This window comes from Molothrus ater, chromosome 4 (genome assembly GCF_012460135.2).
Source record: "Molothrus ater isolate BHLD 08-10-18 breed brown headed cowbird chromosome 4, BPBGC_Mater_1.1, whole genome shotgun sequence".
Classification (NCBI taxonomy): Eukaryota; Metazoa; Chordata; class Aves; order Passeriformes; family Icteridae; genus Molothrus; species Molothrus ater.
The window spans coordinates 47,475,351-47,619,529 of record NC_050481.2 but is presented as its reverse complement, the minus strand read 5'-3'; the positions used below and the strand labels follow the sequence as shown (position 1 = coordinate 47,619,529).

General features: G+C 36.8%; 1 protein-coding gene across 2 annotated transcripts; it reads right to left on the bottom strand.

The window, feature by feature from the left end:
* Positions 1-83,854: 83,854 nt before the first annotated feature.
* On the bottom strand, positions 83,855-143,962 carry GABRG1 (gamma-aminobutyric acid type A receptor subunit gamma1). 2 transcript variants are annotated; one of them, XM_036381982.2, is made up of 9 exons: positions 143,659-143,962; positions 126,960-127,108; positions 118,877-118,944; positions 105,844-106,064; positions 102,973-103,055; positions 101,653-101,790; positions 101,384-101,536; positions 98,050-98,261; positions 83,855-93,276 (listed from the first exon to the last, which is right to left on the bottom strand). In XM_036381982.2, exons 1-9 carry the CDS (start codon positions 143,748-143,750, stop codon positions 92,998-93,000), a joined length of 1,395 nt encoding a protein of 464 aa, XP_036237875.1. In that variant the 5' UTR covers positions 143,751-143,962; the 3' UTR covers positions 83,855-92,997. The 2 variants fall into 2 exon arrangements, with proteins under 2 accessions (XP_036237875.1, XP_054370585.1); XM_054514610.1 differs by lacking the exon at positions 126,960-127,108 and having other exon boundaries at positions 143,659-143,734.
* Between the last annotated feature and the right edge of the window lie 217 nt (positions 143,963-144,179).

Genomic DNA, 144,179 nt, shown 5'->3' with positions numbered 1-144,179 from the left:
TGTATGGCTATATTTCTTGACAAGTCTTAAGGCTTCCTGCCTGGCTGAGAAACTTCTTTCTGTCAATGTTGAAAATACTCAAAATAATCTTTCTCTAACAGTCTTGACTAGAAGAAGATTACGTGACTTTTCTTTACTAAACCTGTATTGCTAACTTTTTTTATCATTTACATCTCCACTTTAAAAAGCCTTCTACAGCCTGGCCATTGGTCAATACACAATAATGTTCTTGTCAATGTTACTAGGGATGAGTCACATTCCCTTAGACCCCATGGTCTTCTACTTTAAACGGCTGAGAGATCTCCTCACGTTGCCTTATGCAGATGTCAATGCAGTGTCTGAGCTGATGTGCCCAGTGGGCCCAGATCCCATCTCACAGAACAGTATCCCTCCCCCAGAAGTCTACTCTTCTACCCTTCTCCTTGAAATCTTTGAATTTTACTTCCTTTCTATTCAGGGCTATCTCTCTTTGTCTTTTTATGGGGAAGAATTTTATCACCTCTCGAGAATGGACTTTTCAACTTCACATTAGCACAGGAGCAAGAAGTGCATCAACCTTCCAGTGACACAGATCCCACCTGTCATTTCCCCTTGTGAGATTGAACCTGAAGTAGTGTGTCCAGCTCTGCTGTCCTCAGCACAAGAAAGATGAGGACCTGTTAGAGCAGGTGCAGAGGAACCCATGTAGATAATTGGAGGGCTGGGACACCTCTCCTATGAGGGCAGACCGAGAGAGATGGAGCTGTTCAGCCTGGACAAGAGAAGGCTTCAGAGAGACCTCATTGAGGCCTTCTAATATCTTAATGGGTCTTATAAAAAGAAGGGAAAGGGGCATTTTACGCAGGCAGGTAGTGACAGGAGAAGGAGTAATGGTTTAAATCTGAAAGAGGACAGGATTAGTAAAGAGTTTAGATATTAGGAAGAAATTCTTTATTCAGAGGGTGGTGGGCACAGGTTGCCCAAAGAAGTTATGGATGCTCAATCACTAGAAGTGTTTAAGGCCAGATTGGATGGGGCTTTGAGCTACCTGGTCTAGTGGCAGGGGGCTTGGAACCTGATGATCTTTAAGATCCCTTCCAACCCAAACAATTCTGTGATTCCCTAATTTTAAAACTCTCCATTTATGTGTTTGAACTACCCTACCGACTTCTTGCTTCACCATTTGCCCTCCCTGGGGCTAAAACTTATTTTTTCTGCTCTTTGGTTGGTTGTTATTGATATGACTTATTACTGCAAACATCTTCAAAGGTTTTTACAGGCCTTAAATTTCAGATTTACGGTATATATTTGATTCTATGACCTGTTTTTTTTTTTCTTGGCCTGAATGCAACAGTGTAGGAGACCATGATCAGGCAGAGCCTGGCTGACAGGTGTGAAGCTCTGCACTACTGCAGCAGTCCCTTCATTTGGTTGTACCTGTAGGAGTAAGATGAGGAACTCCTCATAACAAACCAGGGTTTACTGTTACTAATCATGGTGATATAATCAATGTGTCAGCTTATGTGTGTTGACAGCTCCTGGTGAAAATGTAGCAGCAATGCAAAGTCACAAGTAGCTTAATCTTTTCATGAAGGAAGGTATGATTATAAATACACATTTTCTAATTAAAAGGCAAAAAGGGAATTTTTTATGTAAAAACACTCAGATATAATTATACTAAATTTCAAATAAAAGTCACACTATTAACTGCCATTTCTTCTAAGAAAATTGTTTTGGCACAGATCAGAATTTTGATTACAGTATATCTGTTCTGTGGAGATTTAACCATGTTTTATATTTTAGCTTACTTTTTTAATTGTTGTTTAACATAGATATTGAAAAGATTTCTTTCTCTCTTTGCTGAGATCTTATCTTTCCTTTTTTTTTTCTTATTGCTATCTGAAACCAGCAGTGCTACACCCTTTTTATATCACAAAAATTCCAGAGAGATGTTTTTCAAAATAAACTAATCAAATATAGCATGTAGATACATCTTTGTAAAAATATGGCATCCACATTTCTTGGAAATATTACATCATCTTTCTCTTTCTTTTGTTCTCCTTTCTTTCTTTGGCTTTGTTGTACATGTGTATGCCTGGCTGCACCATTCTTTTTTTTTTGTGGGTAGTGAACTCCAGCAGCACCCCTGAAAGAAAACTCAGAATTTTGAATGGCACTTTAAGTTGGCTTTTAGTGGAATTGGTGTTCTGTACTGTTCTTTAAACTGACAGCTGAAAATGTGTTATGAAACCCCCAATTACCTTTTCCCTCATCTATTAAAACTACTTGTGGCAGCATCAGAGTTGTTCAAAGACACTGAGATACTTGTTGTGAAATCAAAGTCAAAATAAGCACTTGACTAAACTTTGGAAAAAATCACCACATAGTACAGATTTTCTTGAAGACACCAGACTTTTCTTCAAATTTGTGTTCCCTTGTGCTTAATATTTTGATGAAAATTCATTCATGTCAGTAACATAAACATTCTAAAGTTGAGAGAAACACTGATTGAGAGATTTCAAATTGTCTGGTATAACTTCAGGTATAGGTTTGTCAACATAAGCAGTAATGTTATTTTGTACTTATATTCAGGATGCCCTTAAAATGTCCAGTCAGGATCCATGAGAAATTTACTGTACTATAAATGATTTACCAGAATTCAGAATATTAGTCCTAGCAAGGAATACTACAATTTGATAAGTAGGACTCACAAACAATAATTGAGAGGGAAATGCAAATATTAATCAAATCTTATATTTTCTCATTCCTTCACCCAATATTGACTCAATAAATGTCTCGGATATTCTTACCCATAAGAACTCCATTTTACTGACATGCATGTAAATTGCTTGTTGAATCCTCTACATATAGTTAGAGACCAAGAAAGAAACTCAAAATTAATCCCAGAGATACAAAGCGCTCATGAGAGCAAACCACAAATAATTTAAAGTTCATCATGTAGCCATGCACTAAGCAAGTAGATTAGATAAAAAAATCACATATTATTGCAATACAAATGTAAGTTTCAGATTTCTTCCGCAGGATAAAAAGAGCAGAATTTTTGCCATCTCAATCCACAGCTCTTTCTACCAGTATTTCACCAGTTTTACAGAAGTACTTGTCTGAGTCAGTTGGTTGTGGTTAAGCCTGTCATAAAACAAAAAACAAAAAGTTTCAGTTGCACATATTTTTGAAATTTCTTGTCTGTGGTGGTTTCTTGCTATACTATTTAAATCAGAGTGACTGATGACATGTCAGCTTGCATTGTCAGTCTGTAACTTGCTGGTGTTCCTCTAAACTCCTGTACATTTCTGATGTTTTGTCAGTTACTATACTGAGAGCCACTAAGATTAACATCATACAGTAGGCTTTCATGTTGATTATTAGTAAACTCACATTCATGACACTTTGTCTATTGCCAATAAAAAATTGAATTCTGTAATTCACTAATTCTGTACTTTTTTCAATAAAAAGTACAGAATTAGTGAATTACAGAATTATTACAAGTTTCCTTGCTAAGCCAGTAAAAGTTCTTCAAAGGAAATTGCCGTTCTACCAACTTATTGCCCTTCATTGAAGTGCTCAGCAAGTATGTGGGCAATCTGCTCTGAGGAAGCAGGGGCCTTGAGGAAAAGTAATCAGCAGTGGCATAAAAAAGTCCTAGTACAAATAAAAGTATTCTAAGAGAGTGGAAGCAAACAGTCAGTTTCAGTGGGTGGAATACATCTTTAAAAAAGAAGCCAGCAGTGGAGATGCAGATGAGTGCCTGCTGAGTCCTGTGCTGTTCAAAGCATCCAAAAATGATTTGGAGAAGTAAGCAGTAAGCCTAAAGTTTGATGGTGACACAAAATTTATTAATGTTAAAATACATATGTAGCTACATTACTGTTATAATAGCAATATGAAAGTTGTATCTGAGGCAAGAACTAACTGCAGAATTGCAGAAGGTCCCTCTGAGACAAACTGTGGGATAAATATTATAGAATAATTCTGGTTGGAAAAGACCTTTAAGATCATCAAGTCCAACCATAAGCTGGCATAACTAAACCCCAACTAAACCATGTCTCTAAGGGCCACATCTCTACATCTTTTATGTAACTCCAGGGTAGGAGACTCTACCACTTCACTGGTCAGCCTGTTCCAATGCCTGACAGCCATTTTGTTGAAGAAATTAAGATGGCAAAGAAATTTGCTAAAAAATAGCAAAAATAACACTAACCTCACACATCATAATGGTTTCTGAAGTCACCCTTTATGACTAATTTTGAAGCTGTGACAGGAGCATGGTCACACAGTAGCTAAGTGCTTGGTGGCACTCACTAAGAAAATAAAATATTAGGAGTTAGGGAAAGACTGAAAAATAACTTTGGAAACAGAAACACTGAGACCTACAAACTTCATAAACTACCTCTGGGTATTTTGGTGTTCTTATATAAAACGTTCTGGTAGTAAAATTACAAAAGTGACCTCAAAAAAGTAGTAACTATCCCATGCCATTACCCAAATACGACAAGGTAATTTGTTCTGTCTTCAGTGGATGCCTTTATTTTCCCCTCTGCCAAGAAATGACTAAATCGCTGTATTTTTGCTGGAAAACTTCTTGCAGAGAAAAATCTGTGACAGGACTTTGTGTTTATATATTAAGAGCATTATTTGTTTTTCTTTTTTTTTTTAATGCAGTTTTCTTCAATTTATACACTCCAACTAATCTTGAGAACCAGGTCTAGTAGCACATCAGAAAAACCATTTCCTTTTTCACTAAGGTCAATAAAAATGTTAGCACCTGAGTATTCCCAGCAGACTGGCACCAAAATTAATTTTAATCTAGTGGAGGAGAAGCTTACCTGCTCCAAATATGTTTAGCTCCCTGCTGAGTCCAAAACTAACCATGACATGTATCATCCTAAATTATGAATATATTCTCGCATCATTATAAATAAAGAACCTGAAAGATTATGAGTCCTCCTAGTTTCAACATCAGCCATACAAATAGTACTGGTGTTGTCAAACTTTTTCATTCTATTGAGCATGCTCCAAAGAAACAGATACGGTCAAGAAGCTGGCACCATTTCTGAGGTATCAGAAAGCAAAAGAGTTAAGATAGCCTTGAACTTTCTACTAAGCTTTGTGTTCTTTGTTGAGATATTTTTACCACAATCTGATTTTCATTTAAAAAGTAGATTCCTGCTCTAAAATAAGTCTTTAAAATACCTTTCAGCAATTCAATTTCATTGATTAAAGCTGTCAAGAAAGGAAGGAAATGACAAAGTAGCCAAAACACTTGTATCCTAAGCTACATGATAAATTCTGCAATGAACAAACATACCATTCGTAACGCCTCCTACATTATTTAGCTAGTTTAACAAATGTAAATTAAGTACTTGAAGTCAGCAAAATTAACTGCAATAGATGAGGCTTACAAATGAGTAATTTTGTACAGCTGCCATTTGCTCAATATTATAAAAGTGCTCTTAATTTGATTTAACACATCTGTAAAGTGACTTCATTCTATAGATTTATCATCTGCATTTGCATTTTTTTTCTGCTTACAGGAGGGAAAAGAGAGCCAATTTCACTTTGAAATTCTCATTTATTAGGCTGTTATATAAATGTCTTCTATAGTGCTTTGTGATGCAAGTATCAGCAACATCAGTGAACAGGGTTCTGTGGTAATTAGGGATAAATGAATAGATCTGAGTAAAAAACCTCTAAGGTTTTGTTTTGTTTTGTCACTCCCTCTCCCTCCCCCATTACACCCCTGGTTACTCTTCTGCTGTTGATTTTGAAAACCTAGACTGCTACACATGCTTGTATGATTCATTATTCAAACTAGAAAGAAATGCTATCCTGTTTCAGTGATTTAGCACTCCTCTATTAGTTTGGGTATAAACCCTACATCCATTTAAAAATAATGCAACCATCCATGTTAATCTCTTCTGTTGCGGTAGTTCTGTTTCTTACCTGATATACATAGAGGTAGATTTACTGGCTTCAATGAGGTTAATGCAGAGTATTCTTAGCTCCACCAAATTCAATATTATTTTGGCCAAAGAACATCTTTCCGGTCTTAAAAATAGCTTAATTCTAGCCAAAGAACATCTTTCCGGTCTTAAAAATAGCTTAATTCTAGCTAACGTCATTATAAAAAACAATATATTGAAAATAGTTGCCTTTTATATCATCCATGAAATTTTGACCTTAATGTTTTGAAGGACAAAAGGTCTGTAAACATATTATTGATGTTACTGACAGACTGTAATGGATCACAAGCTTTTTCATAAATCTGTACTGTGCACTGCGTGTCTGGGGAGAGAAGAGCTTCAGAGCGTATTCACATATGAATTCCTTAATTCAGTACAGTTATATTTATTTGTTTTCAGTTCCTTAAAATCATACTGCTCTTATTAATTATTAGAATGTCCTATGTGTCACCTAACTTTTGTCACTGCAGTGAGGCAGCTGATGTGTGACATTGGAGGTATTTAGAACTTGTCTACATGGACAGCAAATCAATTACCATGTTAAAGAATATTCTGAGTAGGTCTCACAATAACCTTGCCAATAAACTATTCATCATTCCATGGAATAATTCACTGATCATGTGGCAGGAGACAGGAGGAAGCATGGCAATAAAATCAGTGGGTATTTCACTCTTCATAGTAAAAGATGAATGATAGACCTGAGTCTTATCTCCAGTGTAAATATAAAAATTAATATATGCTATAAGATCGAAGCTTTTTTATTGTTGTTGTTATTATTATTATTATTATATTAATTACTCTGTCAATTTCTATACTAATAATTTTTAGGCTGGCATCTGGTCTTTTCCTGTCCCAGGTGTTGGGCTCCTTTAGCTAATGGGCAGAAAATCCTGTCTCTCATTTACCTGAGTCCCTGCATAAAAAGACATTTTTATTCTGTTTGCCTAGGTCTTTCATACAAATCAGAGGAAAATTGTCTCTAAACCAATGAGAAACTTGAGACACTTAGCATCATGTAGTAAAGTTCTTCCTGCTTCTGACAGTTTTGCTGTAGCAAAGTAAGGTTGAACATTAATCTCAGTAAACTTCTCTGGGTACTAACAACACAGTCACATGTTTTGGCATTATGTAGTGGTTACACAGCTTTTAATTTCACAGATTAGCTCCAACAAATTAAGAGAATATCTTTTAAAGACTGAGTTTAACTTAAGTGAAAAAAGGCAACATTAAAGCTGAACTATAAAACCCACCTAAACAGTTTAAGGTCTTTTTGTTTTAGTATTTCTGAAAATCTACTGCCCATAATTCAATATGTGGAAATTTGTGTCACATTCAATCCAAGAATGGCACGTAACTAAAACAAAATTATATTTGACAAAATATTCTCATAATATCTATGAGGTTTTTTTTCCATTTTTTGCTTGCACCATTATACTATAAAAATATATAAAGATTTGTAAGTACTTTTGATTTTTCCTAAAAAGTCTGTGACAGGGCCATTATGCTAACTAGAACTCTAGAACATGGTAAATAACTGTTACTTATTCTCATTTGAGAAGTGCTCCTGTCGTAAGGCATATACATAAATATAGACAGTCATATTTCTGAATGAATTAATTTTTATGGAGGAAAAGCCAGGTTTAAACACCAACCTCTCCACTTAAACAGTAGACAAAATATTATACAATTTTTCCTAGTGTTTTGCAGTCTCTATATGTTTGGAAGATATTTAGATTCTGATCTACAGTCTTCATTTATCACATCACTGCAAAATGGAAGACAAAGGTGTATCTGTCATCATCCATTGTATATGGCTATAGAAAGAAACAGGAGGAAAATAGACAATAGTTCTGTATAGATACAAGATTCTGTCACACTGAGCTTCGTGTTCATTCACTGTCAAACAAATGGTTCAAAAAAGACCTACGGAAATGAGAAGATTTAGGTTTCCTTCATTAATTATGCATTTTTCTATGCAGTCAGTGTAATAAGTAGGAACAAAGTTTCTTAATGTTCCTTGAATATTTTTTGCACATGATGAATAAGACCCTTTTAAGTCTGGAAACAGTGATAATTATATTTTGTACACTCTGCGCTGAATCTATAATTCTCATTAGAAATACAAGCTCTTCCACAGTATTTCAGGTAATGAAGAATAACCAGAGCCATGCTGCATTAAGAGGCTCATTTTTCCATGAAGCAATAAAGCATACAACATTTATATTAGTGGCTCTCTGGAACTGCACACAGTAGACATAATAGCAGTTACAACCATCCATCTTATGAACAACAGTGATGAGTGTTGCCCAGAGCTCTAAGTAACACAAACATCAAAAAGCACTCAATCTCTTAAAAACTGGTTAGAAATCGTACAATGGCACATATATTTGATCCTCAAATAATCAATCATTCACATGTATTTCTTCTACATGCTGAAGAATGTTATGGAGAGAGCATAAAGTGTATTTGCTTTGAAGCAAAACTTTGATATAGCTGAACAGATACTAAAAAGCAGATGAAAAAGTCTAGCAATACCAGCATGTTTGCACAAGCTAAAATCTCATTGGGAATGGGAATACAGACACCTATAGCAGTGAAATTAATAGATCTGGGAAGATCTAGGACAAAACCATATAGTTGTTTGTTTTTTTTTTCCTTTTTAGAGCACAACATTTCATTTTGTTACTGAGACAAGCATCCAAGTTGGGTTGAATACTTATTGAAAAATATAATATTCTTCTTTTTTTATCTCCTATCCCTTATCTTATAATGAATAAAATTCTTATGAAAATTAAATTCCTTACCTCCAAATTCATTCACTAATGTGCAACTTTTAATTGCTGTGAAAGTTCATAGTGCTGCAATATTTTCTAAGCAAGCCTTCTTTTCATGACTTGAAACGTGGATCCTGTTCCAACTTAGGGAATATAAAATATGTTTTACATCATACCTACTTGTCTTCAAGAATTCAGACACGCTTCCCCGTTTCGGCCGTTTGAGCTATGTATATTTATATGGTTTATTCACAAGCCTGAGCCCTACTGTTCTGTGCAATATATAATCTAACTCATTTTTTTAAAGAAGATAATATCCCCAGGGAAATTTTATTCTAATAGCAAGTATAAAAAATATTTATAAAAGGGCAAACTAACATCGCCATATCTTTCTAGATAAAATATGCAGGGTTAGAAGACTACCCCACTCGCATAGTTCAATGTTCACCAATTTTGTCTCAGGAATTTTAGGAATTTCACAGACAACAAAGCTTCAAATGTAAAACAAAGCCCTCAAAACTATATAGCACAGCATTCACCCAAACTTGCCACCACAATATACATACCTCGTCCCTTAATTAAGGTAGTTCACAAGGAAATCACTCAACTTGCAATACTTTTTTTATCTAAAAATTCAGCCCAATATTAAAGGGTGGTATCTGCACTGTCCCTGATTCCCATTTAGTATTTTTTATGCCTGACAGGACTTTTGAGTGTGGATCAAAACTAAGGCAACTTTTTAACAACTTGGCAGTGATAAGTAAGCCTGAAAATGAATACAAATGTGATGTGCCCACTTCATGCTGTCAGAGAGATATAAAGTGGTCTCAGCACAAATAGGAAACCCTACAGAGTTTGAGCATGTCGGCGGACAGTAGCTCAGATGCCAGTAGTTAAGAATTTCTCTGCATATCAAAGCATTTATAAAGAGAGGACCATTATAATAGAAAAAAACTGCAGTGTTTGAGTGAATACCTATGATGAATAGAGGTTTAACTACCTACAGTGATTCTGAAGGACTAATTTTTTTCTTTTAGTACCTGCTAGATAAAAAGATAGCAACTGAGTATATTTTGTAACAGGTTTTGTCACACCAAACAATAAAAAATGAAGTAGTAGACAAAATACTGTATCCTTCATGATCTAAAGAACAAGCCATATGTTAAACAGTTTTTATTACAAAAATCTATTAGTTTCTTACAAATTAGAACTTGAGTATTTATGATGCACACAACAAATCCGTCTTGGCAATATCAAAATCCCTCAGAGACCTCGTTTACAGAGAAGCTACTTTAACTTTGCAGTATGCTATTTATAATCATCTCAATCACTGGTTCATTATAATCTATATGAATGATCCCATTTTATTTTCAGATATTCTACTCTCATAAAACCTGCACACTATCACAGGACTTGTGATGATACAGTATTGCCCCAGAATCACAGACTGGCTGAAGTTAGGAGATCTGAGGAGTCCACCTGCTCAAAATCCCTTGCTCAATCAGGACCACCTCAGTATGACTGACCACGTTCAGGTGGCTTTTGGAGCTCTCCAAGGGTAGAGACTTCACAATCTGCTGGGCAGTCTGTGCATGTGCTCAGTCATGCTCAGAGTAAAAAAGTGCTTCCTGATGTTCAATAGGAATATCCTGTGTATTGGTAATTTGTGTCCATTGCCTGTTGTCCTGCCACTGGGCAGCACTGAAAAGAGCTTAGCTTTGTCCTCTTTGCATGCTCCTATCAGGTTATCTATGTGTAATACCAAGTTCCCCTCTGAGACTTCTCTTCTCCAGTCTAAACTGTTCAAGCTCTCTCATTCTTTCCTCATCAGAGGGATGATCCAGCATTTTCATCACTTTTGTTGCCTTTGTTGGATTCTTTCCAGTCTGTCCATGTCTCTCTTGTACTGGGGAGCCAAGAATTGAACACAGAACTCCGGATGAGGCCTCACCAGCGCTCAGTAGAGGGGAAGGAAGGATCACCACTCTCAACCTGCTGACAACCCTTTTTTTAATGCAGCCCAAGATATCTTCCACCTTTTTTCTGGTAAGGGTACATTGCTGGATGATGTGAAGCCTGCTGTCACCAGGACCCCCAGTATATTTTCTGTGAAGCTGGTTCCCAGCTGTGTGACCTCCAGAATTTATGGTGCCTGGCATTGTTTCCTATCGGCTGCAGGACTTCACATTTCTGGTTGAAGCACCAGAGGTTCCTTTCAGCCCATTTCTCCCAGCCTGTAAGGGCTGTAAGGGCTGGAGGGCAGCGTGACACTCTGGCTTATCATCCTTTAATTCCAGCTCTGTGTCATCAGCAGGCCCATGATGAAGGTGTTAAACAGGATTGAACCCAACACTGACCCCTGGATACACCACTACCTGGCCTCCTGCTGGTCTTTGTGCCACCACTCTCTGGACTAGATATTCAGGTAATTTTCAATCACCTCACTCTCCTCATCCAGCCAATTCTTTACCAGCTTGTCTGTGAGCAATGGTTTCAAAGGCCTTACTGAAGTCTAGGTAATCAATATCCATTGCTCACCCCTAATTTACCAGTTGAGCCATTTCATTATTGGAGTCTATTGAATTGCAACACTCCGGTCATGGGAGTCATCCCACAACATCTTTGTGATCCCAAAAAATCCGTAGCCCTGAAACTGCACACAGGTCGTCAACTCAGTGTGTTTACTCCCCATACTGCATGTATTAGGGTACAGGCACTTTAGAAATGCACCTCAGCATGTTGAGTCCCTGGAGAGGGTCTTGAGGATTTTTGTATAATTGCTCCTTATAGGCACTTCCTTGTTTACATGCAAGAATTTCAGGTGACTCAATTTGAGAAATAATAAGTTTTTATATTTCACAAGTTATGTGATCTCCATGTAGCTTCATCTCACATTGTTTCATTCAAAATACCATAACATGCTTATTTTCCCTACTTATATGTAATACTAACAAATATACTGCAAAATTATGACATTAACACAAACTATATATCCTTTGTTAAGTTAACTTTCCTAAGTTATAACTTTATTAAATTTAAAATCTACTTGCTATTTTAAATGCTCTTAAATCTGTCACAGATACTATGAAAGTTACCCAGGCTTTTCCAGACATTCTCATGCATTTCCAAACCTCCTTTTGTTTATAATACAAGTGTGAAGAAATATTGCCACAAGATAATAAAAAGCTTGTATGTAAGGCTTAGATACTACCAACTTAGGAAGCATTGAGCTAGATCATTGCCAAATCAAAGCAGATACCCAAAGCTGCTGCTAAACCATAGATGAAGGTTAAACATTTTCCTACCATCATTTTTGTTTGGGCAAATTGCAGGTATCCCCATGCTTAGTGAGAAATTAACAGTATTAATATCTTTGAAGTGTCTGTGCCATATATGCTGTGGCAGTTGGCAGATTTTCTGACTCAGACAAGAGGAGACCTATTTAGCAAACATGTCAAATTTTCACAGCTTTCACCCTTTGGATGTTCCAGCACAGTTTTGCCAGACATTTCTGCTGTTTCTGTAGTGTCCCTTGCTTCAATAGAGCACAAAGTTATTCTCACACAAACTGCTGGATAGCAGCCCAAGGTGATGACATCCTCAGGAGAGCATGAATGTGTACGAAGGTTGGTAAGAGCTCCCAGAGGCTGCTTGCAGCCTCATTGCATAAACACACTGTTTAGTATAATCTAGAGATTATTCACTAGAGAAATTTCTTCATTACAGACAGTTTCCCCCACATTGCAATTCAGTATATGGGAACAAAATATTTACAGCTGAACAATCAGTATTACATTATTGATGTCTGCTTTAAACTCTATTGGCTGCCATCACCCATGTCTCTACCTCATTCTGTAGGTCCATCTTATCCTCCACATAAATTTTTAGAAGTTGACCCCACCATCATATTTGATCTCTATTCAACGTAACTCTTCCCCCTCATGCAGTTACGTAAACCTGACAACGCCTGATCTAAAGGCAACATTAGGAATATCTTGTTACTGGAAGCCACTATATCAGAAGGAGCTAGTTCTGCATCCAGAAGGAGGATTGAAACACTACTGCTAAGCTATATCTTATGAAATCTCCCATGAATAATAATATAAATTTTTTTTCTCCAAGTCTGAAGATGCTCACCAGACCTTAGGAGGAAATTTATGGTGCTCATACCATTTGAATCCTACCCAATCCTTCAGGAATAACTGTATTCTTGTAAGCTTGAAAGCTTCAGTGTCTTAATCAAAATCCTGTCCACCACTGTCATCTATTTCCATTCCTCAAATCAGGAGCGCTTAAACCAAAGTTAAAAGCATCAGACCAACACTGCCATATTCTGCTCAAATTCCAGTTAAAATTTGAGTTGTTTCTCATTTTTAAAATAAATATACTGACAAAAAATAGACATTTTCCAAACTCTGCTGGAAATTTCTGAGATATAATACTACATTTAAAAAGCTTGTTGACACAAGACTTTAATTTCTAAATCATTATCTTTATTATGTTCTTAATTTCTCACAACCTTCTGTCTCAGAGATGGGAGCAGCCTTTCAGTACTCATGTCTCCATTGTTTACTTCAAACTATTGCTACATAGAAGAAAAGTTACAAAGAACTCTGTTTTAATAATTACTTCACATAAAATCACCAATGCTTCCACTGCTGTATTGCAGAAATCATTCAAACTAGACAAATAATCTGGAGGACTCTCAAAGGGGAATGTTCAAACACATCACATTTTTTGAAAAAAAAAGTGGAAGATTTTTATCACTAACCTTTCTTTTCTTTTTTTTTCCTTGTAAAACATTGTTCAGCACTGGGCAATTGCAATAAAATTAGGTAAGGTGCCTCAAGCATAATCTTAATATGGAGACGCATAGTTGTTCAATTTGCAACAAACAATTCATATGCATTTCCAGAATTTATTCTAAGAAGGATTGAATCAAACTTTCCTGCTTGATAGGACTGAAAATGTGCTACTGTTTGTTGAAAAGTGGTGGAGTATTTAAATATAAATCTAGCTTCTAAATAGAAAGAATTAATGAAAAGTAGATTAAGAAATATAGATCAAAAATTAGGCTTCCATTTGGAGACTATGCTGAGATATACCTAAACTATATTTGTCTTTCTTGCATTTTATCTAGTCTTTGAAATTTCTCTAGCTTTCACTCTTAAATAACAGTCTGCTACACACACACAGTGTTAATAGTCCTTGCACAGTCAGAAGAAAACAAACACCCCATGAATTCCAGTTACAATTCCTGCTAGAGAGGCCCTGGTGTTTCCACAAGTCCAGGAAGAGCAATATCCTGATGGCTTCCCAAAGCCTTCCGCTTAGTGCTCCAACCTCACTTCCCCTCTCTGGTTGCCTCCTACCAGCTCCTCAGCAGGCTGTGGGAAAGATGAACTCCTGCAGAGATTGCAGGCTCACTCCAAGGTTTCTGAAGGAGGTCATACAGCCTGCATAATTTCCAGTTAGGCTGAACAGCCAGCATGCTTCCTTCTACCTTCATAGTATTCTCTACACATACAACCCTATGCATAGCAGAAAGGTGAATTTCCAGATGTCTTTACTAGTGTTACCATTTATACCAGTAGTGCATGTTTGGAAAACAAAAACCTAAGACATTTAGAGCAGAAAACCATCTCATATAAAGAAAATTCCTTTTTTGACTGAAAAACAATTTAAGACGTACCATATATGAGAACAAAAAGAGAGCATGAACTATTTTAAGCTATCAGACATTTTAGTGCAGATACACTGTGTTGTCTGTGCATTTTTCAGAGAAAATAAATGCAGATTGTTCTGAAACAGATATAGATTTTTCTGACAATGATCAAGAATTTTTATAGTTTTATTTAAAATATCTCTTTGGTTTGTTTTCTTTGTGTGTGCAGTTTCATTGTACAGCTGTTTCATGATGACTTGAGAAATTATTGATCTTACCTCTGAACTGCGAAATCTGTCATGAGTGAATTTGATTCCCTTAACGAAAATGCATCACTTGAAATGATTCATCATTAGTGGGAAAACAAATTTCTAAGGATACAATGTGACTTCCATGACTAGAAAAGAAATATTCTTAGATTTTGTTGAACATATTCATATCTCTGTGGTGGGTTTTACAAGATCAAAGAAGCAACAGAAAACATCAAAGACAGTTGTTTACAAAATGTTACAGGCACAAGACAGATATGGGCATATGTGTTAGTGCTTCAGAAGCTTGTTATGAGTTAGCTAGTTCCATATTGTGTTGCATGGAAGAGGTTTTTCATACTGTTAAAAAAAAAAAAGGAATAGACTTTTGAAGCCTGTGGTTCTGTGTATTTCAGAGACTGAATTTTTTTTCCCTAGTAACTTTCTTACTTTAAATTTTTAACAATATTTTAAGCAAGCTTATTTAAATGGCCCATAGAATTCAGTGAATAATATCCATTCATAGTGGTTTTATGTAGGCAGATCCATTTTAAGGTTTTACATAGTCTATTGAAAACAAACAAACAAGCAAATGGAAAGAAAGGGGGAAAAAAGGAAGTTCTTATCAAGAATAAAAAACCAAAGATCTAATCACAACAACAGTCGACATCTTCAATGGGTCACAAACCCTCTTCACTTATTAAACCTTGTTAGGGAAGGATCTGATCATGTATGCCTCCATTTTTAGTCAAGTATTGTTTAGGAAAGACTGACTGAGGTCTCTGAAGTGGGAAGAGAGAGAAAGCACAGTAGTGACTGCAATGGGCCCATAGGAGGAGAAGGATGTAGGTACACACAAAACCAAAGAACCTTTCTTGCTAGAGAAAAAGTCCTGGACTGTGCTGCTGTGGTACTTTCCCCTCCTGGATTTAGAAGGCAGGATGGTAACATAAACAAATAAGCAATCTAAGAGCTAAACCAAACAGAAAAACCTACCAACACTAACAGAGGACAAAAAATACCACATTGCAGAGAGGGGTCTTTAGTGAACAAACTACAAAATGCTTGATTTTACTCTACTGGGAGAAGAAGAGAAATATTCTAAAGCAAATATCCAAATGTACTAAAAAGAATATGAGAAAAAGGCATCACTTATCCTAAGTTTCAGATGCAGCATACCAGTTTGTTAGTTATTATCATAATGCGGCAAAAGCTACAAAATAACCTTGTCAACCTTGTCATTTCAATATTTTATGCATTGGATTTCTTTTCCTGGATATGTCAGTGAATTCTTCTCTCCATAACATGTTGCCATAGGCTAAAAGCACATAAAAGAGGTCTGTCAAAGACATGTCACATGTAATAACATTATACCATAAAGAACACTGTCCTTGGTTGCTTCTGGAGGTCTACATTTCAAAGGTATTGCCACACCTGAAATACCCCATCTCAGACTCAGCTGGAAGTACATGGTGTTTGTTCCCACCTTCAGACCTTTAGTGAAAACCAGTGTATATAAAATTACCTTCAGAAGGTCTGGATAACATCCAAATTATGCTGGAAGAAAGGTGAAGGGCTTTTCTGGCCATCCTTGTTCGCTCAGGGATTTGTTCTTGATCCCTAGGTTTTAGAGAGGCCACCGCTCCTTGGCAGTGCAGGCAGTCAATGTTGAGACCAGCCCAGTGTTGAAGCTGGAAGGATGATAAGCAGCTAAAACACATCCCAAAATGTCTTTTGGAAGTGATCAGGAGTTCCAGCAGTTTGGGTGGCATTACCTTTACCTCAGTGCAACTAGTTGCTCTTTTCCATGCTCCCTTACAATTGCATTTCTTTAGGTTTATTGCACATCTGACCATCTTACCTTCTTCTCCTCTGCTCTCTTCAATCCTTCTGTTTATCCTGTGTTATAAAAACTCACCAAAATTAGTCTGTTCTTTGCTGAAGAGCCATGTGCATTCTGCTTTCTGATTAAGTACCATTTTTCATTTCACTATGTCTATTTAGCTCTAAATCTTATAAGTCAACTAACACTGTGTGGTTTTAAAGCATCACGCACACACAAATATACAAACAGCTTGCTTGAATGGTAATTTCAATATGTCATACATGCATGCCAGCATCATCTGTGGAGTAAAGAGTATTTTCAACTTTATTAAAATCTTAATTTTAAGATTTAAATAATGCAAGGATGAAGACCAGTCACTAGTGGGGTTTGGCAAACCCTATGATCTTCAAGGTCTTCATAAACAACATGGATACAGGACTGGAAGGGATACTAGATCAAATGCAAAGATGATAGAAAATTGGGAGTGCTGTAGGTTCCCTTTGAAGGAAGAAAGTACCTGCAGAGAGACCTCATCAATTTAGAGGACTGACAAATTAAGAGTCACCTACCATACGAAGTTCACCTAGGGAAGGTGCTTGGTTCTGCACCTGGGGTGGGGCAGCACTGGATCTACAGACAGACTGAGGAATGAGAGGTTGGAGAGCAGTGCTGGGGAAGGGGACCTGGGAGTCCTGGTCAATGGAAAGGTGAATGTTAGTCAGCAGTGTCCTGGCAGCCAGGAGGGCCAACTGAGAGGCCAGCTGAGGATCATCTGGCACAGGACTGCTATCTAGGCAAGGGAGAGGATTGTCCCACTCTGCTCTGCAGTGGGGCAGCCTCACTTCAGGTCCTCAGGGCAGTTTTGGGAGCCACAGTATAAGAAAGGCATTAAACTATTAGAGAGCATTCAAAGGAGGGCAGCAAAGACAGTGAAGAACCTGAAGGGAAGTCACATGAGGAACAGCTGAGGTCACTTGGTCTGTTCATGCTGTAGAGGAGGAGACTAAGGAGAGACCTCATTGCAGTTACAACTTTCTCATGAGATGAAAAGGAGGGGCCAGCACCGATCCCTCTCTGTAGTGACCAGTGGCAGGACTCAAGGGAATGGCCTGTATTTGTGTCAGGGGAGGTTTGGGTTGGATATTAAAAAAATATTCTTCCCCTAGAAGGTAGTTGGGTGCTGGATTCCCAGGGAAATGGTCAAAGCACCAAGACTGACAGAGTTCAAGAGATGTTTGGACAATACCCTCAGGCACATGGTGTGACTCTTAGGGACAGTGCTGTGTAGCACTAAGAGTTGGATTCAGCGTTTCTTGAGGGTTCCTTCCAAATCAGCTTGTTCTGTGATTCTGTGAGAAAAGCTTCACCAAAACTGCCAAAGACAGGAAAAAAGGATCAGGGAATGATAGAGGGGAAAAAGGATAAGAAAAGAAAATAAATCAACTATTCACAACATCAGTAGAAGGCAGAAGTTCCAGTTCACTGGAACTTCGTGTTCTTCATGCTTCAAGGGCTTTTGGAATAACAAAAAATTGTGCACACTTTCTTTGCCAAAGCAAGTTGAAAAGACAGATGTTATCCTAACTTACAACCAGGGAGTCTGGCTGCCCATTTCAGTGGCATACTCTGGCCAATTAAAAGCTGACATCTTTAGAAGTGAGAAGCATTAACACAAGCATGAGTCCAATGCTGATTCTGACTTCAAATTCTGTATATTTTGAAAAGACACACTATTCTGAGCACAAAGGAATGCTTCATTGGTGACATTCTGCAGGCTACTTTTAGAATAAATCATGGTTTTAAAGACTGACTGGTTTCATTGCTTGGTCTAGAGAGCAGAAGGATAAGTCCAATTCCCATTGAAATTAATGGAAAGGCTCATATTGAGGCAAATGTTTTGGGGGCAGTACTAGGTCTGAAATTTTTTTCTTTGTAATGGAAAACCAATTTCAGCAGTCTCCCTTAACACATTACTATTGAGCTATTATACAGGCACATTTTACCTTTTTTAGTGCTTAACCTTTATATTAAATGTTAAATAGTTCTTATAATTTTTGCCTTACCATTCACAGAGACATGTCACAGACACTTTAGAAATGCTTTTTCAGCTCACTTATAACTTTTTGAAAAGACAGTAAAAAAGGTGCACTTCTAAGGTGCACTTCTACTGATGAGATAGAGGAAGGTATTCTGCTCCTTCCTCCCACTTGTATACTACTATTTTTATAAGCAATAGTTAATATTTGTCTGACACTTCTAAAGTTCAAAAGGGAACTTCCTTCCTTTAAAAGGAACGCTTCTAATAGGAATCCTTTAATAAATATTTTTCTGTTACAACAGTTCAGAAGTCCTACCTGAAATTACTTTTCAATCAGCTAGCTTGAACATTGTAAGGAGTACAGCTATTTAAACCCAGAACTGAAAAAAAGCCAAGCAAGACATCTCCAGAAAGCTGGATTAGACTACCATTAAACACTGCTGTCTGAAGTATTTCATCCAAGGGTGCACATGTGTATTGCAGTCACATTGGTAGACAGAGCACAGAAGAGCTCTCCAGTATTACTTGCAGATGTAAAGATTTATTTGATGTATTTTGCTTAAAACTTGATTGAGTTTCTTCCACCTCCACTGCAACACCCATCTCAATTGTTCTTATTTGTCATGGACTGAGCAGGTTAACAAGCTTGTCACTTGTACTGGCATTTAAATTGCTGTTTTCATCTCCTTCCTCCTGTTCAATTAGCTTCTCTTTTTTTTTTTTTGATAGGACCTGAAATTTTTCTGACTTTTCCTTCCTACTGTTTACAGAGATGCTTCTGGAATAAAAGTAAATAAATTAAAACTAATGATGGCATGAATTTGACAGCTTCCAAAATTTGCAGTTATTTTTTTCTATTTCCTCCTATTACTCTAATAACAGATAACAGTTTGACATGGAAACAATGTGCTTCAAAACAGCAGTGGACTTATCTAGGAAGTCAGCATATTTGTTTAAAATCTTTTAGGTAGCAGCAGTAACCATTTCAAAGCTGTAAGACAATGTCTGAACCTGAAAAGAAATTAAAGGTTGCACCTTCAGGCCTCTCTAAAGATCTATAAATCAGCTACAATTCACTTGTCTTCTTGCTAGAAACATGAGAATTGATGAGTAATGAGATTAGTGAAACAAACTGCCACCTCACTGCCTACCAGGAAAAATGCTCAGAAAATGCACTTGCACAAAATCTTTAGTTTAATTCACCTTCTACTGTGGCTTTGCTGATGAATCTCTATTTCAGTTATTTGCACTTTCACGCACTGCAGTAATTTAAAGCACAATGCCAGATGTCCTGAGTGTGTCAGGAAAAAACAACAACAACGATAATAATAATAACTAAAAACCCAGACAAACAAACAACAACAAAGTCAGTATTCACTTATGGGGAAGTCCTCCTGATGCCCCTATTAATTTTTAGTCGGCTACCATTCACATCAACAATGGCTTACACAGTAATCTGACCAGCAGGATGGGTCAGCTCAGAACAGCCAACTTAGAAACAAATCAAGAGGCCAATGATGAGAGGTGACTCTGTCTATCAGAGACTTTATTGCTAGTCCTTATTAGCACCCATTCATTCTGTAGGTGCAAAATTACCTCTGAGAAGAGTTAAGAACAAGCTAGGAACCAAGGCTGGAATGTGATGAGAAAAAGACTGAAGAGATATAAAGGGACCTGAGGTCAGGCTGTGCTGAGACCACCAGAGCTGACTGTGAGTGAAAGGCTCTCTCTATAGTCCTAGATGTGGCAATATACTGGTCCAGCATACAAACAGGCAGCCCAACCAGGAGCAAAAGGAAGTAGGACCAAAAAGAGGATGGTATTCAGCTATTCTAAGAGGAAGGTCAGGCCTGGGGCTGGACATGATATGGCCACTAGCAGGGTGTGGGGTGACCTCTGGGCAGGCTAATGAGAGCCATCACCTTTAGTGCCCTCAGGGCCCTGGTATAGTTGTTGAATTGCCAAACCTTGAGATCACAGAATAAGCTGAGTTAGAAGGGACCCACAAGGATCTTCAAGTCCAACTCTTGGCCCTGTACAGGACCATCTCCAAGAATCACACCATGTGCCCGAGAGCATTGTCCAAACACTTCTTGCACTCAGACGGGCTTGGTGCTTTGACCACTTCCCTGGGGAGCCTGTTCCATTTCCCAACACCCTCTTGGGCAAGACATTTATCTAATATCCAACCCAAACTTCCCCTGACACAAAGTGAAACCATTATCTCGGGTCCCATCACCGGTCACCACAGAGAAGAGATCAGTGCCTGCCCCTCCTCTCCCCCTCATGAGGAAGGTGTAACCGCAGTGAGGTCTCCCCTCAGCCTCCTCTTCTCCAGGCTGGACAGACCAAGTGACCTCAGCAGTTCCTCATACTATTTCCCCTCAAGGCCCTTCACGATTTTTGTTGCTCTCCTTTGGACATTCTCTGATAGGTTAGTATCTTTCTGTGCTCAAATCAGTGATCTCTCGATAGGCTAAGTAATGGACTGCACTTCTGAAAATTTGGAATATGTACCTTCTACCACAGTGGGTTATGTTATATGGCTATTAAGATTTTAGTCTTTTACTTCAAATCCTTGTCAAATGCTGACCTTTGTAAAATAACTTATACTGAAAGAACCCCATCTTTACCAAACTTGACTTAGAGGTGTCTCTATTTTTATTACTTGGTGAACTTTCCCTGAATTATCCAAGCATCCTCAATAGCTCAGTTACTAATTTTTCAAGGTAGGTTGTAGTTTTTACAATTCAACTGGACTGTGAATTATATGTGATTTTAATAAAAGCCTGACCTTTGTTACTGAAATATCTAATCTTTCAAGAAGATTGAGGATTTTTATGAAGTTGAAACACCATGGAGGCAGCTAAAATCAGCTGCTGTTCCATAGGCTCAGTTCCTCATTTCTCTATTGTTTATTACATCCTGAGCATCCTTACAAATCTAAGCTTACCTGCAGATGTTGATGAGAATTCATCTGAAATGAGAAGGCTTCTGGCCAGGCAGAGCTGGGTTTTTTGTTATAGGAATCTCTTGCTTCATATACTACAGCAGAAATAGACCATGTCCTAGGAATAGTTTCAAAAATAATTGTTACAATTTGTTCCCAAGGTTTCTATTATCTCATTTTGGATAATTAGGCATGTAAATTGTCTTTGATTCATTCTCAGGTACCTTAAAATATTCACAACATTCTCCAGGTGCAGTGCACATATTGCTGAATAAAGATGCAGTCATCTTTGACATACAATATAGTTTCCAACTTTGTCAAAATACAAATGTGTGATTGGAAGGGATATCCTTAATCCTCAGATATAGTAATTTGTTTCTCCAGAATGTTGCTCCATAAAATTATTAATTTACAAAGCTTATCTCTTAAGAAACTCTTCTTGTTTTGTTGTTTTTATTCATTCTTATTGCTTTCTACTCCTTCAATAGAAGAAGATGAAGCCATGTAACTGTCTTAAGAACCTGCTGTGTCTTTTTAGCTTATTTTTATTCCTGGCTAGTTTGTCTCCATTTCTATATCATTTATAATTCTCTGTTCACACTGTGTGTCACTGGATTTCTATGATTACATTTTTCCTTTTCTGGTCCTCATTGTACCACTAGTTTCAAGTTTGTCGCTAGTCATATGAAATTCTCTCTTTTATGTGATATTGATATGAAGAGGTTTTCCTATGATGAGGTTTGTATCAGAAATTCTTGTTGGCACAAAAATCTTCATGCAAAAGGCACTGCATTTTTATTATTACTTTATTCAAATTTCCTGGTACTACTAATCCTTATTAAAACTTATGCTCTTTCAGCAATTCCATTTCTTAATGTCATGTGATTTATTCTGCATGACATTCTGTACATTAATCTTTCAGCACAAAGTTTGCTTGGTTAATATAATGCACATTACTTCCTACTTCCAGTATAATTTTGCCATTCTCCCCTTACATTTTTCTCTTTCTTCTTTTTGTTTTTTCCCTGAAAAAATCAAAAATGCTGGCATGATGCCCTGCTGGTACATTACTGAGATTCTTTGCTTTGTTTTTTTCCCAGCTAGGAAAGTCTGTCTTGTGGAACAACTTATCTGTTAAAAGTATTTCATACCCCAATAACATTAAAAGCAATAGATAGAGAATAACAGAGTCATTAAATCTGCAGGAACCTTGGCATTGTCATTGTTTTCTGTATTTAAAATTCACAGACTTTAGTGTTGGTGGTTAAGAAATACTTTTGAATTCTGGAATTTCATTGCATTGGGTGGTGTGGTAGAGCTAGGACTTAACCTCTGTGCAAGCTGCAAGCTGAATGCTGTTTGCAAGATATATTTAACAAAAAGAACTGGTTGGTGATTGACACATATATGACTGGAATTCTTCTGCAAACAAGCCCTGTCAAGAGCTGTTTTCCCTTTATTATTACCAGTATTCCCCCATAGAACACACTGACTGTTTGTATTAGCCAAGAGGAAAAGGGCCTTTATACCATATCAGTATGAATAGCTTGTGTCGTAGTTTTGTGCACAGGTATCATCTCTGGCTGGCAGTGGTTTTATTGTCAGAATAGAGGCAGAGCTGTAAGAATTGCTCCTTGCACTGTTCCCTCCTTCCCCCAGCATTAGCTGGAAGCACGAACTTTAGATCTGCGTTGTCATTCCAACTGGGGAAAGTTCTTCCAACAGCTGTTGCTTAGCCCAGATGCATGTGATACACTTCATGGCACAAGAGACTCCACTCATCAAAGGTGTAGGTGGCCAACTGCCTGCTGACCTGGGGGAAGTTATTTAGGGATTTAGGCTGGCCTGCATCTTTATTAGCAGGAAGTTTTCAGCTGATCCCTGGATGTTGCCAACCTGCTGTCTGCACCAGGTAGAGTGGAATGGTAGGTCAGTCCCCTCATTATCCTGTACAGCTGGAATCTCTAATTCTCTACAGACATTGTCTTTCATCTCATTCACTGTGCCCCACTGTGCATATTATCTGAACACCTAGTAGAGTAACCATTACTAAAAATAAACTATTGTCATTAAATTCTGTGTGGCATTTGCAAAAATTCCTTTTACAGTTTTCGAAGGGAAATTGCAGATTTATGACGGTAATTAAAATTACAAACTTAATTTAAGCCAGCCAACTAAGGCAGTGGTTATGATAAAGAGAAAATAATTAACCTCACTATAAAATAGGTGTATAAGGCAGGTAGGATGTATATGCTGCCAGGGCTGACTGCACAGAGCTCAAAGAGAGCCATGACTTAGTCTGGATACCTAATTTTTAAACAGCTGAAACTGGGGGAAACCCCAGCCAACATTTATGTATTTAATATTCAGTATATATTAATCTCATGGTGTTCATGTGACTTTACAAGACTGAATTTATATTTCTATGTATCCTGCTCAGTTTATGTGTATCTGATGCTTAGGCAGCAGCACAGGGAGCAGATATTGCAGACTTTGTGTGTGTGCATTTATAAAGCTTGCATTTCTTACACGACTGGTATTGATCACCCATCGATTTTCTGGCACACCTTCCAATCAGATTCTTATATTAAAGGGGAATAAAAAGCTGAAAGTGATTTCACAGATCAAAGAGCATTTCTTTCAGTTGTACACAATCCAGATAAGAAAAATACCAAGGATAAACTGTAAAAATCATAAAATATTTTCTCCCACTATGATTGTAGGAAAGCTAGCTTGGAATTTTTTTCTTTCATAATTGGAACATCCTTCTGATTTACAGCTTAAGATCTTTTTAAATCAACAGTTCCTTCCTATTTTTATGTCACCATTGACCTAGAGAATATTTATTCTCCTTCCTTGCCATCTATCTCTCACTCCCAGTTTTTATATAAAGAATAAATATATATCCTTGGAGCACTTATTTTTATTGGTTAACAAAACAGAGATTTTTCTATATATATTAGCATAGGTGTTCATACCTCTTGACTGGACTTATCAGATACATGGTATTTATAATGCTATTTTATCAGTGCCAAACAGAGGGGCACTGATTTTTTCCCCTCTGTCTCATAGAAAAACTGCATACAGATGCAATTGTATATGGATAATATTAAATTTATAGATCTGTTTTGTAGGTTCATGGCTTTGTTGTTTATATTATACCTTTAGAAAATGATAGCTGTTCCAGCTGACAAAGAGAAATTAACCAGAAATTAAAAAGCTTTTTTTTTGACTTTTCAGGAGGCTATAATAATTGAAAAAATATAAAAGAATTATACATATATAAATATATATACACATATATATATATACACAAGGATTTGTCCTTACCATGAGGGCATATCAGTAACATTGTTGTGGTTTCAGAGTATGTGTAAAGGAAGTAGTAAATTTTTTTAATAGTGTTTTCATAGAAATTTAAGGAATTTAAGCAGTATTGGGGTTGACATTATCAATCTGTAACATCAGACTATGATAATAATGCCACAATGACCCCATTCCTGATGGTGCTGAAGAAATGAAATGCATAACCTAACCAAAGGCCTACAGTCCGCTAAACAAACATAAGTAATCTGGTGTTTATTTAGCAGAATGTACTTAACGAAGTGATAAGTGGTTTAGTGTCCTGTCCTTACATAATGTCCAACAAATAAACAAGGAGGTTGGAAAGTGAAGAAAGCACATGACAGCAAAAAACCAACCACGTACAATCAGCCACTGGTAAGCGAGGGCTCTCCACTCCCACCACTTCTTGCTAGTATCTTTAGTTGACTTCACTGCTACACTGCTTGGTTTATTTGTATCTCCTCTGTGGATGCATGCCCTGTCTCCCCGATTTCTGTAGCTGATGTCATTCACAGCCTCATTGTTTCCACTCTCTCCCTTGCAATTTGTTTCCATATTCTTCCTCTTACTTTCCTTTTCCCTCACCCATTCCCCAAAAGTACTTTCCAACTTTGTTGTTCTCTTTCCCCCGCCCCTTATCATGAATCCAGCTGTTTCCAATGAGAGCAGCATAGTCAAGTGAAAAGATTCTGTCTCAATGAAGTGTCAAAGTGTAATGGTAATTTTTCACATTTTCCTTAATTTCTATTGATATATTTCCAGTGACAAAATTTTGATTTAACTTATTTGTATAGGTACTTCTTTCTAGCTCCTGTAGCCAGAGAATAATTTTGGAAAGCATTAAACAGCTATCTGTCTTTTTCTGGGGTTTATTATCATTGTATTTTACTTCTGAATGACAGATAAGCAGAAATTGACCTTCCATATTCACAGAGACGGGGTTATATATTTCAAATGAGACTTATTTTTTCCCCTGTAGATCTTTTCTACTGTTTTTGTGACTTAGTCAGTAATTTCATCCCCTAAGCAAAATGCCTGTGGGGCCATTTCACACAAAGGGATTTGGCTTGTTCTCTGAATTCACTGTGTAGCCCTGAACAGCAGGAATTATTCACTGGGGGTTCCCCCCCCCACCATGTTCCAATCATTTTATTGTTAGTGAGTTTCAAAAATAAACATGTTTTATCCCCTTGAGCAACTCACAATATGCAGCTGAATTGAATAATATATTTTCAACTTGTTATACTTGTGCCAATTTAAATTTCAGGAACAAAACTGCTCAGGAATATGCAGGGTTACGTGTCTATGTATCTTTCAATAAAGAGTAATCAGATTTCTTTTGGTCCTGAATCATTGTTGAAAAAAAGATGGGTGGTTACTAGTGAGCATGCTTGCTTCAAGAATACTGCATTTCTACATGCTCAGAATAATTTTATATTCATTTTGATTAGAGCAAACTGCTTACTCTCAAGAGGCTGACAAATACTAAAGATTTCCACTTTAGTGGTTTACAATGACATCAAAGTGGCCTTATATCTTTGCAAAAATCTGTTTCCTTGGTAACATGAAGCAAACTGTTCATTTCAGAGGTGCCTATAGAGAACAACTGAGATTTTATTTTCATATTAAATATCAAAACTTAATGTGGATAATGACATTGTACAAAATATACTACTGTGTTTAAATTATATTCAATTTTCAAATAAATAATAAAAATGATCACATTGTAATATCAATAATTTATAATTATATTTAGATAACATTATTTGTTGGAAGTCAAAGTACAATAGGTTTTCATGCTTTTTTTTAAGGTAAAAAACAAAACCAGAATAATGACTGTTGAAAAATCAGACATATTAAGAAATACTTAATGGAAAAGGATTCCCCAACAAGTAAATTTTAAAGAGTTTGCAAATACTGTTTAGTTAACAATGAATGATTTCTCTGTCAGGAGTATCATTCTCTGCTAAAGAAAAGCTTTATGCACACAGAATTGCAATGAAAAATAGCTCTCTTCATACAATCAATAAATGATTAAAACTCCCCATCCTGGTTCCATTTATTTATTAGACTCTTTTGCTGTATCTTAACTAAGGACCTGAACAGGAAATACATCTAAGCATGAGCTTAGCTTTGAAGTGGCAAACATTTGTATGGAAGCCTTCTGAGTTTAGGAAGGATTTGAGGAACAGATGCAAAACTTAAAAATTCTCATGAACACCGTGAAGCTGTTACAGCCGAAATTGTCACACATCTACATGCAAATGAATACTCTTTTTTCTGACAAATAATCTAAACATCTGTCAGAACATCTCTACAAAACAAACAAACTGACACTCCAGTTATGATATCAATAATCTCTCTGCTCAGGGCTCATTAGAGATGGGAAAATATCTCCTTTTTGTCTTGATGGAAAGGGAAGGAATATGAGGTAGAGATTGGACAGGGCAACAGAAGGAGTGGTGAAATTCAACAGGACCCAGACAGAGAAACTTTATAGAGAACATAAGATCTCTGTTGGGAGAAAGCAGGGATGTGCTTTTATGAGCCAGGAGGCAGCATACTACAAAAGCAAACTGTAACTTATGGGTGCTGAATAAAACTCCTGCAAAGAATTCATCCCCTAGCATTTTCCTAGACACTGCTCCTGTAAATTATTATGAATTATGCAGGTCTAGATCTCCCAGGAAAACTGGGATTATCTGAATGAGCCCTTTTTGTAAAAGAAACATATTGTCAGTCTTTTTTTTTACCATTTCCTAGCAAGTCAAGCTGTGAGAACAGACAGTAGTCTCATGCTTCAAATTATTTAAAGGTGCATTTAGTTTGCAGAAAATATCTAGTGAGCTTCAAGAGTAGATTGGAAAGGCAAACCAACAATCTGCCTAATAACCAAACAAAAGACTTGTAGCAGATCTCTGACAGGGCATCATGCTCAACACCAAAATGTGCAAGAAGGTACTTCTTGTTCTAAGTAGTAAACACTTTTAACAGCAACTATAAAGTGCATTATGGGCTAGTATTATGCTATTCTGCAAATAGAAAGAGTGGGGATACAAAACCTTTTGTACAGGGAGTCATTAAGGAACAATGACTTTTCTTTCTTCCACTAGATTCCATGCTAGTATTCTATATAAATTCAAGAACTGCAGTGAAACTGAAGCTCCTCTCCATGAAGATCTGTGTTGGAAATACACTCACACTCTTGGATTCTTCTGGTCTGGATTCTTCTTCTGGGTCACAGGAAATGAGGGTGGTATTATTTGCTTTTCTATACTATAGTTGAAAGATTTATAAATGAATAACCAGTGCAATCCAGTCTGGCATCATGGTTATAACATAGAAGCTAATTAAGTTCCCATTCTAACATCATTATTACATTTGATAGCTTTTGTTAGATTATTTGTTTACCTATTTGCTTTTGCTGGAGAAATTTAATTTAGCTACACATTTGGCCACTAGCTAGCCAAAATTGCTATGAGAGAATTTATTCTCTGCTGTTTTCAACTTTGAAACTATAGCAGCATAGGCTGTAATTAAGGAATACAGCTGTGAACAATCAGCACCAAAAGGTGACAGGTTATTTAACACACAGAGCATGAGCAGCATAGTGCACCAGGAAAGATCTAGCAGGAAAGATCTAACATTTTCAGAGAAGGTTTACATCACCAAAGAATTGATGCATGCTATCAGGAGGAATCATTGAGATGTAACCCAAGGTGCTATGGATAACATTGGCATGAGGAGGAGTTACCTCATCTTACAGCTGGGAAAAACATTAAATATAACAGAATGCTAGTTAAGCCAAACAGAGGAAAAACAACAATAGCCAATCTTCACTTTTTTTAAGAGCTCTTCTGGTCCTTGAGGCATTAATTTAAAGTAGGACTACTTTTTAGCAAGTATTTCCATTTTTACCATCCTCTGTTTCTTACATTCTGAAGAAAACCCCACATGACAACTTGCAAATTGTAAAACCATGACTCCTGGAAATTTTACCCATTCCAGAAACTTCAGCAAGGAACAATCAACATAAGTTATTTACATGTGGTGCTATCAATATATTTAAATTCTTGTAAAGGAAAAGAGATGACAAAAACTACTGTGATAAGATCTTTGATGCTCAGCACGTGGCTTCCATGCAGCTCCTCTTGCTTTACAGTTCAAATAATTCCTTCAACAAGATTTTTATCTGGTAATGGGCACATGAATGTTACTTTCCAGTAGTTTTGTACACTAGACAGGAACCAGAATCAAATAATGCTTCTAAGCTACCTGGGAGTAAAAGGGGAGATTTTCACTCCTTGGGTGATTGAGGTGAGGGGAGAGACCTTCCTGAAGAGCTGAATGAAGACAGGATGGGACACTCTACAGTGGTGTGGAGCAGTTTCATGGTAGCACTTGGGAAAAGACACAATTTGACAACAGACTCTATCCCCACAGAGCTAACTGCCTCCAGCAAAGACCTGGATTACCAGACATAGTTATAAAAATGAATTTGCCATCTCGTGAACTTACAACTTTGTATATCCAGGAGCGAAGGAGTATTTCATATGGCATGACCACAGCAATAGTGACGGCAGCAAAAAAACACCTTTATTAGTAAGAAAGCTAAATTTCCAGAATAGTCTTTCAAAGACGTTTTTCTTCCACATTTTCCAAGTAACAGGAAGTTACTTGATAAAGTCACTTTGTTCTCTCCCCAAGTAAACACAGCTTTTAATGAAAAGCACATTTTCTAGTGTGAAAATAACAGGAAAATTATTGGAAGCTGAAGAAATCTTGAAAAAATAATTTGGAGATTTACAAGATTTTGCAATTGTTTAACAAATATGATTAACATTGGTACGACCACAACTTTATAAAATTAGGATATAAAGTTCATTTCTGTAGCTCAGACAAAACCTTTAGTGTTTTTGTGTGTAAACAAGAGTTAAACACAGGGAAGTTTTTAAAAAATAATAAAATCCATGAATAATGCAGATATATTTTTACTGATCATTGGAGGAAAAATAATTCAGTTCAAAAGAGATAACAAAATTAAATGATAATGAAAAGTAATAGAGCACTAAAAAGACAGAACTATTTAAATATGGAATAAGAGATTGATATTCACAAACACTCCAGAAACAGAATAATGTGTGTAAAAACCTTGACTCATGCTAATACTTCTATTTTTTTGTTTGTTTGTTTTGTATTTTTTACTCTGGCAATTATAGCTGAACAGAATTCAAGACAAAGGCTTAAATTATCATTTTTTCAGATTATTTCATTTTATTAAACCAGATTATATTCACTTTAATGACTTTATTTCTATTAGCAAATCATTTTTTTTTAGTTTTAAAATTTATTTTTCCTCTTTTTTTTCCTGTATATCTGTTCCCTTTTTTTGTATAGTAGAGATTTTTTTTGTTTTTGTTTTTTTTTTCCTTTAATAGAACTGTTTATTTCTATCTAAACATCTTACGTTGGTATTTTCACTCTTCAAACGTATTAAGAAAGCAACCACCTGGCAGAAAACAAAGCCACAGCAAGAAGCAAAATTATTTGCTAGAAATTAAATCTATAATTAAACATTAAATCCATAACTAAGTCCATAAAATATGACTGTTAATCAGACTTTTGAGCCTAAATCTTTAGTGCCATGGAGACAATTCACATTCTGCTACCTACCTTTCCGTGCAAATTTATTTTATTCTTCTTTGGCTGTTAGTATATTAGCCATATATTTCATTTTGTTTTTGAGAAATGGTACATTACAACTCCATATAAATCTTGAGACATATGTGTTATCCTTTTAGCAGTATACACACACATCTTTGGGTAACATCCTCAACACAAAGTTTCAGAGATTCCGCAGTAACCCCGGGTCAGTCTTTGTCTTCTGAGGGTCTGCCAAGAAGGCTATCATCCAGCTTAAGTTCCTTCCCTCAGGAAAACAGCTTCATGGTAGGAATTGTATGAAAATAAAATGCTTTTATAACCTTATGAGCACTGTTATGAACATACCATTGCTGCTGGACATGTTGCCTTTTTCTTTCAGCGTATTAGAAAAATACTCATTTGAACTTGTGCAGCATTTTTTGAAGGTGCATTTCTTGAAGGGGAAGACAGTACATCGTCACAAGCATACAGTTCAGCAGTAGAAAAGAAAGTTTCACCACCAGCACAAATTCTTTCTTTTCTGATCTTTCAGAGTTTTTTTTCTCCTTTTCCCTTTTTTTTAAATCAAGGTTTTCTTGTTTTGGATACAATTGCCCTCTTGTGCTACATACTTGATGCTACCTCTGATGAAGTTTTCAATCTACAATGACTTTTGTCACCTTCAGTAGCTCTTTTCCTGGCAATTCCCGAATCAGTTGAGGAAGTTCAAACTGTAATTTCCTGTCTTTACACCCAAGAGAATTCAAAATCTGCTAGAAAACTCAGAATACAGAATGCTCCTTTTTCTGTCCCTTCTTGATTCTTCTGTTCTGACTTCAATTCCTCACTACAGTGTAAGGACCATTTCTCTTGTCTGTTCCCGCCATGTCCTGTACAGCTCCAAGGATGCATCCTAAGGAAGCTGGTAGCTGGTGTGTTTGTGGTCCAAAAGAACTGTTGAACAAGTAACAGTTTCACTTTTCTTCAGTTTCCATCTAAAAATTCAGAAAAATCCTTTGTCCTAGTATTTGGGATTCCTCTGCTTTAAAACTTTATGTTAATAGGGGTAAGAACTGTGCCTCAGTTTGCAGATCTCTGTGTGTGAATGCATATGCTATCCAATATACAACAAATACACAGAGATGCAAATGAAATTTAGCAGTTACCAATTTCAGTTTTCAAGTGTAAAGAATGTCTAGACAAAGTACATATTTGTCTTCCTCAGAGTTTCAATTTGTCTAGGCATGTAGAATTTGGGTGTATACTGGTGTAACTCAGCAATATACAATATTGCTAAAGCAATTTATGTAGACTATGGTCTATGTGTTGAATGCATACATTGCTGCTGAGAAAGTGAAAACCAATTAGCCCTTAGATAAACATATTATGGTTATGATGTGTGACATAAAGAGCAGTCATGAAGAAAATTAAGAACTCTAGCTCCAGCAACTCTATCAAAGCTTGGTATTTTCAAGTGGAAAGAATAACCTTGGCTACATGCATTTCATGGCTGCATAGGGAATAAGTCCTCTACTGACAAATCAAGACATGGAAGAGTTTCAAAATGAAAAGTATATGCAGGCATCAATTACATGACAGTATTTACAAGTTTATTCACTAAACAATTGATGACAGAGTACAAAAATAATGATGTGAATTTAGAAACATGTTAAATTATTTAAATGCTTAAACAAATATAGATTTTTTATAAAACATCATTATGCAAGAAATTAAATCAGACAAAAGTATAATGTAATATTGCATTATCAGAGTAAGAAAAATCTCTTCCTGCTCAAGCTGAAAGGTAAAAGGTTTTGGAGGCTGGGAACACCACTTTCAATCAGAAGTGATGGAGATCCTGCCCTGCCAGAAGGATCTCAGCCATGCTAGGGCTGATGACTGAGCATAAGGGTGAGCAGCTGGCCAGCCTCCTCCGTGACTGGGGCTGGGGCAGAGATTGTCATAGCTGAAGTCCTGCCTCCTGCGAGATGGCTGGGCATTGCTTGTGGAGGGGAAGGAGAGAATAAATTCTACTGTTTCCTCCTTGCATGTGCATGTACAACTTTCAATTTTTGCTCTAGTAAACTGCCTTTCTTGACCTACGAGTTGTCTTCTATCTTATTTTCTCTCCCCTGTCCACAGAAGAAGGGAAAGTGATAGAGTAGCTTGGTGGACACCTGGCATCCAGACAAAATTAACCCCTCACACCTGCAAGAGAACAAATGCCAGAGCCTTAATAACCTGATTTTCCAGAAACCAAGTTACTAAAATTCTGCTTAGTGTTTCAGTCACTTGAATGATCAGAGCCAGATAGGCTCAATAAGATGTGCCTCCATCAGTAAGACACAGAGAATTTTCACTAAATGCAGCTTCCCTTTCCTTAGGCTGCTTTCCCAGCACAAGTCATAGTCCACTTTAAATCATTCCAGCTTGCTGTCTGTTCACAGATTAAAGTAGAAAAGAGTAGAATAAAATATTCAGTATTTAATATCAAGTAAAAGAATAGCAAACAGAAAAATATTTAAGACATATGTACTGAGATAGTATACATACCAAGGTAGGCTAGGCAAAGGAATAAAATTCAGCTAAACTGATTAAAGAAAACTGATCATTTTTTTCCCAAGGAGAAATTATGCACTAAGGAAACAGAAGCAGAGGGCTTGGCTCTGTAAAAATTGCAAAAATCTCGAGCCGTTTCCCCCTGCCTAAGAAAATAAAAACAACAAAACCTGAAATAATTATTGATATAATTTTATAGAAAAATCAAATGCAGGGGTACATATTGGTATTGATTTAAAATATATTTAAATTGCACTATTTCTTTTTAATTGCTAAACTATTTTAAAAACTGTTTTAAAAACTATCTTCTCCAAGTGTCAAGAAAAGTCAAACTGATTTTTTACCCATAGTATCGACCAGTAGCTTTCAATATATTTTAAAACCAGAATATATGTTCTTACCATATAAAACAGCAAACTGGAATCCAAGTATCCCTTTCCAAAGTCATCTGTGATCAGGACACAAATTTCTTCAGGACAAATGACTTCTGGAAATCCAGTAGGCTAATGGATGCACCGGTTTAACCAGTGGGCTTCATCACCCCAGTGTTCTCATATCTGACTCTCTTAATTAAACTACATCCTTTGTAGGAGGCTTATTTTCAAGCACCTGGCCTCATTTGAGAATTCTGAACAAAAAGCAATTTAACTATGGCAACTTTTTAAGTTAGTGAGGAAATGAATCTCACAAAAAGACCCAGAACCTAACCAACAATATATAAAATCAGGGTTTAAAATCTGTCATGCATGGGAAATGAGGAAAAGAGAAAATTCAAAATACCAGTTAAGACATCAAACACTTTGTCAAATATATTCCTATATTCACATTTGAACTGTAAGTATCCAGTTACTGTGTGTGAGAGCCTTATCCTGGTGAATATGTGAATACTGCACCCTTAAATTCCCTCAGTGGTGAGCAAATGGAGGCTCTCTTTGCTGACTTCTTTAAAATGAAATGTTGTTGGTCAACAACAGTGCATACATTCCCAAATAATAACTTGTGAGTGGGTTTCTATGACTTTGCATCTGTTTCTACAGATGAGGACAAGGATAAGGAAAATTATTCTCCAGCCTGGATCAATTGAAGTTATAGTGTGGTTTCAGTGCTACTTCCATTATGATCTAGGTGTTCAAACTCAAAACTTAATGCAGAATCTCCTCACAGAGAAGTACAAAAGAGGACAGAACCCTTAGAAAAAGTCTTTGCTCACAGGGATAGGCCTTACCTAAGGTTCCTTTCCCCCAAAATAGCCCATTCCTCCAGATCTCCAGGAATCTCTTATTTAGGGTTTTTTCTGTAGAATTCCAGATACCCTTTTCACAAGCCCAGTACTAGTGAATGTAAGTGGAAAGAGGGAATGGCAAAGAGATTAAAGGCCTTTTATAGTAGCTTTAAAAGAAAATTTTCCAGATTAATCACCTCAAGCCATTCTGAACAGGCTACCTACCATATTGCCTGTTTTTTAATTAAAATTGATTAATGAGCTACATCAATTTACCCATTTAGATTTCTGTGTCATGTATTTTCATTAAAGTACAGATGACTATAAAATAAAAGATTCAGCAGAAAAGACACTTCACACTGAAAGATACATCTAGAGTTATCAAAGAAGGGTATTGATTCCTTCTGAGACAAAAGGTTGCTCATTCATCAGTCACACACAGGAAATGATATCTGGATTTAGAAAAATACTGAAGCCTATTAGGATAAGAACTGACACTAATTGGGAGGAATGACAAAACTTCCTAGCGAATGAAACAGAAATTAAAAAGTTTCATGGAGAAAGATTAAACTTACCTGAATGGATGTCAAGAACAAGATCTTGTTGTGCAAACACAAAGTTGGGTTTGTTTTTTTTGTTTTTTTTTTTTTTAATTTTGGGTAGCCCTACTTCAAGAAATTTCTTACTGGACACAATCAGAGATCTAAGGCCTGCAGAAGAAAAGAAAACTTACTGAAATGGAAGAAGAAATGACTTTGTGAAGTCCCATGGATAAAGAAGTGAGAATTTTCATTCCTCCACCTCTGACTTTTATAAATGTTTGTAGCAAGTCTGTCTATTCAGTTATTGCAATCTTAATATTTTTGTGATGCATATTACCTTGAAAGCAGTTTGAATTAAGAGTGATTTCAAGATAACTGGATAAGAGAAAAGCATTTCTCTCCTGGGAGTGTGATAACTTTAGCTAGCCCTAGAAACGTCTTTTAAAAACATCAGAAATAATATATTTGCATACAGCGCCATTGTGGGCAGTGTGCTCATGCCCACAGTGTACAGGAAACATCCATGTAAAGCTGAGATGTTTTCTTTCTGCAGTGAGGTGCTGGAGTACCTGGGCAAGCTGCCAAGAGAATCTCAGTTCCACAGAGAGTAATTTCTTGCATGCCAGCTCTTAGCAATTGTAAAATACAGTGTTCCAACACTGAACTCATTCCAACTGGTTAACTGCTCTAGATACATCGTCATTAATGGGATTTAACCTAATTCTGGTTCTGCAAAACTGCTTTGCACAAAACAAAGATAAAAGCTAACCAAGAAAAAGACAAAAATAATACTGTATGAAAACAAGAGCTGAAGCAAAGACTTTACAACTAACTACAGTTGTAATGATTTTAATCTGAGAGACCCTTCATAATTTCCTGATCAATCTACCATTAGGAAGAAAGGAGACTTAGGTATTGAAGTTGTAATCTATTTTAATTAATGGAGTGATTCCAAAGAGATTTAGAATTTGGTTTCCTTGGATTTCCTCAGAGTTCCATTAATATATGGTGGCCTTATAAAGTAGGCTCAAGTTTCTGGTGTTTCGGATCCATTTAGATTTGGTTATTTCTTTTTGACTACTCTGGGTAGTGTCTTGGAGATAAATCATCTAGCATATGATTTAGCACAGCAACATATTTTTTGAGAAAGTTAATTCCCTGGTTTCACTGAGACCATTTCGAAAATCTTGGACTTACAGAGACATTCACAGTTATGTTACCTTGAATGATTGATCCTAGAGAAAGTTTGCCTTTGTGAGAACATAGAGGGCTTGGACATAAATCCTAAGAAAATTTGGTTAATTGTACTGTCTGAAACATTCTCTATAAATCCCGTGACAACACAGTTCATTCTGACATTTACAGTCAATCAGAATGTTAAAGCACTTTTTAAAATTCCCATATATGATGTCAATTGAAGTAAAGAGCAGAAACTCACAGACTTTAATACTTTAAAGTTTAGATTTGTCCATAAGTTTTGCTTTAGGTTTACAGGGCAAATGAAAGCAGGAGTCAATAAAATGAAATTACAAGAACAGTGATGTTTCTCTTTTTTTTTTTTTTATCTTTACTTGAACATTACATTTCCCATTCCTGTCTTGGATCTCAGTTTAATTACTGAACATCACTTAAGGCAATTCATATATAACTTAAAGATGGCAGGACTTTCAAGATTAGAAGTAAGACCAAACTAAACTTCTATTTGTGATTTTCTTTTTTTTTTTTTTTTGTTCGTTTAGGTATTTTTTGGTTTGTTTTGGTTTTTTGTTTGTTCCCCGTGAAAGTTATCAACACTGCACTAATTTGGCTTACACTGAGTGCACAGCACAATTAGGGAAAGTGCTAAATATGCTTCAGGAATCAATACTAGTGTTTAAATGAGAGCATAAAGTTTGGGTGAATTCTTTGCCCTTTTTTCTCCTAAAATTTCATGCTTGCCATACAATTGACATAATTACATTAAACAAATCCATCCATCAACAAAATAAAAAACACAAATCAGAATATTCAATGATCTGAGCCCATGACATCTAAAGGATGACTTACAAATCCAAGATTGTTTAAAGATATGAAATAACCAATAGTCATGGATTGTCAGATAAATTGAAACAGTACAGTACACCTATATATATATGGAGACTCCTTCTTCAGAATACTTTCTAACACTGTAGAAAATCTATATCAAACAAAAACATACCACCACTTTTTAATCTTACATACAACGATAATTTTGTCCTTGCCTCCAATAATGTAGAAACATGAAACAGAATAGAGATACTTTAGACTAACAGTAAAAAAAGTCAGCCTCCCAGAAACAGTCCACTGACCACACTTTTCCCTCTCTCCCAGAGAAGAGACATAAGGAAGAAATGCTGACAGATGTCAGTCATAGAGAAAAATACATCACTGGAAAATTTTCAGATTTGTGAAGTGATGTAAAGAACCTAATAGAACAGGTTCTTAGTCTTCTGGGAAAAGTAAGTTAGCTCCAGAAAATTGCTTTGACATTTTTGTAGGTATTGCAGTGAATCGTAGTCTAGCTTCTGCAGGATATATGGCAACACTGTCCATGAATCTCATTATGTTATTGAGCCTTTTAAAAAAAATGGCCCTGGTTCTGCCCTGATGCCAAAAGTCTGAGCAGATAGCACTGGAGAATATTCTATTTTGCACAACTAAAATGAATTAACAAAATATACTGCTACTGGGACTCATGGTCTTGTGCAGAGCAATTCCCGATGTAGAAAATAAAGTATGATGATCATTGGACCACTTTCTGTGTCAAACATAAGGTCAAATAACACTAGTAACTGATGAGCCAAAATACAGTTTTTAATTAAAAAATAAAAGTATTGATGGCAATAGTGATTATGGAGAAATCTCTTCCCTCCTCCTCCTTATTAAGAGTTACTTTATGAACACATCATTCTCTGGCAGAAACCACCAGTGGGCTTAGTTGGAAGATTTTTCTTAGTACAAAACTTTACAAAAATTTCTTTGCAGTTAAGTTAGGGATATGGAAATACTAATGAATATACTAGAATGTGAAGATTTTTTCCCTTTGAAACAGCCTCTTGTATGCACAACTAAATAGAATTTGAAGAGATTGAGCTTGGCCTCCACTCATCTGAGGGAAAGGCCTTATCAAGCAAAAAGTGCCCTTGGTTTATTCATCTTTAGTATTCCCCCTGAGCAGCATTTGTACATGGCAAGTAACTATGCAGCCTTATCTGAAGTATCACTCTTTATAGTTTAAATTAAGGAGGATTCCATACAGCTTATGAATCACAGCCCTAGAACTGTCATTGTCTCTATACAGTTGTGATACCAGTAAAACTGTTTATGAATCTGACATTTTTAATGGGAAAATGGTAATTTTAGTGAGACTTTCTCCAGAAACAAGGCCTGTTGCATGGATCTCAAGCTTTGTCTCCTATACCTCAGTGGACTGTTGCAGAGCTCAGGAAAGTCAAAGCTTGTGTGTTAATGTTAACTCAGCTCTTCTTAGGCACAGGACAGAGGATTAGATTTATTTTCTCTTTACATTTGGAAGTACTATTATTTTAGGTGTATATTTTTAAACTGCACTTACCCTATCAGTGGAAGAAACCAAAAATTATTGAGAAAACAATTCCCATAATTGCTGTTGTCCTAGTACATAAATATGACAATATTTCCAGCACATTTTATTTAAGCTGAATAAGTAATAATATTACTCATTGTAACTGGTTGATTACTTTAAAAGTAGCAACATAGTAATTGTATTAGGAGAAGGTGTGTTAAAAATAAATGGCTTGAAATTTGGCAGAATGTCATTGGTTGCAAATGAGGGAGCAGGTTGTTCTATCCACAAATCAATGCCAAAGGAGAATTACTTTGCTTCAAGCTAATTGTCCAAGTAATGATCTGCTTAAGACAGCAAAGTACATTGTACATAAGTTAAAATTTGCTCTTGAAAACTGGATCTTCTGTTACACAATAATTTCAGTCATCAAAAAATTTTCAAAATTACAGAAAATATTTAGGTTCTGCTAGAACAGAATAGGCAGGCTGTATGGCTAGCACTTGTAATTAAAGAAAATTAAAAGTTTTTCCTGTTATAAGAAATTACTTTGACTATCAAGTGAGTCCAAGTAGAATTTCCTAATTTTTTTAAAATTAAAGATAACTATGAAGGATGGAGACTTTCAGGTTCTGAAAGCAAGTAGCTTTAATGCACTAATATCATTACTCTGATAAGCTGATCTTGTTGAGTATGAAGTTTGGGACAAGAATGCTTTCATAAAATGATAAATTGCAGCTCAGAGATGAAGATACATATTGTGGTCATAAATATATCACCTGAAATTAATTGTCACAAAGTGGAAAAAATCAGAAAAGATTTCTTTGAGGTATACAAGGTTTGAGATACCAAACTTATTAGCTCAATGTGAGGAAAAACAAATACTTTAATCAAATTCAGCCACAGTCTTTGACAAAAATAAATAAAATTATATATATATATATATATATATATTTTTTTTTAATCAACTTTACAAGATATTTTCAATCTTGACTCCAGACCAAAAGCTGAATATGGACTTGTTTTAAGAATTACACACTGCAAGTTTTCTTACACGGATGGTGCATAGTTGAAGAATTTTACATTTGTGGAATAATACTGATTTTTAACCTGGTTTTCTTTAATGTCTTAAATTTTCTGGAGCATATTATTCCCAATACTACCTCAAATGTAGTATCAGAATGTTTCTTTTTTAAAAAAGGGGTAGAGAGTTTTCTAGACATTGATTTTCTTAAAGCAAAGCTTCAGATTAAGATTATTTTCTTTCATATTGTATGAGTTTTTACTTTTTTAGTGCTAGGCATATTAAATCTAATCATAAATGAGTTCATAACAACTGAATTCAACATTTGAAGGAAAATCTATTCTTCACAGAAAATTTAATAATATTCTAGGTATTTATCTAAAGTGTGATTCAGAAGAAAAACTACTTTGAGAACTCTCTTCTTGGCTTTTCTCCAGCAGGAAAAAAACATGTCACTTACTACCTAAAGAAATACTACTGGCCTTGGAATTGAGAGATGAAAATACCATTGATGTCACAATGGAGTAGCTCTGTGAGTGAACAGAAATATTCTCAGATACCAAAATAAAACCTGTTGAGGAAAAAGGTATTGAAAGGCACATCTAAGTTTTGGTGGCAAGTCTGAGATGTCAAGATTCTAAGTTTGAACAAAAGCACAGAAATTGAATCTGGGTTTCATAGTAAGACTAATATCTTTGAGTATATGTATTGCCTTTAATCATGCTTGTCTGTAGAACACAGTATTTGGCTTTAATTTAATTTTTGCACATGGGCCCAAGTGACTCAAATATAGGCAACTGGAAATCTGTTCAAATGCATTACACATCCAAATAGCTAAATTACTGATGCTAGTCCCTGCCTGGCACTAGGAATCTTTATTTACTCCAGAAAAGGATCCTCTAACCTTGTAGACTGAAAAATAATTCAAGAGAAAAAAGAAACTTTATTTCCACAACAGTATTTTGAATGATATGTTTGTTAATTCAATTAAAGTTACGTAGGTTCGTGGTATCCTGGGGTAAGGTCACAAAGAACCCACACAAAATAGAATGTTGTCAGAACAGTCATATCATATCAAACACACAGAGTAAAATTTCCTAAAATAATTACATTTCAGTAGCAACTGCAGATTTTCCCAGGATTACAGAAATTCAGAGGAAGTTGTTCTAACCAGTTTACCAGAAAGTCAAAAGTTGTACAGTATAAAAGTCTAATTGTAATGTCAGTCATCCAAAGTTTCCCCTAATTTAATACTATGAAATGCAATTCTCGTTTAGCTCAGTTTAACCAAGATCCAAATCAAATTTTGTGGAGAATTTAAGAAGTCACTGACTGCCCCAAGTAAAAGAAAATTTCAGAAGGAAATGGGGCCAAATATGTGCAAACACACAAAACTTTTTATGTGTTCTTGCATTTTCTGATCTGGAGTTACTAAACAGTCTGTTCCCTCCATTTTTCCCCTGTCTAGCCTTCCTGAGGTAAAAGAAGAAAAGAATTAGCTGAAGGTATTAGCAGTGAAGAAAGAAGAAGTGAGAACAAAGGAGACAGAAGTCATCTTCTTCAGCAGTTTGCAGATAAGAAAAATACATTCTTCTGCTAGAACCTTCCTAGATCACTATAATAAACTAATTAATCTCAGATGGGTAAGAAAAAGCATTAAAGTGACTTTGAGCTTGGTAATAACTACCTGCTGAATGCAGTAGTCACAAATTTCTCCCATCTGCAGGGCTGTCTCCCATCTCCTCAATCTCACCAAAAGGAAATTGTGATTTATTGGTAGAGGTTGATGGGAGTAGGGCATTACTCATTGTAGGGCTTTTAGTTTTTTACTTTCCTAAATGAGAAATCAAGAAGGACTCATTGTTTGGAGCAGTAAATGTATGGACACGGGGAGGAACATCTAGCCCAAATCCTGCTGAGGGAAGCATTTATGTCTAGCCTACTGAGAAATCTAAGGGAACAGAAAAAGGTGTAATGGGAGATGCTGAAAGAAGGAAGATAATGAGAGTGTTGTGGAAGGAGAAAATTGAGAAGCTAGAGAAAATATTTTAATGTGAAAGAGATGAAGCCTTTGAAGCTCATGAAGAGGACAGAAGTCTGTTGGGGACTGCCTAGGGACAGATACAAAGAAAAGCAGAGGGCCCACCTTCTTTCATCTGGCTTTACAGGAAAGCAAGCATGATTAGTACAAGCTTACTAAAGGAAAGGAGGAACTATTTTCTTTACATCATTAGATGTCAAAAAAAAATCAGACTAACAGAATGGAAAAGCACTTCTGTCTGATAGAGGTGGAATGGCTCTTACCATCATTAACCTGGTACCTATGTGAGTTTTTGCTGCCAGGATCAGCCAAAAGAGATACAGGAAGGGACAGAGGAAGAAAGGGGTGGCTCAGAGAGTTATGCCAGTGGGGAAAGAGGAAAAACAGAAGTCTTGAAAACACAAACCCTTCTAAACAAATTATTTTGTCTATTGTGAATGCTTCACCTTGTTTAAATTTGAACCTAATTGTTCAGTGTTTCAACTAAAATGTTAGTGCTGTGCAGCACTGTGAGAGCACATAGATGATTAGGAAACATGTACCTGACAGCTGTGGAGAAATATTAATTAAAAGTGAGACAGAAGAGCACAACACAAAGGTATTCTATTGTCTTTGAAATAGTGAATTAACACAACAGTTATTACATATAAACTGTGCAGGTAACACAAAGGGTGGTCACATCATAAACAGTGGTAGGGACAAAGCACAAAGGACAGGCCAATATTCCTACAGTGATAAACAAGGTTCAATCACACTGAATGCAGTTTTTTCAGCTACTGACAAAACTACACATAGAAAATATGAAAAGCTGAATATGTACTGAAAAAATGTGAAAAAAATATACTTTAAACACATCTTTAAATGGTTTTGAAAGAAGAAATATAACTGGGATTACAAAGCAACAACAGTAAAGTGATTTTCACTTCTTAAGTAATGAAAAGATCAACACAAGCATAATGAGTAGCAATAGGGGTTCGTGCTGCACAAAAACATTCATAGGAAATCACAATGGGTGCAGAAAAGTAGTCAAAGGCTAAAGAAAATGTCATCCTGAGGGAGATAGAAAGAATTCATTCACTATAGTTTATGGAAAAAAAAATTTAATAACGGTTAATGTGAGTGGCTTCACAATGTCTTACAGAGAAAATCTCTGTTAAGGCACTTGGTGAGTTATAAGAGAAAGAAAGGCAAAACCCAATGTCTGGAAGCCAAAACCAGACGAATCCAATATGCAAACACACAGAGTTTTAATACTGATTAATGAGTGGAAAAACAATTATCAGAGGAAGTGATAGATTTCCTATTTCTGTCTTGATTGTTTCCCATTAAGACTGGCTTTCTGGAAGTTAAACAGTAGCCAAACCAGCTAATGGGCACAGGAAAGGGATAGCTGGAGATCAGCTGCATAACAATCTCCTTATTCTTCTAGATTTAGGTATTCTAAGTCCCTGTGCATCTCAAACTGGGGAGATTAGCAGAGCACACTTGGAGGGCATTCACTAGTTCTTTGGGGGAGGGTGATGAGGGGTTAATTTTTCCCAAAAACAGACACAAACCTTTCTCCCATTTGTATTTCAAATGTTATCAACCTGTAATGCTCTTGTGCTTGACAAGAAGATCAGATCCACTTTGAAAATAATGACAGTTTGAGGGAAGTTATTCTGCTTAGGGAGCTTACCACTGTTTTAAATGTAGAAGTCACCATACGACTTGACAGTGATGGGAGAAGCCCATTTCTTTCTGACCTGTATGTTACATTGGTGCAACAAAAGCAAAAGGTGTCCCTACATATCTGTCTTATAGAATTAGTCCAAACTGGAATATCCTTTAGTTTGTACAAAGGTAGGGAACAATGAATTTTAAATGTATTCTTCTGAGTAATATGCCTATCTGACATGACCTAACTTTAGATTCTTGTCCCTCAGGACATCTAGCACACAAGCAGTTGGAGGATAATTAAGGACAACAGTTGCTTTAATTATGAATGCCTTTGCCTTTATCCATCTTAGCAAAGCAGCTTTAATAAGCTGTTTGTTAAGTGTCTCTTAATGTCAAATGTCCACAGGTATCTGTTGTTACAACTTCTAATCACATAGCTGTAACTTTTTCATACAGATGGCAGATAATAAAGATGTGTTTCTGTTATTTCTTTATAGTTTGTCAAATTAATAATTGTCACCCAGCTTGGGTTTACTTGGGATATCAGATGTTCTGGGCTTGTTTCCTGAGATAAGTTTCATTTGAGAAGGGAATTGTGAGTAGTGGTTTTGCTACCATATTTTTTCTTGTTATCTCTTATTGTAGCTGCTACCATTTATGCTGTCAGAAAGGGCAGAATACATTAAGGTTTCAAAAATATTTTTTGTGCCGATCAAGCTAGTGATTGTTCACTGGAGAACTGGATAGATAGCGACTTTCAAAGGAAGAAAAAAGAAACTTTCATTGCAGAACTAATGATAGAAGGCACCTGTCCTTCTAAAGGACTTCATGGGATGGAAACATTGATTTTTAACAATATACTTAATACAAAATGTTGAAAATTAGGCATTTTAACAGTTGCTGCATATTTTATAATTGATTTAATTGACAGTGCCATTTGAGACATGAACGACATTTACGCTGACAAAGTTCACAATACATTCAGCTGCTGGCAATGTAAGTATCCCCAATCATTTATTCATCTGTGTGTTTCCAAGCAGCAAGGTTTCTGCTTTTACAGATGTGATGGGTAACTGTGTCTTCTTTTTACAGGATTATATCTATGTTTCTTTCTATCTCTTTATTTCTGACCATTACAGAAGTGCGCCTGAAGGCCAGAGTGACTCAGGTTCTTGTAAATCTTTTTTTCCCTTGGAGTAGATTAGAGTGAAACAACAGTAAATGATCAGTGTTTATAAATATGTATACGTGTAGGGTTAATTTTAGAACAATTTGGTTGCAATGGAAAGGAGGTATGTAGCCATTATGGTTATTATTATTTATAGTAATATAATAATATAAAAGCCTACTTAAGAAAATGTATAAGGAAAACAAAACAGGAAAAAAAAAATAGAAAGAAAAGGATAAAAGTGGAAAGATATCACCACTCAGGGGATAGTGACAAGACTTGATTATTGCAATTTCCATGTCTGTTGGTCAAAATTGGTGGTTGCATTCTTGATCCATTGGCCATGGGGAAAGCCTGTGAAACACAGATAAAATTATATATGCTCAGGCTATGTGAAAACACACAGGTACCTCCCCTGGGGGAGAATTTTTACACTGTCTTTTGCAACACTGTAGCTGTGTGGACCATGGATAGCCCCCAGAATTTAGTTTGAGCATGCTTTGGGGGATCTTTGATGGTATATGAGAGATGTAAAATGTGGTAATTACAGCTGCCTCTCATGTCAGTGTAGCTGAACCAGTTATGCCTCATCAGAAGGGATGAATAATGTTCCAATACCTTCCCCAGCTGACAGTGTGAGGTAGGGAGAAGAGTTTTACTGCTGAGCCACTTGAGTAAGGGACACTGGCATGGTGAAAAGCATTATCACACTCTGCAGGATCTGCTTCTTATGAGCCTTTCCCCTTACCTACCTCAAAACCTAGCTTCTGCTAAACAAATGTTGTTTTGCCATGGTTAATCTGTAGAGCTCACACCCTCTGCACCTGGGCTGTTACTGTGCTCATCCTCAGCAAAGCATCTGCTGCTTTTGCAAATGGCTGATCGAGTCATTGACCATTAACATTTCAGTCTCTTACAGTGACAAAGTAATAATTGAACTTGGTATAATAGGAACAGTACATTCTTCCTAGAAGAAGTGAAGAGTGGAAACTGGAGCATCTATATTTTACAAGTAATCCCAATAGTAAAGGAGAAATTTGGGTATTGCCTGTCAGAGTTTCTCAATGAAAACAACATACAAAATCTCCTGCATAATCAGTGAAAAATATGTCAACTTGAATTTCAAGAGATAGTTTTAAGTAAGAATTAGCCTTTTGGGATGAAAATAAATCATAGATTTGTAAATACTTTTGTTCATGGCCCAATTAGTGCATCATGATTACACCTCAGTAATTTCTTCATTCTAACTCCAAGACTGGAAAACGTTATTTTTTGATGAGGGGTCCCATGCTGAGTCTCACTCTAGATTAGGATATCTCCTTCCTCTGAGTTTAGAGAAGCCTGGGGAAATCAACCTTGCTAGGCTAAAGCTAACCTTTGTGAGTCCAATCTACATGTGCTTTTCTGATCTGCCCAGATAGAAAGTGGTGCTATAAATTATTTCCCTCCTTTTCTGTTGATTAACTGTCTGTGAACACAAACTGTAAGTCACCTGGGTACCTCTGAAATTTATACTCATATTTTTAGCTTCCAAGAACCACCACTTTCTTATACTCAGGCATATAGTCTCGACCTTGGCCAGTGTAGAAAACGTTACTCAAAATCAATTGGTAGAAATACTTAAAGCCAGAAAATCTCAATTAGAAGAGCTTATTTTTTTAAGAAAACCTTGATGGTTCCTGTTGTTCTCTAGTGCTAGCCACAGAGTCAGTAATCACCAAAAGACACATGTAGTTCATGACAAGTATTTACACTAGGCAATCCTGCATTTTGTAATACATTTTTACTAGTCATCTGAAATTAATATGACCTTGTACTAACAAATAAGGACCGATTTTGGATGTGAAGTTTGAAGGCAGTCTTGGTCCCAGTGACATTTGATGGTGGTGTTCAGGATCCTGCATGCAACAAGGCAGTAAGTAGGATTACAACCCCAGACTTCAGGAGAGATAACTTTATTTTCTTGATGGTCCTACTTGGAGAAATTCCTCAGGTTAGGGCTCTGGAAGAGAGCTAATTAATATTCAGGTTTCACTTCCTCCAAGCTCAATATCTGTGTATTTCTGTAAGTAAGAGCTCAGGGGTCAGGAGTCCTGCATAGATGAGCAAGAAGACTCTGGCAAAACTCCAACAGAAGAAGGCATACAGAATGTGGAAAAATGGACAGGCCACTTTGAAGAAATATAGGAATGTTGTCAGAGTATGCAGGGATGGGACAAAGAAGGCTAAGATCCATTTGGAATGAAAGCTGGCAAGGGATGCCAAGGACAACCAGAAGGATTTATTCAATTGTATTGGTAAGAAAGGGAATACTAGAGAAAATGTCAGCCCACTGCTGAATGAAGTTGGTGTCCTGGTGGCAATGGACACAGAGAAGGTGGTTACTAAATGCCTTCCCAGTCTGAGCCTTTACCACTAGGTCTGGACCTCAAGAATCCCTGCTCTATGAAACCAGGAACCTCTGGAGGAAGGAAGAGTTTCCCTTTGTAGAGTAGGATAGGGCTAGAGATCAATTAGGCAAATTTGATAGTGGCAAATCCATGGGCCCTGATGGAACACATGCATGGGTGCTATTAATAAGCCACTCTCCATCATGTTTGAAAGGTCATGTAAAGCTGCAAAGGTGCCTGAGAGCTGTAGGAAAGCCAATGTCACTTCAGTCTTCAAAAGGGCAGAAAGGAGGATCCTAGAAACTACAGGAAGTGAGCCTCACCTCAATCCCTGGTGAAGGGGTGGAACAGCTGTTCATTCTGGATGTCACTGACCATGCAGAGGAAAAGAAAGTTAACTGGAGTAGTAAAAATGGATTCAGCAAGGAGATTGACCTATGCAATCTCCTGGAATGGCTGCCTGGTAGATGAGGACAATGTTAACCTTGATTTCAACACCACTTTTGATGCTGTTTCCCACAACACACTCATAAGCAAACTCAGGAAGTGCAGGCTGAATGAGTGGAAAGCGCAGTGGACTGAGAAAAAGCTGAATGGCAGGTCCCAGAGGGTTGTGTTCAGCCACAGAGTGTCCACCTGGAGGAGATTCCTGTTGTATATATGGGGTCAGTACTGCCAGCTGTTGATGTGATTTTGGATTTTTAATTCTCCAAAAGTGTGAAGAAATGCTTGATGAATTTTATCAGAACATTTCAAAGTTTGTGCGGGGAAACACAAACCTGCACAAACAGGTTAATATCTTAGATTAAAGATCATTATATCTTATTTGAATTACTATTTAACTTTAACAATATTCATTAACAAGAAATTATATGTATAATCAGATGGATTAGCAAAATCAATAAATTTCACTAGTCTATTTTTAACACTCTTTTAATATTGCTTTCCATGCTAAGGAAACTGAATGCAATTCTAATTCATTATATATAGGACTTCTGATCTAAATAGAGAATTTTCTTTAAATTATATAGCTGCTATTTAAGCTAATTTATACATGACAGATTTGTTAGATGATAACTTTAAGTGTACTAGCCTTGCAAGGCTAGTACAGTGTGAAACTTTTCATGAATTCTCTAAAGGGATGAAGGAAAGAGAAAGCAGAAGAAAATAAGGTGACCCATTAGAGTTGTTATTGACAGGTGCTTTAATTCGAACTTATAGATCCAGGTCTGATCTTTAAAAAACTTCAGAAGCTTAGAGACATCCCCACTGACTTCTGAATTAGAATGTGCAAGATAAAAGCAAATGCAATCTTTAAGAATTACCATGGCAACATTATTAAAGCTATGTTAGTTAAGATTGCAACAATGTTTCTATTTAAAAAACCACAAAAAACCTGTGCTTTCTCCTCTTTAATAGTCCATATAAAATGAACCATTACAGAAATATTTACTTCAAGTCAGCCTCAAAATTAGAGATTATTATCTCAAGTAATGTTCAATCACCACTGAAATAGCATAAACTCTTTGGCAACTGATACATTGTATTAAAAATTTAACACCCTAAAATAACAGATCTAAATATTTTACATACAACTGATCCACAAGGAGTACTGAAAATTCCAATAAATAATATCATTGGAATGTAAAGCTAATATACTTTCCACCCATTCCAGCAGCTGCTACAGAGGATACCTTTATGTATATATGCACACTGGGTTTCCTAGGTAAAATTTTCAGTATTATTTGCAATTTGAAGGTACTCAAAAGTACCCAGTGCAATCCTGTTTCTGTATGTAGCAAGGCATGCCAGGTATATTTTCTTTTTTTTTCTAGATTATCAGAACTTTTTTTTCTACTTTGCTTTGAAATGTCTCCTAACAATAACGTCTCTTTCTTTCCCCAGGAGATAATACCCTAAAATAAAAACATACATTTGTTAATCACGAAAGGAGCAAGAGTACAAAAGTACTAATCAGGAGATAGTTGAGTGAAAACAAGATAGATATGGTCTCTGAATTGTCATCCTTTCCATATTACACCAGCATTTTAATGAGTGAAAAATTAATTTACATCAGGTTAGTTAGGCAGTTACTTGGGAGTAGAAATGCACACAAATCTCACAGTGAACTGGAATCACAGATGTCCCCAGTGTTCTCATTTTCACAGTGCTTGGATACTTTTCCTCTGCCTTTTCAGATACCTATAATGGAAGATGCACTGGGAGAAGTTGCCATAAAGTTGCTGTGTCAGCCAGAATGATTGGCACATGATGCCCCCTGCCTTCTTGCATATACTTGCTTCATCCTGGAAGGCATTCTAGGTTGCAAGAGAATCTTGAGAATCTGAAACAAGGTATTACTTGTAATCAGTCATGAATCCTTGGGAAAAAAAAAAAAAAAAAAAGAGAGAACACTGAGTTTCTTGCTTTAACTTATTTTTTTCTTTTGGTGCTGTCTCTTCAGGAAGGGAGAAGCATTCATTCAGGCCTTGTATAAATACAAAGTGCTTCCTATTCCCAGAAGTAATAAATGCTCATTCTGAACCAATTTATTGTAGTCAGCCTGAAATGAATAGCTTCTTCTTAATGCCAAAATCTTCATTTCTGTAATCAACCCCACATCTACAAGAAGAGATTCTTTTGTTGCAGTGAGAGGTTGATCTGCACACTTTCATTTGAAATTACATCGCTTCTAAATGTGCCCAAATTTTGAGAATTTAGACTCACATCCAAAGATGAATTCTTTTCTTGTTGCTTTGAGTTAATGTCCTGGTTTCACCTGAAATGAAGTTTTTGTTCTAGTGGCTGGTACAGGGCTACGTTTTGGATTTAGTATGAGATTAATGATGACACACTTATGCTTTGTTGTTGCTAAGGAGTGCTTACTCTAAGTCCAGGACTTTTCCCATGTTCTGCCAGTGAGCAGGTGGACAAGAAGCTGGGAGGGAACATGGACAGGACAGATAACCCAAACTGGCCCAAGAGATATTCCATGCCAGAGAATGTCATGTTTAGTATAAAAACTGTGAAGAATGGCCAGGAGCTACTGATTGATCAGTGCTTGGGGATGGACCTGGCATCAGTCTCCAGGTGCTGGTTGATTGTATGTGTATGGCTTGTCTCTCTTGGACTTTATTTATCTCTTTTTTTGGGGTGTGTTATCTCCCTTTTTAATATAATTGTTGCTGTTTTTTTTTTTTTAATTTTATCTCAATTATAACTGTTCTTAACCTATAGTTTGTATGTTCTTTCTGATTCTACTCCCCATCCCACCAGGGAAGGAGGGTGTGGGGAGCAGCTCTGGTGCCTAGCTGGGGCTTACATCATGGCAGTTAACCAGATGTGAAACATAGAAGGCTTATAATGAGATTTCCATGAATGCAAGGCATCACCAAGGATGAATTGTAGCAGGAAGAGTAGAACTCATCATTAGATAGCAAGGGCCTGTCTAATTAAAATTTGCAAAATGAAGAATGAATCATACTCTATGTTCTGGAATGCTGTGAAGCTTTCAAAGGGAAAAAAAACCCCACACTTCTTTCAGCATGTTACTCAGGGTGGTTGTGTGACCTAGCAGGCACTCTCTGCGTCAGAGAACATTCTGAAAAGAAAATTTTTCCTTTAAAGTCTCAAAGACAGCACATGGTAGAGGTGGGGAAGAAGGTATCAGGTGGATATATGAAATGGAGGTTTTGATTCTTCAATAATAATGAGTGGACAACTTCTCTCAACAATTCTTTTTCCAGTGATGTCCTAAGTTGAGATGTCTCAGAAAACAATGCCATATTTAAGCCTTATACATTGATTTAAACATGCTCCTCATTACTAATAAAGCACAAAAAATTGTGATACTGACTCAGTTCACAGTCCTTTAATTTATCTGAAGTATTAAATTAATAATAATTGCTCCTCAATTGTACTTTGGAAAGCTGTTGGATTAGCATTTCAAGTCTGATGACCAATTTTTCTCTCTCTTGCACAAGTGCAAGTGTCTCTGTGGGGAGATAATGAAGCACATTGTAACCTGGCAACCTTATAGGAATACTGAGGCAGTGTTCCCAGAGCTTTGTTTTTCCGAGTCTCAAGAAGGCGCCTGAGTGCCCTGGTCAATGGCAAGATGAACAGGATTCAGCAGTGCCCTGGCAGCCAGGAGGGCCAACCCTGTCCTGGGGAGGGGATTGTCCTGCTCTGCTCTGCTCTGCACTGGGGCAGCCTTCCCTTGAATATTGTATGCAGTTATGGTCACCACAATATCAGAAAGGTATTCAACTATTAGGGAGCATTCTAAGGAGGACAACAAAGGTGGTGAAAGCCTTGAGGGGAAGGTGAGGTCGCTTGGCCTGCTCATCCTGTAGAAGAGGAGGCTGAGGTGAGATCTCATTGCTGCCTACAATATCCTCATGAGGGGGACAGGAGGAGCAGACACTGATCTCTCTCTGTAGTGACAAGTGACAGGACGAGAAGGATTGACCCAAATTCGTGTCAGGGGAGGTTTAAACTGGATATTAGGAGATGGTTCTTGCCCCACAGGGTGTTGGGAAATGGAACAGGCTCCCCAGGGAAGTGGTTAAAGCACCAAGCCTGGCTCAGTGCAAGTGTTTGGACAATGCTTTCAGGCACATGGTGTGATTTTTATCAATGTCCTGTGCAGGACCAGGAGTTGGACTTTGATGATCCTTTTGGGACCTTTCAACTCAGGATATTCTATGATTGTAGTGTTTTTTTTATAGTTTTCTAGTCCCAAAAAAGACTTATTGCAAAATGAATAATATTTTGAAGTGTGAATGACTTGCTGCATCCAAGCAAACTCCCTCTGCTTACTATTTCTTATCCAACATGGTGGTCAAGAGCAGATGTCAGAGGAAAATACTAGGACCAACCAAGTGGGCAGCAATGCTTTCCCAGAACTCTCTCACAGCCTCCAGTATTTTCAGCTCAGGTACTTACTCTGAAAATATATATGCTTGAATTTTATAGTCTTTTTGGATTTCATTGATTTGCCCAATGTCTTTTTGCGCCCATTTAACAGTCACCTCATGTCATGTCATGGAGCTCTGTAGCTCACCTACCTCTCATGGACAGAACCACTTCTTTTAGTTACTTTTGCATACGAATCTCAACAGTTTCATCTGGCTCCTTGGTCTTTACCAGAAGAAATTTTGAGCTGCATCTTTGCCATGATTTGAATGTTTTTACAGGTCATTATGTAGTTTCTTACACTATTTCTTTTCTAAGAAAGGGGTCCTACACTTCCAACCTATTCCTCGTAGAAAAGTATTCAATATATTTGATCATCCTCTGAATTGTTTTTTATCCCTCTCTGAACTTTTCCTATCTTTATCATTGTCTTTTTGTAAAGGGAAGAGTGTGGGAGAGGGAGATATTCAGAACAATGCACATTATCTAAGATAAAGGAGCACCTTAGATTAGAAGAGTAGGATAAAATATTTTAATTAAATTAATACCAAGATTTCACTTTAGATTACTAATAGCCTTCTTACAGCCTAGTGGGTTCTACATTTCCAGCTAATTCCCTTGCCAACAATGAAATCTAAATTCTGTTTGCTTATTGCAGTAGAAGACTATGGCAATGAAGTCCTCCCACATGCTTCTGGAATCATATGTAGAGTATATAATCAATACTGCTTGGTGTCCTTAGTAACACCTCCCTTCAGTTTGTGCTACCCACTGATCAGCCAAAAAGAAGGAATAATTGTTCCAGATGTTCACAAGTTAATGTTATTGGTGTAACTAAGCTGCAACCAAAAGGGATCGGGTAAGGTTAATTACATTTAAGGGAAATGATGGCTTTTCATGGGGAAAATAAAACTCCTGCTCAGAATCTTAAGGCTTTCAGATTATTTCAACTTTATTTTATCAAGTCTACATGGCCCAAACTATCAGCAGCATTTTCTGCTTAATTTAACTTGCTTTTATCACTCAGTTCTATGAGTTGAAAAATTCTAAGTTCTGAACTGGCTTGTTCCTAACAATGTACATTTTGCTTCTACTTATTTTATGCAAAAAACTCGAAAAAAAAGGGATGATAAATTATGTTTTCTGGGAGAAAAAAAAAGAATAAGAATTCTGCCTCAAATGTTAAGTGGCCAGAAACAAGAGCTTACACACTGACTCACTGTCATTCCTAATGATGTACCATGTCTCCAAATTTTCATCTTCCTCAGATCAGTCAGCACCCACATGTGAGCTCCATGACAGCTGCCAAGCTTAAAAAAATGTTTCCTTTCTCTCAAAAAATATGTTCAAAATCAAGCCAGATGAAACTGCAGCCCAAAACTGCTTTTAGTTTTGAGTACAGCTCTTCCAGTATCCTATTAAAATGCCGGCTTTCAGTTGTTTCCCATGGCGCCTGACAGTGTCCACATTCTGTCCTGTTTGGGAGGACAGTTCCTGGTGGTTTTGGGGGGTTATTATCCTTTTGTTTGTTTTTTAATGGAAATGTAACAAAGTTTAGGCAAACATTCAAAATTAAATTCTGCTGTGCCATATTCATTGTGTCACAGTGCTTTTTAGCTCAATTTCCCCAACTGCAATGTAAAGATAATTTTTCCTGACTGGAATCCCAGTGAACCCATGCAAGGATATGTGGGTCACTGTACAGCCATGTACTTGAAAATGCACTCAAAGCAGCACAGAGCAGGACAAGTGGCAACCCTTTTTAAGAACTCAGTCTTTATAATGAGTTCTTTATCCCTGTAGTAGAATTAAATATAATGCATTATGTTTGAATATTAATGTTACTTATAATAGTGTGACACACCAAAGAAAGACATTTGAATAAAAATAACTCCAGTATTAGTTTGAACTATCATTTAAAAATAACATTGTACAGAATCATAAAACTACACAGTGGTACCTTACCCATAATTATGTTTTTCAGCCAGGTTTGTGTTGTGGACAGAAACAATTAAAACTTTACAGAAGGAAAGATGTTTTTAAAAACTTCTTTAACTCTGACAGAAAGTTCCCATTAAGTTTAATAAGTGAAAGAATCGTCTTTTCACCTTCCAAACTCTTATAAGTCATTGTTACTCAAACCCTGAGGCAGACTCTGACATATGACTGAAAAAGAAAAGGCACTGGCCAAAAGCATATCCGTGGGGAGAGCTGTGATGTGTTTTGCATCCCATTTTTTTTTTTTCAAACAAAGGATAATTCCATTCAACAAATTCAAGAAGCAGTAGGAAAGTTTTATTCTATTTATTCTGTATACTCTATTGCAATTTATGTCGCAATCTCTTATAGGTTTTGTTAAAATTGAAAAACTAGAAAGTTATTTTATTAAAGGTTTTGTAAGAACAACATGATTCAATTTTTACCCAAGGTGTGAATAACTGTGAAAGCTGAATTAATGTGCAATTTACCAACCTTAGTTATCACAAACAAAAAATTCAGACCTCAGAGTTTGATAGTCAAGTTACAAAATTAAATTATATGTTACAACTCTGAATACTGGTCTCCAGAATGAAAAAATAACTAGAATGAATATTTTCTTTAAGCATTGCCAGTGCTCTCAGCACATAAGTGAGTCTGATACTAAAACTTGGGAACAATATCCTATCCAAAATGTCAGGTTTTCTACACCCCAAAGTTTTGTTTTGGGATAACTAATAACAGAAACATTTTAACTGACAATCTCTGTTAGGAGCACCATAACAATAAAATTTCTATGTGATATTATTTCCTTGTATGCTAATGTCCAGTCCTGCCCTTGCAATACCCAGGAAGTCTTGGAATCCTGGAGGGTACCAGGTTCCTTCAGGATCACCAACATCCTACCTGCCCCAGGTAGAATAGTAGTAGATCTATCAAATCACCTTAAAATAAAGTGAGGTAACAGACCTAAGAAGACGTAAACCCACCTCATTTATTCCAGAAGAGCTATAGTGGAAGAGAAGATGAGTGGTTGACTGTTTCAGAGACGTGTTTCCTGAAGGTTGCACCTTCTACCATCTTACTTTGTGGGACTTAGGGAAGGATACAGAGAAATGGAATAAAAATTACTAGGACAAAGAAAAAGTGATAGCAGTAAAATCAGTAGTGTTCTTGCATTATCGAAGTTCTTTAGTATCTTTAATATCCATTCAAGATTTACAAATTCCAGAGATTATACAAGGTGATTCTGCAATTTTTTCAACTCATTTGACAGGAAACACATTAACAAAATAATTTGGGTGAATTCAGATGAAACTATTTTTCCATGAAAGAGTAAAATTACGTGATTTTTAATGAAATGAGGAAAAATGCAGATGCGTGATGAGAAAAAGTTTATGAAGTGACCCTACTCAAATGCTTTAACTGCCCAAATCCATATGATGACTTTGTAATTGCTGCTAGTTAAATTTACTGAGTCATCCTTCAGCTGTCTAATAGGAGAGATAATGCACTGTACCAGGGGTTAATCACAGAATGGTCAAATGTGCTGAGTTGGAAGGGCCCACAGGGATCATTGAATCCAGCTCTTAGACTGCACAGAATATTCTCTGCAGGGTCTCCTTGCCTTCAAGGGAGTCAACATAACATGTACCTTTCTGTGGCACCTTTGAGCCTTAAAAATAAATTATAAAGGTCAAAGTAAAAAATATATCTAAATTGATTCTGTTTTCCTGTAAGAAAGTACACTAAAAAAACTCAACTGAAAATAGTAACGTTATTAAAGATTAAAACAATAACAAAAAATTTTAAAAGTTCTTCTCTTAATTTTTTAATTCCTTGAGAATTAGACAAAATATTAATCAGAGAAAGATAAGAAGAAAGTCCTCTGTAAAATAATGAGATACACACCTTGTAGGGAAACCAAAGCTTTTGAGTTCTAACAGCCCCAATAGTGGCTTTGTCCTGGTGAAACTTGCCATTTAGGCTGTAAATAATCTTGCTGTTCCTTTTAGAGCTGCACAGATTGTTAGCATCCTGGCAAAGTTTCAGCTATCAAGCTTGAGGACAGTAAGTAAGGGACAAAGGGGAAAGAGGGCAGTTTTTGCATTGTGTATGAGCCAAGTCAGAGCTAAGGTTTGATATCCTGTGATAGGAGGAAAAGTCCTGTATTCTGCAAACTTGCAAAACTGAAAACCTCTCTGAAACTATTTGATTCTAATTAAATACAAATATGATTAAGAATATTTTTCTGTGGATCAGATATAGTAAATGAGGTTAAATTTGGATGTGCCAGTTCTGAGAAGTTGGTAAAGCAATAGACCCAGTTTTGCTCTCTTATCACAGGTTAATTTTTTATTCAGTACTTGCTCTTTCTATTACTAGTGTTGGTCTTTGACATTAAGAATTAGTTTTCTGATATTTAACACATCAGATCCCATCTAGAATTCAATTATTCTTTCTTTTTCATTAGGTCAACCTCTTCAATATTTTAATCTATTGTAACAAACAAAAATTATCACTCATAATCAGAGAGGAAGGAGGCATAACTTCCATAAAATTATTAAAATTGCCCACATCAAGGTATTTTCAGATCCTTATAAAAGGCTTTTTTAATCACATATGTAATTATTTATTTATATATTTGTATAATATATACATCATTATATGTTCATCTCTACATTTATTGGATGAATGAGAAGGAAAGCAAAGTGAGGCATCAAGTCTCTGAGGGAAACATTGACACATTACCAGAGCAAAATAGGTTGCTTTAAAAATATTGCAATCTTTGTTCTTGAAGGAAGAGTCCTTCAAGACTAGCTTACATTTTCCCTGGGGCCATTTCCAAATGTGGTTAACCAACACTTATCTTTTTTTTTTAATATTGGGTAACTATACTAGAATTGGGGTAAAAATTACTATCTTTTCTAAGATATTATTATTCCTAGGCAGTAAACGGTCCAAAATGGCTGTCTCTGCATGTCACATCCTGATGAATGAACAAGACATTCAGCCACCAGTGATTAATTTTCTATTGCTGCAGTGTTAGTCACGAGCAAATCAGGTTAGTATGTCAGACACACACTGGAGGAGACTGTATCACCTCTTCCTTATCTTTCAGTGGGAATAAGTTTTTGATCATTCATTGCTAGAACTGACAACCACCTCTCATCTCTTCACATTTACACCCACCTCCCCCCAAAAATACTTTTAAGTTTATAAAAGCAATTATGGAGTCAGCATGGGATTCATTTTTTCACATAAAAAGATTTAAGGTGTTATACCTACTATATTGTATACTTCTGAGAAAAGTGTTGTACTGAAGTCTGTGTGCAGCTCAGAAAGTTTCAGAACTTTTGCATACCTAAGTAAAGATATCTTAGGGAAAAAAAGTTAAAACACCACAAACAAAAACAAACAAACCACCAACCAACCACCAAAAAAAAAAAAAAGAGCTTTTGCAGCATATCAGGTGCAAAACTGTCATGACAGTAATAATGTGGTGCTTAGGAAGGAACATGGTTTAGTGGAGGACCTGGCAGCATGAGGTTAATGGTAGGACTAAATTATCTTAGAGGTCTTTACCAAACCTAGCAATTTTATGATTCTATGATTGGACACTTTATTTTTCTTGGCAGTTTCTGGCAAAAAGTAAGAATTGTAAACGAAAGAAATGCAAAAGGAGGAATTTAAAGATAATGACATACCAAGACACCTGTCAGGAATCTAAAGGTTGCTGGAAGAGAAGTGAATGACTAAAACTGAGTAGGCTGGGGTACTGGGGGGAAGACATTCAAAGCAGTATTTCTCCAGCTACAGAAAAGAGAGGTGGTAAAGTGTTGACAAGGTAGTCATCACAGGTCTAAGAAGGCTTGATAGCTTGGATCAAATATAAAAATGAAAGAATGCAATGTGAAATTCCTCATTTAACTTCTCTCTCAGACTGAAGTGAATAATTTTTAAAAATGGTGTGTACTGATTTTAATGATTTTTAAATACTTCTTTAAACTTTTGCATACATGATCGCTGAGTTTCAAAATGTTTCTGGAGGAACAAAGTAATTCATTATTTCACTGTTAATTCATTCAGTAATTCAGTATTAGTACTTAATATTTGAAAAAGATTTAAATTTAAAGGGAAACAAATGTGAATATAATCGCAGAGCAGTATATATTCTACACTATTTTAATAGCTCAGGAACTTAAATAACCTAACAATCAGTCTGGACAAGCATTTCCCCAGGGATTATTGAAAAAAAAGAGAACTGTAATAATATCTTTCCCAGACATCTGAGAAGACCTTTATTTTTAAAATGAGATCTTTAATCAAGAATTCTTTCATATTCCTGGCATGGATTTTTCCTTTCGCAAAAGTTGGAATCTGAAAGCTCATACAAGAACCTTTTAAACTATGTGAAAATCCTTCAGTGATACTTAAAAAAATTCAAAAAAAACACTTTTTTAAGATACATTAAAATGTAGTTTTGTAAAAATTTTATGGGTCCTGGTAATAGAAGATAGTGCCACTCCACAGCAAACAGCATCCATGCACTCCGTGGACCTCCATCTGTCACCAAAAAAATGTAATCCTGCTACAGTGGGAAAAACCTAGAGCTAACATATGTGTATCTTACATGAATAATAGAATATCCTGAGTTGGAAGGAAATCGAAAGAATCATCACAATTCAAATCCTGGCCCTGCAAAGGACAACCCCAAGGGTCACACATATACCTAAGAACATTGTCCAAATGCTTCTCAAGTCTGGCAGGCTTGGTGGGGAGTCTGTTCCAGAGCTCAACTGAGAGAACTTCACCCTTTGGGTGAAGAACCTTTTTCTTCATATCCAACTTAAATGACCCCTGACTCAGCTTCATGTTGTTCCCTCAGATCCTGAGGGATCCTGGTCACCAGACAGGAGAAATCAGTGCCTTTGCTTCCCCTAATGAGGAAGTTGTAAAGTTAATTCTCAATCTCCTCTTTTCCAGACTGAAAAATCCAAATGGCCTCAGCCACTCCTCATATGGCTTCCTCTTCAGACTCTTCACTACCTTTGTTGCTCTCCTATGGATGCTCCCTAATAACATTTTGACTATTTTATATTATGGTGCCCAAAACTGCCTCCAGCACTGGAGGTGAAGCCACCCTAGTGCAGAGCAGAGCAGAGCAGAGCAGAGCAGGGCAATCCTCTCCTTTGCCTGGTTGGTGATGCTGTGCCTGATGCCCCCCAGGACATGGGTGGCCCTCCTGGCTGCCAGGGCACTGCTGGCTCATGTTCAGCTTGCCATCAGCCTGGACCCTCAGGTCCCTTCCTGCGGTGCTGCTTTCCAGCACCTCATTCCCCAGTCTTCATGCACATCCCGGGTTGCCCCATGCTAGGTGCAGGATCTGGCACTTGCCCTTGTTAAACTTCACGTGCTGATGAATTCCCAGCCTTCTAATTTGTCAAGATTAGAATTTTTGTGCAGGCATCAATTAATAGAAGGAGACTTTGATTTCTTAACACTAAGAGAAAATCGTTTTTTTTATCAGTATTTCTAGTTCTTATAAGGAAAAGTAAAATAAAATAATTTACTTCCCCATAGTTTCCTCTGTACTGTAGTTAAAATAATGAATTTGGTTTTCAATTATACCAACAATGTGAGTGTATCACATTTAAATATAAAAAGCTATAAATAAGCCCAAACATCTAGTATGAGTGTTAAACACAGTGAATCTTTAATGAAGCAGTGAGAAACACACCCGCAAAGCTTAGTTCTGAGGTGACAAAGGAGAGAAGGTTCTTTGCACCAAAGGTTGTAGAAGGGCAAGTTGCCAAACTGAAAATAGGGTAGGTTCTCTCTTTTTAACTTCACTTTGGCTGCCTTCTTGGCTTAGCTTTTGCTGCCTACTTGGACTTTCTGTTCTTACTGGTGGTGGTAAGTCTCACATCACCTCTCTTCTGAGAAGTGCCAGAAATTATCTCCAGAGAGATCCATAAAGTGTTCTGCAAGTAGTGGAAAGTCAAAACATAACTTTTCTCATCTGAACTTCTGTCTTCCATCAGTCATCAGTTGTACTTGCCATACCTTGCTGCCAGGCACAAACTGCTCTTTTGGAAAGATCTCCAGGCACTTTATAAATGAAAAAAACATGAACTTAAGTTAATTAAATCTAAGGTCTTAATAAAAAAGAAGTTCATTTAGTATTCTGATAGTAATGGCCCAGAAGAAGAGCATTACTGAAATTCAATACTGATTCTCAAAACATAATCATATTTACAGTTCTAATGAAAAGGAAATAATAGCATTCATTTCTATAAGGGTGGGGAAATGCCTGGTAAGTACTGGTAGCAGCAGTTATATTCCCTACCTCAATTATTTTTAGCTAAAATATGTCAGATTGGTCACTGGCTCAAAGATATTCTACCTTCTTTAATTAATACTGTGCTAGCATCTAAAAAGCCAATCCACAACTGGATTTCTATCATATCTGGTTTCACACATACAAAAAACCCATAAAGATCAGAAGGAGCTCTTGTAGGCTCTGCAGTTCTCAGGAAAATATTTAGGCAGGGTGTACCAGTAAACACACTATTCCCACTTCCATTATGCCAGGCTATTTTCCCCTTCTTTTATCTACAGAGTTCTGTGCAATATAAACACAGAAAAGTCAGATGTTTTGCAAAGTTACCATCTACTGTTGCTGATTAATTTTCTTCTATTCATCTTCATAATGTACTCAGCAGTTTCAAATGGACCAAAACCAGTATTTCTATTGCTTGTCTAAAGGACTTACATTACCGCAAATGGTTCTACAAGTGAAAAGATTTAACTTCATCATTATCTTTTACAGTGCATCATTATAGAAAACAACATTACCTACAAATGATAGCTATTCAAAGTTTACACACTGTTAGACCATCAAGACAGCTTCATTATGCACATGGCAGAATGCAACCATCTCTGAAACCAGTATGAAACAGTGGCTTCTGTGCCATAAGTAATGCCTTCTGCCTCGTCTGCTTGACTTCCAACCTTTGGGAATTGCCTGCTCCTGTGTCCTGTGCCCTAACATCACTAAAACAGTGATGTTTAAAAATTGACCAGCACTGCTGGACCTCAGCACCTACTATATATATATATATCGTATATATATGTATATATACTATACATATATATTACATATGCATAGTATATCTATCTATCTATCTATCTATCTATCTATCTATCTATCTATCTACCTATATACTATTATAAATATGCATATATATATATATGTCTGTGCATATGTATGTATATGTAAATATGTACAGATTTGAGTTCTTTCCATTATATGGAATTCTGAGCAAGAAGGGACCAGATCAACAGATGATACAACCTATGGTGCCAGATGGATGAAGTCCAAAACAATTTGCATTGAAAAAGCTGTAGACTTCTCCATAAACATAAATAGTATATATTTTTTTTTATTCATACTGTTGACAATACAAATTTGGATAAAATATTGACAATAAAAACATCAGCATACTTTTTTTTTCCCAGCCATAAACTAGTAACAAACAGAGAAAAACTAGAATAAAAGGATGAAAAATATGGTAAATTTATGGAAGGATGCTTAGAAGGATAAGATGAACATGTCTCCTCAAGCATTAAAATATATTAAATTCTATATATATAAAATCCATGTTCTAACATATAAATACACATATATAAATTTGTAGTCCATGCATATATACATATAGAAATACAAGAGACTAGCACTGACTGTTTCCATCTGCTATAAATATATTTCCTTTAAACAGACAAACTGACTTGTCAGGCCTGCCTTCATAATCAGAGATGTACAAATACTAATTTTGAATTCAAAGCTAATGAACTATTTTCAAAGGCTTAATCTATAAACAATATATGATATCTTTAAGTACTTCTCAATATCAGCTCATGGTTTTTACAAATAATTTATATTAATATTATTAATTTCCACTACTTTCTGTAAAGGGATCCCCTTGTTTTTCTTACATATCAAGATGAATTAAAAATAGAGTTAAATTCCACTTTAAACTGAGTGTGGAACAGCAACAACCAAATAAAAGAAAATTAATCGTTATAATGGCAAAGATAAAATAGTAATAATAATAGTAATAATAAAAATCTTGCTACTCACTACATTGGAATCAGGACTGATCTCCTTCTCCACCTTGAATAGTAAATCATCTGAATCAAATTCAACATCTTCTTGAGGTGCATTTGGTTTGGCAATTGCATTACAGATACCACATTCAATCTTTTCTGGTTCCCTGAACTTAACAGTCCTCGTTTGCCCACGAGCAGGTGTGGTGTCGAAAAGCACAATGCAGAACAAAGCAATCAGGCCACAAAGGATGATTATTCCAGGCAATGAGGCAACCAGAGAAGGAAGGCAATTGTTCATGATCCTAAGTGCCCTGATGTCGTAACAGCAAAGCAAACCCCTCCAGAGAGTGCTGAGTGTCCATGCCGGCATTCCAGGGACCTGCTCGTAAGCCACGGGCAGCAGGCTCTGCTGGAGCGTGTGGCAAGTTCTACTGTGTCACAATTGGTGACACAGGAGCAGCAAACAAACCTTGCGTGTTGACTTTGTCCTCAGCTAGTTCCAGCTCTTACACATCATAGAATCATAGAACCAGAGATTCACAGGCAGTCTAGAGCTGGAAGGTACTCTAAATATATTCCAGTTCCAACCACTCTATTGTGGCTAAACAGTCCCAGCTCTCTCACCCTCTCCTCAAGGGAGAGATGTTCCAGTCCCTATTGATATCAGCCATACTCCAAAGTTATGGTAACCTTACAATTTCCACATCACCCAAAGAATATCAGCCAGCTTATCCAGCTTGCTGGAATTTAATGTAAACTGGAAATACACCAATTTATAATACAATATAAAATACGAATGAAATATACTGGAAATACACCAAATTTAGCTTCCTTTTGAAGAAACAACTAGTTTATCAAAACAACATTATGCCTTATTTTAGTATACTCAGTAGTCTTGTTTCTCATACAGTCATTGAAAACAATAGAAAAAGTGTATACTAATGTTGCCAATTAAATGGTAACATTGCACCAAGAATCCCTATAAATATTAATGAAGCTTTAATTCTGTTATTTGTTGAGAATGTTTTGCTAAGTTTTCAACAAGAAAAACGTATCAGTTTTGTAGATAAAACACCATATACCTTTTGTTTTGTGCTTGAAAATTCTTTAACATACGTTTTACTGAGTCTACTGGCCAAGACAGCCTCTGTGAAAAAATGAAGTTTGAAACAGTTTTCAACCAAAGTTATGTACAACATTTTTCATACTCTGGGTATGAAATGTGTGCTTTTGGTTTTTTTGCTTCCTTTTAATTGCCAGCTGATCTTTCTGGGTATAGACAAGGCCTCTGGAGGCACCATAGTGAATGGGACTGGCACTGACTCAAGCATGCTGAGCCCAAGGTTTGTATTTAACTTGGAAAGATGTAGCTTCTTCCAAGAAATCAGAAGCCTTTCATTTTCAGAACTTTTTTTAGTCATAATCCCACATCTAAAAATCAACTTTTGGCATTTGCCAGTGGCTTTAGAAGGCATGCTACTTTGCCTAGAGTGAAGTAAAAAATTCAAGACACAAGCTTTTGGGGTCTTTCTAGTAGGAGGAGAAAGGAGAAAAAAACAGCCTTTAAAACATGTGTGTCTTGTCTGTAGAAGACCTTTAACAAGTTAATGACATCCTGAGAGTCCAGATGATTCAGCATACTGTTTTGTTTAGGGTACAGAAATTTGGCAGAAAATAAACCATCTTACTTCCCAGCTAGTCCTCAGAGATCAGGGGGGCTGGGTGCAGTTAGGTTTAATTTCTGATTGGAAAAATTCAGCACCATCAGTTCTGTTCACATTCAATAGGATCTCAGGTGCACAAATAGTGTGGGTTATGCTGTAAGTCTGGTGTCATTCAGAAATAGCACAGGTTCTCTATTTCAACACTTAATGTATGAGTTCAATAGGAAACACAGATTCACAAATAGTGGGTTTACTGGAGCGACAGACTATAGATTGTCTTTGATTGGCAGTGATAATTTCATTAAATCTTCAAAATATAAGGATAGATTTCAAAGCACTTTATTTTTTATCTTTGGAAATTTCACAATAAATTAACCTTTTAAAGAGAAAAACTGAACCTTTAATTTTAGGTGGTTTTTTTTTTTTTTTGCCTTCTCATAAAGTTATGAAAGGATTAGCAGATTTTTTTTCTGGTAAATTAACACCCACATGTCCCAGTTTTATGGAGCATCATTAACAAGGTCTAGTCAGCACAAACTAAAAGATGAAACAATATGCATCTGTATTAGCATTTTAGAGAATTTGAGGACAGCACTTTGGAATTGAACCTTGTGCTTACTACCACCTACTGCACCTTGGTGAGTACTGTGGAGAGGCATGAAAGTGGCTTCAATGCTCTTCTTTTGTATAAAACCAAACTGGAAAATAGAGTTCAGGAGCATATGAGACAAGATTTACTTTGTATCACCTCCAAGATGATTAGGATATGTCTGATAGGTCCTCAGGGACAAATGCTTCTCAGACCTCTTCTGTTAACCTAAACTACTTGTTAATGGAGACATAGCCTTACACAGCCTATCTTTTCCCCTGTATCCATTATTTTATCTCCAGTAAGGTCTTTTAACCCCAAAATTTCCTTGAACTGAACTGGCACCTGTTCTGCCTGATATGAAGAACTACAGCTGCTATTTAAGCCAAGTAAAAATATTTCTGCTACTATGGTAGCATGTAAAAATCTGTAGACAAAAATATCACTGCAATGGAATCTTGGCTTTCTTGGTTTTGAAACCATTTGGTTTTTTTATTAATTACAAATTTAGGCAAGGAAGCATTGAAAATCTTTTCAAGCTCAATTCCAATCATCTGTTCTTAGGTACAAACCTATTCTCTTCCACTGTAGTGTTTCATATCACTTTTTCAGTTTGAAGGGAGAAATAAGGTATACCAACCTTCAGCAGGGTGCACACAACAAAAATAAAATAGAAAAAAAATCTTAAAGGGAAAAAAACTAATGCATTTGGTTTCAACTCATGGGGGAAAACAATTTGATCATTTTCTTTCCTGTATGGCTTATTGATATAAATATGTTCATAGACACATTTATTTAAAAAAATCAAATTCTCTGCATATTTAATTTTTATAGTGTTCTAGACAATACAAAATGCATAGTCTAATGAAATTCAAGTGCTGCATCTATCATGATGAAATTAATTATTGCAATCAGATTGGGTGATTTAGCTTTCTAGGGACAGCCATTTTCTAGCAAAGCAGGTAAGTAATATTATCATTTGCTTCCCCTTCATAATTAATAAAGAAAGCATATGTTTTTACCTAGAGTAACTCCTACCATGATTGCTTGTGAGAAAAATATTGTTTGAGAAAAAGCTTTATTTCTAGAGTGGGATAAGTGGATGCTGTTAAGTGAATGCGGTATTTTTTTTTTTTTCCAAGGGACTATACAGCTTTTACCTCAGAAGTAAAAAGTAAACTATATCTCTGTGAAGATTAGCTCTAACATGAAGAATCTGAATGAAACATTTTTATCTTAGGTTTCAAATCCCCCATACAGAGGTTCATAAAAGAAAGGTCATTTTGTATTCACTAGCCTTGTGTCTTTCAGCAAGAGAAGAACATTTCCAAAGTACTAGGAAGAAAAATTTGCGTTTGCTTTTATAAAAAGTTTTGATTTATCTATGATTTCTTTTCTTTTCAAGATAACATCCAAAGACATCTTGTGAATGCATAATGCTTAGATATATCCATAGAGTTGTGAAGGGAGACGATAAGGATAAAAAAGTGGTTTATATTTTGTACATAATGACAATCTATGTCCTTGCTACAATAACCTGAAAAACAGAGTTTGGTGTCTCTGCAGGTACCAAAGAGCAAGACTTCAGAAATTCTTGGTTTCTCCCTATAGAAAGATAAAAAGAAGTCCAATTTATTGTTGGAAAAGTTCCCCTCCTTTAAAAGTCTCGAGCAGCTGGAAACAATTCCTCCATGGCCCATTTTTGTGCTACATAAAAAAATGAATCCTGGTTCTCTTTCCCTTTTAAAATTAACATACTGAAAACAACTACCACACTGCTCACAAGTCAGGTAGGTCTAAACACAGTTGTAACTTTAATGAAACTGATGGCCATTCCTTGGAAGTTCAATTCTGTTTATTTCAAACTTCTGATTTCTACAGATTTTCAATGACTGGATATCATGGTTTTTTAGTGGTATTCTCCAATTTAGTACTCGCACTATAAACCTCCACTCACTTCCCCTTCCCCCTCCAGCTGGAAGCACAAAAGGCAAAGATCATGGCTTCAGATAAGAACAAGTTATTGGAAACAGCAATGAGATAAGAAAATGAATAGTAACAGCAAAAATATTAATAACAAAATGTGTAAGACAAAGAAACAAATTATACAAAAAGCCCCCCAAAATCAACAAATACCCATTTTTGCAAGCTCAGTTCCAATCTTCTGCTGTTAGGTACAAACTTATTCTCTTGTGCTGTAGTGTTTCATCTCCCTTTTTCAACTTAAAGGGGTAAATCAGGGAGGGGTTAATCAGGGGTAAACATGGTGGGGGCTCTCTCCCCATGTTTTCTCCACCTGAAGGAATGACCTCCTCCCCTGCAGTGAGAGTCCCTTTCCCCCACCCTGGCAATGATGCGAGGTTGTGTCAATAACATCAGGATCCTGGCCATGCCCCTTCACATCTGTTGCAAAAAATTAACCCTGTTCTGGCTGAAAACATGGACCATGAAACATCACTCCAGTTATTTCCTTACTTTGTGATCCAAACAACGTCATGCAAATAACCTAGGAGAACTTCTTTTCAAGACCTCACCATAAAGGGCAATGAACCCCTGGCTCCCAATGTGGTTTTCATTGTTTTCTAGCTCCTTCAGCTGTCTTTGTGTTTATTCTTTGGGTTTTTTCCTGTATTTATAAGGTATTAATGAAAACATAAAAAGTTGTCCATAATCTTTGCACAATATGCAGACACGTGTGCTTTTTTGTCAGGATGGTAATGAAATGTAAAGAAAAGCCAGCTTCCCTCTTTTCAGCTTCTCAGTAAGAAGTATAGAAAACATGAGAACCTCTCTATACCTGCAGCATCCTAGAAATGACCATAATCTACTCCTTGCAGCATATTCTAGTTATCTTAATGAGATGCAGCTTCATTCCTGAAAAGGCCATGAAAAAGGATGTTGAAATGCCATCCCTCATAAGCTCCAGGCAGTGAAACTGAAATGGAGTATGAGCTTTAGGAAAGCCACTTTTGCTGACTATTATTAGATCTATCTCCGTTTAAATGACTTGTGAGTTGGAAAATTGTTATTACTACACTCAATGTGTCATGTTCTTTCCACAAACCACATAATATAGTTCAATATAATAAAATAGTTTAAATCTACAGTTTAATTGTCCCTCCTTGTACCACATAATTATTGGTGTATAATCAATGGGATATGCTCACTTAACAAAGGCAAATTATTTCAATTGATGTTCACCTGGCTTATCAGGACGAAGTACATATCTAGCTATATAAGCTTTATTAAAAATTTTAATATTTAAGTCTAAAAGAATAAGAACTTTAAAGAAAATAGCTCTTTATCCCTTATAAAATCCAGAAAAATAAAAAATTTTCTCAATGTTTCACCTATTGCCACCTTAATGATATGTATCTGGAGTCGGTCACCTTCACAAATGCTGTCCACTTCTAGAGTGCATAGCAACAGAGAGCGAGTTTCACTTGCACAGTGCCACTCCTGTCCTTTTCATAGGGATGGGACCAAACATGTTTATTCTTATATTGATCATAATTATAATGTAACTCAATGCAAATTGTCAATTGTTTTTCTATCAGCCAAGTCAAAATATTAACAATAAAACATGAAATTCTTAAATTACAGAGAAACCTAGGAGAACTAGCAACAAAACTCAAGATAGCAAGAGATTATGCTGTGCTACCTAAAAGTACTTTAAAATTTGTTTTTCTATGTATGAATGATTTTAGACCTACCTTTTCTCTTTGAATTTGTGGCTTACAGAGTGGCTTAATGCAAACTGAGTCAGAGAAAAATGTTTCAGACATCTCCTGGGACTTACATAGGTCTTGCCATGCCTCTGACTTAGTGTCTGTTAGCAAGTTGACTTCCATCAGACTAATATTAGTACTGGAAACTTTAATTAGGCATTTCATGCAATGAGCAGCATGTAATTGGCATGAATGTACCTTCTGCAGAGCAGTCTGGTTGGTCATAAATAAGCGTTGCAGTACTGCTGAGGGGAATAGATGAATACTGTGTTTTACTGGTACCAAGACTTATTGACTCAAATAGATCACAATGAAAACATTGTTTTAATGAACTGGAGCTGCCAAGGCAAAGTAGAGGACAGTTGGCATCATAAAGTTATAGCCATTTCCTTTCTATTCCATCTCTTCTGAAAAAACTCCCTCCACTGTAAGCAGCCTAGATTTGATACTGACCTTTATGCCTGAGAAAATGTTCTGTCAATAGATGCAAAATGGAGGAAGTATTGTGAAAAATAGTCTAAGTCTCTTGTTTCTGAGAATATTCATTCCAGTGCTTTGCACTAGAATTTTGAAAGCACACAGGACTTCAGACACAGCTTATTGTTGCAGTCCAACCAGCAGCAGTTTCATGTATAAACAGCTGAGGATTGCTTTCCTCATAAGAATGAGAGGACCTGAACATTACTCCTAACTCTAGTATCTACAGGGGAAAGCTTAGTATTGATGAAGAATCCAAGTAGAAAACAAAACTAGGGCATGAATTCAAAACAAATCTAAACTCATCTGGGTTCAGCTTTAGCCAGCTGTCACTAATCCGTGAGTTGGCTTTTTACATGCTCTAGGCCATTTTGCTGGCAAGACTAGAGCCTGGAGTTACACGTGATGCAGGATAAGATAAGCCACCCAGCATGCACAATCTGCCCATCTCAAATGATAGCTGTCTATAAATTCTGAAAAGGAACAAAGAAAACCAACACTGACTTCACATCTGGGTGGCTACACACTGAGACTACAGAACCTGGCCACTGTTCTTCTTACAAAGAACCTAAACAATATACCTTCTACCCCTCTGCCCCAAGACACAGCACTTTCTTCAAGCAACACATCAGTAAGTTCATGGTCAATAGTGAACTGAAATGACACCAATGATTAAAATCTAGTTTAAAAAATGCTGTTAATAGCCTCTAAGGAGAGCTTTCAGTTTCACTGTTCTTTCAATAATGTGACTAGAGCTTTAAAGGCATCCGACCCAGAACTCTTTCTGAAAATTGTGATTTTTATTCTACTGCTAACTCAGCTGCCCAGTAACCACTACCTGTGGGACAAGTGTAGGATGGAATGACAGGCACAAATCTGTGCTACTCTGTTTCTCCTGACCATCTTTCTAAGCATCTGAATTTCAAGATTCTGTGGGAGAGTAAGAGCTGATTCAATTTCAAAGTGTAAGTACCATAGCATAATACTTGCCACATACCAAATGAATTTTGCTCATTCTGAGCAGCACTGAAAGGTTTTTTTTTCCTTTTTTTTACTAGATTTCTCAGTGCTGAGGTGTTAAATAATGTAATTTCCACCATGATGAATTATTAGAGCTTATTACCAAGTCTACCACTTGCTCTTTGCAAATGTCATGGAGCAAAGAAATTAAGGTACTGAATTTAGAAACTTAGGAGCTTTTGTCTGTTTTGCAGACAAAATATTTGCCTTTCTAAAATGAAAGGCTCTGCTCCTGTTTTAAAGTAAATTTAGAACACACATTTTTATACCAAGTAGTAGATAGTAAAAGTCACAAATTCTTCTTACTGTTTTATTTCTTTATTCTACAGCCACCAATGAAGCATACACAATTGTACAGGACTTCTTATTCTTTCTTTCCTTCACATGCCATGTTGCCTTGTTAGACATACAAACTAGAGAGGAGAAGTTCTAAATAAGTACCAGTATAAAAGTACTAAGAATTCAAAGATATAGTGAAGATATAGTGTAAAAGTTTCATACTTGTCTGATGAAGACATTTCAAGTAGAAGTGTTGATAGTCACAGGAAAGAATGAAAAATCCCATTATTCACTACAGGATGGAGTCAGCTGGCCAAATCTCCAATCAGTTTTGATCAGTCTGGTCCTCCATCACCAGATTCAGTGATGATATTTACTTATACTGAATTTAACACCATCAATGGTCAAAGTGGTGATCATTTTACCAGAAGGCTGGAATACTGATTCTATTGGTGAAAAAATGCTTTCACACATGACAAAATTTCCACAAAGCTTGAGTTTCTTTGCAGGAAACATTGGTCTAGTAAAGAGAGAACAAAGCCCCACCAAAAGTAAACACAGTCCCCTCACCCCCCAGAACACGCAATAATCATTTTCCTTTAATCTGAACTTTAATACAAGATTTAAAAGTTTTCTTCACTGCTTTTCCATTTTTTTAAATTAATAGGGTGTTTTAGAAGTTTTTCTTAGCACTTTACCATTAACTGTGAACTGGCTCAAAACTATTTGCCAGAAAATTTGAAACCAAGGTCCAAGTTTTAACTGCAGTCTTTTCTTTAATGAGAATTCATTATTATCTACTGTCATTTTCCAAATAAATACAGCTTTTACTTTTTCAGTCAGGCTTTAGTTTGAGCTAACAATATCTAAGGATGTATTATTTTTTTTACTTGTATCACATTGTTAAACATTCTTCTTCTCCATTTTTTCCATGGTAGCTAATTGACATGAAAGGAAATGTACTGGTGTAAGACCACTGGGAATACTAAATAACAATGCCATTGTCATTCCAAGCAGTAACAACCTTCTAATTATTATTTTTAATAATTGAGAATAAGCAAGTAGACAGAAATATTCATTTAAATAGCATCTCTTGTCTTTTTTTCTATCAGTTGTCTTTATCTGTATGCTGGTACATAGGCACTTACAAATGAATCTCTGTGGAACCAATTGGTCTTTGCAGCTCAGTTGCGGCAAAGATGCTTCTGCCTAATCAGAGACAGAGAGTAGTTTCACCCTCCTAAACTTGTGATAGGCAAAGGGAATTCACAGCTGAGGGGAGCTAAATACAGCTGCATTTTATATCAGTCAGAAACACTCTCTTCTAAACAGTCTGACTGAACTTCACCATGCCAACAAATTTCAGGTAACTGTATTCCAAAATTAAAGTTATTGCAGAAGAACTTTCAAGCTTTTGAAACAAGCTTTGCAGTCCCAAGTCCACAGCCAAGTTGTGGGCACTGTGGGACTGGCAAAGATAACTGAAATGTAAAAAGAGTTAAGAACAGACTAGGTTTCAAGACCAGTATGCTGACCTAGCCCATAGCACTTAAAATGGCTGAAGAGAACACTTCCATCACTATTTTTTAGAGTCCTTGCTCTATTCTTGTTACCTTTAATCTCTAGAACTCCCAAATCAACATAAATTACACCTTCTGAAATGGAAATATAGTTTTAGGACTCTCCAGTATCATCAAATCTCCTCTGATGCTCCTTTCCTAAATAGAATTAGGCAGTATTATCGGATGGCATTTCATATTCAGGTCAGAGCAACAGAACCAGAGGTGAAAACCAGAAAAAGTACCTTTCTGCTGTGCTGAAATACTGTGGTCCTCTGACATTCTGTGTTTTGAAAATGTATCTGGGAACGAAATTTGTGGAGCTGTACACATATATCATCAGTCTAAGAATAGATTTTGTACTGACAGAAATTAAGTCTTAGTGATTTCAGACAGCTTCAAGATTAAGGAGATACAATTTGAGGTCACAATTTTGGATTTCATCACTAAATGCCTGCATGAATCCTACTTTAGGAATTTTAATCCTTTGTAGCGTCTGGTCCCTGATCCTGTAAGCCTTGCCAAGAACTGGCAAACTTGTGCCAGTGAAAGATAGCTCTTTTTGCCACCTTTCCTATCAGAAGAGTAAAGCATTTTTGTAAAGAAACTCAGTCTGCTAGTCAGCAGAATGCAAATGGAGATGGAGACAGGAAAAAAAAATGTGTCTGGGGAAGGAAAAGGAGAAACTGGAGAGGAGGGAACCTCTATTTCACATTCAAACCTTCTGCTCTGAAGTTCAGCTGTAGAAACACCATTCTGACTTATTTTGGTCAGGTCATCTTCAGAATGAGGTTGACAAAGATCTACTGATGATCAGAAATGGTGCCAGTAATATCTAGAAAGGCAAAACACACTGCCTTCAGCTCACCCATCTCTGCAGCAGGGTCATCAGCTGAAGATGTACAAGAGGTGGAAAGCCTATTCCATGTTCCTCAGTTTGTCACATGAGTTTCAATACCTGTATGTGTAGTTCTTGCTTATCTGACATAACCCTAAATACAAAGCTCTGAAGGAGCAGATTTAGCCTATGCCTAAATTGTTGCTGAATATTAACTTTTGTCCATTTAGCTGAGTTGGATCTTTTTTTTTTCTATTAAAAATCACTAAACTTACACATTTCTGAGCATCTAAGCACATTTCTACCATTGAGTAACATTACATGGTACAGATCACTACTTTGGGGTTCCTACAACTCATGCTAGAGCTTCTTAAAAACCTTTCCAAGGGTAAACATGGGGGCAAATAATAAAAACAGGCCTGCTCCATATAGAGCCAGCTGGAAGATGACAAGCTTCCATAGAAAGAAAGGAGCAAGGCATTGAAGGAGAAAGAGATTTTCACCTGCTACTAGATTGTTGAGACTAATGCAAAGCAGAATATGGAAGTCTGGTTAGAGGTCAGCTGGGAGTTCAGTGGGTAGTATTTTTGGGTTTGGTCTGATTTATGGCTGAAAGAAGGTATAGCAAACTACAAAAAAAATGGTGCTGGTTCATTGAGACCATTTTTACAATTGCACTAGCAGGGATTTCAAGAAATAACCATTTTGCATGCATGTAAAAAACTCTAAGGCAGATTTATCAACTTGAGCACCTCAGAAAGTGGCTCTGGGCTCTAGCTGACTTGATGAGACCACTTATCTTTCTGAAATGGTGTCTTCCAGTCTTTCTAGACTAAATTCCATTCAGCTTTCCTCCAACAACTGCGCTAAAACTCAAGGGCCTTTTCTTAGCCGTGTCTTTCATTTGGAGCTGCTGTTTTAAATTGTGTGCTGTACCTACAAAGCTTAGTATTTCTCCAAACCATAACACTGCTTAATATAATGCAATGCAATGCAAATGCCAGCTGGAATCACTGCTAAAAACAAATGACACTTTTTGGGGCAGACTCAGAATTAGAAATGGTAAATAAATATTCTGCTGTCAGCATGTCTCTGCATCAGGCTGATCAACAGTCTGGCCTTTCCCTGCTGGTGTACTCTGAACAGCAGCAATTTTGCATTTATGTTTCAATAATACTAGCAAATATTATCAAGGGGGCTAGAACTTCAAACAGTAAATATTCAGTCTCATGAAAGATGTTATTCTTGGATAAAACAGAATAAGTACCGTGCATCTACAGGGAGAAATCAAAACAATGTAGTCTAAAAACTATTTAAGTGGAATAAATTATATTCTTCTTGCCAAAGGAAAACTTAGTTAGTTACCAGACTTCATTGCAAAGTTTTGGTAGCAGTAGATTGTAAATGCTTGAACAATGTTAAAAACAACCATTAATATGATAATGGGTGTTTTTAACATTGTTCAAGCAGTTAGAATTATCTAATAGTATGAAAAGAATTTATAAATTGGCAACAAGATTGCAACTTACTGACTGTCAGAATTTACCTCTAAACTCTGAGTTATACTTGCAGAACTTGTAATTCATCACTGATTTAAATAAATGCTTTAAATCACTGAGATTCAGTGAAAATATTCTGTATTGTGATTAAAAACTATATTTTCAGACTATAACTCTCATTCATTAAAATAAATTACTGATTTTTAACCTCCTATGTATGGTTTCTACAGCTATTCTTGGGTCCTGGAGGACTTCAAGGGGGACAATGGTCTTCTTAGTACAGTCATGACTGTTTCACAATACAAAATAAAATGTTTCAAAATACCTTCACAAAGTTTACTTCTCAAAGTAATTTTCAGGCCTAGCTAGGAATTGGTGATAGATTCCCCACTGGGAAGAGATGAGGGTTCAATAGATCCTCCACAGGACACAGCTGAGCAAGACAAGCTGGTGCCATTTCTGTGAAAACATATTTTTAAAAAGGCAGAAAACAGCACATAGGCAGTGGAGAAATGTAGATAGGAGTGAAACCCACCAGTGGGAACACCAAGACCAGAAGAGAAGGAGAAGGTGCTCCATGGTGAAGAAGATACTCCTAAAGAACTGCAGGCCTTGAAGAGACAAAGCCAGAGCAGAGGAAAAATGGAGTGGTGGAAGGCCTGGAAAAGGGGGAAGGACAGCTATTACTAGTTTAATGTTTGTTGTTTCATTTCCTCCCACCCAAATCAGTAATTTGATATCTATTTTAATTTGCAATAAGTTAATTTTCTCCAGGTCTAGTTGGTTTTGTTTGTGATGGTAACTGGCAAGGGATCTTGGCCCAGGGTTTTCTCACCCCTCTCCTTCCTATTTTCTCTCTACTCCAGTGGCTGAGGAACACAGCCTGAAAAGCAGCTGGGTGGAAATTTAGCTGCTGGCTAAAGCTAACCCACTACAGACACAATCATTTTTTCCAGAAGCACTGGAAACAGAGGGGGTCATTTTACCTGTCATCTAAGAATAACCAGATAGTTCAGCACAACAAAAGAAAAACATTTCAAAGGGGCTTGCTAGAATTTCCACTATACAAGTAACAAAAATAGCATGTCAGGAGGGCTGCTCTGCAGATCAATAACAAAGGCTGGCCATGCTGCAATGACAAGAGCCATTGTTTTCCAAAACTATATCCTCACAGCTTGATTCACTTGTGTAAGTGTCCCAATGCCTAAATTTCTGTGTTTTGTTTTGTTTCCAGCTTCAGTCTCATTAAAAACTCCTAACAGAAATATGGGTACAATCTGCTAAAGTCCTATGCCCCATAATGATATTGTAGCAATTCTCTTAAGTTCCTGTTTCTAGATGTATAGCATGTTCTTCTTTCTAACTCAGAAAGAACAAGATTTTTATTCTAGCACAGCCCAAAGCAAAGCTAGAACTCATACCAAATTCCCTCTGGATGGCACTCTGGTTTAGAAACATCTTTTGCTGGCCAGAGGCTAATTCAGTAAAAGTATGACTTAGTTGTCCTGTCTACTATGTAGAGGCAGTCGCAAGCAGCTGTAAACTACAAACAGGTCATCTACTGTTGGAATTAAAAATTTAATTGTAAAGGCATTTTCAATAGAATTTCATATACTATCTTGCCAAAGAGAAGCCTCAACAGCAGTTGAGATTCTTTCCCTTCAGGTCTCTGTTTAATTAACTTCTCTACACTTCCAAAGGTTGAAACAATCTATAATATGACCAAGACTCAAGGTAAACAAGCTTGGTCATCTTCAGCAGGACTGTACACAAGATTATCCAAACAACACAGTTTCAATTGTAAAGGAAGTCTTCCTTAATAATTATTTTCTATTTCCATACTTTTATTTTTCTGTTTGTGAACCATAGAATTTTAAAAAATCATCTAGCACCTACAAAGAGACTGCAATTCAATTTAAGTTCAAAGTAAACTCTATAACGTCCAAAATAGTTCTTCCTGACTCCATTATTTCTTATCTTCTGTTCAAGCCATAGACTTTGTAGCAACAGGGAACAAGACGTAACCCAGCTGATAGTTTAATTCAGTTCATACAGAATGGCTTGCTCTTTCTAATTAGTTCTACAGATGTTCTTGCACCAGGCTTAGGCTAAATCAATATCTAGAAGTGCAGCTCAAAAAAACCCTGTTAATTTTGGGTGAGCTTACTTCCCCACAGAGGCACAAGGCATTTCATCCAGCCAAGATCAACCCACTACATTCACCATTAAACCCTGTCCTCAAGTGTCACTTCTACACATCTTTTAAATACTTTCAGGAATGGTGACTCAAGCTCTTCTGTGGGCAGACTGTTCCAATGCTTGACAAACATCTCTATCAAGAAGTTTTCCTAATATCTAATCTAAAACTCCCATGGTGCAACCTGAGACAATTTCTCCCTGTCCTCTTACTTGTTATGTGGAAGAACTGCCTGCCCTCCAGGTTGGCTACAATATCCTTTCAGGGAGCTGTAGAAAGTGATAAGGTTTCCCCCGATCCTCCCTTCTCCAGGCTAAATACCCCTACTTCCCTCAGCCCTCATCACAACACTTGAGCTCCAATCCCTTCACCACCCTTGTTGCCCTTCTCTGGACATGATCCAGCACTACAATGTGTTTTTTGTACTGACAGGCCCAGAACTGGACACAGGCTTTGAGGTGTAGCCTCACCAGTGCTGAATGCAGAACCCCTGTCCTGCTCCTGCTGGCCACACTATTGCTGACACAGGCCAGGGTGCCAGTGGCCTGCTTGGCCACCTGAGCCCAGCTGGCTCATGTTCAGCCCCTGTCACCAGCACGCCCAGGTCCTTTACAACTGGGCAGCTTTCCAACTACTCTTCCCACAGCCTGTAGTGCTTCTTGGGGTTGTAAACAAAGTGCAGGACCTGGCACTTGGCCTTCTTGAACCTCATACCATTGGCTTTGGCCCATCAATCCAGCCTGTCCAGATCCCTTTGTAGAGCCCTGGGAATCACCATGGGTGACCCACTGACAACTGGATTTAACTTTATTCACCATCACTCTGGGTGATACATCGTCTGAGGTATAGTGTCTTCCTCTGACATTTAAAGTTTTGTTTACCTCCTTCAGGGATTGGATCTCAATCTTCCTGCCTTCCATTGCTTCCTCTTTCTAGGAAATTACCCTGTAGAAGGAAACTGTGAAGAGACTATTCTTGGGAAGCTTTGTCTGGGTAGAAAAAAGGAGCAAGGAGGAGCCCTCACCTTCCATCTCCCAATGAAGGTGTCTCCAGGTAAAACCTAGCCTTTGTACAGCTTTTTCCTGAGGGAATAATGGCTATTAGAAAGCAGTTTTGGATTACCTCACAGGCAACTATAATTTCCTCACTGTATTATGAACTATGAACTAGTGGGGTTTTTTTTATTTTCAGGCTAAATTATCAGCTAATTATTATTTCTCAGGCAAGCAATAATCCGTTTCATGAGGGAAAGCCTTCAAAGGGAATATTTTTAATTGAGAACACAAAAAAGTTTAGAAATACAAAGCAAATAAAGGTTAATCTCTGCTTGGTGCAAGATTTCTGCTTTCTCTATGAGGTCCAGAGGCCCTAAGGGTGGGAAAGGCCTTGAATACAGAAATTTTCATTTACTCTTCTGCTGTAATCCATTTAAGATGTGTAGTTGTGAACCTGTCTGTTTGGTATTTCAAGAGCAGCAGTCTGAAAGTGAAATGGTGACAAGCAAGATAAAACACTAAGAGAAGAAACAGCAATGCTGGTAAAACTGAGGCAAACTCCTAAATAAAAACACAACTTGCCCTGGAGAAAGGTAAAATACATGATTTTGTGTTCTCTGATAGCACTGCCAAATTAACTGTACAAATTTTTCACCAAGAAAGAAGAATATAGATATTCTCTCAAATACTCATTTCTGGTTTCATTCTGAAGTACTGCAGCAACTAGCACTGAAAAAAAGGTGATATGGACTGTGTGGTTGGTGTGGGGGAAGAAAGATAATACTCTTCTTCCTGACAGTGAGCCATTAGTCTCTAAGTAGACAGCACTACTGCCTTTCTCACAGGAGAACGGAGACTGGAGCAATAATGGGAAGTCTGCCTGTTGGTTTTTTAAAGCTGCTTCTTTCTCTGCTGCATTAAGCAGAGACTGACAGTAGGCAGGGCAGTTATCACTGGGACTGTGTATGCAATATGGAGCAGATATGCCTGCAACACCACCAGCCTTGGTCTGGACCTCTGGGACCAGGTCAATTGTCCACCTGGGCCTCAGCCCACAGAAATCACCAGATAAGCAGAAGAGTTTATTTGGGTCCTGTCCCAGCCTCCCTTCTCGCTCTGATCACAGAACTGAGCCTGGATGCAACTCCACCCAGCTCTGAGAAAGAAGTATAAGCATAGCTTTAGCAAGGATCACAACTCTCAGGAAAGCACATCTTAGCAGAGCATAGGCACAGCACTTCTAATAATGCTAATAGGTCCTGAGGAACTCACATCTGTTCCTCTAACCACTCCAAATTTTACCTTGAACTCATCCATTTTGTCCCTCATTGTCATGCTCTGAGAAGCAAGGATCAAATGAGATTGTGCAGGTGCCTTTTTTGTTATAAAACAAGAATTCTGATATTTAAATTTGATTTTAGTGGTAGGCTGTAATTTCTTGGTCCAGTCCTGCCTGTTTATCTATCTTTGAACTTTATTTGTGTGCCCAAAATGCTGAGCTGTTTATCTACCTGGCTGGTAGCTCAAAAAGCAATGCAAGCATCACCATATAGGTTGATAGAGTTTTTGAGTACTAGTTCAGCTGCTGCACTTGAGTTTCCCAAAGGGAAAAGTTGTATTAGGGAGAGGAGGAGGAGACAAGGAAGAACAAAATCATGAAAATCTCTAATGCAAGTGAGAGATGGGAAGCAATGGTATCACCAGATACTAGACCCTGCAGGAATAATGGACTGAAGGTAAGAAAAAATATTTACAAAATCAAAATAGAAACCAATGGAGGGAAAAATCTATTAAAAATAATGTGAAAACGTCACAAACCTTTGCTAAATTTTCACTACATATCAGAAATTGAATTGTAGCAGTCACCCCTAATCCCTTAAATGGTGCATTTTAGACATGTAGGCTATACTACAATAGTGAACTGTCAATAATTTGTATCTCTTTTGAAGTAATTAATTATTTTATGACTTCTAGTTGTTTGGTAGTAAGTAGTTGTTAACATCAATAGTTGTTTAGAAAAAGTAAACTGTATCATGAATAAAGAATCTGTGCTAGTTCAACACAATGGTATAAAATATTCTCTAAACAGTGCTTGTAAGAGAATAAACATATCTCTAGTACAGAGTCATTGGGTAAATATGTATTCAGCATTAGAAAACCTATCTTCTAATCTGCAGGAGTAAGCTAAGGATATTTCTGTTGTGTGTTCTCTGCACTACAATTAAATCCTAGAATCACAGGACAGTTAGGGCTGGAAGGGACCTTAAAGATCCCTTTCAGCCATCAGAGAGGTTTCAGCTTTCTGCCATAGGCAGGGCCTACTTTAACTAGACCAGGCTGCTCAGGGCCCCATCCAGCCTCATTTTGAGCCCTTCCATGGGGCATCCACAACCTCTCTAAGCAGCCTATTACAGTACCTCACCACCCTCTGAGTAAAGAATTTCATCCTAACATCAATGTAAATCTGCTCTCTTCCAGTTAAAAACCATTGCCCCTTATCCTGTCACTATTTGTCCACACAAGAAACGGCTCCTCTTTTTATTAAGCCCCTTTTAAGCACTGGGATGTTGCAAAAAGTGGAAATTACACCAATAATCTTCATCAAGTTCTCATAAAGTGGCTCCTGCCCTGTTTCTGAATGTAGCAATAGGATGGTACTGGCATCCTATTTACTGGCATCCTAAACATCTTTGTTTAACACAAAGCCATTAAGAGGTTTGCTCCTGGAGAGGAGCAATCTGAAATGCTTTGGACATAAAGGCTGCAGAGTTGTCACTAAAGCACCTAAAAACAACCTCACAGAGAGAAAAAGTCAAGTGTGCAACTAAAGCCAACTCCCAAAACTAACAAACACAGAGGGGGTCACCAACAGAGACACTGCAATGTAATTTAACAGGTCAGAAGTTAGGTGTACCCATCAGGAATGTTGTTACCACATGGACAAGAACAATGACCCAAAACACACACACACACACATGCACAGGGCTCCAAGAAGATTTGATTGCTTCACCCAAAGGCCTGAAGGATCACCCAGGTATATGCAGTAGAGAACAGTGATTTGCCCAGGAGAGCTGGGCAGGGGAAGCCTCTGTGGGTGCCCAGGGTCACCTTCCCCTCATAGGGACATGACAGCATGTGGGCTTGAGGTGGGACCCGTAGCCATACATGGCAATGGTCCAGAAACACAACTTTTAACATCTGCACAACTTCCAAGTTTTTGCAAGTTTCTAACTGCTACCTTTGTTACAGGGCACTGCTTCTGACAGCAAGGGCACCAGCCATGGCTGCCTGCACTCTTCTGGCCCTGCTGCCCAGTTATTGACCACTAATCCCTGGCAGTCTGTAGGACACGTCAGCTTTGATGTATCACTTCCCTTAATGTGTTTTTTGGAATGCTGTGGTGATAACACACTCACATTTATCTTCATTGTTGCTGCTGGGAAATGTGAAGGTTGTCTCTAACAGGATTTTCCCATTTAGTTAAATAATTTTGTTAGAATTTTAAAGCACTCTGGGTTATCAGAAGGCAGCAAAAAATCTCTAGCCCAACAAATGCTACATGGTGAAAATATTTTAGTAAATTATATTTCAAAGCCCTTTTGCATGTTGCTGTAGAAATTCCAAATATAGGGAATCAAACTCATTTCTCAGCAGAGATGGCTCTGTTGTTAAGCCACAAATCTATGTACTCAGTGCAACTGACTGCATGGAATAAGTATCAGCTTCTGATGGGAACAGTGCTGGATGCTCATTGACAGTCTGAATGATGACCATGTGATCTCACTGTGACCTTACTATGTACTGAGAAGGCTGTAATTCCAGACCAAATACTTTGATGCAAAACACTGGTTATACCTCTCAGTCACATCAGAACATATAGATCTTAGTTATAAAATAATTTTGGTCCTGCAGCTGCAGCTGTAAATCAGTTCTATTGATTGCAGAGGAGCAATGCTGCCTTACACTGAGACTCTGATCCTGTCAACTTTTCAATAAAATCAGATCAGAAATCTCACTACAGCAACTAAACTTTGCTATTAACTTTACTTATTGGCTGACAGATTTTTTTTTCCCACTCATTCAAACCTAGATGTACTTGCTTAATTTACTGCAACTATGAAGGTCTTAGAGTCTTCCAATACTGCCTATAGGACAAACCACAAATAAGCCCATTATTAAGATAGCAGGCTTTGTTATCAGCAACAGACCCAAAACAGGAAACAGATAAGCAGGATAAAAATGTTCCTGTGTATTATCATTAATAACAGAAAGATATCAGAGTTCTTAGTTTCACACCTCTTTCCAAAGAGTTTTCAGATTCAGAATTTATTAGCCAGATAGCTCTGTTCCTTATTACTTCCTGAGGGGAACCCTGATTTCTAAATTCTGAGAATTTGTCTTCATTAATTACTGATTTATTTACCTTAGGAAAGTTCCAGGCACAGAAATATCACCCATCTGCTTGATCAGTATACTTCTGACTAAGGGGATGCATATGTTTCTTTCTCAGAATTTAAGTTCACAAATATAATTTTTTTTAGTTTTCTGACAAGTTCTTTACAAAAAAAAAAACGGAGTGCTTTGCATTCATTAAGTCAATGTTAATTTTAACAGCTTTATGAGTAGCATTATTGACATCCTATAGATATAAACTGAGACATACAAAATTATTTCTCTCAAATAAAAGAGGAAATATTTGGGTCTTGCAGATTCAGTGTCAGTATAGGAAAAGGACAACTTTGAATTCCAAGTCTTAAGGCTCATATCTAACCATTGATTCATGCTGTGAGCCCCCAGGTCTTCTAGTAGGGGTCTCTATGAAAAATAACAGTTAGGAGAAGGGAAATAAGGTCACTGCTGAGATGTTGATGCTGAGATGTTCTTTAGGTACTGCTGGCAGGAAGCTTAGAAAATTATCTGAACTTCTGCCAGGTTATCTCTCCAAACATGTCATAAGGAATCCCCAGCATTCAGGATCCCAAGCACCTTTGGAGACTCTGCTGCTCAGAGCCCACTGACCTCAACAGCAGGACTGTGTAATCAACAACCTAAACAAAAATCATTCTCAAGGATTTTTGGTCCTTTTTGTCTTATGCCATCCTTAGGAGAGTGTTAAGAAAGATCTACTGCTTATTTTCTATTTTTTATCTGATGACTTATGCCAGACAAAAATCTCTGAGGTGTTCTTCACTCAGCAGGATGCTGATATACTGCATTGCCTGATGCTGGTGGTGTGTGAGGAAATGTCTCATTTCTTATGCCAGCCTTACTTCCACAGTGATCATCTCTCACCCTCTGCAATTCTCGCTGTGAAAGTGTGAATTAACCCAGCAATAACAGAAAATGAGAAAACAAAGGTGCATAAAATGAAAAAAGGATGGACAGTACAGTGGAAGTTTAGGAAACACCAGTGATTTATAATGTAAGGAAAAGAACTGAGAACCAGATTTGCTGAGGAAAGTTATGGAAGATGGTAGCCAAAGCTCGAAACAAGGAGAAGGGATGAAGAATCCTGAAGTTTTGCTGGTGGGATGGAACACATGAGAAAACAGAAGAGTAGCTCCTGACCTGACACAATCCATGAGGAAATGGCAGAGATCATGAAAATATTCAGTTGCCAGCTAGTAGGGTCTGAAAACTGTTACCATGCTGCCTGCTCACTGGCCTGTGTGGAGTGACTTCTGTGCTCACAGTCCCCTTCCCAAAAGAGAAGTGAGAGCACCACAGATGTCACCCACCCTTACCAAGAAAAGCTCTGTTGGCAGCCTAGGGCTTGTGGACCAGGTTACTCCCTCACAAAAAACCACTGTGCCGGACCTTAGGGCATGAGAGGGAATGCAGAGACAGCTTTACCTACTACTTTGAAAAATAGCAGTCATTTCTTTTGACAAGAATTTTTTAATATCCACAGGTTTCATTTATACACTTTGAGTTCCTAATACACACTTTAGAAGAACTCTTTAATTTCAATTGCAGATACTCTTAGCAAATAATAAAATTGGGTATTACTAAGAAATATTTATTTATTATGACATTTGTTTACTAATTCTTACAAACTAAAAGGTTATTTTAGATATTAATAAGATGAAGTAGTTGGTAGTAGTTCTTAAAATTAACTTTCTTGTTCTGGCTCTGCTCTGACATTTAGCAATTTCAGTCAGCAAGGCTTGTGTCCCCTCAAGTCATAGTAGTCTCAGTTTGGTAGAAAATAATAAACTTTGGCTTTTCCATGAGAACTGAAGTAATTTTAGCTCCTTACAGGCATGTATATCTGAAATCCACCCCATTGACAATAATACTGAAAAATGTTTACCTTAAAAATACAGATGACAGATTTTTATTTGAAGCCTTTACATAAAGGCTTTGCCTAATTCCTTCATTCATCAACAGTACTGTGGAAGCTAGAGGTTTGATTCTTTTGGCCTAAAAAGTCCATCCAAAACATTTTGAACTCCAAGGTTTGTTGTTATGAAATAGCACTGTATGTACAATGGACAAGACGTCAACATTCTTAAAGAAAAAGATATTAATAATTTAAGTAAGCTGTCAAGTCATGATACTGGAGGTAGTTACCAGGGAAAAAAGAACATTAAATGCTAAAGGAAATGTAGGGATCCTTAAATTTAATCTGAAAAGGATATGTAAGAGACTGCAGATATCTGTGGCATTTTCCAGAACTACCAGAGACTTTAAACATCTTTGACTCGTTTCCCAGGGTTTTTATGTCTTTGATCACCTTTTCACATTCAGTTTAGAATATATTAAAAATATTTCCTGGGACTGCATACATGAGGAAGATGACACTCACAGGCTGGTGGGACAGGCCAGAGAACAGAATGTATTTGAGGAAAATAATGAGGAGTCATTTTCTCCTGGATATTCGCTTCAGCATGAGCCCTGGTCCTTGATCTGAAGCATATCTAACAGAGCATTGCAACTTTTCCTAAAATGAAAGAACAAGGAAGAGGGAGACATGTATCATGGCCATGAGGGATTCTGGAATGGGAAAGAGAGTGGTATTAGCCAAGCACCAGTTCTGGCCAAAGTGAAAGAGCTGTATGGGAAAGAATGACCACTCTTCTTGGCAGCTACAAGCAGGACATACTTATTAGCTATAAAACTGGTCCCAAACAAAACAACTGATAAAAGTGGAATTTTAGTTCCAGAGCTTTATTTCTGTGGCATGACTGCTGTTGTTCCTACATTATTATCAAAGGAAGGAAAGAGGACGGGAAAGGAGGGAGGAGAAGGGAAAAATTTAAAGCAAATAAAGGATTGCTGTATATCAGAGCAGGGCGTAAAATTATTTTCACCAGAATGACCATTGTCATCATCGTCTTGAAGAGAAAAGAATGCACGGCATATAGAAAATAAATAGCATAAGAAAGTAAGTAGCCAGGCACTATTTATTTTTTCACAGTGTAACTAATCAACTTCACAGCAGATACAGTATAAACAATGCATTACAACTGCTTTACAAAATTCAGTGTTGAAACTCTCTTGATTCTTATCAATTTAAGAGACATCAGAGCACAAACATCTAATTTATTCATTTTGCACAGAACACGTTATTCAATGGTGGGGTACAAATTTATTTTTTAAGACTATGGCTTTCAGAGTTTTACATTTAGAAGATTACAGATTACATCGCAGTAACATCTGTATGAACCATGCACCAGGGTGCAAACACATTTCCTTTCAATGCACAAGGACTAGTGCAACATTTATATGAAAATTAAATAGATGTTAACATTCACAGGAGAGCTATGAACTATAAAACCTATCCTTCAAACCATTGTTAGTCTTCCGGCAAAAAGTTTCTGAGATTTTTTTCTCTAGAGGTCCTTATAATCCAACTTTTTCTCATAACCTTACTTCAGAATTTCTGTTTCCAAAGCCTTGCGCCTCCAAGCCCCTTCTGATAATGAGGGCCACAAGCACCTCCCTTCTGAGCCTGTTACTGATGTTCTTGTTACCAGTCTCAAAGTCTCATTTGCACTTCCATAACATCAGCTTTTAGCAGCTGATATACCATCCTGCATGAGCTATGCTGCTGAAAACAAAGGAAAAGCAAGCAACCATAGGATGAAATCTGTCTCCTTGTTTTCATATCTTCCTACATGTCAAGAAAATTATATAAAAAAAAAAGAAAATTCCCCTAAAGGCTACAAAATTCTAGCCTTGAACCATAATTGACTTTCAGCACTATTCTATAGCAATCTAATTTATGTAAAACACTCAATGATGACTAGTTACTTTTTTTGAAGTACTTGAAGCTGAATGCTCAAGGGATAATTTTTAAAAAGGGCTAAATTTCTGAAAAGCAGATTTATTTTCTTTCATTACTTAAACTGCACATCAGAAAATAAGGCATCCAAAAATTAAGAGTATACTAAATTGCAAAACTCTGGCTTGATCTTTTACCATGATACCAGAGAGTTCTGAAAATAGAGAGCAGAATCCACCTACTCTGCAAGTGCAACTGAAAATGAGGAAATTTGCTCCTACCTACAGATATGTATGAAAATATACAATTCACATAGATAGTACTTTCATATTTACCTTTAGTGATATCATTGCCTATCTCTTCTCCCTTTCTTCTTCAGTAAAAAGGAGTAAAATTAAAAATTAATCCACAAAACCCTATAGGTATTTTAAGCTCTGAACCACTCCTACTTTCCAAATGTACAAATCTTAAGTGGGTTTTTAATGACTTTTTTGGTCACATTTAGAATATAAATTTTATTGGCAGAAGTAATCTTGTTAAAATGACAGTCAGAAACTGATGTATAAGTTCTCATACCTTGCTTTCCAATTTACATATATATATATATATATATATATATATATATATTTGTTGTTGCCGCTGCCATTATAATTTCTATAATGCCCATTGTAGCTGTACATGGGGCTTAGCCAAGAGCATCATCTTTTTATCAACTCTGAAGTCTTCTGGTTCAGTCATGATCATGTAATAATGTTGTCAAATATAAAAATGATGTTATCAGTGTTTCATTATAACCCAGCAGACAGATTTTTTCAAAATTCAGAAGCAAGTAAAACTCAGTTTAATACCTGAAAATGCTTTAGTTTTGGTATTACACACAAAAGATTATGGCATTTTAAGAGAGGCTGAAGAAGTCATGGCTTAATCATGTAGAAAGACTGTGAGGATACCTTGATGTTTCCAGGTAATTGAATTTAATAATGGATGAATACATTCCAAGACTATTGGAAAAGTACCAAAGAACTAAGCAGAACTGTAAATATCAGCATAATAATAATAATGACATTAATAATAATAATACCCCAACTGAGGATGCTTTTTGAAAGAAAACTGAAATGTAAGAATAAATTTGCTTCAGTATCATGTACTTTATATATAAACCTTAGAAGTAGCACAGAGAATTACAACATTTATCTTCTATTCCATATTTCTTACAGTAAGTTATCCACAAGGGCATTAATAAATAACTTTAAAAGGAACAGTGATGCATAATTTTGCAACATTGTCCATTGGTGCCAAAACTCTATTAAATTAAATGCATAGTATAAATATTCACCTAGGTAGTTAAAAATATCAGCATTTTTTTAAACATTGAATAAAAAACAAGGATGTACTAGTAAGGAGCGAAGTCAGAGTAACTGAAATACTATGTGAACTATAGATGCCAGAGAGAGATTTGGATTAAGGGTGCATTTGAATACTGGAACCTCGATATAACAAATACTGAGACATATCATAAATCAACAAGTGTTATTTTTCAAAGATATTTCTGTAAATTTAGTTTTCAGACCATAAATTGCAATTGGTTATAAAATTTTAATGTAGGGAAATATAAATTATAGCAGTACTATGCTTAAGCAAATTAAGTAAAAATATTCAACTTTTTAAATATAGGAATAACTATGAGATTACCAGATTCTTAAGTATATTCTATAGCAATTTAAGCTGTAATCAAAGGCTATCATAACACAACTCTTCATGTTCAGACAGAGTCCAAGTGTTTGTAGTGGCCAACAGTGGGAAATACAAAAGGTACTGTGAAGATGCACAAACCATTAAGAGATTTTTCAGTGACTGAAGTGTAAACATAGATTATATATTAATACTGGGCCTATGAATATGCAAATTTCTATATTTATCCTTCTTGGAACATCTGAACTATAGGGCAAGTGCTTTCAATTCTACTGATCTTAGGCTATCGTTGGGCAGATGGACTAACATGACTTTAAAGAGACCATCACCTTTTTTCTGAATATTTCACAAGCCAAAAGACTCCTACAAACCATCTTCCTAAGGAAGAAAAACAATTCAAAGGGAAATAGATATCTGTAGTAAAATGATGAGTCATCCTCATTTCCCACCCATGGTAACAGTTTTGGATTTTGTTTTTAAATATCAAATTGGCAAAAGTAATACATCCTCTGTGGAGGCAGCACTGGTCATTGCTTTTAACAGCCTTCAACATTCTCATGTCTAAATGAAATAGGAATCCTAATGCCACCCCTGAGAGCCAGTCTGTCTCCTTAGCAGGATCAACTGAAAATCACTTTTCCAGTGTTTGCCAGGAAGACATTTCCTATCTGCAATGCCTGGACAAGGAAACTTCAAAAGGAAATCTTTCCTTTTGAATTCAGCAATGCTCAAACCCTGATGATAAAGACATTGTATGAAGCCAGAAATACACAAAAGAATTACTTCCAACCCGAAAAATATTTTGAATCTCAGGTAGGCCTGCAGTGATGTATGGAAAAGTAGCTACTACAAAAAATTATAAAAGAGAAGCCTTATTACTGTGAGCAGTCTCATCCTCTTGATCCTGTCAGTGGGACCCACGCCCTGTTGTCAGTAGAAAAATTGTCATTTGCACATGCCATACACCTACCCTTTTGAACCTCTTTTCTTGACTAAGAAAAGGAACTGAGAAAGCACAAGGTAGAACAGTTTGCAGATCTTCTGTCTTACATCCCCCATGGCTCTCCTCACACAGCTAAAGTGAGGTTGATGTCCCATAAGCACAATATGCAGGCAGAGAAAGATTACTCACTGAGAAGGGGAATAAGAATTTTACAGATTTTTTTCCCCTTAAAATACCATGAGGCTTTCACAGTTTTTCAGAATCAACATATTACTAGTGAACTGGACCCATCTATGGTAAAAAGGGCTTCAGTTTTAGCCAATCTCCTCTCTCCAAGGGTGATCTGAGATCTCTGCTAAAGCCTTCATTACCTCTCTGGCTTTCTCAGAGAGTTTTACTAGTAAGTAAAATCAAAAGTTCATTTACTGCCTTTTCACAGGCATCATAACATCCAAAAGGCAACAGTGACTGATCCCCGTGACAAGATTTAAACATTTTGCCCAGGAGTGCCACCAGAACTTTTCTATACCACACAAGGAATATCTCAGTGCCTCATAGCAGGACAGCCAATTCAGTGAAACTGCTCTTGTGCAAAGATAAACATTAAATGCAGGGATGCTTTTTCATCATCATGGAAGGCACAACACAGATGCATATTCTGAGGGAAGAATGTTTCAAATTACAGTCTTGGGCAGAAATGACCCTTCCTTTTAACCAGAAACCAACCTCCCTGGAGCACCCCAGCTATCCTAGTTCATGTCTGGCATAATCACAATTCATCTTTCTCACTTTCTGATGGAAATAGGGGATGATAACTGAGTGCAGTCTGAGTCAGGTTTCTATTCCCAAATATTTTAGCCCTTGAGGGGACTAACAGAAGTTTAGACTGGGTACTAGGCCCTTCCCAGTGCTTAATGAACTAATTAATGCTCAGTAATTTTAAAAATGGTTTTATCTCCAATAATAAATGGAGAATAAAAAAAGCTTTTTCTCATTTAACCTGATCTCTCTTTTCTGTTCAACAATTCACCAGCATGTTAATTCAAGATAACTTTCTATTGCCTGTTCAGTCAGCAGTTAATGTATAGGAAATACACAATATTTTCCTTTTTATTTAAAACATTAGAAATATTTAATTATGTTGCAGAGAAATCAAGGGAATTATCACAAATACCAGTGAGAAACCTATGAACTAAATGTAAGTCACTCAGATCCATGTAACTTGATTCTGGGATCACTGCCATCATCAATCTTTCCCTCATACCATTGTTTCCTTTCCTCCCACCAGCTTTCAGTGCAGATTTGCAACTGAATGAAAAATGCCCATCACAACAAGCCATCCTTCAGCCTCCAGCTGCAAACTCCCACCACCTGTCTTGGAGAAAAACTTGGTCATAATCTTGTGCGTTCAGTCAGATGATCCCACCCATCTGTGTGAAATATTAACCAACTAAGAGTAAAATAAAGATAATTTTTCTGATTTTCTTTCATCTGGCAGCAAACAGAGCATTTGAACTGCTGTTGGTAACTGAAATAAGGCAGAAATAAGAGATCACTGAAAAAAGGAGGACAGATCTATTTCTTTCCTCCATTTGAACCACTTTTGTAGCAAATTCATGGCATGAACCAATGCAAAAGCCTTTTCTACAGTCTGGAGAGTATTCTACCACTCCCTGTGAGTCAGGTTCCCCCTCCAGCACATTCATGAGGCATGTGGGCATCCACTGAGCTTTTTTAGGAACAAAAGCACAGTAATTCTGATTCCTGGCTTTGGATTTTTCAGCTGTTGAATTGTAGTTTCTATCTTCTATATCTATTCTAATGACTAAAAATACAGTATTATTTCATAAACATGAAAGATCATATTTAAGTTATAACTGAGAGGAACTACAATGAATTCTACAAAAATAATTATAGTAACAGAAAAATGTATTTGCACTAGTTCTCAGCTATTTGGAAACAGTAGACAGAAATTATGACTGATACAATTAAATGAAACATATCTTACTTTAGGCAGATAGATACTCAAATCCAGACTCCTCCTGTTCTCTTTTGATTGTAAGGTGTTCACAAATTACAAAGCACAATTCATATATCAATTTTAAACAAATGTTTTACTACCATACCAAATAAAGAACAGAAAGTTTTAAAAATACTGTTGGAGGTGGTTCTCCTTCAAAGTCTAACACAATCCTATATCTCTGAATGCCAGAAAACTGGATAAGGTTAAAGTCTTTGAAGCACATCAACATGTGAATACAAAATACGTTACCCAGAGTTCATGCTTTGGTTGCACTGCCACTACATAAAACAGATTTATTCAGACACAGAAGACATGCACTAAAGTTCAGTGAGGTACAATCATAGACAGAACCTTACCAAAAAACAACACACTGAACTGTACTCACTACTAAAACAGGAAACTGGTAAACACTAATACAGAAATGTCAAGGAAAAGTCTCTTTTTTGAAAAATACATTTCAAGATATGCCAAAGATAGGCACAGTATAAAACAGTTTTCCCAGACTTTTTCCCCTCTCTGCCTTTACAGCAATTTCTCCTCTTATGTCCCTCTCTTTCAATGAGAAAGTCTCTTACTGAAAAGGCTCTGGTTCACATCCTTAATGTTCAATTATTTGAGCTACTGAACACTCATTATTGAAATTAGTGCAAATTAAGCATGTGTTAATGGCATCAATTCATGATAGCATCACTCTTTATGACAGTACATAAGAACTCCCTTTTCTGAATTCTGGTCTAATAACAGTACTAATTAGGAATATGTTTAAGTGTGTGCTTATGCAGTAATGGTCAGAATAATATGACTCCCAAAAAATATGATCCCAGCTAAGAGTAAACAAACTTTTTTATCCAGGTAAGTTTGAAAAATGATTGCAGTACCTAACTCCAATTAATTATACTGTCTGTTTCTTGCTATTTTTTTTAAAGTACTATTTTTTTAAAGAATCACTTAGATTTCTTGGAATCAAGTGTTTACATGCAGATTAGAAAGAAAATGCATAGGACTAAAATAACACATTTATTACATGCCATGTAACAGTTCACTGCATTCTCATTCCTATTTGCACTCACAGTACCATGAGAAACTAAAATTATTTCATCAGAAACAAATGAAGTACACAGAATAGTTTGTCAACAGACAGAAGCAAGTGTAGCCATAAGCCAAACAGCCATAACACTCAATAGGTTTAATACTCCACTACATTGTTCCATAGAAATTAGAGATGAAAGACTTATGCATCCCTTGCCAATTCTGAATGTTTTCAGTTCTCCAATTCAGTCACTGGAGGCTGATTGGCAACTGACAACCACATGAATAGAAAAAGCTAACTAGATGAGCCAGAGGAGAGCAGGCTGTGAAATTTTTATTTCCTCTAGTGAAGTGCCAAGTTCTTTTAAGTTTCCTTTGTTTAAAGGTGAATTAATGAACCTCAGGAACTCACTGAATCTGGGCCTTGAATTGTACAGCAAGCTGACTGCTTTTCAAGCACACATCAACGTACTGCTCAAGGCACCTTCACCCCTCCTACAGAGGAAAGTGTTCAGCATGCTGTCAAAAAGCATCAACCTACATTATGGAATAAAAACTGACATGTTTCTTTTGGACTGAACATTTTATGAAAATTAGACTCTAAAAAACCTGCTCAATAAATTAGAGCAGATCAGTGCCATTAATGATACCGCACTTCTACACTCAGTCCAACAGTCAGGAGAGCTGGTATGAGCTCAAATGACCTTAGAAAGGTCATACCACAAATAATGCCAGCCAACCTCATCATCAGGACTTTCAGATTCTCTCAACCACTCCTATATTTCATCAGCTAAATACTGAAATAAAGTTTTCATTAAAGTTGGAGCTTTTGTCACACCTCCTTCCACAAAAACTGCACATAATCTCCCACTCTCTATTAAATTCTGGGGCTGAACACTGGAATAACATTTCCTCTGATATGTGTATTGTATATCATATCTTACTATGCCTGGTACCAATTAGACTATAAATACAGTAATCCCTTCTGAGAAATTCAGAGGAGGGAGCATATTCAACAGAAATATTGGGGGGAAGAGGGGGAGCCCTTAACGTAACATTTTCTATTCTTAGCTATTAATAATGTCTTTAGCACTGAACATCCTTACCTACAGCCAAATACTAATCCCATTAATCCTCTTTAAAGATCTGTAAGGTCTTCTGTGTAATGCTGACTTTTACTTAATGCATATCTTAATTTTACAGTGATTTTTGCAAATTCACTTGAGACCAATTTGTCTTTAAGAAAGGAGGAAAGACTGCACTTTTCTATAGTGAAGACAATGGATTTAGAAAGAGAAATTAGATACCAAATGCTGCCAGACAGCAATGGTCAACACCAAGAGGTCAGTCCAGAAAGACTACTACTGAAGGATTTCTACCCAAGCTCTACCACTGAAAGGATGGGCAGCTGGTCTTATGATTCTGGGGGGATGTATCCCATCTTGGAGAAGGTTCAGCAATGCATAAGGATTATTTTAACCCCCCTCCATAACACATCTTTTCCATTAGAAACTAACAAATATCAAGAAGGTAATTACCCAGCAATCCACACCACACATTCAATACATTAATACCACTTGTCTTTGGCTCAGTGAGCAGCATGTGCAGTAACAAACCAGATCTACAAAACCGCACCGAGTGAAGAGTGGACCAGATCACACACTGCACTCTTAGGACTGGGGATTTAACACAGTAACTTTGAGTACAATGACTACAGCACTTCCAAATTCTGCTGATACAAATTCTTCCAATTGTAGAGTTATGACTTTTTCTCCAACACTGAGTATGTGAAGATCATTATGCTTGATGGCCAGAATCTGGGCCAACACCAGTCTGCTTTCCATGAAATGAGCAGGCAATGGCAGCTGGATAAGAACTTCTGAAAATTGTAGACCTCTTGGACAACTTGGGGGAACTCAAGACAATGAAGTAACAGGAAATGGAGTACAGATATAAATGTAATCTAAGGTTGAAAGCCAAAAGTCTCTATCCATGGTCAGGATAAGACAAGCTCAGAATTATCCTTGGGTGTTTTGATAAATCCATTCCTTGCTGCTCTTATATCAGCATTCTGTATAAATTTGAATTGATTAATTATCATCTAATCATACTTTTTAACATACTGGAGCGAACAAATGGCTGATTGAAAAGAGAAATGTTACATTTCAACTTCTTAAAATTAGGGATTAACAAAGTCATCACCTTATGGATGAAATGGATGAGAGTAACTAATTCCATTTAATTAAGGCTTTCTTTGCAAAGGTGTAAGAGATGCTACAAAATCCTTCTGCATTGTCATCTAGGATTAAAATTGAGAGCTTATGTAGGTTGGTTCAGTTAAATAGCATAGCCTGTGATTCTGCATTTTCTTAGAGCTGGAAAAAAGATAAATCTTAGGGATATTTATTTTAAAATGTTCTCTTCAAAATAGCAGTATCAGTTCTACAGTTGATCACAAGAGGGAGACTACATCATCATATTTCCTCTCATTGTTTCAAATTTTTAAAGCATACAAGCAATTTGAGTCATTTTGGACCAGCTCTAATCTTTGCTCAGTTAAAAGTATTAATGACTATTCAATTAATATTTTTTTCTGAGTTTGTCAAACCTCTGAAATTTACAGATAAAGATATCCAATCCAGTAAACAAGGTTGAACAATGCAAAGGCAGTTGGAAAGAAGATTCGAGAATAGGAGTCAATTTTTGCTATCCGGATGTGTATTCTTCCTTCTCGCCAAGATCCTGTGCGGCAGTCTTCAAAACAACAGAAGAAACTGGCACAGTCTTTTCCTTCTAGGCACTCATATCCATAATCATCATCACGTTCAGGGAGATGATTAATGCTATTCATTGGAATTAGTGTTGATCCAGGTCGAACAGCAATTGCAGATGGTTTCTTAAGGAAAAAAAAAAAAAGGGAAATACAATTTTGTGTGCTTTTATCCTCACATTAAATAATTCCATAGGATTTCCCCGGCAATAAAGTCACCTTCACTAAAAAATACAGAAATTCTCATATTAAAGAAAACAGTTTTGGGAGCTTAGAAAATTATGAACTGATATATGTAATTAGCGCATGCAGGCAAAAGACCATGAACTACTTTCACCTGCCACAGTGAAAATTGGGTTGTGCTGGGATTTGGGAATAGTAGATAATTAGTCACACAGACAGGGTTAGCTGATCTCATCTACACAACACAGACAAACATTTTGAAGTCAGTCACTTCTTGACAACTGGGTCACAACCAAGCCCACAAGCAGGCGATAATCACCACTAACAAAGGAATGATGGTCCTCCCATCTTTTGGAGTCCTTAGGAGACTAGATGTGTTTCTGGAAGCTACATTTTCACAAAAAAAAAAAAAAAAAAAGCTAAGGGGTTTAACACAGCATTGCTGGGGAAGTTTAACAGACTGAGACATGTAAGGCCAGGCTATGCATGCCCTCTAACCCTCAGATGTTAAATCCCTGAACAATACAGCCCCCCTTTAGAATCCAAGACATGACTCCTTAGGAGAATGCCACTCAAATCACCAGGGCATTTAGTTCTTAATTCTTAATTTACTTTTGTGGTCATAACAACCTTCTGGTATCTGATAAAAACTCAGTGTAAAATGTTATAATTCTCATAGAAAAAATCTGGGTGGCTTATTGTCTAGTACATATAGTGTTTGCTATTCCCTTACTTGTGACTTTTGCCTATCCACCTTTTACTTACACTAACACAACCCACTTTTTCCCCTTTTATTTCTTTGTTTCTTCACAGTTTTCTATGCATCATCCTTCTTTTCCTGATTGTTTCAAAATATATTCTCTTTCTTCATCTGTCCTTTATCTTCTCTTTCTAAATCTCACAGCTGTTTTAAACTATTCCATAATATTCTTTCAACTTACCCCACCCCACATTTGGCATCTCTTCTAAAATCTTCCGACCAAAGAGAAGGGTTACATTAACACTACTCTTATATTGTGTTCTCTCTTTTCCACATTCTTCATATTTCGTTATGTAAGGACATAAAACAGCAGGAAAGGAAGCAGTGGGAAAATCTAACTGGATATTATTAACCAATTATACATGATAGACAATGAAAACACATGAAAAAATATGGAAAGTGGGAAGCCATCATTTAGCTTCTTGTTATGCTTTAAAGTCCTGCTGTCCCATTTCCTGGGAATTACTTTGGCCAGTACACAGACTTCTTATACATTGTTAAGGTGACATTCTTTTGCTTCAGGGGCATTTTACCCAATATCCCAAGGGATGGTGTTAATGCAGTGCAGCATCCACCATGTTTTCAAATAGCTTTATTTAATAAGTGTCTCTACCAGAGAAAGTTTCACACAGACTGCTGTTTCAAAACTGATTATACATGATGACCTAGGGAGCTAATTATCATCCTGAAGGACCTCATTATTCTTTTCAGTTATGATAAAATACTGACAATACTAAGAAACAGGAGTTACATGCCTCTATCCTAATTTGAGGCATTGCAAAGAGGAGTTATTTTTACAAAACATGAAAAATAGGTTCAGGGATTTTTTTAAATTAAGAAAAAGTCTTTATTCTGCTGAAGATAAACAGGGAAAGATGCCTATTTCTGATTCACACCTACTCTGCTCTGCTCACTGTTGGTTTTGCCCATGTAAGATTTATGGCATGAGTTATTTCTACTAGTGGGGTAAAAGAGGAATCCTCAACACAGAAACATGATGGGAGAAGGAAAAAATTACAGTACTGCTCTCCACTGTTCACCTCACCAGCACAGACTGGAGGTGGCCACTGAATTACAAATTTGAAGAGGTGGCTTGAGAGAGGCAGACACAGTCATCCTGTAGGCTTAACTACCTACAGGAAATACATAAAATGTGTCTAAGACGCAATGAGAGGGAAAAGAGGAAAAAAGACCACCACCTAACAAGAAAATGCCTTTATATAAATTGGAAGAAACTGAAAAAAAACCCAAAACCAAAACAACAGAACACTCACAACATGTAGATATAGAAGTACCTGCTGACTTTTTATGGATATGCCTACTGAAATTGTAGATAAAACAGCATGTATTGTGAGATCATTTATAATACAGTCTGATAGGATAAAACCCCAATTATTCTGCAATAACACTAATACAAGTACAAAAGAAAGCCATTGTCTGTGGAGAACATGGCACAGGTGATACATTCATTTCAGGTGAAATGATGATCAGAATAAGATCCTTAACTAATTAAGTTTAATCTTTCCTGCCCAAACTCATTATCCTTACTTACGTGGATTTGCATAAGCCAATTCATACTACCTTTCTTGAATGATGCCAGCACATATTTTGTAAGATAATACTGCTGTAATCATTTGCAAAATCTTGCCATTTTTTCCACAAGATCATTTATTGTGGCTTATTGGCATCAGTTCCTGGAATAGTAACCATTTATTGCATTTTGCAGTAGAAATAAAAGATCTATGCAAGTTTCCCAAGGAAAAAATAACTTGTGAGTTTTCAGAAGGAATTAAACTGTCTTTAAAATTAAATGGTTTTTTTGAGTTGCATATCCATAACTACAAGACAAAAAGAATTAATAGAAGTCCTTGACAAAAATAAAGGAGGGAAAAGGAAAAAAAAAAGAATAAAAAGAAAAGGATTTGTAATGGTATGACTTGTTAACTAATTAGATGCCTTCTTTACTTATTTGGAGCAAGAAAAGTCACATCTTTTTATAAAACATCGCTAGAAAAGCTTTTACCAAATTAGAATCCTTGCCTCTAAGTATATTAAATTTAATTCTCCCTTTGTGTAATCTCTTTATTTTGTATGGTCTTATAGCCATAACATGTTTAAAAACTCTGTGCAAAAAGATTTCTTTTTTCAACTTAGAAATAAAAAAGCATTGTTTAAGAACCCAGTAAATCACAACTGAACAGTATTTTAGTATTATATTGCTAATTTTATTATTAGTGCAAATTCCAGCTATTAATCCAGTAAGTTTCATAGTTTCTATCTCATCATTATTTTGCATTAAAATTTTCATATGCACTGAAAGTCTCAAGGCACTTGGCAGATTATTGCACACATGGGTGATGTGTGAACAGATTCTGCAAAGTGGCATTATTTCATTCAATAGAGCATACTTGCAAACTGCTTCAGTGTCTTTCGATTTGTCAGCAGCTGATCTTTAATATCTGCCTGGTTTGAATACAGCAGTACATCCTGATATCTTTGCCTTCTCTGTGTTGTGCATGCCTACTCAGACCTACTCAGCTCCCTGCTCACCGAGCGTTGTTGAGACCTCCCTGCAGCAGCAACGTGAAATTGAATCTGCTTTGCTGACACTGGGATGCCCCCACATGCTCTCTTACCTTTTAACCTCAAAACTCAAGTGTGCCTTTGCCAAAGCCTGTGTTCCTCTCCTCCTGTTGCTCCCACATGTGTTTCTACCACTAACAGGAAGCAGGTTTGAGGTTTCCATTTTCCAGTTTTCCTGACTGTGAAGGATTCCCTGAGGATCAACAGTGATGTCTGACCAAGGCAGCACAGGGAAGTATTAACACTTCACCACTGGCCTTGTCCTAAACACACAGCTGATCCCCTTGGAACAGCTCACCAAATGAAGCCTAAGGGTTCTCATTTCCCTGGAATCAAGCCCCAACAGCCTCAGTCCCCACAGAAGAGAGGCCCACAGCAGTGTTGCTCAGAATGGGTGCACCAGTCCTTGCTGACATGAGCTGCAGAGTGGATATGGTTCAGAACAGGATTTCTGCACTTCCATACCCGCAATTGCTTCTGTAATTTCTTATCAATTTCTGTTTCACCTCATAAAGAGCTGGTATTCAGCCTTCATCCAGAAAAGACAACTGGTGTTATGGTTCAGGTATGCTCCTGCATCTTTTAATGAGATGATTTGGAAAGCGGCTTTATAACATTTTCCTTTCTCTTATTCTCTTCAATGTTTTCTTGCTTTAAAGACTACCTTTAAGTATTTGTACTGACTTCCAACAATAAATTCTTTGGAAATTACAATATTCTTACTACACAAGCAGAAAGACTCTTAAAATGGAATAATACTTGATCCTGAGATGTGTAGAGGTTTACCATAAAAACATCAAGTTGTAAAAGCAGAAGGTTAATTTAACCAGAAAGAAACATGGAAGCCAATTTAGAAAAGAGTTAAGATAGAATTTCTGTCGTGGGATTCAGAATACTGGCCAATAACAAGCATTTTTTCCTTTGCAAAGCTTTGTAAGACTTAAGTTAGGTGATGCAGATCCAAAGAAATCCTCATACCTTCAGTCCATGCACATTATCTTTACTGCTACAGTTTTAGCAGTTCTGCCAGGTGCTGTTTTCAGAAGCCCTGTGCCCCTACAGAACCATCTCCGTGGGCACACACTTCAAGGGAAGTTCTAGAAGCACCAAGGACGTGGAATATTATATCAAACCACTCTCCACCTTAGGCTCATGTGTCCTCATTCACATATGTGAAATCATCTAAACTCTTTGCTCACTAGTTGTATTTACATAAAATTAGTACAAGCCCCTAACTACAAAAAAATGAAAAAATAAATATTAGTGTTAATTATCTTTCAACATTAGCTTTTCTACTTAAGAAGCAGTCATTCAAAATGAATGCTACAATAAAAACCACTCTGTATTTTTTTTTCTTATTTGCCTAAACTTACTGATGGCTTTGATTTTGCCTTCTTTTCTTTTCCTTTGACCCCTTTTCTGTTGCTGGTAAAGTAATGTAAGGTGCCATATTCCATCAAGGCAGCAAACACAAAAATAAAGCAAACTGAAACAAAAAGGTCCATTGCTGTCACATAGGAAACCTTTGGGAGTGACTTCCTAGCAATTGTACTCAGCGTTGTCATGGTCAGCACTGTTGTGATCCCTGTAAAGAAAGAAAAAAAAGACAGAAAATGGGAAATGTATAGGTAATCAAATAATATTGTCACCAAAAAAAAGTAATCATATTAGTTCTTATTTAATTAATGAGTCATATAAGGACTGACCCACAGGAGGGGTCAGTGGGTTCACCACTGATTACATTCATGTACATTGGTGCTATGGCAAGTATCCTTCCCTATGGATGCAGCATCCTCTCTGGGATCATAGAGAAAGCAGCACATTTCACCTTCCCTTTAAATCATCCTATTTTCAGCTCACACTGAACAAACAGTGAGATTAAGTTTGTGAAATTTTATAAGTCTGACATGAAATGTACACATAAATGAAAAATGGGTACAAATAAGCACACAAACTTTATAAGCACAAGAAGGTCCCTTAGCTCGAACTATTAAAATTTTAAAAAGAATGCATTCAGAAATAAAAGGTGTATTATTTACCAATGATTTCAAGCTTATGGTAAACAAAAGAAAAATTAATAATGTTTCCAATTGTCTGCTTCTGAAGAAGACATAGAAGATCAAATTTGATGACATTCACAGCTTTCTGGTCTCATTGTCTAAGTTATCAGCTATGCTTTCAACACTGTGTCCTAAGTAATAAAAAATGTTTGCCCTGATTCACTTACATACAAGCTAATTATGAGAACAAATTGGCCTTAATAACTATGTGTTCAAAATTTATGCTCAACTGTACCACTCTTCATTAGTTTAGCATTTACAAGGTTTTAACACTTTCTTCTTATATTTGATGCTTCAGGGAGATGCAAATCCATTTACATAGTAGTCCAAAATTAAGTGTGACCTTTCCTTTGAAGAGCAATACTTGAACACACAAATAATTTTTTATTTACATGCACAAGATTATTTAAAACTTAAACAAAAACAACCAAAATAAAACAAATAAACAAAAAAAAGGCATTACACCAGGCTAAAACTGTCTATGGCTCACAAATCAAAGCATGGAATCACTGGTCGCTATGGACTGTTCCTGCAGCAGGAAGGCAGTAGTGTTTTTCCAAGAGATTTCCCAATGAAATTACATGCCTAAATGGGCAAACTGATAACCAGTGTTCTTCAAAAGTGCTTCACTCCCACCAGATACTTTTGAAAACAGATTTGGCATTTCCTCTGTGTAACTAAATATTTAAATATCTGAAATCACCCCAAATCTTTTGCTCAGGGAAACCACAATCTTCCAGGATCTTCCAACAGGTATGAGATAAAAAGGCCCAGCCTTTTCAGGGTACCAGACCCCAGCACACCTTCCAGGTGGGAAATGGCACCCACCATTCCGTGTACTGACATCCGTTCAGAGAGAACAAAAAAACCCAAATTTTTCCAGCCTTGTCTGCTATGTGAAAGGCATAGGGGGCTGTCACAGGGAGCAAACCTTCAACAGCAAAACAGCTACCTGCCATAATAAACCTGGCTGAGGTTTGGCTTTCTTGTATTAATTTCTCTTTCCATAGAATTGTGTCTATTTGATAGGTATTCTCTTTCTCATTCTCCAGAACATTTGCATGTAAGAAAAGTCATCCTACAAGCTGTCAAGTGATGGCTTTTGCATGTTTACAAGAAAGGAGTTCAGAGTCACCTGCAGGGAGCTGTAAATAAGATATTACAAAAGTTTACATTCCATCTTGAGTAGATGAAGGCTAGTACTGCTGAACTGAGATCTTGAAATCTTCAGCTGTGACATCAAAGACAGAGTTCTAGTTTCATGGCATATAAAAGTACTTTGTAAAAACAAAAAACTGGATACAGAACTAGAAGGATACCAATAGAACACTTTCTTCCTGTTATAACTATTGTATTGAAACTAATCAGAATCCACAATGATGTTCAATGAGTCAAAGAAATCAGATGAAATTTCTGCATCAAGGTCTAAACCTATCAAAAGTAATTTTCACTTATTTATTCAAGACTTTAGACTCACTTCACTAAATTTTGCAACACTTTCAAACAACATAAAGTTAGAGTCCAAGACTGAGATTTTCTTCCCTCACCTTTTTATTAGGCTACTGAGCCATGCTTGCTCTTGCTTACTTTCTCTCTTGACTCATTAATCTGGCAGGCTTGGTGATGGTCCAGTTCCAGTGGGAAAGGCAGGGAGTTAAAGTGCGGGCTCATGCTTCTGGTAGCAAATTATCTTGTGGGGTGAGAATGGTGTGTTCACAGCAATACAGCTGATCAGGAAAATTAACTCACACCTCTAACTTCCTAAGATACAACTCTCAGCTCTTGACCCCAAAATAGGTCAGACTGCTGTCACTAGTTCTGCTACAAGCATCTGTCCCTGCTAAGCTCAAAGCTTTGTCCTGTGCACTCTGTGTACCCATTTATCAGGCTTTATGTGGGGACTGCAACTTTTCTCCAAGGCAGCACAGGAATCCCAAACAGTCAAACTTAGCAGACTGATGCTGTGCTAAACAGATCAGCCAAAATGACACTAACACAGAATTGTCTTTGTATTAGAACTTGCAATACACTTCAGAACTGTCTGTAGTAAAAGCAGGATGTTTTGGGAATTATAGGCCTAACTTCTTGAAGTGCAACTTTGGTTGCAAATTTTCTGTCCTATCCTAAAAGAATAATTGAATAATTCTAGTAAAAAAAAAAAAAACAAGAAAAAACAAAAAAAAAAAACCAAACAAACAACCCCCTGAAACAAGCAAACAAAAACCAACCAAAAAAACCCAATGCCAACAACACAAAAAAAGCAACAAAAAAACTAAACCAGATTTACACCATTTTTGGTCATGTAGTAACGACTTGATTTGTTCCATAATGCTAATTGTCAGACTAATAATTGCCACATGGCAGTCCCTGGAGATGATAAAAAGCCATAAAGAAGAAAAAAGTATTTATGTGAACAACAGCAGACCGACAAACTTGGATCGGGATTTCCATGCTCAGCTTTGCTTCCTTTACCTCTGCCACACAACTACAGCAGGATTCTCCTACTCCAACTGTTGCAGTTCAAAAGAGAGAATGACCAATGGTCACAGTCTGAAGGGGCATAAATTGTGGTTAATTTACTCCCTGCTGCGCATTTCTTTTCTTTTGGAGTACCAGATCCTTCAAGGCTGAAAAAAGACATTCTTACCCAGAGAAGTCCTTGCAGGAACTGCATCCTTATTGATCCAAAATGACACCCATGAAAGAACAACTGTGAGTATACAAGGAATGTATGTCTGAATAGTAAAATATCCCATACGTCTGCTGAGATCAAAGAATATTGTCATAATAATATAATCACCTAAAAATAAAAAAAAAAATTATATGACATATCATATGGTTTTCGATTGTATCATTATATGTTAGTCTTGATCTAAACAGATATTGCACAAAATAATACTCAACACTTTGCCTTACCAGACAAGGTATGAGAAATTTCAGTGGTATTTCGTAGCCCTACAAATGCAAACTGATACAATCTCCAGTATTTTGGATCTGCCACTTCAACAGAGGTTTTCTTCCATTTGTATTCAATTTCATTTCTGGGATATCCATCTAGAATGAAACAAAAAAAATCAAACACTAAGCCATAGAATGTACATAGAAAGCACATTTTCTGATCTCTGAAGTTACTTATAAATTAAACCAGAGCTGTACATTAAGTGGATTTGAGACCATCTATAGTCCTTTTGATACACTTAAAATTTAACCACAAAATAATTGGTCTCAATTTTAAGTCTAGGTAAATGTACAATCAATCAAAAACTGTGTAAATACAAATGTTTAGAAAATATCTACATGGTATTCTCAAACTCCAGTAATAAAAACTGGCTCAGAATCATCACTATTAAATCACAAATGTCATTACATTATCATTAAATGATCAGAAAGAGCTTAAAAGTACACTTCTTAGTACCTAATTTGATTGTTTAGGGTAGACCTCCTGAAAGGAGGCTGTAGCAATACAGGAGTTGGCCTGTTCTCCCATGCAGCCAGTAACAGGGTGAGAAGACATGGCCTCATGTCTGCATCAGGGGAGGTTCAGGCTGGATATCAGGAAGAATTTCTTCACTGAAAGGTTGTGAAGCATTGGAAGGGGCTGCCCAGGGAGATGGTGGAGTCACCATCCCTGGAGGCACTCAGGAAATGACTGGACATGGCACTATGGTTTAGTTGAGACGTTGGTGTTCAGTCATAGGTTGGACTTGATGATACTGGAATTTTTTGCCAACATTAATGATTGTATGATTACAATAGCACAATTCCCTAGGATTTTTTTTAACATAGTTTGCATCAAAAATAGAGCCTGAAGGTAGCGGGTTTGCTCATATAAACTAAGTTCCACTGAAAGGAAAAGGACTTCTACTGATTCAGCATTTATAGAAGCAAGTTGAAGACATATCTTATTCTTCCTTTTAAGTACACCATATGAAACTAATTCAAAGTTTCAGGCATAAGAAAACAAAGTTTTTCCAGGAGAATGCATTTCCATTAACTGTTATAGGCACTGTATTAGACTCCTAAGCAAAAAGACTATTTTTAAAGTTGCAAAAAATACATGTTATTCAAGGAATTCATTAGTGTATTAAGTAATACAATAAATCCAGTCAAAACATGAATGGTCAGTTCTTTCTTTTGCCTCAAGGCTTTAAAAAGGAAACATTTTCTCTCCTGAGGCCAAAATTTAAGTAAATATAAAGCTGAATGTAAAGAGGACAAAAGTGTTTTACCACGTACAGCTTGAAAACTCCAGAGGACAAGAGTGTTCATCCATAGGAAAATTATGAAGCTGAAGATAACATTCAGCATTAATTGTCAACCTAATTAGAAAAAGATGGAGAAGAAGAAAACAGGTTATATTCAAGAATTCTGACACTTCATACTACATAGTAAACAACATGCACAGAAATAAATTTTGCCAATTAATGGATATTATGAATAGCCTCCTGTGTATCAGGAAAACAACATCCAGCATTAGTACCAAAGAACAAAACAGGAATTATTATTGCATGCAACTTGAGGATCTGTGTTGTTTCAATTGGTATTTCAAGCCATTTCCAAAATTTCAATTGATTTTGGGGCACCTCTCAGCTCTTCAAGAAATAAGGGATAAAAATTAGGGTCTGAAGACAGGGGAAAGAGAGGAGCTTATGATAGCACAAAAAGGAAGCTTTTGTAGAACACATTTATCAAGTCACATTGCATTTGTCATCATTGTATCTGGTGGCTCTACATAAGAGAAGAATTGTGGGGCACACTGGACTTGCTCTATACTCATGGAAGCAGTTCTGGTGAAAAAAGCATTTGGATAGGAAAAGCAAACTATGTTTCTACCTATCTAATGTCTAAGGCATTCAAATAATTTACAACTTATAAACATTTTAGAACTGGTTTAGGACTCATAACTGTCTGAACTAAATCACTTTCTGCTTTTGAAAATGCTATCACGAATTTCCACATGACTTCCAAAGAATAAGTGCAAAACCCAGTTCTGCTACCTTTCACTAGTAAGCCAAAGCAAGGGGCTAGACTTCAAACTGACTTCTTTGCATTTAAAATACCTCCTCCTTTGTTGGCAACACTGTATAGAAAGGCAGAATGTCTTCTAAAATCAACTTTAAAAATTGCCATAATGCTCACATACTTGACTGTGTGCAATGCTTACATATTAGACAAGAGATAGGAAAAGACTCTGAGACATGCTGCCAGATAGTTTTATAAGTCTCTGAACAAAGTATTTATTCTACACAAACTGCCACTATGACCTGACCAAAGGTTTATAAGGAACCTGTGAGAGAAAGGAAGAAAGACCCTTCCCCACACTTTCAAGCAGAATACTTGCATCGCTATGGAGATCTTTTTCAAATTTTTTAGCTATGGTCTATGCATTTATTGCCTTTACTTTCCACTTTCGATTTTTGGATTGTTAAACACTCAAAGAAAAAGAAAACAAGATGAGCCTTGTGTTCAAAGCACCACAACTAGATCTGGAATCACAGAAGGTGCAATGGACAGACCATGGGACACCCTCAGAGGACATTCGGTAAGGCTGGTTAATATTTTCACCACGTCTGCCACCTCAATTACCAACAAGGAAAGAGTGGTGATACAGGGGAGCCCACGAACCTGGAGAACTGTCAGATCATATTGTTGTTCCTTCAACAAGCCAGATATGAACCTCTCAAATGTTGTTTTACCTTAGGTCAAATTCAGGCCATATCTTCACCCATACAGATGTTTGTGTGTTGCAGTGCAGGGTGACAGCCTGTTCTGCTGTTCTGTTACCAGCTCATTGTACTTTATTTCTCATGTTCTGACACAGTAATTCTAACCTATTGCTCTTCGAGGGCTCACATGATTTTTTGCTTATATTTATTTCTTTCTATTACTTTGAATCTCTTTAGAAAATTTTTTTTCATTGAAAATGAAGGACAATGGAAGGGTAAAGTCCAAGTATGACTCTACAATTGCTAATTAGAAAAAGAAAAAAAAATTAGCATGTCAACAGAAGGGGCTCTCTAGAGACTTTTATAAACACCAACTGGCATAATAAACCATTTAAAAAGTGCTCTTCAGAGATGTCTGTATGCTCTCAAATAATGCATACTACGAAAAAATTAAGTGAAGAGAATCCTTGTAAAGCATTCTAATTCTTACATTTGATACATGAGAAATTCATACATCGTTCATACAACATATACTGCATATGAACAGAGCATAAATGATTAAGAAGAAAGTAATTTAAAGTGCCACTTTTTGTTTTATAGATAACTAAATAAACAAACTGTTAAGAACAAAATCATATTTATGGCATCCTCTGCATAGACTACTTCTTGATCAGCCCCTGACTTATTACAGGATTTGTTCAGCATATTTAGAAAATATGACAGAGATGACCCTAAAATACTTTCTGTAGACTACAGCCTTTCAAGAACTGTTTGAAAAGTGACTCAAAAATCAGTACAGATAGCCTTAAGCTTAAAAGCAGCACAAGCATCTCCCATTTGCCAAGTAGAATTATCACCAACATGTTTGTTTATGCCTATTCTGGATGAATAGATCTGCTGATTTTAATAGCTTACAAGTGCAAATATGTTAAGAAGTACATGCAGGACTGGGGCCTTAGCTTTAATCAAACTTCTTATCATTTTCATTATTTGAAGCATTTAATATTTTACTTACAGAATATAATTTGGTGGAAATTAGATTTTAAAGTATTTCAACCAAAAATAATTTATCTGCAATATATTAGTGACAGACCACCATGATGCTATATACTATAATAGCATCCTTTTTTAAATAATGCCTGTACCTAAATTCAAAATTTGAATGAGATCAAATTCAAAATTTGAATTGAGATCAAAATTTGCTATTACCTTCAGTTGTCCTTAGTCAATTATCTCTGCATTGTATTTCAATACTGCAAATTTAATTTTTTCATGATCAAATGATCTTTTTTATTTTCTTGTTTAATCAATTCCTTGCAAATTCCTATGGTCCATAACAAAAGAGATGGCAGGAATTTGATTCATATTCATTATTTTCATATTCCTGATCATAACAGGAATATGTTTTGATTATTTTTCTACCCAAATAATAGAAACCCACCTTAGAGTGTACAATACTCTTCCATCACTCCAGATTCGAAGCAAACGGTTTGGAGTTGTAATCCAGTGAGCATCAGATTTCCTTGAGTTCCGGAAGAAAGTGTCTGGAATCCAGATTTTTCCAACCATATTGCTATTAAGCATAAGCACCTTCATTGAGCTGTTAAATTTTAGACGACTGTCATACCAAGTCTGGGCAAAAATTATATCTATAGTGTATTCCTAAAAACAGAGAAACAACCATATCTATGTTTACGTTTACCAACATCTGCAAGCCAACTGTTTTTTGACTCGTATAGAAATCCGAAGCCACTTCCTCTATTCTCGTTTGTATTACCATTTGCATAGCAGACAGCAGCCAGTGAACCCAGAATGAGAGACAAAAGATGCACACAGCCTTCTGTCGCTACCTCCTCTCCCCTGACACACACTGATTACTTCAGGAAGAAGATATGTGATGGGAGTGTAACTTGGAGGTTCCCGCACACTGCAATCACCTCTGGGGGCCCTGGACAGAAATTTAATGGCAACCTTAGTACTTCAGGGTTAGACTATGTTAACACAGATATTCTATACTTTTAAGAACCAAACAAAGTAAGCTTTCAATGTTTTCCCCCAAACTTTTCAACACACAAGTTAACATTTTTCAAGAAATTTCAGATTATGAAGAATTCATGAATATGTGGAAATCAAACATGCCAGTTTGCAGAACTATCTGTTACCATCTGCCTTGTACACCTACCAACATACACACAAAAGTATACATAATCATAAGCAAGAAGGAAATTTCCCTGAAGAAATTCCACTTTACTTGTTAAAGCCTCAAGGAAGTCCTTCTGTAATAGAAAATCAAATTCCTCTGTAGACTTATGGCCAGAAAAGAAAGGTGAAAAACAAAATAAATAGATAAAAGGTAACCCCATTTTATGAAATAATTCTTGACACAGTAAAACTTGAGAGGGATATCAATACAGATGCATAAAAGAATTCTTCTTTCTGAAGAATCCAGCCTGTTGTTTCTGCACTTCAGACAAAGTGGTAAAGCAGCAGCTCTCCGTGTTGTCAGAGCTCTAGACCATACTCCGACCTTAATGGCAACAGTCTCCCTACCCCATAGCAGATGTGATCTTTCCTGCACGGCTGCCCCATGAGGGCTTCAATGAGAACTGGGCAGCTCCCCTGCAGGGAAAGAGCTGGAGGCCAAGCTGAAACACTTGGTGCTGGTTGCTCACCTCTCAGTTATGGGTTGAATGGACAGGAGAAAGTGAGGAAGAGATGGTGTCCACACTCTTGCTTGAGCCAAAGGGGTAAGCACTTGTTTACTTGGTCAATAAAAACCCATAGTGCAGTCAATCAATTCTGTTTTTAAATGAAAGCTAAAGGCTTCATTGATTGGAGTGGATTTTTTTTGTTCATTTTCCTTTTAAGCAATCACAGCAGCCAACTGTACAAGTTACAGATTCCTCACTGGCTTCAGCAACTGATACCACCCATCTCTTAGGAAAGTTTGAGAAATTTGGCACGTCATCCTTGAGAAGTACCAAGGCAGATATTCAAGAACTATCTTAATCTCTCTTAATTTTCCCACCTCTCCAGATGGGAGAAGTACAAATTCAGGAAACAGATATGCTAGAGGGAGGTTTCCTCTTGCTCTATGATGTATGGCAGATGAATTACCACCTGGTAACTTAGTGTTTTCCAAAGGTTATGAACAAGTAATGCATGAGGCAAACAGTGGAGAGACAGAGAGAACAAAAATACTATAAAAATGTAGTTTTAAGGTGACTTTGTTCTAAAACGTTGCATATTTCTTGAGAGTCACTGCCATCAGAGGAAGATTCTGAAGGTCAAAACAAGTCCTTGACTTATTTCTTTTTCTGCAAACAGAATTCCAGATACCTGTGAAAACCCTGGAACTGTTTAAGCTTAAAATTCAGCTTTCTGTGCTCATTTGTAGTTACAACTGAAAATGAAACTTGCCTTGCTGTAGTATAAAGGAGACCCCAAGGCAGGGCACCAGAGAAGTGTTTTAATGGGCTTTAATGGGACAGAATGAACAAAGATTTATGCACTGCCTTTACAATACAAATAGGAGAAATGAAAAAAGAAGCGAGCAGAATCAACAGACATGATGAAGTGTACGAAAAGTGAAGACCATCTGAGTTTGAAGGTGCTACTCTTAACAGCCACTTCACAGTAGCAATGACTGGTTTGAGAAAAAAAATTATCTAAGTCATTATAGTCAAATCCACCCAAGCAAGAAAACACAGCTTGTCATAGAATACCAGCAACCCTATTAAATTAGACTAAAAAAGGAAGATTATTTTGAACACAAAGAACAAGGGAATGGCCTCAGCAGACTCAGATGCTTGTATTCTTTTGCCTTTCAGTATTAAATGTGCAGGTTTGTATCCTGCTAACTCCAAACAGCAGCACTGTGTCAGCTACTAAGCAGAAAAATAATTCTACCTCAGATTAAACCAGCATGTATTAGAGAAGCTGTTTAGAAAACCCTTGGGGGAAAAAAACAAAACCAAAAACAAAACAAAAAAACCAAAGCAAAACCAAACCAAAACAAAACCAAACAAACAAAAAAAAAACCAAAAAAAAAAAAAGAAAGAAAACAAAAAACCAAAAAAACCCCACCAAGAATAATTCTTCATGATACATTGTCCGGTCGGGTGTCTGTCTCTGCCCAGACACGCATAGGGGGTTCTGGGGCAGCCCGTGCTTCAAGGACGAGTCTGGACTCTGCAGTTTTTTGATCCTCAGATTGTTTATTATTTCTTATCTGCAGAATTTTCTTTCTGCCCAGCAGAGGTCTGATCTGCAAGGCAGCCAAGGGCACTCTGACCACCCACGGGGCGGTTGTGTCTTTTTATACTAAAAACTACGTACATCATATTTACCTTTATTTCCCAATACCTTTCTCCCGTATTAGCAAGTGCACCTTCACCATGGACCAATCCCCAAGTGCCAACATCACCACAGAAAATGGATGACAAGAAGAAGAAAGAAGAAGGACAAGACACGCCCTGATCCCTCCATCTTGTCTCCATAACCCCCCTGTACCAAAACTCTAAAATCTGTATTTCACCCTGTAAACGCATCATTCCTGCACCATTCACTCCCAAGTGACTCTCATGTCCTCAAAGAGGTGTCAAATCCATAGAGGGATCGAAGTCAAGCCACCAGACGCTCCTGGCAACATTCCAGGATTTCCGAGCCCCCCAAGGGTTCTCTCGGTAACTCTGGACATCCGGAGTGACGTGCTGAGTTCCCACAATACATTTATAATTGTTCAAAAATAACCCAGTACACAATAATTTGATGTCAGAAAATTAGTAATGTATTGTTTCCAAGCATCTTGCTGAATGTCAAATGAGATCCAAGTGCTAGCCTCTTGTAACACACCTGAAGAGACTTGTCCTCCTTGTATAAACTCACACTTCTGCACTCAGACACATCCTTCTCCCTCTCCCTCTGGAATCAGCCAACTACAGGCATGATCCTACCATGCATCCCACCTGAAAGACATGGACTTGCAGCCTCATGGTGGGTGGGAGCAGCAGCTCACCCTGCTCTTTCGGAAGGAACCCAGAGGCAGTGCTCTGATTTCACCCAAGAACATTTATTCCACTTCTACCATCTTCCTTGGTGATATTACTAACTAATTCTTCAGTGTATCTATTTACCCTAAGACCTCTCTGAGGGTACATAACACATCTTGAGGCAGCACATAATCTTCACAAAATGCATGTTACATGTGATCACATTTTTACCCCAAAATATTTCCTACTTCCTTTTAAGAAGAGGAAATCTGGGTCCCTAAAAGTTATTAAAAATTAGGTAGAAAAATCACCATACTGTCTTTTCTGAGAGTACTTTATTTCTGAAACAAGATGAATAAAAGCCCTATCTTTTTTCAGAGATTGCATAAGCAAGCATAACAGCAACAAGATTAATGCAATATTCTTTTACTGCAACACATCTTTCTAGCCAACTATCTTGCTTTCCTTGTTTTCTTACAAAATTTAAAATTAACACTTCTATCACTTCTACTAGTCTTTGATGAAACTCACCATTTAATGCCACTGTGCAACCATAAAAATTGGTTTACTACCCTCTCTTTCAAATTAAACTAATGGCAAAATAGGCATGCAGAATAAAGTGGAATCCATCTATGGCTGCGTTAGTCACAGCTTATTCATATTTAACCTCACATGGTCCAAGAACAATGGCACATATTGGCTCCTATTTGGCATTTGATTAAATCTCTGAGTACTTTTTTTCACAGCTGGCATGAAGTGCCCACCTGCCTAATTATTTACAGATAACTTCAATCCTCCTCCATCTCTATCCTCTCTAAAAGATCTTAGCAAACTCCAAAGGCTGGGAACAGTGTGACTAATCAGAGATTACCATTAAAGGGCCAGGCAGGGCACAAACTGTGACTACTGAGAAACAGATTCATAGCCTCAGTGGAAGTCATTTAATATATAAAAACAATTACTTCAAACAAAGCAGGAACAGCTACTGAAGGGGAATAAATAAAATCCTCAATACATTTCATTGTCATGAACAGTTCAATTAAAGTCAGACTTTGAGAAAGGTCAGTGGATTACTTTTTTTATTTACTGGAAAGCTGTGAAAGAAAGAGAGGCAGATATCATCTAATATGATTGTTTCTCTTTATAAACTGCACCATAAAAATTCCAATATAATATCAATAAGGATAGGAAAAAATGTAGCAAAAAGAAAAAAAGAATTTTTGTATATTTTTCCCGACAGTCCAACAACTGATTTGATATTCCAGAATAAAAAAAAAAAATTGGAGAAGGCAAGTAACAAGTAGCTAAATTGTTGGCTGGATTATGTTAAATGCAACACATTTTGTCTGAGAACAGAAGAAAGCTGCCTAGTTCTGTTTTCTGAAACAGAAAATCAAGAAAGAGTCCCAAAACCAAACTCAGAACTAAAAAAAATTTTGCAAGCTACAGGCTTCCAATACAGCTAATGACCAGCAAATTTAATAGAAAAATAAATAAAAACATATTCCTATCATTTCATCTTTGCTCAGAAACCCACCCCAGCTTTTCTACTAGATTCAAAATTTTGTGTGAAGGGCAGTTCAGTGTTCCTGTAATGGCATATTTTGAAATCTGTTTCATATGGAGCCTCTCAAAGCAGTTGAACTAACAAGTTGATATGACTTTAGTCAAGTGTTTTATCATTCTATTCAGCATTCTAATTTCTTAAACTGGAATTCAATGTCAGTGAGGCAGGGAATTTTACAGCAAAAAAAAGAAAGGGAAACTAAAGAAAGCATTCTACCAGCCTATATGTTTTCACAATAAGAGATGTGATTTAATACCAAATAACAATTTAGTATTCTGATGAAAAGATTTTAAAAACAAAAAAAAAAAAAAAAAGTCATAAACAAAACCAGTAACCACAAGCTTTCCTAGGAGGTAAGCACAAAATAAAGCATCAATCATTAGTCAATTTATCTTCATCTGCCCAGGGGGGTGCCAATAAACACTCGTAACCTTTACCTTTTCCCTCACCCAAATTTCTTTGAACATCAATAAGGGGCTATAAAGTAATTTATTAAAATAACCTATCCTTGATGCATAACCTCCCAACAAAATGTTGAAAATGTGGCTACTCTGCCTGGTAGGTTACTTTAAAAGCCCTTTAAAGAGTTTTTTTTAGCTGCCTCAGGGCCAACAGTGGTTTCAGAACTTAGTCCCCATGGCTGAGACCAAAGAAAAAGTAAAATTTTTTGGTTTATTAAGCCATTTTTGTTTGGTCTCTAAAGCAATCTGAACTTACTGACCTTAGGGTGAAACCAAAGAGATCCAACAAACCACAGTGCTTCTGACACATACCTGTAATATTACATTAATGATGCTGCAGCCATGCAATTAACAGAATTCATGCAGTGAACAGAAGTGCATTGTGTCTGCTTCCAGAGTTTTAATCAGTCAGATTGCTATAACTGTACAGATAATCACACTGGAGGATGCTACGAGAACATATACACAGGGTAAGTGGAAATATGGCAAATCATATCTACAGAAGGTGAGGGAGTACAGCAAGACCTACATAGTCACAATTCAGGAAAAAATCTCACTCTTCACATCATAATTTGGCATCTGTGCTAATCTAGTCCTTATTTTGAACATGCAAATTGACAGATGCAAACAACAAAGGCAAGACTTATTTCAATGTTTTGTAGATTACGAGCTATCATTAAAATCTTGCCAATAGTGAAAGGATTAGCTAGAAAAGAAACTTAAGCACTGCAGCAAAATCTACACTTTTATTTCATCAGATTTGGTCATTTGAAGAGAGCATAGGGAGAGGAAGTAGACAAGTTACATACATAATCTATATACATTCTCATGGTAAAAATTATATAAAAAAATTTTGATTTACTTTTCAATAGAATATTGAATATTTCAGCCAGTAGGTCTCATGAACAAACATTAAACTCTAGAAAAAACTAGAGAACTCAGAACAAAACAAAACAAAAACCCACAACAACCAAAAAACACCCAAAAACTGAAACAGAAAACCAAACTGAAACAAAAAGAACCCAATCAAACAAAAAAGCCCCACAAAAATAGAAAGAAACCAGCCACCAAATGTGTAAATACATATATATATAAAAAACCACATGAATAAATGGATTAAGGATTTGGCTTAGAGATTGTCAATAGTGATTTATCTGCTCCATTGACTGTACCTTCTAAAGTAAGCAGCTACATTTACCTTGCTGTAATTAGAGACACTCTAGCCAAAACTGGACGCACAGGCAACTTTAACAGCAAAGCCTTACATTACTCAAGCATACATGGTTTTGTAGTTTCTCTTTATAAGCAAAGGGAATACTTCACCGTTCTGTATGGTGCAACTGTTTTGAAAGCAAGAGTAACTGCTCACTTACTGTCTGGTCTTTAATGTACATGGTTTTCCTGCCATGGTTAAAAATCCCAACATTGAGGGCAGACAGACTTATTTGTGGCTTGGTTTCTACTCTGCAACTCCTGTAAAATACATGATCCCACATGAAATACAGTATACCTATTTGGTTGTCTGGTTGATGGGGCAGAAATCACCTTCAAACACCAATCATCTGCTACACTATACAAGATAAATAATATAAAAGAGCACGTATAGGCATGAAGAACTTCATAAAAGGAGCCTCTACTTACTTACTAGTCTTACTGGTCTCAAGAACATAACCTGTTGTGGGGATAAAACTCTACACTTGAGACACCACTGTTATTCAAAAAGGCAACATCTCAATCAGCATTTTCTGTATGCTTGTGAATGACACACTTCAATATAGCCCAAGAAAAAGTGTTTTAAATGTGCATTCTCCATGGTGGTCTAAATAAGCACCCAGGTGTGAAAGATTCGATGAAATTTAAAATTGGGCAAAACCAGAATAAAATGGAAGCCAAGGTCAACAGGCAGTGAAGCTGCATTCACTTATCAGCAAAAGAATATTCCATTCCTAAAAACTTGGTCAGTACAGTCAGCCCTGCTGCCATGGGAGCAAGGCAACACTCTCTCCAGGGGTAGGGTTACTTTCTTGGTAAACAGTTTGGAGGTGCTGCTGCAGGACAAAGCTTCCAGAGCATTCCCCTGTCAGCAAAGTGAACTTCCTGTAGCACACATCGTGAGGAGAGAAACCCAGCTGTATCTGCCTGGCTTTAGAGAGGAGACTCTGTAGTGTCAGCACAGATGCTGACAGCAGCCCTTGTAGGGGCCAGTGAATTACAGCAGCTCTCGCTGGTGCACAGACACGGAGGCAGCCACGAAAACCCCTGTGATAAGAGCCACTGCTGAGGTCAGCCTCTATCACAACAAGCTGTTACAAGCTACTGCAACAATCAAAGCACACCCTCTGCCTCTTCTCCAAAACCCAGCTCAAATCTAGGCCAGCAGAATTATTCACACAACTGGAATGCAGCACGACCTATGTCCATATAGACAGACAGGTAAGGAATTAAAGAACAGGTGTGTAATGCTCTTCAAAATATTTATTTTACAGCTGACACAGAGATAAGAGGTACAGACAAAAAATTAAACGGATCTTGTCTTAGCTGCAGACACAAGGGACACACCACAGCTGAAGAAGACAGAAAGTATTTGGAGAAGACATTAGGGCACAGGAAGTAAAGATAAACTATACATCAGAACAGAGACATAGTCTGTGCAGCTTTGGGGTAAAAAGAAAGAGTAAAGTGCTGTTTGGGTCATCTTTAACACTAGTAAGTACCCTTACCTTCTCAGTGAAGTGCTATGTAATACTTACACTAACATTACTCTTGATTTAGATCATCTCAGATCATAACTGAACTATGCAGGCACTCAATATTGCTTATACAGGATACATAACCTCTGCAAGGAGCTGATGGCCTGAATTTAGCATAAAAGGCAAGATTTGGAAAGCCAAAGGGGGCATAATTACAGATAACAACTTTAGCACAACATGAGCTTAATTCTTTGTGATATTTTGTAACGTTCACAGAGGGGGAAAAATGGGAAATGAGCAAAAGGAAAAGTAAGTTTAAACAGAAACAAAATGAGAAACAATGAAGTTGCTTTGCAGACATTTTTAGGAAGTTTCTTTCAAGCATAAAGGGCAGCTTGGGAGAAATTAATATAAAAAGTTGAAAGCATGGGAGCAGAAACTAGCAAGATCTGAGGCAGGAAATGGCCTCTTGAGGAAAAAAAACCAACTAAAAATCGCTGAGGACAGGTTTTGAAGTACCTTGAAAGTGAAAGGGAACAGTTTATGTGTGAAATATAATGAAAGAGAAGACAAAAGAAGAACCTGAACAAGAAAAGTTCTACCTGTAGGACATCTCTAGATGCTATGAGTGGAGCCAAGCTGCAACTGGAAAGGTTACAGAAATACGTAGCGTAACAATGGAGATTTGGACAAGAGTTTTCATGCAATGGGTTAAAAAATAAAGAAATATAAAATCTCTTTGTATTCAGAATTTGTAAGACTAAAATTGAGACTACTCCTGGTTCTAAGACTCATCACATCATAGAAAATTTTTAGATTCCAGTCCTCAATGGCAAAAATTAATGATTATTCACAGCAACTGAGAGTGAATAAGGCGTGAAAATTTGTAAGCTTTAAAGCTGCAATTCAGCCATATTGAGCTAACAAAACCACTGTGAACACATATGAGTGACACAGGACAGAACTAAGATTCCTTAGGACAAAAGGAGACACAGAATAGCAGGCTATTGACAAAGAAAGGTGTCTAAATTTGTGCATTAAACTTCCGAGAAGAAACTGAGCATAGGAGAAGAAAAGGTGACCATGTTGCTTCTGCTACTGTGCAGAAGCAACAAAGGAAAAGCTTTAAGAAATACATTCACATCAATACTTAAATACACAAATGCTACGAACACAAGAAACTGAGACTTTATCACAACACACTGACAGACTGACCACAGGTAAAAAGGAAGCTTTTTCAGAATTGTTGTCTGGTCCTATCCACATCCACAGCTCAGCACTCCTGCCATTTCTTTAACAAGTTACAGTATCACAGATTAGCCCTGTGCAACTACAGAGCACTTATGTATGAAAGCTCAGGTACTTCAGAGGCAGTTTGGTTTTGTGCTGGCTGTGAATGTTACGAATCTGAGATGAAACAAACAGGATTTCCAAACACTGTGCTGGCACACTCTACTGAAATCAGGGGAGTGAAGTAAAAATAAACAGTAGTTGTAGTAGTATTAGTACTACTACTACTACTATATTGATTATTATCATTACTGCCACCATGCCAGATGTGGCTTAAGTGATGCAGTGGTACAATACAAAACCAGTATTTCCTAAAGCATAAACTAATCTAAGATTTAAGAACAAACCACAGCACAAAAAGACTTACATAGCAATGCTATTACATGGCACATAGAAGGCCATATTTTACAGTAAAGAGCATGGATTTTCCTAGTGACTTGTGTGGAACCTTCAGTACCTCTCCTGGCTTCACACTTATTAAGGGACAATTGGTAAACTGTAGCTGAAAACAGGAAAAATACTGAATGCTGTTTAAAGTCAGGACTAAAAAGATGTCTGTTCTCTGCTTTGGTTTCAGAAGGCTACAGCAACACTTGTGAGTACAGTACAGTACTTTAACTCTATTTTCTGTACAGTAACTGTTCAGCCCATTAATTGTACAGTAACTGCATTTTCCCTCACCCCTCACCATTCCCTTCAAATTGATCACAGGGATTGGGACCAGCTGCTGAAAAGGAACTGCTATGCTGTCCCAGTATGAGCAGAATACTGCATGTATTTGGCTGATTCTCCCTGAACAAGAAAATCTTAGAAGTATTTTCCAATTACAGTAATCAAACTGCAAGAACCAGATTAATCAATTAAAGCTAATCTTTTTAGGGAATAAAAAAAAGAGAGAACAATCATTAAATTGTACTTGTGAAGTATTACTCAATTTCTAGAGATGGTTACACAAGAAATGCTAGCAAAAATATTTGGTTTGATTTTTAAGTATAATCCATAAAAAAACCCCACAATGCTCAAGGCTACTGAAAAAAAAATTTACTCAGCTGCTGTCATGAACAGCATCTGTCAATCTCATACAGTCATCTGAGTAAGCCAATTAACCATGATCACTTGCAGTGCTGACAGGCACCACAATGATTGGAATCTATCTTCCCTAATTGAAATAAAAATGTACATTGGGAAAAATAATTATAACTTCTTTCAAAGAAGATACTGTACAATAAAAAAACAGGTCATATTCAAAGACCCATTCGTACTTTTGTCCTGTCTTATGAACAAATTGATCACAGAATTCCTGCCATTTGAAAGAGAATTAAACCAATTTGCATAAAGTGTATATACTTGACTTTTCAAGAGTTTCCATTACTTGCACACTGAATCCACACAACCTTTAGGGAACCTCACAAATTCTCAAGTATGGGCCAAAGTGCATCCCCCATGATCTTCCTTTCATTCAGGAAGCTGCCAGTTTTTCTAGGAGGATGCTGTGGGAGATGGTGTCAAATATTTTACTGAAGTCTAAATAGAACACAGCCTTTCCCTCATCAACTAAGCTGGTCACTCTGTCATAGAAGGAGATTTGGTTAGTCAGCCTTGACCTTACTTTCACAAGTCCATGTTGGCTGGGCTTGATGCCCTGGTAGTCCTGAATGTGCCATGTAATGACACTTAGCTGCATTTTACATGGTTGTTGAACAATACATAGCACAGACTAGCTCTAAAAGACAGATTCAAGTCTTTAGACTTAGTATTAGAAGCCTAAATACTCTAGTGATCCAGACACTTGTTTAAAGTATTTAGTCAGGATGCAGATGCCCGAAGAGATCACAAGCTCTAGGAAAACATATCTTAATCATGGAGTGACTATAGAATCTAAAATAGTTTGTAGATCTTGCTAAATAGTAAAAGCCAAAACACAACAGCCTTCAAAAACAAACTCTAATGAATGTCATGCATAGACCTCAATTATGAAAGTGGAAGTTTATCAAATAGCAACAGGAAAATAGACAATTAAAAAAGAAATCTGTTTGTTCTCATAGTATTCGCATATGTTCAGTACTCATACATATACTCTGAAGCTTTCAGACAAACATACTCCCAGATATGCTGCTTCAGCATCACTGTCAGAAAAAACAGCCTCTGAAGAATTTACACAGGTTACTGGAAAAAGAAGTCTCTACCATTTGCTAGATCCTCCTTACACATCCTCCCAGTTTCCTTCCACAGTAAGTTAATTCAAAAGAGGATTAGACAGAGAGAAGCAAAAGAGAAAGACTGCAGAAGGGAGACAGACAAAACAAAGACACCACTTACACTGGACATGGAAGCTGGAAAATGTTCCCCACTCCGTCACTCTTATACTATCACAGATTTCATTACATACAGTCCTGGCCTGGGACATGGACTTCCCTGCCACAGCCCCAGGCAATGCCAACCCTAAGCTGGTTAGACCATTATGCTAGAATGAGTATCCTTTGCCACAGACCTGCACCTTTTCCCACAGTATCTAAGTACCACTGGATTTTCTGGCTTGGCTTCCCATCACTGAAAGTTTCTGTTCTCCACCCCCACATGATGACACATGTCTAAACCACAAGATTCTTAATAATAATTGAGAATTACTTCACTCTCAGGAAATTCTCAGAAGCCCTCTGCACTGGCATGCTCTAGCCTCTGAACAAAACTTTTCTCTGTCATGCAAATTCAATACTGTCAGCAATTCTGTAGGGAGGAAGTAAAGGAGGTAAACTCAAAATCACCCAAAGGCAAGGCCCCTTCTTAGTCCTGGGCAGAAGTCATGCCAAAAGGCCTTTCTAAAGCCTCCCCCATTTCATACAACACACAGCCTGAGAGAGCTAAGACAATCCCACATCCCCAGCTTCCTCGTAATGGCTGTTATTTCAGTGTCGGTACTAAACAGATAGGTCAGATCTCAAAGGTGTACCACAAACTAGGCGAGATGTATTTCTTAACTTCTAGGAAACCAGTCATTTATACATACACACACTGAAAAGGATACAGAAGACTAAATGGAAAAAGAAGAACAAAAGAGTTATTCAAATTTTGATTTGAATGAATTTGAAGAAAAACCAAACAATAGATCACTTCACTGAAAATAGTTTTAGTCAAATACTGCATCAGTTGTTCTTTTCCTGAAGAGTAGCTCTAGGAAATCAAACCAGGCCAGAAATAAAACAGATATACACAAATATTGTGGAAATGTTCAACACAAAATAAAACAAGGACCTGATACAATGGACTCTGTGTGACCTGACTTTTCTAAAAGAAAAACTATTTTTAAAATTACAGCAATTTCAAACAGAGGGACTAAATGTATCTCAATCATATCCAACAGCATAAGAATACACAGTAAGAAATAAAGAAAAATTTGAATGAGATTAGAATTATTTCATAATAGTAACCCATAGCAACATGCAGATGATATTTTGTGTCAATAATCAGAACTTACCATATTGATTGGGTCAACTGGACCGATGCTGTTAACATAGACATCTGTTTCAATCACTGTAGTTCTCACTAAACAAAATAGTAACCATAATAATTACATATTTCATTAACTCTGTGCATTGTTAGCGCAATTTAATTTATTTAACTAAAAACAGTGCATCTGGTATTCTTTTATTAGATTCAGAACAATTTAATTTCTGTTTTTTTCATTCTGTAAAGGATCATATATGACTTGGCTGTCTTATTTCATATGACTTTTTAGAAATATCAACTTTAACTTTTTAGTTCATAATGCAAACTCCACCTGTGCTTTTTGATCAATATAAGACAGATCAAAAAGGCAAAGAAAGGAAAAACAAATAAAACAAAAAAAACCAAAAACTCTCTTCCAACATAAAAATGCAGTCCTAAAAAGAAAACAAGTTTGGAACATTTTTTTCATAAAACAAACCATGAGGTCTGGGACAAATGTGTTTACCAGCTGCAAGGAATCAATATGAAGTGCCTTCTATCAATTTCTACTGAGAATATGTAACAGATAAAAAATAACTGTTCACCACAGGTTTCTTCAAGTCATAAAGCTACAGCACACCTAGGGATTACTAATGCTCTTTCATCAGCTTGATTATTACACTGGTTAAAGGACCAAATTGAAAGCTCATCAATTAAAGTTATTTAAAACGTAAACATTACCAAACTTATTTTTCTTTAAAAACAGGGAAAACACTTTCACTGTGCAAACAAAAAACCAAAAACTTCTAAAAATTTATTCCAGTACAGAATGTAGTCTCTACTCTGTACATTTTCAGAAGGATGCAGTCTAAGAGTTTCCATAAAAGGCACACCTGAAGTACAGGAAGCTCTCATAGCTCATTTTTTTCCTCCTAACTGGTTTATACAGAAAAAAGGGCACAAATGAAAGAGGAGAGGATGCATTATAATTTCATCATTTTACCAAGCATCTTCTGGTTTGCGCTGGAGAAGCAGAATGTGGACACAAGAAAATATATGTCCTTGTACCCAATGGAATGAAGAGGGATAATAATAATAGAGCTCTGATAGTCCTTTTATGGTATGGCAAAATAAAACAAGCATCTCTTTCAAGCTGCAGATAAAAAAAAAGGTGGGAAGGTAAAAAAAAAAGGCATTTTGATTTCATAGGAGAGGGACCCTAGATCATCAGATTTACCTTTTTTATACAGCAAAAGCCAAGGGTTTAACAACAAACCTAATTTCTGAAAACTTTAACAGATATACAGAAAGCAAGACTGTAACAGTGACCTCCTTGACAACTACAATGACAGGCAAGATGCATTTCCTAAATATCCCAAGATACGTTTTCCCCGCCAAGCTCACTTGGGAGGAAATTTGCCCTGATTCCAAATCTGGTTAATGGTGTGAACATAAGCCTGACAGAAAGACACACTAGTGAGGCTGCACAAAGGTTTTTCTGTACGACCACAGAGCACAGAGTCACTTGATCACCATACTGTCCCCAGCATGCTTCAGAGAAAGTTTAAACAGATTCTGGAAACCAATTTATTTCCTGGGGGAAAAAATAAGTACTTCCTGCAATGATACTTATGGGTCCCTTCCAACTCAAAATATTCTGCAATTCTGTCATTCTTTGATTCTGAGCTACAAATGTTTCCAATTTCTGCAAAGCTCATAAAGGAAGGGAGACAACACAAGAACCCATACACATAGACTGAAATATCAGAGTAAGAAGTTTATAATGTGTGTATTTAGTCATATGTCTAACGAAATCCTTTTGACATATATCACATTCTGCAAATGGATATCCTCTTCCTTTAATTTGCAATCCTATTTATTTTTATAACAGCAGCCCCACTGCTAGAGCAGAACACAAGGAGGTGGATTAAAGTATATCTTGCCTTATTCCTCAAGTAATGTTGAATACTGCATTGAAATACAACTCACAGGATTCCTTCTCCTCCACCTTCTTTTTTCCCCTCTCAATTCATTATACTGAAGGAGCTAAACACTCTGCAGATGCAGCCACTCCTTTCCAACAGTATTTGTGTCATCTGCCAGCGTAACTACAGAAATTAATTACTAAAATAATTCAAAATATTATTATTCTTGATCAAAAATTTCCCATGAGACCACACTATAGATATCCCAGCCACTGGGATGTTTATTAACAACTAAATTTCAAACTCTGTCAGTGACACAGTTTTTAATGGGGGCTGTGTCAATTTTAAGAAATTCTGACTTGCATCATGCAGTACTTCATCTGCCACAAGGGCTTTCCTGTAGTGAGGCACTCAGTTAATTTTCCCTGTTCCATACTGCTCTAAGTAAGATTATAAGATGCATTAAGAGCTAGTGAACAGTTTAAAAATCTGCCTCTGTTGAAATTATTTTAATTGACATAAATGATCCACAGAGAGAAACTCAATTCAAGAGGACTGGAAGAAGCTTATTTTGTTACCTTAGTTCTTCTGTATGGTACAGAGAAATGTACTTCTGAATTAGAAGGATTAATTAATACTTCTTGTGTTCTTGAACTAGAAGTGATAACAGTTCAAAAAAATTACAAATGCTGGAGGAAAATACCTTCTTGATACTTTGAGAAGAACAAATTGAGAAGATTTTCCAACCCTGACTGCTTCCTATTTTACTTTAAAACTTGCTATCAGCCCTGAAAACACAAGTAGGAAGAAGGCTATTTAACACATCCTGCATGAAGTGCAGAGCAGCAGTGCTCTAAACAAGGGGAGAAAGGGCTTGAACACTTTCAATATTTAAACTGAAAGACAGTATGATGCAGGCTAGAATAAAGCAAGAAGGTGAGAGTGCATATTCAAGAGGAAGGGGGAGACAGAGAAAGAAGAGCACAAAGGAGCAGCTGACCATAAGGTCAGCTTCTAATGCAGCTGAAGCACCCAGGGAACCTGTTTGGTAAGCCCAATCTAGAGAGATATACTCACTTTCTGATTTCCTGCTTTGACTTTTTTTTTTTCACTAGACTAAACTTCTTCTGGGTTTAAAAATTTTGAAAAATGTTTATTCCTCATAAGAAAAATCATAACAATATAAATCTATCTCAATAATTGACAAGTTATTTTAGTAATTGCCCCTGATATTTAAAGTGCCTGGTTTTTAGCCTATATTTTTGCGGGCTCAATTTTCAGCTTTTAATATTTGATATATCTCTTCTTGCTACACTTAAGAGCTCTTCTTATCAGCTATTCTCATTCTATAAACATCTATCTCCTGACACAAATAATAATCATTATTGTAAAAGTCTAGAACATTGCACTTTTTATTCCTTAATTCTGCTATTTTCATTCCTCCAATCCATTACTTCAAAACATTAACCTAGAGCATGGTAGTCCACCTAAATTCACTAACCCCATAGTTTACCACAATTCCCTCATTTTCTAATGAAGGTAGGTCTAAGCCACATCACCTTTGTTTTTAATTAATACTTCTTATGCTCTTTAACTTTAACTAAGACCACTTTTGTAACTTCATCAAGGCTTATTTTCTTTGAGCATGTTTTCTATAACTCCTCAATACTTGCCTAAAGAAGCATTCCCTATAGTGATAAAGTAGTTATTCAGCAAATAAATTCGGTGGCTACCATATTCAGAAATAACAGAGTCCTTCAATTTGTAATAGCTTTTAATGGAATAATATAATTCTAACAACCAGCTATCTAAGATTATTACTTTAATGGCTACTTATATTGAAAATTTAGTCTCAAGTGTCTACAGCAGGCTTCCAGGTCAACCTCTGAAGAATTTTTTCAAAGTGATTTTGATGAAGGCAGAGCTCTGTTCTCTAAACTTTTTGCACTTCTACTTAAAAGAAATCCATCTTTTGCAGATACTCCTACCCCACCAATTTTATTATTTCCATGATTTTCTATGCAGTGCACACGTCCAATACCATCAACACTCCCTGAATATGTACCTTCTACATTTTGCTCTTGTATTTTGATTTTCTTCAATTCCTGGAAAATATTCTTAAAATACATCTCTCTCTAACTTTCCTTGGTATTTTCCTACTTGTTTTGCTGCCTGGAATAAAATTCAAAAACCTTCTAAACAGTGTTAAAATGAGAAGGTAAAAGCAAGTCCTTAATGGAAAGCATTCACAGTGGCACAATATGGCGATATGCACATGCATTACAGTATTTCTACAATTTTTATAAGGTTATTTAACGAGTATATCTAACAAATATTGTCTAATTAGAAGAACAGTTGGCTAGGTAACTTCCCCAAGGTCCTGCCCCATTGGAGCTCCTCGATCTTTCAGCCCTCTACATTATTGTATCTACAATGTATGGTGCAAAACAAAATGTCCTTGCTAGAGTAATAAACAGAATTCCAAGAATGTATTACTAAGTGTGATGGTGTTCACAGGGTTCTTGGGATGAGGGAAGAGACGTAGATCTGACTCCATGTTACAGAAGGCTTGATTTATTATTTTATGATATATATTACATTGAAACTAGACTAAAAAGAATAGAAGGAAAAGTTTCATCTCAGAAGGAGATGAGAGAAGCTCTTAGCTGAGCTAAGAACAGAAAAGAAAGAATGATAACAAAGGCAGCTGCCTCAAACTCTCTGTCAGAGTCAGCTCTGCTGTGATTGGCCATTAATTACAAACAAGCAGATGAGATCAATCACGGATCCACCTGTTGCATTCCACGGCAGCAGATAACCATTGTTTACATTTTGTTCCTGAAGCGTCTCAGCTTCTCAGGAAGAAAAAATCTTAAGGAAAGATTTTTAATGAAAAGATATCTGCGACAACTAGGAGTTTGTTAAAAGATGGGAGAAGTCAGGAAAAGTACTAAAAGTTGTAACTATACATTAACAGTCTGCAAAGTTACAAATATATGAAAAATATATAAAAATCTAAAAATCTTTAGGCATAATTTTGAGCTTATTACTTTTCTGCCTATATCATACTTTCATTGCTGCTACACTAGGAGCACCTGTTCAACAGGATACTTTCTAATACATTTATTTTTTGAGAATTAGCACTTCAGTTTGAAAGCCCTGTATTTTCCATGTATTCTTGATATCTCTTAGAACATGACTATTCATATTAGTGCACTTGAGAGATTCACCCATGTTCTGCTTATGGGGTAATAACAAATATCCACATTTCTCTAGGTATCCGATTTTTCTACATCCATGAGCAATTATCCTTAAATTCCCACCCAATTATCCCAAACTCTTAAGATTTCCATTAATGATGAGTTGTATTAAACTGTTAATGAAAACACTCACTAAAGTTGTAGATATGTGATGACGGTTTCCTATTTTTAATTAAATTTTCAGACAGTGCAGTTGTATTTCGCACATACACACATCACTGCTGGAAAAAATTATCTGTACATTGATAGGATAATATTAATAGATCAGTGCCCCTAGGATGAGAGGGGTGAAAAATGAGAAGCCAGAATTCTTTCCTTTAAAAAGGAAAGTTCAAAAATAATGGTGACTTTGATGCAGGACTAGAGCTGAAACAGTATGGTTATAAAATCATGCACCCAGAAGGTAATGTTACAGTGAGAATAATACTGCTTTATTAGTATATCAACACTCCAAGGTTGTATCTGTAATTAAACATATTTATACCACAGATATGAGACTTTATCTGATAACTACTCTTACTTCATACTGAGTAGAAGAATGATAGAACATTTATGCTCCAAACACTCAAGCCTACTACATAACTTGAATTAAAGGCTAGTAAGATTACTAAACATAGCAAAGGGTACAAGTTAAGAAATTACTACAACTCAGAGATATTTGAATGAGACAAACAGAAAATGACAGAGTGTTTTTCCCCTATTAAATTTCAGTATTGCCTCCAAAATGCCAGTTTTCATTTGGTTCTCCTTTAGCATTTAGCTAAACAACTAACTGCGTGTTTAACAATGAAACGCTTATCTCACTGTGAGATGGTGAAATTCTGTGTCAACACCAGGAAGAAAACTAAATTCTGCTCTGGGATTCAAACCCAAAAATCCAAGTTCAAAACAAAAAAAATGTTGCTATTGTAAATGAGCTTTGTAATTCAATCATAAGAATGTTCTGTGGGATTCTAATGTTTTGAAAGATAATGAAAATTCCAGTTCAATAACCTTGTTGTACAAGAACTGACATTCATGAAGAAAGGAATCTGACACCAGATTTTATCCACATACTTGAAGCAGATTAAGATGAATAAACTACAGCCTGATTTTGTTTTTCTGTCTGTCAAATATCTGCTGCAGTTTCCAAACAACTGGACAGAATGCAGTGCTTTCAACTGAAGTCAGAAATTTCATCTTATGTTGTCCAAAATGTCTTCCTTGTGGCAGAATCATACTTAACATTTCTTCAAAACAAAGCGAATACTCCCAAATGTTTCCTTTTTTCATTACTCTGGCTGATTATTCATGAACTTTATGTTCTAGTATAGTGGATGGATGCAGGGCCCAGATAGCAATGTCATATTGGTACAGAACTTTTGAGAAGAGGTACATTTATAAGAGAGAAGCTAGAACTAAGTGTCTTCTTTTGGGAACTGATATTTTGAATCCAAAAAGCTGTACCATTGAGTTACTCACAGAAAGACAGTTCTTGTCCTATCAAGACTCAGAACATAGCCATAAAAATAAAGGTAAGAATTACATCAAAATTCTTCCATGCCCATCTAAATACATTTGACATGTCAGAATAAATTCCTCCTCTGTATTTGTTCCATTTACTTGTAAGTTTTATGGGGAGAGAAGAGAAAAAGAATTCTCTTTTCTTTCATCCCCACGTACAAGCCAATCATTAGAAGGAGTCCTAGAAGAGACAGTTTATTTCCTCACAATCACTTTTCTGTCTGCTGCATCAAATGGGCAAAAACAAACAGTAAGCTACACATTTGTCACACATTGAGAATTTAAGGAAAAACATGCTGGAGGACTTTTCGTTTTGTCTAAATGTTTTTAGTAATTCAATTAAATGAACATGAAGGAAAAGACTTAAACCAAACTTTATGAGATTCATATGTGGTTATATTATGACAGGGACAGAATTATTGCCTTTCAACATCTCTAAGATAACAGTCACCAATAAAATAGAACTCAGAAGTTTGAGAAAGAAAACACTTTGTCAGAAGCTTTCAAAGGAAGATGCATAATTTTAGATTGTGTCTTTTTCTTCCCCTACATAAATGAAACAGTTCTAGATTGTTGTGCTGTTTAAAGTATAAATAGCTTACAGACTTACATGGCATTCCTTTGATAAGGAGTGCCAGGTACATCACAAATACTTATGTTCTCCACCTCTTCCTTCACATTTCAGGAAACAAACTCAGAGAAAATACATGTTTTTCTTATTTGATCCTGCATGCAAAGAGCTGGCAAGGTTTCATGTACTACATATTTTCAAAACAAGATTCTTCCAAATATTTATGCTTAATAGTTATATACAAAAATTGATGCTTTGACTATTGAAAGACAAAATTGCCTTCATATAGCTGCAAAGTTTGATCTATAGCAATGCAGGTTTTCTTCCTATATTCCACTTAAAAAATGGGTCCTAAGTTATACTTTTAGACTCTTGAATTTTTTTTCAAAATCTTACCTAAGGGAAGAAGACAATTGAGTTGAGTTATATTTGCTCAAAATAGACACAATGAATTTCCTACAGTAAGAATAAAATGTCTAGGGATAATTCTTGAAGGAAGTCCTAAAGACTTAAGATCAATTTTTGAAACAGCCATGGCTGGTTTATATCTACAATTCTTTCTGACGGAAGATCTTTGTTAAACAAAGCAAAGTATAATTGCCTTTTAGTAATTTATTATAGATTGCTCACTGTCCCCCAAAACCAATACCTTCCATTAGAAAAAAAAAAATATAAATAGAACATGAGGTCTTATCTTGCATTGAACATTTTTTTACTAGTTCCAGAAAATTACTGTATTTTATTAGTTTTATATTTAGCTTGCTATATTGCATTTTAAATATTGTAAAAAAGCATAGTTTTGCCATCTTTGACAAAATGCACATCATCTCTAGTTCACATTTTCTATTACACTGAACCATTTTATGAGCTTACCCCCAATATCTGGCCGAAGCTTATTGTCATATCCTTGAAGTAGGGAGTCCAGTATGTGAGTTACATCACCACCATGAATCTTTGGTGCAAGGACCCATGTTTTATTCACCATTAGATCTTCATCATCCTCATCATCTGCTTTATCAGCTCTATGTTGTGTGATTAAAAAAAAAACAAAATTGGGAAAAACAAATGACACGGTGAAACTGAATACACAAGAGTTGGAGAAGAAAGAGATAAAAATATTGAAAACTATTTAGAATAGTTTGTACAAACACAAATGCATTCTGGTACCAAAAGAAAGAAGCAGGCCCTTATTTACAATATATATCTATATAAATATTTACCAATATTTTGTTTTATGATGGTGGAGAGTGTAAGTGTTAATAGAGGCATTTACACATCACCCACATAGAAAAACTCAAGCCATGAGTCAAACCCACAAAGGCAGCAGCAGGCATCAGCTTACTGTCAGCCTTTTCCTCTTTTAAAACAAGTTTTTTGTTTTAAAAGCTTTTCCCTACATGCATTTCTTTCTCAAGCAATACTGCTGATATTTCTAAGAGATGCTTAATCTTCATAATAGCATACCTATTGTATGCCACTTAAAAAAGCATCAACAGAATCTCCTTCCTAGTAGACTCTGTTATATGATGTAAAAAAATAAGACTTGCATACTGATTAAACTCCATTCACATTTTAAGCAAGCAAACATTACATCCATGTGCTACAACTAAGCATTAGGAGAAGCAGAAGCTCCAGACATAAGCCAATTATGTCTCTGAATGTATACGTGGTATAGTTAACTGAAAGGAATAGTACTCCATTTTCAGATCATTTATTAGCTACCTATTTTATCAAGATTAAACAATTGTACAAGGAAAATAATTACATATTCATTTATTACCTATCTTTTAATTAGATAAGCAGCAATAGATAGTGAATCCCTAGATCATTAAAAAAATTGCAATACTTTGGTTGCATCTGAAATTCACTCAGATGTCACCAAAAAGGTCAAAGAATGCCCCAAAGTAGTTTTCTTTCCATTTCAATCAAATGAGTATGGACTTCAGTATTCCTCCAGTGCTAAAAACTGCTATCTATATTACTCATCTAGTTTATTTCAAGGAAATGCTATGGGCTTGAGGTAAAGCACACTGCTTGAGATTGACAGCAGTAACTAACAGTCACACAACCTACCTTCACAAATGGGCACTGGCTAGCAATTACAGAAAATATGCAGCCCTTATAAATCAGATCCAATGTTAACACAAGCACAATATTCCAGTAAAAGAAAGGAATTAAATTACTATCCTTGTGCCAATTCACATTGTACACCAAAACTAAAAACGTTACGGCTTTATTAAGGGCTTCTAAATTACACAGACATCTGCTGCCCTCGAAACTAAGAGTGGAAATTTTCAGCAAATTTACTACAGGAAAGAAGACCACCAGTATGTTCCATGTGAAGACAGGACAGAAGAAGTTAGTAAAGGACAGAGTGAGATAAGGCATGCCTGCCTTTTATTGCAGCCCTTTGTGGGAATGCCTCAAACCTCAAACCTCAGTCTGTAATAGAAAGGCCTTGCATCACCTCTTGGATAACACTAGCAAGTCTCACTGAAAATCAACACTGCCATGGCTGTGGAAACTCTCAGTGGTTTTGGCATGCCTGCTTAATTTGGGAAAGGAAACCTTGCCACAGCTCAATAGGTTTCCAGAGGATGAACAAAAAGCACTGTTCAGATATCAGAGCTTTCGTACCTACTTTGCTGCAAACAAGTTGAAAGAGTCTATTATAGCAGAAAGTAATATGCAGTCTAAATACAAGGCTCACTGACAGCTTCCCTGTAACAGCCTGAAAAGTGCTTTCATTCTTTTAAATTGAAATGCACCATAAAATACTTAATCTTTACTGCATTACATAGAGAAATGTCAGATATTAAATATTTAACATTTCCCATTAGCAGGATCCCACTAATGGGAGCACTAAAACTAGGAAGCTAAGTTTCATAACTGTACACTCTTTCTCCCTCGGAGCTACCTGTTTCTTTCATGCGTTGTTACCATACAGCATCATCATCATCATCATCATTATTATTATTATTATTATTATTATTATTATTATTATTATTATTATTATTATTATTATTATTATTATTTCTATTTATGATCTGCTTGCACTTTTTGGCATCTAATTACTTTATAAATTAGCTTACAGTTGCTCAGAGTGAAGAGGCAATTCCAGACTTTTCCCAGAGGCATTAAGATGATGAGGAGTTAAAAGTTAATTTATAACTAGCTCTCTAAGGAAAAACACATAATCACCACAAAACTGACCTTCTTCTTTTTGTCTTCCATCCCATAAACAGTAGAAAGTATAGTGAAATTAACAGAGTTCCTTACATATACAGGGCACCTGATTCTCTGGGTCAGCCCAATTATTTGCAGAAAATTTGAAGTGATTATGACACTACTTTGTTGTTCTTTAAACTTTTTTCCACAATGCTATTAAGAACAGCAGAGATTTAGCCAAAATGGAAAGTACAAGAGGTCATGCCATGACCACCTAAACCAAATAGGAGTTACAACCACAACACCTCAACTCACAGTCACTTGAATATCTTGACATTTCAAAGAGTCCTTAATTTTATTTATAGATTCACAGGACAAATCATGTTGGAAAGAGATCATGAGAGGTCTCTCTACTCCAGCTTCCTGCTCAAAGCAGGGCTTGCTCTGAGCTCACAGCAGGTTGCTCATGGCTTGATCAGGTTGGCTATTGCAGACATCCAAAATGGAAGCTGCACAACCTCTCTGAGCAACCTGCTCTTTTCTATAATTTAATATATTTAAATAAACTGGAAATTAACAACAAGAAAAAATGCAAATAAAAACAGATTTCAGATTTTCACTTTTTATTTTTTTACTTTTTGTCTTACTTAATTGGAGTATCTCTGGTCCTCTGCCAATTTTAAAACTCTGAACTACAAATAGGTATTCAATGACAGCTTACAGAAAGCTATTAATGCAATTTCAGGGGGAGAGGGAAAAATTCCATCCCAACATCTAAGCATTTTTTCAGGCACCAGTAAATAAATCCATTTAAGAAGACAGTTTTATTAGAGGCAACATTTCTTTACTTGGTGTCTGACAAGTCTTGGTTTAAAATGCGCCTTTCTGACTATTTACACAGAACTAATTGATTTTATCTTGGAAATACTGTACACTGAAAAAAGTCCAACCGCACAAAGAGAAACACAATTGACTTCTACACTAGTACACATAGCCAACAAGAGCTTGTGACTCACTAACCCATTTGGTAAAACACCAAAGAAACCAACATGAATCAGATAATAATGTAACCAAATGTGGAAGACCTGAATCACTGCTGTTCTACAAGGTGAAAACAGCTATTCTTTTCAGAGGTGATTCATTGAGATAAACCCATCTCACTACCTGACTATCATCTTCTGAACTTGTCTTTAAAATGTGCCCAAGATCACCAAGTGTGCAGTAAAGACTATAGTATCTCTGAAATGCTTATGGCACCCGGTTCTGCAGTTCTGATTCCTAAACCACAGCCACTGATGTGCAGCAACAAGACTGTGGTAAGAATGAATGATACTGGATGGAAGGAGGAAGTGACCAGAATATACAGAAAGTCTTTTGTACACCCTTCAGTGAAACAGAGCACACCACCTGCCAACTTGAATTGTCAGTCCAGTTGGCTTGGGGGGAGTTGCACAAAGCTCTCTCAAAAGAGCACCTAGTCATGTGAAGGCAACAGGACAGGCACTGTGTCCATATTCACTTCCAGGAATCTGAATTACCAATATGCTAAACAGATTTGTCATGCTAAACATTTGTCATGCTAAAGAGATTTTAATTAGTTTGTTTTAAAGATAGAAATCCCTTCAGATGTAAAAAGTCTGCAGGGTCAGTTGAGATGGTGTTATCACTTAATCGACCTTGCTAGGCCATATTCTATAAAGAAACATTCACTTTAGAAAACAAGATGGGTCAAAACTTTTGGTTAACCTTTTACCAAGTTTTTGTGCATCTCCAGCATTTTCTCCAGGGTTTGGAATGGGATAGAAGGAAAAACAGAAGGCAGCAAACTTCATTCTAAACCAGAAAATAAAATGTTAAATTCAGGTATTCAATTATTTAGTGACAGTTAACTTGGGCTGAGGACCTTTTTACTTCTTTGTCATTAAAATAAATCTGAAAAACCTATGAAGATTAATGCCAATTAACTCCATTCCCATTTTAATGGTAACACTATCCTGTCTCTTTCACAACCCCAAGAAGAAAGGCAAACTTAATTAAAGAGGAATTCTTTTCCTTTCCAAGTTCATCTAAAGGTTATTTCACTATACACAGAACATAATACTTGATCATCTCTCCATTTACTGTAAAATGTATTTGTTCCAGCTAAGTTCACTCACTGTCTTTTTCAGAATGTCTGGAGAGATTATGATTGAGAACAAAAACACATCATCAAACATTAAAACATTTCTGTTCCATGGCAGAGTGCTACTTTATGTCTATTAATACAGGTGCTAATTCTGATTTTAATGATTTTATAAATAAGAAAGACACCTCACCTCTTAAGATGCTTATTGTTGTAACACTTCAGCTACCCTCATAAACTCAACAGTAAACTGCAATTAGGCAAAAAGTGCCCCCATTATGCTCTCTGTCCTTCAAATAATTTGAGACATTACCATGACTAATAAATCTCTGGGCACAAGTGACTAAAGACTAAATAAGTCTTTTTAACATCAGGCAATGTGCTTCTCTTCAGAATAATCTTAATATCATAGGTTTTTGTTCTCCTTTAAATATGATAAAAATCAGTCAGGTGACCTTTGTGCTGCAATTAACATCTGTCAAGTTATGCAATGAACTGGAAGAAAAATTAATATAGTGAAAATGTTCTGACTGCTATTTGCATCACACATGTCAAAGTATTACGCACAGAAGTACATGTATGGCATAAGTGATAGAATTTAAATATAGCTAAGCATCAATTTAGTTGTCCATTCCCAGGCTCCTGTTCCTATCCAACACAAGGAAGGATATCCAGTCCTCCAAGATGGGCTGATTTATAGGGAACCTGTAGACATCTGGAAAAGTAGAGACTTGTCAAGGAACCTGAGTTATCTCTGCTGAAGCTTTAAGTCTGTGCAGAAGCAACTCAATCAAGCTCTTGGTATCTGTGAGGTTTAGACAACCTTCATAGGGGCCTCGTCTATTTGGAGATAGTGATCCTTCTGTACAAGAAATACTGTGATGATTATTTAATAAATAAATAAGGAGGAAAGTGAGTGTTTCAGATAATTTCTATGCTGACAGAGCTAAAACAAATACACTTCTTTCCTTGTTGCCTTACATATGTGAACGAAAACAGTAAGGTTAGTTGTGTTACTTCATTTACCTGAGGATCTTCAGTTGCTTCAGTAGTTTTACCAACACAGGGGTAGGGCACAGTGACACTTACCTAAATGATGAAATATGCCATCAGACAGCTGTTATTCACTGGCTGTGCTCCCCAGGATACATCCTTTGTCTAAATATAATGCAATTTAACCTTTATTTTGTATTACTTAAAAAACCCCAAAAAACAAACAAAAAACAAAAACAAAAAAAAAACCCACCAAAAATCAAAAAATATTTCTTGAATTGTTAACACGACAGATTACTTTGTACACAATAATACTGCTTCACAGGTTTGTGAAAATAGTTCATTTAACCAGACTGGCCTTCATAACAAGTCAGTCAAGACAGGTAAGGTTCCCAGGAAAGTTTTCCAACAGATCATCTAACCAGACACTAGCTTGCTCCAGAGCACCAAGCATTGTATGCTTGTATGTGGTAAAGTGTATTTATTTCATGGCCCCATCAATGTGAGGTGAGAGCTCACCTGAACTAGCCAAATTCCACACATGAGAAAAGACCTAAAGCTCTGCTGAAAAGCTAAACATGGTCACTGACACACTTATGTCCAGAGTCAGACATTTGTACAGAGGCTGGTGATGATTCTAGTTCAGAAGACACAAATGCAAGTACTTAATTGTGCCATGTGAATGACCAGGGCATAGGACCAGGTGTAGATGAAAATCTGAACTCTGGCAGGATGATAAGTTTAAGAAATGCCTGAAGCAGAGCAAAGTTCCTTAAATACAGAGAAAAAATGCAACTTCAATGTGGAATTAATAATTACTCTCATGTCAGAAATTTAAATTATATATTTGCATATGTTATTGAATCTTCTTAAGATAAAACATGGATGTCAGTTAGACTTGTAGTACCCTCAGAAGTTGAGAATTTACCAGCACTCCTTCAGGTATGCAAATACTTCTCTCAAATAGAAAAAATAATTAGGACCACATAATCATGACTCATAAAATAGAAATCAATTCCATTTTTCTAGAAAAGACTTGAAAGCTCACTATCACTGCTAGCTGTCAGTAGTGAATGGTTTAAAGCATTCACTCTCAAGACTCATCTCTCAAAATTTATCTTTCAGACTTTATGGCTGACTTCATAGTCATCAGTTCCCTTACAATTCTGTGGAAGTGAACTCTTGCATTTCACATCAGCATCGTCCCTGATATGCTTTATGTGTCACAGAAATTTTCTGGGAAAATAAAAGTAACTGCAAGCAAAAAACTACAGCTACTGAAAATATGTGTCCAAAAAGCACCACTTACGCCTCATAATCCTGTGGGATATAGACCCCCTGATATTATAGTCCTTCCTCTTTATCCTTCCCAAACTGGTTTAGACATTCTCTTGAAAAAATCTCTTTCCCCCCATCTATTCCATCTCCAATGTTTTCATCAATTTCTCCCCCTTTCTGCTTTGCCAGACTTGGGCATATTCTTTTGTATGTCAAAGTGTATTTCTCTCTCCCACTGAAGTATGTTTTACTTATTCCCTATATCTTCTTTCCAGTACACCAACCACCTACTCTTAGGTTGATTCTTCTTCTGAATACACATAGTGCCTTGTGCTATTTGTTTTGTTTCATATTTGTCTGGCTGTTTATAATTTCCTGCCCTGCTTCTTCTTTCCCTTCTTCTTCCTTAGTGTTTAGCGAAGGGATTAATTTGGACATTATTTATCAGGGAAAAGCGTGAAAAAAATATTAGGAATTCCTACACAGAAACATTTGAACACTAGAAGTATAAGCTACATAGGGAAGTTCACTTGGTATTAAATAAGCTTTGTTGCAAAAAAAAATTAACAATCATAGCAATAACAGAATAAAAACATGCACCTCTGGTGTTCACTCCCTGTAACAAAAAGCATTGCCTATGTATCTGAGTGGACCACTAACCTTGTGGTATGTTCATGCATATCACAAGTATTGGATGATTAAGGTCTTTTGAGTCATTACATCTTTGAAGCACATCTCTGAAAGATATTAAACATTTTCTCCAACACAAAATAACTTCAGTCCAACTAATTTTAATTGCAGTGATACCTTCACTTAAAAGCATTATCACATTTCTCAAAAAATCTTCAACATCTTTGTGACATCTATATATTAAAAACTAATTCAAAATTACTGAACAATACAACCAGACTTAACTCTGAGCACTGAATAAAGGCACAATCTGACTGCAAAAAATATTTATAGAAGTGTGGATTTTTAACAAGAGGAACAACAGATACTATTAAAGCTATCCTCTGGGAGAACAATTTTGTTCTGAAATCCACACAAATTGCTCTTCTCCAAGTCAGTTTTCACATAAGGCTGCATGCTGTTTGAAATAACACTGGTCAAATCCTATTAATTCAAATAGATTTTACAGATCTCACTAAATTGTCATAAAGACTCAAAGCATCTCAGATATTCTTTATCCATCAGTCTTCTAACATAATACAAAATTTATCTTCTCTCCTTGAAAGTTCATCCAAAGACTGATATGGTCAAACCAGTATAACTGCTGCCTCTAGTCCTATCAAACTGCAGCCCAGAAATCAATTGACAATTTTTCTCACATCTCTCTAGCCAAGTACAGGTAATTCTCTGCACCACTTCAGAGCTGCTGGATTCTCAAACATATTCAGCTTGATTAATATAGCAATCTTACTTTGACCATGTCTTTATCTCCATATGTGATGACAAAAATACTCAGTTGTAGAGACCTGAGGCAGAAAACTACCTGTTTCTACAATTCTCTTTTTGTGCTACACAATAGAGAGCTAGCACTTTGCACACATAGCAAAACAAAACAAAAAATACAAGCTTATTTCTGCAATTTTCCAGAGAAATTATGAGTTTTCACATAAAATTTAGAAGGAATCTTGAAAAGTTTACTTCTAGTCAAAGGGCTGAATCTGAATTCAGACCAGGGTGCTTGCCTAATCCAGCTGATATATAAAATTCCAGGGAAAGACATCCCAAACCTTCACTGGATATCTTGTTCTGCTGTTTAATTATCTTTTTAGCAATTTTTTCTTTATATCTAGTTGAGATTTCCCCGTTGCAATTCATCACCATTGTTTCTCATTTTCTTACCATGCACCACTAGGAGTGCCTACCTCTGTTTTCTGGATTGTCTCCCAGTAAATGCTGGGGACTGATGCTGAATCCACATCAAGTCATCTTTTCTCCAGTCAGATCAGCCCTTGCCTCTTAGGACAGGTGCTCCTGCTTGACCAGCTTGGTATCTTCTCCTGAGCCCCCTCCAGTTTAAACCCCAAACTGGATGCAGTATCTACATGCAGTTTCACAAGGGTTGAGCAGAGGGAGACAGTCAATTTCCTCAACTTCCTGAATGTGTACTGATCCCACAGCCCAGGAGGCAGCTGGCCCTCCCTGCTGCTAAGGTGCCATGCTCTCCAACAGCAGCTCCAGGTCCTTTTGGAAGAGCTGCTCCCCAGCTAGCCAGCTCCAGTCCTGCTGAGGGGGATTTTCCATTCAGGTGCAAGATTTTAGCACTCATCCTTGATGACTTTTATAATGTTCCTGTCAACCCATTACCCCAGGCTCTCCTGCTCCCTCAGAACAGCAGCCCTGTCTGCAAACATATGAACTTGGTAAAAAAGTAATATTTCAAGATGGAAAAAAAATGTCTTCAAGAAACATTATGGCTGAAATCATTATTCCCGATACTCTGAGCAGTTCTTGCTCCACCTCAGACAAAGAAGGAAATAGGACACTCTTCTCACTTCTCTTTCCTTGCAGCAATTACTTTGTTTTCTGATTACAAACTTAAAGAACATGTTGTATGATGTCTTTTCACAGGATCATGGAACCATTTAGTTTGGAAAAGACCTCTGAGATCATCAAGTTCAACCTTTGACTGATCATCATCTTGTCAACCAGACCATGGCATCAAGTGACACAGAGTTGTTTCTTGAACACCTCCAGGGATAGTGACTCTACCACCACCCAGCTCAGCCCCTTCCAATGCTTTCTGGGAATGAATCTATCCCAATGTCCAACCTGAACCTCCTCTGGCACAATCTGAGGCCATTTCCTCTTGTCCTGTCTCTAGTTACCTCAGAGAAGAGGTTGACCCCCACCTTTACAACCTCCTTTCAGGCAGTTGTAGAGAGTGGTAAGAGCCCCCTGAGCCTCCTTTTCTCCAGGCTAAACAACCCCAGTTCCCTCAGCTACTCCTCACAGGACTTAACCTCTAAATCTTTCACCAGCTGCATTGCCCTACTTTGGACACACTCCAACACCTCAATGTTTTTTCTCATAATGAGGGGCCCAGAACTGAACGCAGGACTTGAGGTGCAATCTGGTTTTCTCCATTGGTAGGTTTTACTTTCTTTGTGGGTTTTGGCCAAAGCATGCAATCAAATAACCAAAATGTAAACAGCCATAGTGCACTGTTCATCTAGACAAAGCAGCAGGAAACCAATGAAGACTTGAACAGAAAGTAAGAGGGTAACCAAAGCAAATTATAGAACCTAAGTAGATATAATTGAAGAGGGACAACAGGTATTAAAAAAAGGTCAAAATATCCCCAAACTGCTAAGGAAGGTCCCAGTGTTGATAACTTCTCTGGTTATGTGAAACACGTACTAACCACGGCAGTACCAGATCTCCTGGAAGTTTCAGACTGATCATCACACAAAGACACAAAGACAGGAACACATAAATCCATGTGTCACACATCAGCACACCATTCACACATTATCTTCACTTGACTGATGGAAAGTTAATTGCCATCAAATTCAAAATGAGCAGATACACTGTTGAGGGGCTTAGTGCTTTGATCTAAGATACACTTTCCACAGTGAAACTAGACTTAAAACAAATATTTGATAAATGAACGCTGAGAACTATAACCTCAAAAAAAAAAAGATGTTAACCTAATTAAATGCCATCCCACACTAACTATAAAATTCACCGAATTGCAAAGTTAATTTTCTTAAATATCACCAGCATCTCAAAAAATATATGAAATGAGCAACCCTTTATAAGGCATTTCCAGTCATTTAAGCTGATGGTATTTCAGCATATCCATTTGAGTATTTGTTCTAATACAATTCATCATATATTTCCTGCAAAATCTTCAGGTGACAAGAAATCTACCAAAACACTTCACAAAACCAAACTTCTGTGAAATAGTTCCAAATTCTGCTATACATGTGAGCAGGTGCTATCCTCCTCCCACAAGAGCCAAAGAAATATGCATGACTGAAGCAGCAACAGAACCAGAGACTTGCATTGAATTGCACACTGTAATTGCAGCATATAAGTAAATTCAGCTTGAAATTACAGAAAAAGCCACACAACTACAATAACTAGGCAATGACAACATGTACCCACTAGAAATATAATTAATAGGTTCTACTGAAATTTTAGTGTAAAATTAGGCAATTATGGACTAATCCAAAGGTCAGTTAAGTTAATGAATAATTGTATGGAAAGATTAATATACTCTGTAAGGACTAATGGAAATACCTAAACCATGTAATCAAAAGCTTGCTGTCTCTATGCACAAAATTGTCTTCTCTGATGTTGTGTATTACATTACACATATCTTTAAAACAGAAGAATTACACCTCTTGTTAGATGGTAACTAAAATTTATGGTAGTCAGAGTTGTCCCCTGCTGGACACAACGCACAGGCCATCAGCTGGATGGCCCTCACTGGCAAAGCAAGAACCTAAGGTATAGGTCCATAGGTCACCTGCAGCAGGTCTAACACAACCCAATCCATATCCAATGGCTGTATGGCAATGATATTAAGAACTGTTCTCCTCCAGAGAAAACAATGAGGACACTTTATTTTTTTTAAAAAATCTACATAATTTATTCTGTCATGCAAATTTAACATTGGACAATGAAATAAAAAAATTTTCGTGACTTACATTTACATTTTACCATCTAAATGGACACTGAATGCTACATTTTTTTACTAATATAAATTCTATCCAGTCAAACTTTATTTAGAAAGACAAATTGGACAATAATACTACATTACCACTACTAATAATAACACTTAATCCCTCATGATACACTGCCTTAAACAAGAAGATAACCATATTAAAGAAAAGGACTAACAATCTATTTGAGACATCAAATAATTTAATCCAAAGGGGATGTATCCCCTTTGTTCTACCTCAGATTTTTCCTATCCACTAAGTCTGTCTGTCTTCCTTAAAACAAAGAAAAATTGCTGCATATAAATTTAGAAACAGAGAATTAGCCATTCACACCTTACCAGACACGAATGCAGTGACACAGAAAAGAATTTGACAACCAAGGCAAAAAGAACATGAGTTACAACTGAACAATATTGGAGCTAATCCTGTGAGATAGGATCTGAGCAGTATGAAGTAGCAGTGAAGAAATATTCTGTGTGTATCTCTTCTTCAGACAAAAAATTGGAAAGCGCACAAAAAAGTGGTCAAGCAAATAATTAAATATTTTCTGAAGAAATGTAGGTATCTCAGTTTACTCATGTGAGAGAAGAATGTAAGTGGCTATCAAGTCGTCTCTTAAACTACACCTACCAGGGATGTGCTTCAAAGGTTAGTTCAAATGACTGCAGCATGGCTGAATCCAATTCAGTGGACATTTCCACACTGCAGAGAGTGTCTCCAATTGTGACACATTTGTACACAACTTTCATTTTGAACTAGATCATTCATCCTGCAACAACTGCGTGGAATCTAACCACACTGGAGCTTCCTGTCGCCCTGAGGTGAGGAGGTTTCTACAACATATTATGAAAGATTAGGCTGGAAAGAGAAAGAAACCAGGATGTTTTCTGACCAAAATACTGATTCCTTTAAGAATTTTCGGGATTCACTTGAGATGCTCTGAGTTCTTGTCAGGGCAAAACTTGGCAGAGGCAACCAGAACAAGGAGGAGCTTTGATGACCACACTCTGCTCCTGAACAGCAGCTGCAGCCATTGGTCTATACCTTGAGGCTACCCTGCAGAACCAGAAGTATAAAAGAAGATGTGGATTTTCCCACAAAGAGATGGACAACGGGATCCAGTGGCTGAGCCAGGTGTAGCAGGTTACACTGGGAACAGGAGATCCACTGGCTGGAAGCCAGAGAAACCTCAGACTAGAAATACTGTGTAATATTTCATCAGATTCTTCCTCACCAAGTCTGTATGCAGGAACTTAGTTAAACTGAAGGAGCAAACCTAATAGAGGTGCCATAGTAAATTCTCCAGTTTTGTTTAGCCTCTTATACATTCTTATATAAGACCAGATTATCTCAACAGATCCTACTGACTGGAAAATCCCCAGTTAAAGCATATTTTAGAAACAATTTATTTCCACCATATCCATATCAATGAAATTGCCCTCTTCTTTGAAATAAGTTCTGTTCTGATGAACTCCTGATGACCTTCCTAATCTCTCTTGTTACCTTTATTAGTTCAGTGTTGCTCCATGATTTACCATTTTAGGTTTATATATATATATATATAATCAATTTTTTACATTGACTTGTAGGCCACTGAACTCACCACATTATTTTCAGTCTTAAATAATGTTTGCATGTGTAAAAATTCAAAATCAGGACTTCTGTGTCAAATTCAGATTAATTCAGTTGCATCTGAATCACTCTGTACAAATTATTGCTATTCAGAGAAATTAAGAAATTAAAGTTAGTGTCATTGTCATCCACCAGCCTTTAAAGGTTCCTGTCAGTGTTTTACAGTAATTTGTAATTCATACTTGTCTCTGCTGCTCTTTACCAACTAAGTTATGATATTGTTATTTTACTCATGCACATGACCAATTTAGGATGCAGTGCAAGAAAATTATGCAGGTAATTCAAAAAGTGCTAGTCTCTTCTATCATAAATGGTACTACAAAAAAGGGGTTTGAGACAATCACTTTTGTTTTTCTGTGAATTCAACACATACGACTCTTAGTTTAAATTTATGATAGCCCAAACCAAAGCAACTCACTTTCAAACAGTGCATATACCTAGTCCATTTAAGTGGTCCTATGTACTAGGTGTTCTGTTTTACCCAGATTAATACAATCTGTCTAGAGCTTCAAAGAAAAAACACCTCATTATTCTCCTGATCTCCTTGTAATCTACTCTGTAGATAGACTTCTGTATTCAGAAAAAGAAGTTGAACAAGCTCAACAAGTGCTCACCTGTAAACTTTTCTGTCCAGCTTAAAAAGGCTTGAATTTGCAGCAAAGGTGCTTTTTTTAACATCAGGCAGATTTAAAAAACAGAAAGTTAAAAGTAAATGAAAATTTTTTTCAATTTGCTGAGAGCCTTTTCTTTATTTAACAGTTTGACATAGTTTGAAGGTTTCATTGAAACCGCTGTAAGAAGATTATGTGCAAAGACTATAAGTACTTCTCAATATTTAGGTCTCTTTAAACTTTATACCAACAAAAGAAAATATTAACAAACTTTCAATATAATAAACTGTATTTTAAACCACTGGGACTGCTGAATAACAAGTTCTTTGTTGTCACATCATGAACAAAGCACATAAGAGTGAGGATAATAATGAATAAACATCACAGATGTTCAAATGAAACAGTAAATCACTATTATCAAGCGCTAAGAAACCAACATTGTTATGACAGGCTTAACTCTGATCCAGGAATTTATATGAGAGGAAAACGTAGGCTGTATTACATATTTTCCTAACAGATACTTTGAAAAGAAAATATCACTTGACATTTGTACTTGCTGACAGTTGCATTTCAATAGAGCATTTATAATTGCTTTTAAAACATCAGATTACAAATTGAAAGGGAAGATATGGCCAAAATTAAGTTAAGCTTAAAATATACTTTTAGGCATGCTGACCAGCACGTACCATTTAAAGAAGTATAAATTGGAAGAAAAGTTACAGTTATGGTGTACTTGTACGGGTGGAACTGAGAAAATAACATTAATTATATTGTCAGTTCTTTTGCTCTGCCTATCAATTATCTGTTTATTTGAATTCAACAAGAAAAATGGGTTTGTCAGACATTTAGGACTGCAGTTACTGCTGGGTAAGTACTCTTTCCCTGCACACATCTTGTAGAAAGGCTCACGGCCCAATTTCTGCTACAGAAGAGATATCTCAGATTGACAAAAGTAGTCCTTCAAAATACTGACCCATGGAATTAAATCAAGGGCATTGGCCATTCTGATCTGCTAGTGCTGAAGGTGAAGAACTGGAGGTAAACAACTTCTTTATGGGAAAGAGTTTCCACACTTTGGTGTGGGAAGTTTGGTGCAATGTCACGGAACAGCTTTTGGGGCAGTATCTTAATAGAATAAACTCTTGGTTGGGCTCAACTTCCAGTGCCTTTGCTTAGGCTTTAGCTCCATTTGTTGCAGCTGAAGCAACTTTATTCATATTCAGCCCAAAGTACTTTGTGTATACATGCATACTAAAAATGATGCAATTTGCATCCTTTTAAAAATATCTGTTGAAAAGGCAGACTGGCTCCTGCAAGATAGTTTTAGAAAAACTGGCAGAGTTAGTGCAGCCTCATCTACTCTTGAGAAAAAGCATTACTCCTGTGTTTTACTTTGAGCTTCAAGGAAAAATCTTGGGCCAAAACTATAGAGAGGCATCCAAAGAAGCAGAAAAATAGTATTTCCATCCTACTTTGTAGCAGACTTTAAAGAGTGCCAAAGGTCCTAAGCAAGCACCCATGAATTGCAATGCTCTACATACCAGAGAATCATGATCTGCAACACATGTCCATTTGAGGTCACTTAAAAGGAAAAAAAAAAGGAGGGGGGGGGAAATTTTTCAAACACCACTTTTCCATGTAGCCTCTGAAAAAAAAGTCAAGGCTGAAAACAGTTGATTCAGATACATAGATATTCATACCAAAGGTTCCCTTTTATCTGAAATGTCCTGGAACACAGAAAAAAAAACAATGCATGTAAGTTACCTCTTTTTCTCACTTCTTATCAACTTATTTATAGATTATAATGTTAATGAGATGCATCCATAGTAATCTACACCTAGTTTTATAATCCCAACCACATCTGACAAGCAAAGCAAAATAATTTTTTTTTTGGCTAGTTCTCCTCCTTTGTTACAAAGTCTTTGAACTGATAAATTAGCATGCATATTCTTTTCTCTCAAACCACTTGATAATTTCTTTCACACCTGAGGTACACTACGATCATTAAGAAACATTCTGAAGACACACAGCTGCACTGGTATCATTTTCATCAATGTCTTTGAAAAACATTTCCATAATTTATCAAGGTTTTAAAAGACACAGGTTAAGAAAAGTATAATCACTGGTTTTTCTACTAGGATAACACAGCAGCCTTCTGAAGATGAGAGATGGGATGAGATCAACATACCTCACACATCATTCAGTGGTGAAGGGGTCTACATGAGCTTTAAAAATGTTTAATAGATTTTTTCCTCCTTTTTGCTAGCCTTTACACTACATATTTTTATATCCTCTAGAATGATAACTTCGTCTTTCATTTAAAAGAAACACACACTGAGCAACAGTCAAATACCCTTTATTTATACCTGAAGTGCTGCTTTGTGATTTTTATGAGTATAACCTGTGGAATGGTTCACATTAGTTCTGCATCATTAATGGAGTTGAATTATCACATTGGTTTTCGTTGTTATGGGTACTAATAACACATGTACACAGCTGTACCAAACTGTTGTTTCTTCAGAGGTCTCCAGCTCAATTTTCTAACTCTCCCTTAAAACGCACCTTTTCAACTTCGGGGACTTGAGCAGCTGCCCTGCTCCATCCCACGCGTGAGCCCGATCCCTCTCCCAGCGGCAGGAGCCGGTGCCGTGCGGGGGCTCCGCACGGGTCCCGCGGCCGCGCTGGGTGCCCCGCACCAGCAGCCGCAGGAGCGGCAGCGCCGGCCGCGCTCCCGGGCCCTCTCCCCGCAGCCGCCGGCGGGGACGGGCGGCACCGCGCGGGGAGCTCGGGGCTCCGGGCCGCCCTCGGCACGGGGAGACTTTTCCAGCACCGAGCCGAGCCTGGACTCACCAACCCGCCCAGCGAACAAGTGGGATGCGGCTGAAGTTTTACTTTGCCGGAGCCGGCTCCCGCCGCAGCCGCCCGCGGGAGCCACAGCGGCAGCACCGACACCTTTCTGGTTGAAGTTTGGGGGCGCAACACGCCGCCCCTCCTGCCCCGGCCCCCGCCCGGAGCCCCCCAGCTCAGCCTGGGGCGCGATGCGCAGGTACCATGTCCCGGCGGGGGGAGGCGCGGGGCCCCGCCGTACTCACCCGCTCCCCAGGCGCACGGTCAGCAGCAGCAGCAGCAGCCGGGCCCCGCGGCGGCGGATCCAGCGGGGCGCGGGGCCCCCCCACGCATCCATGAGCGAGAAGGAGCTCTCCCTTGCCCGAGTTTTCTCCGGAGAGCCTGGGAAATTGCGACCCTACCGATCCCACCACCCCCCGGCACACGGCAGGGAGAGGGAGAGGGAGGGGAGGGGAAGGGGGAAAAAAATAAAATAAAACACCCAAACAGGTAGAAACCCACTCTGCAAGGACCGAGCAACTCGCCCAATAGGCTCATCAGGTTGCTTCATAAATTATCCTAAAAACTGCTGGACGAATCAATCCCTAGCAGAGGTGGAGCCTCGTTTACTAGAAGGGAAACATGCCTGGGAGAAAGGGTGGCATTGATTTGGTATTTTCCTCCAAAGAGGGAAATGAAATAAAGCTTACGTATGTACATATACATGTAAATATAAATAGGCAAAATGTATAAAATGTTAAATACATGTTTATAGCTACGCATATAC

Bases quoted from the DNA above. Each gene is read 5' to 3' on its own strand.
- GABRG1 (XM_036381982.2), bottom strand. From the start codon at position 143,750: ATGGATGCGTGGGGGGGCCCCGCGCCCCGCTGGATCCGCCGCCGCGGG. The intron at 101,537-101,652 runs GTAAGGCAAAGT...TTTTATTTTTAG, and splicing joins AATTTCTCATACCTTGTCTG to GTGATTATATTATTATGACA. The intron at 93,277-98,049 runs GTAAGTTTAGGC...TTTTTCCTTAAG, and splicing joins AGGCAAAATCAAAGCCATCA to AAACCATCTGCAATTGCTGT.